We start from the raw sequence: 144,179 nt of genomic DNA on the forward strand, positions 1-144,179 counted from the left end.
GGGCAGCAGATATATGGGAACATCACCGCCTCCAAGATACTCACCATCCTGACTTGGAAATATAACGCCGTTCCTTCACTGTCGCTGGGTCAAAATCATAGAACTCCCTTCTTAACAGCACTGTAGGTGTACCTACACCACATGGGCTGCAGTGGTTCAAGAAGGCAGCTCACCACCACCTTCTCAAGGGCAATTAGGGGTGGGGAATAATACTGGCCTAATAAATACAGGCCTCGCCAATGATGCTCACCTCCACTGAACGAATAAAAAAAAGACACTCATTCCTCTCTCTCTGATGACATCTCCTCACATCTTTATCTGAACAGCCAATACTCACAACCATTCTCATATAAGCACTATCTCAAACCTGTCCCTCACTGTCACCCTGAACAAATGCTGTCATTCTATCCTCTCCGTACATTCCATTCCTAAATCTCTGTTTTCTCTCATTGCAGATGAGGTGATGGTGACTGCCCTTGACATCAAGGCAGCATTTGACTGAATGTGGCATCAAGGAGCCCTAGCAAAGCTGGGGTCAATGGAAATCAAGTGGGAAACTCTCCACTTGTTGGAATCATACCTAGCACAAAGGTAGATGGTTATGGTTGTTCAAGGTCAGTTGTCTCAGCTCCAGGACATCACTGCAGGAGTTCCTCAGGGTAGTGTCCTCGGCACAGCCACATTCAGCTGCTTCATGAATGAGCTTCCTTCCATCATAAGGTCAGAAGGGGGGATGTTCGCTGATGATTGCACAAGGTTCAGCATCATTCATGACTTCTCAGATACTGAAGCAGTCCATGTCCAAATGCCTCAAGACCTTGGCAGTATGCAGGCTTGGGCTGAAAAGTGACAAGTAACATTTGTACCACACAAGTGCCTGGCAATGACCATCTCCAACAAGAGAGAATCCAACCATCGCCCCTTGACATTCAATGGCATTACCATTGCTGAATCCCCCACTATCAAAATCCTGGGTGGGGTTACCATTGACCAGAAACTGAACTGGGCTAGCCATATAAATACTGTTACTACAAGAGCAGCTCAGAGGCTGAGAATTCTGAGGCAAGCAACTCATCTCCTGATTCCCAAAGCCTGTCCACTGTCTACAAGTCATAGGTCAGGAGTGTGAGGGAACAATCTCCACTTGCCTGCATGAGGACAGTTCCATCAACACTCAAAAAGCTCAATGACATCCAATACAAAGCAGCCTGCTTGATCGGCACCCCCTCAACCAGCTTAAACATTCACTCCCTCTCCCACCAGTGCACAGCAGCAGCAGTGTGTATTACAAGATACAGTGTAGCTACTCTCTAAAGCTCCTTGGACAGAATCTTCCAAACCCCATGATTTCTACCACCTAGGAGGATAAGTGCAGCTGATGCATGCTAGCACCTGGAAGTTCCCCTCCAAACCACACATCATCCTGACTTGGAAATATATCACCGTTCCTTCACTGTGCCTGGGTCAAAATTCTGGAACTCCCTTCCTAACAGCCCTGTCGGTGTAGCTACACCACATGGACTGTGGCAGTTCAAGAGGGCAACTCACCATCACCTTCACAAGGGCAATTAGGGATGGGCAATAAAAGCTGGCCCAGCCAGCAATGCCCACATCCCGTGAACAAATAAAAAACAAGAGAGCAGGGAACACCAGGTAGAAGCAAAATACTGAGGGTGGCCCTGAAATTATTGTCAGCGTGACTGCTGCGAATGAGAAGGCCTTCATGCTCAGCAAGGTGGTAGAGCCCATGGGTGTAGGCAATGGAGAGAAGGGGTTTCTTCACATACATGGGGCAAAATTTTGCCCTTGGCGTGCGGGCTCAGCGGAGGCGGGCGGGGACGATCGGGAAGCCGACAGCCGCCCGCGATCGGGCCCGGAAGGCGATTTCATGCTGGCGGGCCAATGAAGGCTCGCCCAGCATGAAGCACGAGGGGCAGCACTCAGTGCTGCCTGTGCGGGCAGAAGGAGGAGGGCAAGCCAGCTAAGCACGAACTTGGCGCATGCGCACGAGTGAATGCTACATAATCTCCGTGAGGCAGCTCTCTGCCTCAGGGAGATGAAGATATATGAAAAAATGTAATTAAAAAAGTAAAAATAAAATGAAACATGCCCCCCTCATGTGACTCTGTCACATGAGTAGGGACATGTTATTAATGTAAAAATAAAGTTTTTATTTGATTTTTATTTGCTTTTGGAAACCTCATCCCACCTGTGGATGAGGTTTCCAAAAAAGTGCAACGGCTGCTTGTCCTTCTCGCCTGCCTGCCGACCGTTAGGTTGGATGGGCAGATAAAAATTTCTGTTAATTAACTATTTAATGGCCTTAATAGGCCTTTTAATTGTCGGCAAGCACTCTGCCCACTCTAGCGCGTGCCTGTACTAAAATATAATGCATGTGCACGATGATGTCAGGACCCACGCCCGACGTCATCGCACACCATTTTACGCTTGGTCAGGTTGGACATGCGCCTGCTAGCTAAGCTATAAATTTTACCCATGGTGACAGAATCATGTATCACACCTAGGCACTAACAATCATTTATGTTAAATTGTGTCACCACTAACTGAGATGTCAAATCTGCACAATGTAGACTTTGAACTCTTTCCCCAGGTCACTTCTAATGTTCTACGTGCCCTTCAAGGGTGAAAGAGGAGCTAGAGTGGGATAGGCTGAGGAGTCCTCAGAGGAGGGTGTGCACCCTGAGGGAGAATGTCACCCGATTCATGCACATCCTCCTCTAGTGCAGAAGCACACGACTTGATGGGAACTCCAATAGAAATAACTAGATTGTCACATGATGGGGTGTACATCACACGTGAACTGGAGGAGGTTTTGGAAACAGGGCCAGCAAATGACAGTCCCCATCAGAGGGTGCAGGGCATCCCAAGCTCTGCTCAGTTGGACACAGATGCTGAACCTCAGGGATTCAGGTCATGTCTGGAGCAGCAATGAAAAATGTATGTGGTTCTGACAGCATCTCCAGAGACAATGCAAACCCTTAGAGGTATTGAAGAAATCTGTCTATACCATGAGTGCAATGATGTCTCAGGTATTTGTGCTTATGTCCACCTCCTTGAAAAAGAGTGGTTGCCTGCATAGAGAATCAGATACAACAGGTAACTGAGTGCATGTTTTCCTTGACCAATGGCCTGCACATTGAGTCTGTCACTTTAATCAGAATGGAGGGAAACCTCACTTTGGCCATTAACCACCTGACTGAAGTTCCGCAAAGTGCTGTCCAGCTCATGGTTAGAAGGGAAGTGCAGATGGGCCGTGAGAGGAGGATGGGGAAAGGGCACATGGTAGTGGCAAGTCTTCTCAAGGCATCCGCGCTTCTCATTCCGTGCCCTCCTCCCCTCAACAGAGTCACACATGCTGCTTCCTGCCTGATGACCGAGTCTGCATATGAGCAGGTAGGGGAGTCTCTCAAGGGCTCCAAAACCCTGAGGACATCCTCCGTCCTACACAGGTGTCTCATCTGTCAGAGCAGGGGGACATGCAGCCTGCCTCTAGCTCTGCTGAAGCCACAGGGACAGCATCAGGTAGGAATAATAGAAAGTGGAAGAGGGAGACTTCTTTGTTGCACAAGGAGATTTACTCCTAACAATGTCAGTGTTGTTATGTCTGTGGAGATTTCAATGAATCAAGCACTTTATCTGAAATCTCCATTGCGCTGCCATCTCCATTGTTGCCTTTTGAATTTCAAATGACATTAGCCTTCAGGAGAATGGTATGACTAGAGTGGAGGATGAGCAAAGAGCGTGAATGTGATGGAAGGATTTATGACATTGGGAATGATTTGTATTGTAGGTCAGAGGGCTTAGCATTATTGTGCCATATGGCTTCACCCATTCATGTTACTTGAAGTGTGCTGGCATGAACCCATCGCTTCGCTGGCAGTCAGAAGAGCAAACGCAGGCAGCCTAGCCACATCTGGCTCTTCCTCCTCTCCTCCTCCTGGAGGATGCCGAGCGGTCAGCACATTCCTGCTACTGCAGCTCCACTGCTCTCTGCTGCACCATGTTGTGTAAGGCACAGCAGATCACTGTCATTCTTGACAAACTTGCTGCTGCATATTGAAGGGCACCCCTAGACCTGTCCAGGCACCTAAATTGCATTTTCAGCAACCCAATGGCTTGCTCAGTGATCGCCATTGTGACCATGTAATTCTTGTTGTTCCTCTCCTCTGCATCAGCAGGGGAGGGCCCCTCACAGGTGTCATCAGCCACGTCCTCAAATGGTAACCCCTGTCTCCACCTGCTCATTCTGTGTGGAGGTGCGAATATCTGTGAGAGATGTGACTATTACAGAATGGAAGAACCAATGCAGCTTCCAAGATGCATTGCACAGACATGCATGAAGATCTTTTGGGGCCATATACTAGCTAAACATTGAGGGAGTGAATCCCTTTCAATTGATGAATACTCCAGAATGACCTGAGACTTCCTTGATTGCTATATGTTTTCAGTCTATGACTCCATATATCGGTGGGAATCCTGCCACTGCAGCAAATGTGAGGGCCCTCAGTGCAGAACTGGTCACATCAGTGTCAAAGTGGCAGCCTTGGCATACATGTAGTTATGTATCTGGGAATACAGTTGTGGGCAGCTAAATGTGAAATCTTATTGATGTCACCAGTAGATCCCTGGAAAGAGCCAGAGACAAAGAAATGAAGGACCGTGGTGACCTTGACAGTCACTGGCAATGTGTGTCCACCTGACCCTCTTGGAAGGAGGTCTTGATTCAGGATGCTGCAGCTGTCAGCAACAACCAGGCATGAAAGTCCCTGTTGGATCCTAGTCACCAGTTTGTTGGATCCTGTTTGCACACTTGTTGTAAGTGGTGGCCGATTTGGTACTAATGATAGAGCTGAGTGGTAGATGCTTCATAGATGAAAACTCTTAGTTTATTTACAAAGGTACTCAGCAACAGCTAAACATGTGCTTACAGAACAAACTCTACCTCTACACTGCTCCAACTATTAACTACTGACTACAGATTACCAACTACAGAGGTAGCCCACGCTACTCTGCTAGTGGATACTAAGATCATGCGATCTTCCTTAATAACATTCTTCTTAAAGGTATATTGCACATCAGATTACCACGTCCCTCCCCTTTTACTTGGATATACATTTTATATTTACAATTACAATTTTCTCAAAATAGCAAAATATTTACACTGGTAACTAATTTACAAATTCAGTCTTTCTGGGAGTTTCCTTATGCGTGTAGAGCGTCTCAGCTCTACAACTTCAGATGCCTTGTCAGGAACCTCCTTTTCCAGAGTTGCCTGAACATCAGGTGCTTTGGTGGGCTCCTGCAGATCGATATCTTCTACTCCTGAAGGAAGAACAGCTGTGTCTGTACTGGGCTGAGTTCTTTCAACAGGAAAAGCTGACCCGGTCACAAACACTGGTGGATTCATTTCTGATGCACAGTTTCTCTCTTCCATGGATGATCCACATGTCTCCGTATGACTCAGCCTTCCACCTCCATGTGGTAAGATAGAGGTCCAGTCACTGCACTTATTTCACCCAGTAACCACTTTGGTCCTTCTCCAAAGTTCTTCATATATACCGTTTCTCCCATGCTAAATTTCCTTTCATGACTATGCCAGTTGTGTCTAGTTTTCTGACTTCCCTGACTCCTTTCCACCTTCCCCTCTAAATTCAGCATTATTAAGCTCAATTTCATCCTGAGATGGCGTTTCAACAATAACTCCGCAGGTGTGACACCTGTTGTTGTGTGAGGCGTGACCCTATAATGGAAAACAAAGCATGCTAACTTGGTTGTTAAGGAATCTCCAGTTAATTTCTTCATGCTAGCTTTGAATATTTGAACCGCCCTTTCAGCCAGTCCATTTGAGGAAGGGTGATACGCCGAAGTTTTTAGATGAGTGATACCGTTGAGGCTGATAAACCGTTGAAACTCAGCACTCGTAAATGCTGTGCCATTATCAGAAACTACCACTTCTAGTAGTCCGTTAATGGCAAAACTTTGACATAACTTCTCAAGTGTACCAGAAGATGTTGGTGATTTCACCTCATATACGTCCATCCATTTTGAGTGGGCATCAACAATGAGCAGAAACATTGTTCCCATGAAAGGTCCCACATAGTCAATGTGTAATCGTACCCATGGTCTTCCTGACCAATCCCAAGGGTGTAACGGAACTGTTGATGGTAACTTTTGCAGTTGCTGACATTGCACACAATTCTTCACTAAACAACTTGGTTCACCATCCATCCCAGGGAGCTTCGAGCTATGGTCTTCATTCAGGATATTCCTGCGTTTACACTGTGTAGTTCAATTAGCAATGGCTCTCTTCCCTTTGTAGGTACTATCACTCATGCTCCTCACAATAAGATGCCATCCTGGCTGGTTATTTCACGCCTTCTGTTGAAGTACAGTTTCAATTTGTCAGATACAGGTTCTTGGGACCAACCATGAAATACTTGTTCTCACACTTGTGACAGGATTGTCCAGTCTCTGATCTGTCGAGCGCATGCTGGTGAGGAATCTAAGAAATTTAGCAATAAAACAAGTTTTTCCACAGGAACTTTTCTTTTGAAGGTAAATGACTGAGTGCATCAGCGTTTGCAATTTGACTGCCAGGCCTATGTGCGAAAGTATACTCGTTGGCTGCCAAGATTAAAGTCTTATTTGTGTTCCTGTGTCTTCTTTCTATGTGCCTTCTTCTTTCTAGTGCTGACTTTAATCTTGCCCTTCTTTTCAAGTTCAACATTGGCCAGGCTAATCTCAGATGCAAGCTTGACTTGAGTGAACTCAGTGGTTGAGTGTCCCAGAATTTCAGCATCTGTCTGCTTCTTAGAAAATTCTGCATCTTTTGCCTCTAAAGCCTCTTTGGCTTCACGTAGCTGACTCTTCTGCTCTTCCATCTCTTTTTTATAATTGTTTGCTGCCTCCTGGAAAATTAAGCATTGCTGTGTCTTCTCTGCCAACTCATCCTTCATTTTATTTAGAGAGGTGCTGAATTCTTTCTGTTTCTCTTCGTACTTTTCCAGTGGTACAAACTTTGACCTGAGGGAATCTTGTAGTGCGTGAATGTCTTTCAGCAGGTTTTCTTTTTCCTTTCAGAGGTTGCTCACCTCGGCTCGAACTCTGTCATCAAGCAAGGTCTCTTCGAGTTCTTTCTGCTGTACTTCCATGTTTTCACTTAAGACAGCCTGCATTTCTTCAGGTTGTTGAGTCTTTGCACACTCCTTTTCCAAGGCAGAAACGCTTCCTGCTTCCTTTTAGAAACTCAGTGGCCACTCAAGGTTGATTTTGTTTAGCCAGCTTCGCCCTAGAAGGCTTAGTTCTCTACCTTTCAATACCAACACTACTAGCTTTACCGATTGGCTTCCATAATGAACAGTTACGCTACTTATGCCTTTGACTTGGATGTCTTCACCTGTGTATGTTTTTAATTGGGCAGCTGTTGCTTCTAAATTTAATTGATGTTCCCCATTATTCAGCTATTTTAAGGTATGTTCCCCAATTACTGTAGTAGAAGCTCTTATGTCCATTTCCATTGGAATAGGTCTACCATTCACTTTCACTGTTACATATATTGGTTCTGTTTTTCCAGAAAAAAATTATACAATGAATAAATATCTGAATCTGTTGCTTCAGGCTTTTCTACAATGTAGATCTCAAAGGGTTTTTTCTTTTGTTTAAAAGTCTGCTTGACTCTTTCCTTACACTATCTCATTATGTGTCCGTTTTTATAACAATAAAAACATTCTTTTTTTTAAATGGCAATCGGTAAAAGATTGTTTGTTTCCACCTCTATTGATATTACTCCTTGTTTTCACTGCTATGTCATTTTTTTCTCATTTTCCTGTTAGCGGGGGCTGTTTCCCGCCTCTCAGTAGTCTTTCATTTTTGCGCCCGTTTTGGCTGGGGTTTTCTGCCCGATGTGGAGGACGGCACCATTTTGCGTGCCCGGTATGGCTTTTGAATCTCTTACTGCACTTTTCATTGCCAGTGCAATCTCAAGCACCTTCTTGAAATCAAACTTGTTTCGGATAATAATTGCAACTGAAATGTGTCCTCATTTACACTGCACACTAAATGATCTCTAAGAATATAGTTTAGGGATGTACCAAACTCGCAAAATTTCATTAATTGCTTTAAGCTTGCCACATAGCTTGCAACTGTCTCCCCTGGGGCTCTAATTCTTGAATTAAACTTGAACTTTTGCATCATTACTGAGGGCTTGGGTTGGTAATGGCCCTTCACCAGGTCCACTAACTCCTTAAAATTTCTCAAGTCTGGGAGCTGGGTGCCGTCAAACTTTGAATCAAGCCAAAAGTCTTATTCCCACATGTACTTAAGAGGATTGCCTGCCTCTTCTCTTCCCCTGTAATCTCATTTGCTTGGAGAAAGAACGATGGTCCCTCAATATAGTGGAACCAATCATCCATTGCTGAATCAAAAGGATCAGTTCTTCTGAATTGCAGCATGCTGTGAGGGAGTTACTTGGATGATTTGAACGGAACTTCTACTTACAATTGCTGTACGAGGTACAGTGCCGATTTTGTTTCTCTTGATTTTTTCTGTTTAACTTGTTTAACCCTCGTTGCCAGTTTGTTGGATCTTGTTTGCATGCTTGTTGTAAGTGGTGGCTGAGTTGGCACTAATGATGGAATTGAGTAGCAGACACTTCATAGGTGAAAACTCTTAGATTATTTACAACGGTACACAGCAACAACTAAACAGGTGCTTAACTACAAATTCTATCTCTACGCCACTCCAATTACTAATTACTGACTACAGAATACTAACTACAGAGGTAGCCCATGCTACTCTGCTAGTGGATACTAAGATCATGTGATCTTCCTTAATAAGATTGTCCTTAAAGGTATATTACACATTAGATTACCACAGCCTTTTAAGGCACCTTTGCTCTGTCATATTGAGGAAGCTGATCCTCTGTCTATATAGCCAGTGCTGAGGGCATTGTCTCATCCAAGCTGGAGATCTGTATTCATCCCCTTTGTCCTGTGGAACACCATGTGGCTGCGGAGAAGGCAACACCTGTTGTTGTTGCTGCTGCTGGAGGTGCTGTTGGTGTTTGTGTCGCTGCTCTTCTTGATCCTCATCAGAGGTCAATGATATAGCTGCATAAGCTGCTCCATATTGCAGTGAAGGTTGACAGCAGAGACGTGCAGATCAAAGTGGAAAAAGTCCAAGATAGGTGAAATGACTTCAAAAAGTAAAACAGTGAAAACACCCTCTGAAAACAACACAGGCAGGGCAGCAGCTATATGATTTCTCTCTTTCAAACTATCAATTTAATTGATAATGACTCCCTGTTGTGCTCTCACCTTGTTAACCCTGGGAAGCCGTGTGCTGGTTGTTAAAGCCACAATTCTGGTATAAAGGCACAATTAAATGGATATTTAAATAACTGATCCAATAACTCCATGGGAATTTTCTGCTTGCCTCAGAATGCATTCTGGTAAACTCTGGAAGTGAGCAGAATTAAACCAGATTTCCAACACTCCAGCAACTTGTTGAGATTTCATCCCCCGCCTGTATCCGAACCAGCCCTTGGTTGTTAAAATTCCGCTATGATTCTATGAAAAGGCCATGTAAGTATAACCCACACATAAGAAACTTTTCAGGAAGTTCATTTGCTGTCTTGAAGGACTGATCTATTCATAATTCAAAGTAAATAAATATTTTTAATTACTGTTTTTATTTTATATGATATAATGCCCTCTCCAAAACAGCGGACAGTGGAATTTCAGTTACTTGAACTCATTTCAGATAACCAATTTCATAATTATAATATGGAGTTATGGAGGTTAAAATTGATCTAAGATTTTCAGAAGTTCATGAGGCCAAATAATTAGCTATCCTTCAGTGTGAAAACCACATTTTAAAAGCTGAGAATTTCACCTATAACACTGGCTTGAGCACATTTAAAGTGACTGTTTAGACCTCTTCTTGAACATCACATTAACTGCTCTTGACTTTGAGACTATAGGCCTGGCAACATTTTCCATTTATAGAATGACCACAGTCATGCTAAGTATTCATGTGAAAATTCCTAACATTCATTCAAGTGAACTTTTTGTGAGTGGGTAAGTGCTATCTTTATAGCGACAGAACTTAGGCTGAAATTATGCTGAGTGCTATTAGTGATGAACGCTCGATGTATTAATAATAAATTCTTATATTTGCTTTTTTTGAAAAGACACTAATCTATCTAAAATAAAACAGCTGTTAACACATGTTTCAAAATTCATGGATTTACACTACATATTTTCTCATGTTAAGCATCATTGATCATTCCTGTTAAATAGACCACATCTCCCCTATGATCTGGAGTGCACCATTTCTGCTCAATTCTAGTTGTTATGCAGTAGTTGATACAATGATCTCACACATGCCATTACATCTTAGGGAAGGTACAATTCAAGAAACGATACACCAATTAATTGTTTGATTTTATCTGAAAAATTTAAGCACAAAGAATACAGTTTTCATGCAAAGGATCAATCAATTCAATACCACTTTCTGTACAATGAAGTACAAAATATCTGACCCTACCACTATTAAAGACTAATATCGCTTGAAAATTAGATAGTCATGAGCTAACTAGCAACTGACTTCCTTTGCAACAGGCTGTACATGTTAATACCTAAGCCCCAGGTGTTTCATTATCTTTGCCTGGCTGGAGACAGACTGTGCCTGTAGGAGAGAAAGAGACAGACCTATCTGTGTGTCTCCCACTGTTCAAAACTGCTTCTCCAGAGAGAGCAAGAAACAAGTCTGTTCTCTAACATCTTCCTCAACCTTTGAATTTGCACAGACATGCAAGAGTCAAAATGGTGCCAGAGCCCTGATTCTGAAAGTCTCACCCCCAAACCCAGGATACACCATTTTTGCCAGGTGGGGAACAGGGTTTGTGCTTTGCACATCTGTAGTTCAGGGAGCCATCTTCACATATAAAATTCAAACAGATCCAATTTTCTTTACTGGGATTTTGAAACACAATTTGTGGGCTTTAGACATTTGAAGAAAAAGTCTAAAGCTGCTGGAGTTATCTGGAGAGAGCAGGTATCCTTTTAGAGAGGTAAGGTACTGACATGCCCAGTGAAGACATGTCCTATTCATAACTTCAAACATGTAAGACCTGGACAATGTCCAGCCTTGGGCTGACAAGTTGCAAGTACCATTCGTACCACACAAGTGCCAGGCAATGACCATCTCCACCAAGAGAGAATCTAACCATTGCCCCTTGACATTCAGTGGGTTTACCATCACAGAATCCCCCACTATCAACATCCTGGGGGTTACCATTGACCAGAAACTGAACTGAACTAATCATATAAATACTGTGGCTACAACAGCAGGTCAGAGGCTTGGAATCCTGTGACAAGTAACTCACCTGCTGACTCCCCAAAGTGTGTCCACCATCTATAAGGCACAAGTCAGAAGTGTGATGGAATACTCTCCATTTGCCTAGATGAGTGCTGGTCCAACAACATTCAAGAAGCTTGACATCATCCAAGACAAAGCAGTCCCCATGATTGGCACCACATCCACAAATATTTGCTCCCTCCATCATGCAAGCACAGTGGCAGCAGTGTGCACCATCTACAAGATGCACTGCAGGAACTTACCAAGGCTCCTTAGGCAACACCTTCCAAACCCATGACCACTACCATCTAGAAGGACAAGGGGAGCAGACACATGGGAACACCACCATCTGGAAGTTCCCATCCAAGTCACTCACTGCCCTGACTCGGAAATATATTGCCGTTCCTTCACTGTCGCTGGGTCAAAATCCTGGAACTCTCTCCCTAACAGCATTGTGGGTTCACATACACTACATGGACTGCAGCAATTCATGAAGGTAGCTCACCACCACCTTCCCAAGGGCAAATAGGGATGAGCAATAAATGTTGGCCTAGTCAGAGATGCCCACATCCCATGAATGCATAAAAAAGGACTATGTTCCTATGGGAACTTCTGGAGCTCTCTTTTATGTTTTAAAATGGACACTCACTGGGTGGCTAAGGTGGCTGCCGAGAGTCAGGTGACCTTTGCTTGTTCAGCACAGACTATCTCAAACTTCCAGAAAATTCTAATTGAATCACCCTGGATAGAGAACTCCCCCTGGAATAGACATGGCAAGATGAATGTTATCTGTGGGATTTACATATGCTATTGTCTGTGATTTACACAAAATGAAAAGCCAAAGAACTCTAAACTTCTCACCACCAAGATCAATGCTTCACAAAAGAGATCTCAAGAGACCAGTTATCACCAAAATAAGTGTGAAATATCCACCACCTATCTCGTATTTGATATCAATGGCCTTTTACCCTTAAGCCATCCTCAGTGGATAATAGTCATTGATCATGTAACTGAAACTGTCCTCTGATATTGAAATCCTTTATTATTCCAAGAACCAGGAAAAAGCCTGGGCAGTCTGCAGAAGAACACTGCAAGCCACAGAATCTGCCCAAAAGATGGTATTGTCTTTGCCTTTTAAGAACCAGGAGGCTGTATAAGCTTCCCAGCCTGATTCCAAATCCCAAGCCCATCTGTAAACAACCTCCTGATATGAAAGCCTCAAGCACCTAACTTTGCAACCTGCTTAATTTTCATTTCTTCGAGGGAATCCTGCAACCTTCTGAATATTTGACTTCAGTTATTTGAACCAATCTGAACTACAATCCAAGAGTGCAAAAGAACTACTTTCTCTACTAGGCCCGCAATGACTGATCTCCTATAACAAGCCAAATACATGAACTGTTAACTATTCTTTTGGTTTAATAAGTGAACTATCTTCTTTTATTGTATCTTCCTTGAATATGTGGTGTATAACTATTGTAATATTTAGATTTTCAGGGTGAGTGTAAATAATTAATCCTCTTTATTTTTAAACCCACTAAAGTCTGCTGCTGGTTCTTCAAATTAACCATACACTAAAGAGGGGACTTAGGAACACACATATCTGCCTTCCTAAAACAACAACGCTGATTATAGACAGAAAGAGAAGGGAATTGAGGTTTTCAATTTATTTCTCCTCCCCTGTCTGTAATAGGTACCCTTTGGAGTGGTAAGGTGCCCTTTGTGAGAGGTCATGTGCCACTTGAGAGAGGTCAGGTGCCCTTTGGGACAGATCAGGTGCCCCTTTGGGATTGTTAAGAGTAGACATGAATGACTGTAAAAGGGACAGTCATGACATGGTTATGAAATTGCCTGATTGACAGGAAACAGCTAGTAGTGGTTAATAGATGTTGTTCAAATTGGAGGACGGTTTGTGATGGAGTTCCCCAGGAGTTGGTGTTGGGACCCTTGCTCTTCCTTATCTATTTCAATGACCTGGACCTTGGTGTAGGGCACATTTTCAAAATCTGTGGATTATACGAACTGTAGAAGCATTGTGAACTGTGAAGAGGATGTAGAGTGTAGAACTTCGGAAGGACATAGACAGTTTGATGGAATGGGCAGAAAAGTGGTTGATGAAATTCAATACAGAGAAGTATGAAGTGATTTATTTTGGTAGGAATAATGCAGAGAGATGATTTAAAATAAATTCCAAAGGGGGTGGAGGAGCAGAGGGACCTCCTGTATATGTACATAAATCATTGAAGGTGGCAGGACAGGTTGAGAGCATGGTTAATAAATAGTACAGTATTCTTAGCTTTATTAAAAAGGGGCATAGAGTACAAAAGCAAGGAAGTGATGCTAAACTTGTATAAAACACATGTTCCGCCTTAACTGGAGTAATTCATCCAGTTCTGGGGACCACACTTTAGGAAAGATGTGAAGACATTACTAAGAGTGCAGAACAGATTCACGAGGATGGTTCCAGGGATGAGGAACTTCAGTTAGGTAGATAGTCTGGAGAAGTTGGGACTGTTTTTCTTGGAGGAGAGAAGGTTGAGAGGAGATTTGATGGAGGTATTCAAATTTTCGAGGTGTCTGGACAGAGTAGAAAAGTGTTATGATCCTGTCAGGGATTGTTAACGTTTAAAGAAGAAACCACATCACCCAGCAACCCAAAAACTACACAAGATTTAATGGCTTTTAACAAAATAAAATTTTATTTTATATATAAAAAGAAATTAAACAAAGCAAGCACCGCTAACTTAATACAATAGCTTATAAACTCTTATGCTATAAACTTAGTTCCACTTTTTCTCCCCCGAGAGTTCCCATTATTTTACACGAATCTTGATGGTTCATTCACTTCTTCTCTGGGACCAAACCAAAGGTATATCACAGCTCCCTGGAATTCAGTCTGATTTCCCTTCAGTGTTCCAGCTTTCCAAGAGGGTACAAGGTTTCATGGGGTCCTTCCATTAGCTTTTGGATAAGCGACCTTCCATCTTTTCTTTCAAACCTCACGACTCTGGATTCCACAGCGCCAGCATGGGCCTCCCAGCAACTCCTCTGCAGCAGCTTAAAACATCAGAAAACACCCTTGGTTTCCAATAGCCTACTGCTACGGTTTTAACTACAACCAAGCTGATAACTACCAGAACTCTAAACGCTACAAGGTTAACTGCCATGCATTGAAGATTACTGTATATTTCTTCATTTAGCTTCTAGCTAAACAAATCTTCCAGTTGTTTCTCCCCGTTCCAGCTTTGTCCTATACAGAATACCAGTTCCCACTCATAGGCTGCATCAGCGACAACAGATCTAGCATTTACTTTACTTCAGGTGTAGGTCTGGTTTTATCTCTTGACTTTCAAATACAAGCTACATAAGACCCAAAACTGACACAATCTTTTAGTTGATTTTCCAAACTTCAACCAGTCTTGCCTGCTGGCTATCCTCTAACTGAATTCACAGAGATAAATTTAAAATAAAGAATCGCACTCTGCCTCTGGCTCGCTCTGCCTGGCTGGCCTCGTCCGTACGGTAATGAATGAAAGTTAATTCTCGCCTGAACAGAGCTTCTGTCACTAGTTTGACGCAACGTTGGGCAGCTGATTGGGAGATTCCATAGAGATCCCCCACTGACCCCTGGAAAGAGCCAGAGGCATAGAAGTTTAGGGCCACCGTAACCTTCAGAGCCACTGGAATCTGGTGTCCACCCACAAAGTCGGAGCTGATCTCACTCCCGATCCTCTGACAGATGGAGGTCACTGTCTCCCTTGAGAGATGGAGCCTCCTTCAGCATTGCACCTCAGACATAGGTCTTTGCTGCATCGCCACCTCTAAACCCTGGCAGCAGGATAGTGGCGTCTTCTGTGGCCCCTTCTGCCTTGGACTTCCTGTTGGCTCTGCACCCCTTGTGCCTGCACCTCTCCTCCCACAGGTTGCTCCCCTGGATGCTGCATAGGGACACCTGGTCTCCTCCCCCTTCTGGCCCTCTCTTCCTCCTCAGAGGAGGTGCCCCCAGTGGAGACCACAACCCCCATTACCAAGGGAAGGCAGTCTGATACCTGGAAGGCCCCACTTGGTGTGAATCCTCCAGGGAAAGACAACACTGAGTCCTGAACTGAAACCTCTAAATTCTCTGAATGCAGCTCTGAAGCGAAATGAAGCTGTCCTGTTCACAGAAGCAAGCAGCAGCAATTTTGATATCCAAAACTATTCACTATTCGCCTTGTGAAGCCGTCTTATCCCACCTGTGGATGAGGTTTTGCAAATTGTGGCCTGTCCGCCTGCCCATTTTACCCATGTGACGGCCTGAAAAATGCACAGGCTACGTAAATTTGGAGACAATTGGTCTCTCAAGGGCCTTAACTGGCCACTTAATTAATGGTGGGCACGCTTCCGTCTCCATCGCGCACCCGCCTAGCAAAATATCGCGAAAGCGCACATTAACATTAGCACGCTCGGTCAACGCACTTTATTTCACGCTCATGCGTGTCGGGCACAAGCCTGCACAGCAAGGGTAAAATTTGGCCCCAAATCTTTCCTTTATTCGATGTTGGTATCACTGACAAGGCCAAGGCTTATTGCCTATCCCTAATTGCTCTTGAACTGAGTGGTTTACCTGGCCATTTCACAGGACAATTGAGAGTCAACCACATTGATCTGAAGTCATATGCAGGCCAGACCAGGTAAGGACAGTAGGGCATTAGTGATCCAGATGGGCTTTTACAACAATAGCTTCATTGTCACCAGAACTGAGACTAGCTCTCAATTCCAGACTCATTAGTTGAATTTAAATTCCACCAGCTACCACAGTGGGAATTGAACCCATGCCCCCAGATCACTACATTACTAGTCTAGTGATATTACCACTACACCATCACTTCCCCTCATGTGCTTTGTGGTGAAGGTCTCGAGGAACTAGGCTGGCTAGCGGTAATGTCAGAGATTATGGCACACAGGACAGCTATCATTTCCAAAGGCCAATTGCACAGAATGAGAAGGTGGGCGACATAATTTCGAGAAAGGTTAAGTGAATGGAGGGATTTGGCAATTGTGGGAATTGCAGAAAAAGTTCTTAGTAAGTTTAAATGTTGGTTTGATGTTCCAAATGATGGCCAAGAATCTAACTCCATGGACTAGCAGAAGGGAGTAAAAGTAAATGGAGAGTAAGAAAGCACAGTGCAAGTACTAACAGTGGGCATGGAAGTAACTCTTGTGTCAGAAAACAATCACGTACCAGAGGAAGATCCTCCGGTAGTGCAAGAGGGTGTTCTGACAGTCCTGGTCCCGATAGGCAGAAAAGCGCATTAGAGGCTATAGCTTGAATTTATTACACAATGAAATAAAAGCCACAGAACTAGAAGCAGAATCCTCATGGTTATGACATTTTAGTTGCTGCTAATAAACAAGAGGATAAACTAATGAGAAGCAAAACAAAGGGAATTGGATAGAGAGAGTTTGGAGTTAATTCTGAGGCACCAGATAAGGGATAACCAGCTTTGTCACACCGGTGGATTTGTACTGAGAAAGTTCTTGCTGATGGGACTTATCAGGTGATGCTAGTTGCTAGGGGCTTTGAAGAGTGGACTTTCCCACAGCTGGAAAAATAATCTTGTAAATCTTTTTAGCTCTTTTGGCTACATTTTCATGGGAGTTTGGATCAATCAACATAAAAGTTGCATTTCTATAGGGCCATACCTTCCAAAGGGAGGCTTTTCTGAAACTGCTCAGAGGGGCAGCAGACACAGAAAGAAAGCTATGGAAACTAAAGAAACTTGTCTATGGCCTGAATGATGCTTCTCGGGTGTGGTGTTTTTCAATGAGTTCTGCTTTTTTGAAAATAATTTGTGTTTAACTAAAAGCAGACCCCGCAAAGTTTTATTAGTAGCAGAAAGGAAAACTTCCAGGTACCTCCAAGATGCATACTGATGAATTATTATAGGGTGGCACTGCAAAATTTGAGAAATGTGTTATGAATAAGATTAAAGCTGAATTTAAAATTAGGAGTCAGGCTTGTGTGCCTTTTAAATCCATTGGTTCAGGTATTAAAGCAGAGTAGGACTGGAATAACTTTATATCAGCAATCCTACTTAAAGGGTGTTAGTCCCATCCCAGTTGATTGTACTACGTCATCACAGGCAGATTGCGTTATACCTGACGAAGAGACAGAGCAATTGTGAAGCTTGACTAATGAATGGGGGTGGCGGTGGTGCAGTGGTATTGTCACTGGACTAGAGACCCAGGGTGATGCTCTGGTGGACCTGGGTTTGAATCCTGCCATGGCAGATAGTGGAATTTGAATTCAATAAAAATCTGGCATTAAAAGTATAATGATAGCCATTGTTGTAAAAACCCATCTGGTTCACTAATGCTCCTTAGGGAAAGAAATCTACTGGTCTGGCCTACATGTGACTCCAGACCCACAGCAATGCAGTTGACTCTTAAATGCCCTCTCAACTAGGGATGTATAATAAATTCTGGTCTGGCCAGCAATGCCCATGAACAAATAAAAAACATTGGAGTTTTTGGGTGCCCAGGCTAGACCAGTGCTAATTTTGATGTATTGGAGTTAAATACTACGTTGAAACAGCCTAAAGTCGAGAATATTTTAAGGGAAAATTAAAAAATAATCTGGAGAAGTGGGTACTTAAGTCCCCAACCTTATGTGACCAAAAGAACATGAAACTAGTCACTTTTAGTGATTCTTCATACGCCAATCTTCCTGATCGGTATTCTAGCACGGCTGATTTCATGTTTCTCATGGGTGAACATGGAAAATGTTTAGCTTTAGCTTGGGAAACCAGGGTTGGTAAACTAGATAAAAAGGGTTGTTAAAAGCACTTTAACTTCTAAAACTCTGGCTGTTGTGGAGTCAGTGGATATGGGATTCTATTTGTGAAATATTTTAAGTAAGATTCGGTGTGAGGGACAGACTGAAGATAGTACACCATTGAATACTGAAGATAGTATACCCACTTGCCCAGATTTTTAAAAAATTTCCCTTAAAATATTCCTACTTTCAGCTGTTTTATCGTAGCAATGAATTCTAATACATCAAAAAAATGTAGATAAATGTCCATTGTGGGAATGTATATTCTACAAGAAGTATGAGAAAAGGTTACAGATTGTTGATGCTGCCTTAAAACAGATGCTGGAGAGAAAGAAAATTTCTAAAATTAAATGGGTGAACACAAGTCATCAACCGTCTGATTGTTTTATAAACATAAATGCATGTACAAATAAATTTTTAGCGGTCCTAGAGGAGTTGTGTCATCCAATGTCATACTTTTTGTTCGGAATATAGAGATTTTTAATTCCATTTATTTTGAAATTTTGGTTGTGGATAATAACTCATTTTTATTTAAAGAGAGAAGAGACTATTAATTATATATTAACTGAGTTTTATTGTATGACAGTGGTGAGCATTAACTGGGGATTTACTTAAGCAGCTACAAATATACACAGGCTAAAACTGTGGTGGTTGGGCTAGGAGGAGTGTGCATGTAATGTGTAACTCTGTAAATAAACATAAAAGTGTCTTAACATTGTCTTCAGTTCTATCCTTCACCAACTTATTTCTGAAATAGAAGAATAGCTGCTGGGTTTTCTGAAGCATAGGGAATCCATCCATCCATCCATAGTTCAATTTGAAAAGCAAGGCTCCCAGCTTATTATGATGTTTAAATCGTCTACCTGCATCCTTGATGCGGATTGATCTTCTGTTCACCTTCCTATGTCGGTTAAAGCCACAAGTGGGCAGGTTGTGATACTAAAGGTTGGGATACTGAAGACACCTACCCTCACCCAAATCCGCTCCTTTTTGTGCGTAAAACTCTTCCCAGTGTTTGCTTGAAGCCAATCCCTGATCAACAGTTGAAACTCTACAGTTTTGTATTGCAAATCATAGTGGTATAAGCAAAAATTGCCTCTAGGGCTTGTTTACTGCAGTACTAGTTTGGAAATAGTGCGGTGTACCTTGTCAACAGATTTGTTGACCACAGCATCCATTCTATTAAAACTACTACATCTATTTTGTGCCACCAAACACATTCCATTCTACTTTCTATTCATTGTGGCTGGCACTAAGCATGTAACAAATCCATGCACTTAGCATTCTGATATTCACACCTAACATTTATTCCTCTTACTGCACAGTTGCTTCATTTGAATTATCTTAAAGGAACAGTGTCTCAAATCCGGCTATCCAAAAATCAGAGATATTCGAAAACTGAATATTTTTAAAAGCTGCCATGCATGAATTTTAATTTTCAATTCTTATTAAATGAGTGAAATAACTTAGCAGCTTGTTTGGCTAGGTGCTGAATTGGCATGGGCTAGTTATCGGCTTCATGCGCCAGGCTTTTCCCATGCTCCAAATAGATTGAGTGACCCTTGACCCACCCGACCCAGCTCGGTCTGAACCGCCCTAAAATACCCAACCTGAAAACCGGCAAGATCCAAAAGCTGGCACGGATTTGTCCAAAGGTTGCCAGTTTTGAGATATTACATCTGTAATTCGAATCGAAACTCTGCAAAAAAAAAATGTATCTGGTGCTATGTTATTTAAGTTGTTTATTCGAAATTACCAGAAAATTCAATTTTTATTTAGCAAAAATGATTTTGAATGAACAGCAGACTGTATGCTTACTCATAACAAAAAACGGTTCTGGGTATATAGCAATCAGCATATGAGATATATACAGAAAACATTTGACGTGCCTCAAGCACATTTACTCAGATACTCAGAGAATGGTTAGCTGTTTGGGACACATATACTGCTAAAAACATTGTTCTCTTTGAGAAAGTTTATTGGTGGGCAGCTCGTTTTGTTACAAACAATTACTCGCAAGGTTCTCTTGTCTCCCAGTTGGTCACATCGCTAGGGTGGCACAGTCTCCAGAACCAAAGAAAAGCCCATAGGTTGGCATGCCTCTATAAAATCTTAAATGAACAATTAAATATTTTTAAGCAGTACATTAAGTCCAAAAGTGACCTAGCTGGCAGAATTCATAATCAACAGCTCCAACTGTATCCACCCTAATGTGCTTCCTTTGCTAACTCCTTTTTCCCAAGAACAATTAAGGATTGGAACAAGCTTCCATAAACCTTAATCTCCATGTCCTCTAAGGATTAATTTAAGGAAAGCCTGTTGAACTTTTTAAATTAATGTGACCATCGATGACACTCATTATCCGCCTCTTCTGAAAATTCCCTGTTAGAAGACTATCAAGTACCAAGTACAGCTCCACAACAAGAAAGCAGCATGGATGAGATCACTCCATTCAGTCCACCCAGATGAAATATAGATCAAGCATTATGATTTCATCTGAACAAGATTTTAGTAAAAAGTAAAGTATAAGATCTTAGGTATGTAAGGGGTTCTGTTCCCAACCTCCTTACACTGATTCTTGGACCGTGGAAATACAAGAACAAATTACACGCGAGAAACAGATTTTGGCTCAACCTTAAACTTGTTAGTTTATTAAACCAACAAAATCCCAGTATGAATTTTATAATTTGGCTGAAAGTTATAATCTCCCACATGGCTGGTCGATACCGGTGTTGATTATAGGCCTGGATCTGGAGATGACCGATCCCCATCCTTCTTCACCTGACTGCAGTGCCCACACTTCGATGTTGTCCTTTTTATATAGTGTCCCAGTCGCGCTATCACACACCTGGGTCTCAGGCACAGGTTCCGTTAACAGCCTGCTGGGTTGCCTGGTCTTTCATACCTCTTTATCTTGGTCTTTAAAACTGCAAGGTCAAAGACAATACCTTATCTCCTCCCCTGCTGTTTACACAACAGAAGATAATGTGATTTCCCTCATGGCAATGGATGCTTAGCTCATTGCATTGTTCAGGGTTTAATGCTTCTTCCATTGCTGCCAGGAATTGATGGTGATTCGGGATTGTAGTTAACATCTGGCATTGTCCAGTTGCTAACGTTCTCCAAACCGATCATGAGTCAGGGTTTTAGTTAACTCATTCTTTCTGTGCGCCAAGGTTAACTGTTTCATGTCCTTCAGTTACCTAACATTTTCCATTGCTTCTGTGCACGTCAACATAATCTGTTAGAATCATAAACAGAGTTAGTTATGTTACAAGATGTTTTTCAATTATTTAGCATTACACTATATTTTGAATGGTCATTATTCCACAGGGTCCAGTAATTGTAATGTTAACTCAATCTAACTGAGCCTCAAACCACATTCAGGAACACCAGAAGCTTGATCAACATCCCATCCACCACCTTAACATTCACTCCCTCACTGCCAATGCACAGTGGCAGCAGTGTATACCATCTACAAGGTGCACTGCAGCAACTCATCAAGGCTCCTTTGACAGAACCTTCCAAACCCACGACCTCTACCACCTAGAAGGACAAGGGCAGCAGACGCATGGGAATACCACCGCCTGCAAGTTCCCTTCCGAGCCACACACCATCCTGACTTGGAATTATATTGCTGTTGCTAAATCAAAATCCTGCAACTCCCTTCTTAACATCACTATGGGTGTACCTACTCCAGATGGACAGCATTTGTTCAAGAAGGGGGCTCACCACCACCTTCTTAAGGGCAATTAGGGATGGGCAACACATGCTGGCCTTGCCAGCGACACCCACATCCCATGAAAGAATAAAAAACAGCAGAGCCATATAATTATTTTATCACATTTTTACCAGTTTTTATGGTAGAAATTGGGATATCTGTCTAGGATAGCAAAGCAAACTTGCCACAAACAATATTATAAATGAGTAAGCATTGAAAAGGACGGTGTTTTAGTCCAGGCTGCTCAAATCGAGTTTGACTCAGTTCTTGCATCTGGATCTACTGATCTGCCCTGAGCCACAGAACATTGACATTAACCAGTTATAATCTGGAGTTTATATTCAGGTCCTCTCAAATCTCAATTGTTAAATATAATACCACATTTTATTCAGTTTTACAAGCTTGCTTGTTTGTTGTTTACAAATTTGGAATGACTAACATCCATATTAGTTGTAAAATGCAATATTTTACCTCATCAGCAATGGCATATAATTAGGGATGAATATTGCAGTAAATGTTTACACGCCAACTTTTAATAACTTCCAACACATGTCCCACCCAATCTCAAAATGCCATTTTAACTACATTGGCACTGCACCTAGATAAACATGAATAAAAGCAAAGTATAGTAATGTTGTGGTTGAAATTAATAGGTCACCTTGTGCCAGTACAGCTGTATTAAAATGATTACCCTTCAGTTCTCTACTGCAGTATCTCCATAATAAATTAAAACAAATTTTAGTTCATCATCCAATTTTCAAAGAATGTTTTTATTAATTTGTAAATTTTCTAATTTATCATATTAATGTTTATAGCATATACTATTTTGACGTAAAGAACAATATTTTGTCAAGACATGTGAGAGATAGCAAATTTATCTGCTGAAAACCATAAAGAAAACTGAATTTAAGGCTTTCCCTGACCAAGCCAAAGGAAGCTCAAGATAGTTATCTGGCTTGGGCCCAACTTGAGATAGAAGCAAATCAGCAGGAGCTTAAGGGAGCCAGCAGATCACTGTATGTGGCAGTTGTTGCTATGTCCTTTCTTACAATTAGTGTACTTTTGCCATCTGTCCCAATATGTTTTTGAATATTCACTGCCTGATTTGACAAGTGTGTTTTTGATTTCCAGGTAACTAAGTTCTTCATGAACGTGCACAGCTATTAACTATGATCACATGTTCTTCCAGTTACAATCAACATCATTGTCAGAGTTTACTTAATTTATTGTGTGTTTAATTTGGCTCCTCTGGCATTTTGGCTGTAAGAGCCTAGACCTCTCAGCTCAGGATCAAATCAATCATGAAAATCTCTGGCTTACCCACCATTGTTTCCCTTTCTATGACTCCTTATTACCTGAAGCACTGAAGGATCCACGTGAAGTATGAAAATTATTCCATTCTGTAAAACTCTACTTCAAATCTACCAATCTTCCCAGATTTTGGTTAGTTCCTCAAAAATACACAGTGTCTAATTTTGCTTGTGCTATAGAGCAGATTAGCAGCATGCAAGATGTCTATTCCTCCTGCCCAAAGATGCCAGGGGGCCTAATTCATTTGCATGACCTAAATACAGGCATTAATTGCGTTATTTACAGGCAACTCACCATTTGGAAGAGCCAAATTTCTTGCAGGCTTGTTGCTTCTTAAAGCCAGTCTGTGGTTCTTAAAAGGAAGGTGGAGCTTTTAGTGCTGGTGAGTTGATAGCTTGCAGATTGATGATGGCCAGGGCATCCTGATTCCTGATGTTTCACTGATGACTCAGAAGGTTAATCATGTGACACACAGAACAGAAAAGTGTTAAGTTCATTCTCTGGTCTGCATTGAGTGAACTAACTTCAGCTGAGACAAAGATGGGACAAAACAATTAGTTTCAGCATCACTGGTCTGATGAAGGGAAAAACAGCTAAGGCTCCTGATTGCCGACCAGTGCCTTTTGTTGGAAGGTAGACATGTATGGACAGAAAACCTGTCTATAACTCACTGCCTGGGCACATACATGGTGAGAGGCCACTTGATTGAGATACCAGAGTATGGCTAGGGTTTGTGAGTCTGTACACCATAATGAAGTAATGTCTTCATGAGAGATTTGCCACTGAGAGAACATTGGAAAAAAAACCCATCAAATTAGACATTACTACTAAAACCTGCGCACCACTAATTTGCACATTGATACCATTTCTTCAGTTTGTTTTGGGCCTTCCACTAAAGCAATAGTGCATCTTCGGGAGAACCTCCATGGAAATTCAATCCCACAGAACTTTCATGTAAATTTGTCGGTGGTGAAAAGTCAGTAATAAATTGACGTCAATCATCTCAGAGAGGTCCCTTTTTAAGTCTGTCAGGTTTGACGCCTTTGCGGTGAGTTTTAACTTATATTTCTGCATTTACTTATTGATTGTCTATTTTAAAAGATGCATTGAGCTTACCTGTGACAAAAATGCTTGATTTTATAACTACTAAATATCATCTAATCGCACATTTACACTGTTATTTCAATGTTAATATTATCTCAAAAGTCAGTGCCAAGCTAGCAATATGGTGCTGCTCAAACCTGTAGGCCGGGATTTTCCGACCCCGTTGTGGGCGGGACCCGCCGTGGGCGAGGCGGCACCCCAGCCAGAAGTCCATTGACTTTCGGAGGGACCGCAAGATCCCAGCAGCGGGTGGATGCAGAAAATCCCGCCCCTGGAGTTTGCACAGCATCAAAAAGGTGTCTTTGACCCATATAGCAGCACAGACGCAAAGTAAGATATACTCAGAGGTGAAAGCAGTCACATCATTTTAGCCACTTGATAACTGGGCTGATTGCCTAAAGAGTTCACTGTCCTGTGATGTCCTGCAAATGCCAAAGAAGCAATTTTGCTGATGTTGCTTGTTTCCTAAACCAGTGAGGAAGGTATACATTTCTTGAAAATTGTTAGCGTTTATGATTTTAAAAAAAGTGTGCAGCAGCGGCTCTCACTATCACGTAACAAGTTGTTTGTAGTTCTGGAATGTACTGAAAGTTCACACTGATAAGCCCAAGGTATATACATTTCAAAAGACTTCAAATGTAAGACTGTAAGTTTACTTATGTGAGATTTCAAGAGGAATGCGTTTGAATAAAATTTAACTTTGTCATTTTTCAAGAAATGTTTCTGTTCTTACTTTAATTTTTTTTAAAATGGGTGAGTTTTGGGATGACGTGAAGTAATTAGGAACAGAATACTTTCTCATTATATTCAGTGGTTGAATGTGTATAGCACCAGCTTCATGTTGCAGGACTTCTTTTAAATTGTCCCTAAATTAGAAAGCATCCCCTCCTTCATGAACATGATATTGCCATTTGCCGCAGCCTTTGTAACATAGACTGCCCAATTAGTGGTGAGTTTTGAATGCTTGGGGTTGGGAAATCGTCTCCCCTTGGATTGTGATTGAGATAAACCAAATAGTCTTTAGTTAGATGCAACAGAGAGAAAAGAACATAGGCCAGAATCTTCTGCTCGGTGTGCAGGGGCGGGCCGAACTGTCAAAGGCTTGTTAAGGCCGTTAATAGCCTAATTAAAGTAGTTGTCAGGCCCCCCCCATCCAACCTTAAGGTTGGCAGGCAGGTGAAGAGCCCAGGCGGCCTTTGCATTTTTCATAGAACCTCATCCACAGGCGGGATGAAGTTTCATGAAGGGTTTACAATGAAATAAAATTTTTAATTAAAATTCATCAACATGTCCCAGCTCATGTGACACTGTCACATGAGGGGACATGTCTGAATAATTTTTTTATTCTTTTATTCAATATTTCATGATGAAGTTAATTTCCTTGAGGCAGCTCCATGCCTCAGGGAGATTTTTGCGCTGTTTCACGTGCCAACTCTCCCACCAACCCCCCACCCCCCCAGCCTGCACAGGTGGTGGCTAAGCGCTTCTTGGTACGTGTCACCCTGGGCGGGCCTTAATTGACCCACCCACATAAAATGGCAGTGCGCAGCTGATTGCGGGCAGTGATCGGCTCCACGCCCGCCCGCGCCTGCTCCCGACCGACCCACCCGAAAGGGAGAAAATTCTCCCCATAACGCAGCAATCAGAAAGAGTCTGATGGAAAGGGCACAGACCTGAAGCCAGAAACATTACCTCTGTTTCTCCCCCCACAGGTGCTGACATGTCTGCTGAGATTTTCCCAACATTTTCTACTTTTATAAAGAAAGAGGTGTTTGCAGATTGTGATGCAACAATCAGAGTGAGCAATTAGCTGAAGCCGATTCAAACCTGCGCCCTAGAGAAGAAAGGACAGCTTTCTAACTCACAGAACTGAGCATAATTCCCCAAGTATTCTTTTGTGTGCTGTATTTGTTTTTCTGAGTTAACCATTAACTATTCAGCTACTTAGAATATACTGAGACAGAATGTAACTTCTTACATACATACTTGTTATTTAATTTACTCATCCAGTCTGAATTTTTGACATGCAACTATTATACAATACACAGTCGCTTGATAGTACAGAACTTCAATATTGCTGAAAAGGGAGACATGTTGGTGAAGCTTTTCATCCTGCACTCACCAGGACAAATGCAAGAATGCCAAATTTCAAACAGTCACAACAACTTATATCACAGGGAAAAGGGGTGTTGATTGGTTGACAAGTCAAATCTGATTGACTGCGGCATTCCCATGAAGAAAGCAGTGGGGACCTATAGGCCCCCCATGCTTCTAGATAATTCAAAAAAGGTGCAAGGCTTGAACATATTACTTTTGTTTGCAGAGAACAGGTCCTTGCATATGAATGAATGCTGCTTCTCACAAGCATAAATAAGCCACGTTACAAACTCGACTATTTGTCTTAATTGGGTTGTTAGTGTAGCTATGAGCATGCTCAAGACTGTTCAGTAAGTGCTCCCCAACTATGGATCACATCTGACAACAGGTCTTTTTTTGGGGCTTTGCAAGCAGTCCAAAAAGATACCCTTCCTACCACAAAATTGGGCAATGTTGTGTATGAATTTCAGTTCCAGTGCAATGCTAGGTATGTAGGCCATATGTCCCAATGATTGGCTGATCGAATCCAGCTATTCGTAATAGGCAAAGTACATACCGCACTCAACTAACCCAAGCTTGCAAAAGCCAAATAAAATATCTACTATTAGATGTGATTCCTTGCATGGGCAGCACTTGCTGAACAGTTCTGAGTGTGCTAAAGCTATACTAACAACCAATGTAAGTTAATCAGTTGAGCTCATAATATGGCTCACTTACATTTGCTAGAAGCAACATACATGTATGCACAGGAACACATTCTTTCCAAGCAAATGGAATATGTTCAAGCCTTGCTCCTTTTTTGAATTATCTGGAAGCATGGGGAGGCTATAGTTCCTTGCTGCTTTCTCCATGACAACACCTCAGCCAATCAGAGTTGACTTGCCAATAAATCAGCACCCCTTTTCTCCTGTGATATAAATTGTTGTGATTGAGTATAAGACAAAAAGCTTCAGCAACATTATGTAATACCTGGACTCAAATATATCATAAACAGCAACAAAGATTTTCTGTTCTTCTAAACTCTGAATAATTGAAGTTCCACTCTTAATGACCATAGTTTAAAAGATGCTACTACAATTATGGAAAATAATTTAGAACAATTCTTCTACATTATTTAACAATGCTAATTTTGTTGACTTTAAAATATTTAAAACTATTAGAATTGTCAAATAGGGCTAGCTTGTATACTCTAGGCCCTTTAGCCCTGAAAGTTTATTTCCAATAGTTAAAACATTTTCTTTGAAGGATTTTGAAGTATAAATGCAACAAAATCTTCTTTAGAGCAGGGGGTGGGCTGCTCTCACTGGGCAGGAAGTCCCACCCTCGCTAGCTGCGGGCCAATCTAATTGGCCAGCAGCTCCAGCAGTCCGGCAATGCCAAGAGCGCATTAGTGGGCGCTGCCAGGACTGCAATGTGGCAACAGAAGAAGGGTTATTTTGTCCTTCACAGGGGGTTTTAAGTGTCTGTTGGGTGTAACTGGCTGGTTTGCAGTTCCAATTGTGTTGATAGAATTACCCTGGATTAAAGTCCAACACTTTACATTTTTAGTGCCTTCCTTTCAAGGGTCCCTTTTTCAAGTGGACCTTGATACCGCCCCTCGATGTGAAACTCCATGCAACATGTCAGGGCAGGTCGGCAGTGCAATCCATATAAGAACTTCCAAAAAAGTTGTCAACTTACAATACCAGACATCAGGTGACTAGTGGTAGCATCTTTAGCCGGTGTCTTTTCTTTTTTTTTGAACACAGGTCCTCTTTAAACAGTTCAATATGTTTTTGATTAGCTGGTGAACTTATAGGTGGATCTTACTTAGTCACAATTTCCCGTTGTCGTGACTATAGGTACTTCATTATTTAATCAAAGAATGCACAAGTAATTGGACATTTATATTAAAAGGAACAGAATAAAAGTAATGATAGGGGGTAGTGCTGACACTAAATATAAAATTGATATTATTAGTCTTTATTTTCCAATATAAATTTCCCCCTCTCTTCACAAATATAGATTAAAACAATCTCCTACTATATAATGGGGGAGGATGTGTGTCAAGGTAGGGAGAAAGCAGCAGGGAAAAGGTGTAGACAAGAACCCACAAAATATTCGGAAGGCTGAGTACTGTACTAACACAAATACACAGAAGAAGGATGCATGGCAAACATCAATGGTGGAGGGGAGAGAAAGACTTTTGTTGGCAGTTTTGGAGGTGGGGATTTGAATGTAGTTCTTCTTCCTCTCCCCCCCACCCCATTTTCCTTCGGGTACACTTCTAAATGAGCAGATTTCTGGGAGAGAACCTAGTTTAATAATTCTATAGGAACAGGATAAACATAGTGATGGTTACTTGGAAAAGAATTGTATTTCCACCCCCTCAAGCCTACCTACAGTCAAGCATTTGCAATTTGAGTGATACATCAGCTTAAATTTAAGAGTTCTATTTCTAAGTTTGAAAGCTTCAAGTTCTGGCATCATATAAAGAACCATATGTAACATGCAACCAAATGGGCAGATGAAAATATATCATCTTTGATCTGTTCACAAAAAGTGTATAATATGCTGTGCAAAGTGAAAAGGCTAATGTGTTCCAAATGTAAAACCTTATGAGATCCATATTTGACAAATTTGTAATAGATCTTTTGAATCCATCTGTAAAATATTTGTGAAAACCATGAAAACGTTCAATTTAGCCATTAGTCAAAAGGAAGTTTCTTTGCTTTGGGAAGAAATGTAATCACTTCAACACCATGAACAATTCCAGGATGCATTAGTGAATATGTTCCACTGACTTCTTTTCTCTTAATTAGTCTAACAATTTGTTCATATTCAGTAACTTACAGTTTTTTTAAAAATTATCTAACAGCTATTTTAGGTTATTTTGGTAAATCTGTAAACAGTCCATGATTCTATTCTGTTGTAATTCCCTTTTGAAGCTATGAACAGACCTCCTGTCTTGTATTCACAGTTAATCAGATGTTGCACTGTTGTGAGGGGAAGATTTTCAGTGGTGTAGAATGTCTTTACTGTTCATTTATTTAGGTTGTTGTGAAGACTGTTTAAGTCATTTTGCCCTTAAAGCGAAGGCTATTTACACCATTTCTCTTGGGCTTCCACCAATCTGCTCCGCAGCTACAATCAGCGAATACAGGTGTATGGTGGGAATTGTAGGCTGTTAGTTTGAATGTCTTCAACTAATATATCTGGGAACCAGCATCAACTCAATACTCAGCCTTCCTACACAGATATAGGAAAGTTACATTAACTGGTAAGATCTTTAAATGGAGTAGAGGAGCAGAAGAAACATGGGGCAGAATTGAATGGAGCCTGCCAGAGGGGGCATGATGGTGGGGGCTCAGGAGAACCAGGCTTGAGTTTCCATGTCTGATTCCTGGTATCAGGAAAGCTATCCTTAATTTAGTTAGGGGACAGGCCCTGAAGGCTGCCCAGGAAACCCTGCTGGTTTAGCCAGTGGCCTACCAGGTGGGCTCCTCATTGACAGGAGTATAGTGTCCGATTGAGGGACCCGGCATTGGGAAGTGAGGGCTGCTGAAAACCATCCCCTCACCCTTGCATCTGACTTCCTTGCACCCCCTCACTGGTGATGCCCCCCCACCCCCACAACCCCCATCCTTCCCCACTCACCTGTCCCCAGGGATCCAGCAATAATCCTTTTTGAAGGCCTCAGTTCACTGCCAGTAGTAGACACTGTTCCTAGTGGCGTGGCCAGCTATGGAGAGCTGCAGCGTTTGGTTGGCCAGCAGCTCTCGGGGGTGGGTTTCCATCCTCCTGCAGCCTTGGTCATGTGGGAAGCACAGCACTGGCCAGTTAAGTGCCTGATTGTGCTTAAATAGTGTTGGACCTCCTGGACAGAAGCAACGCGGGGCTCCCACTGGTTCTTGAACTGGTAGGGGGTCCCCGTCACTGGAACTAAATTCCACCCCTTGTGTGCAGATACACTTACATTAAAGATGGCAGTACAAGTAGATAAAGCAATAAGAAGGCAAACAAAACACTTACTCTTCTAATCTGTTGGATTAAACTAAGAGGGTAATGTTAAAGTTTTACAAGACTTTAAAAATGCCACAGTTGGAATATTGTGAACAGCCTTGAAAACCCATTATAAAAAGGTAGAATGTAGATTCACTGAAGTATTGCCAAAAATTAAGGGATTAAAATTATGACAAAAGAAATAAGAAGTGAGGGTTTTTTCACTAGAGTTGGGAATATTAAAATCAATTAACTTAAGCTGTGGGGAAGCTTCTGGAGACAATTGCTCAAAATAGAATTAGTAATCACATGGAAAAATGTGATTTTATTAGGAAGAGCCAGCATGGATTTCTAAAGGGGAAATCATGTTTAACTAACTTGCTAGAGTTTTTTGAAGAGGCAACAGCGAGGGCAGATGAGGGTAATCCTGTTGATGTGGTGTACATGGACTTTCAAAGGCACTCAATACATTGCCACTCAACAGACTTGTGAGAAAAGTTATAGCTCAAGGAATAAGAGGGACAGTAGCAAAGTGGATACAAAATTGGCTGAGTGATAGAAAACAGAGGGTAATGGTCAATGGATATTTTTCAGACTGGAGGAAGGTTTGTAGTGGAGTTCCCCAGGGGTTGGTATTGGAACCCTTGCTTTTCCTGATATATATTAATGATCTAGATCTTGGTGTGTAGGGGACAATTTCAAAGTCTGCGGATGATACAAAACTTGGAAGCATTGCAAACAGTGAGGAGGACAGCATAGAACTTGAAAAGGACATAGCCAAGTTGGTGGAGTGGGCAGATAAGTGGCAGATGAAGTTCAATGTGAAGAAGTATGAGGTGATGCATTTTAGTAGGAAGAACATGGAGAGGCAATATAAAGTAAGGGATATAATTCTTAAGGGTGTGCAGGAGAAGAGGGACCTGGGTATATATGTGTATAGATCATTGAAGATGGCAGGACAGGTGGAGAGAACAGTTAATAAAGCATACAGCACCCTGGGCTTTATTATTAAGGGCACAGAGTACAAGAGCAGGGAGGCTATGATGAGCTTATATAAGATACTAGTTAGACCTCAGCTGGAGTATTGTGTACAGTTCTGGGTGCCACACTATAGGAAGGATGTGAATGTAATGGAGAGAGTGCAGAACAGGTTTACAAGAATGGCTCCAGGGATGAGAAACTTCAGTTCTGAAGATAGATTGGAGAGGTTGGGACTGTTTTTCTTGGAGAGGAGAAGGCTAAGAGGAGATTTGATATAGGTGCTTAAAATAATGAGGGGGTTGCAAAGAGTAGACAGGGCTAAACTGTTCCTGCTTGTAAAAGGATCAAGAACGAGAGGGCACAGATTTAAAGTGATTTGCAAAAGAAGTAAATGTGACGTGAGAAAAAACTTTTTCACACAGTGAGTGGTTTGGGTCTGGAATGCACTGCCTGGAAGTGTGGTGGAGGCAGGTTCAATCGAGGCATTCAAGAGGGCCTCAGATGATTATTTAAATAGAAACAATGTGCTGAGTTACAGGGAAAAGGCAGAAGAATGGTGCTAAGTCATAGTGAGGTTGCTGCTCGTGGCCAGACAGGAGTCAGACATTCTCAGAGGCTATGTGAGGATCTATGGAGTGTCCTCACTGCATGTCATCATCATCCTCCTGCAGTCGAGTGATCATTAGGGCCTCCACTGCATCTTCATGACAGGAACCTTATCACAGAGGGCATGTGCGCTGCCATAAGCCGGATTGGAGTCAAACTTTCACAGATGGAATGTGAGGATCCATGGTGTCTCCTCACTGCATGTCGTCATCATTCTCCACAAATCTAGCAGCTATGAGGGCCTCCCGAGCACATGTGCCTCATCTAGCCAGTGTGAGGACCTCATCTCCGTTATCGTCGCCATCGAGGACCTCCTCACCCTCATCCCCGTCGGCATCCTCCTCATTGGAGGAGACCTCCAGCTCCTCTATTGCCTCCTTCTCTAGCTCCTCTCCCCGTTGCAGCACCAGGTTGTAAAGGGCACAGCAGATGACAGTGATGCATGACACCCTCTGTGGATTATGTTGCAGGGCTCCACCACACCGGTCCAGGCACTGGAACCTCATTTTTAGCATCCCGATGGCTTGATCCACCATACTGCGAGTTGCAGCATGAGCCTCTTTATACCTTTACTCTGTTGCCGTCTGAGGCTGCCGCACAGGTGTCATCAGCCATGTCCTCTGTGGGTAGCCCTTGTCCCTGAGGAGACACCCCTGCAGCTTCCATGTGACCCTGGAAGACGTCAGGGAACTGTGACCGACTGAGAATGTAGGAATCATGGACGCTCAAGAAGCTTGACACCGCCCAGGAAAATGCAGTCCACTTGATTGGCACCACATCCACAAACATTCCCTCCCTCCACCACCGACGCACAGTAGCAGCAGTGTGTACCATCTACAAGATACAGTGCAGGAATTCACCAAGGCTCCATCAACAGCACCTTCTAAACCCACGGCTGCCAGCACCTAGAAGGACAAGGCAGCAGATAGATGGGAACACCACCACCTGGAAGTTCCTCTCCAAGTCACTCACCATCCTGACTTGGAAATATATCGCCGTTCCTTCACTGTCTTTGGATCAAAACCCTGGAATTCCCTTCCTAACAGCACTGTGGATGTACCCACACCACACGGACTGCAGTGGTTCAAGAAGGCAGCTCACCACCACCTTCTCAAGGGCAACTAGAGATGGGCAATAAATGTTGGCCCAGCCAGCAAAGCCCACATCCTGTGAATAAATTTTTAAAAACTCGCTGGAAACCTTGCGCAGACCTGCAGGATGGTCATACACCAGCTGCACATTCAGCGAATGGAATCCCTTGCGGTTGACATAGTTGGCCATGTGTTGTGGCGGAGATCTGAGTGCCATGTGTGTGCAGTCGATGGCACCCTGTACCTGTGGGATACCCGAGATCTGGGCAAATCCAATCGGTCTTGCATCCTGGCTGTCCTAGTCCCGGGCAAAATGCATAAAGTTGTGTGCCCTCACAAAGATGGCATCCATGACCTCATGGATGCTTTTGTAAGTGGAGGCTTGTGATAGCCCACAGAGGTCACCTATGGAGCCATGAAATGAGCCACTGGTGTAGAAATTGAGAACCATGATCACTTTCATGACTACTCCAAGTCCCTGTGGTGTCAAATCCTGCAGTAGCTGGAAGATGTGACCGACCAGTTCCCTTAACATGCGCAGTCTTCGGCGACACTTGTTCTCGATCATCTGCAGGAACAAAAGGCGGCATCTATAGATTCTGGGTGTCGTTAGGCGCCGACCAGCGATGGCTCGCTGTGACTCTTCGGTGGTGTGTGCGGGAGCCTCAACCGCCCCTCCATCCAAAGGGTGCTGCCCCTCCCTCTAAGTAGCCAGGTGCCTCAGCCACTCTCTTCTCAGTTGACTTCACTCTCTATAAGCCACGCACCATACAGCTAGTTCACCAGGCTCCATGATCCTGATGTACTGCTCCTGCAGGATGAAAGAGATATGTAGGTTAGCATGCGTGTACTAAGAACCTGCCCTGGTTAAGTCTGAAGATCGCTTAATGCTTCCCAGAGAGTGCTGGCCACCACTTGGATGGCCAGAGTTTAGTGCGTTGTGTGGCTGCCCAAAACCCCATCCACCTCCGCCCCAGTCCATCTGACCGGCAGCTTTGCCCATTGGACTGCATGCTGTGCTCTCAGCTCAGGCGGAGGCATTCTCCTAACCCGCACTGTTTAGCTTAAACCATGGGGGAGACTGGTCCATACTGGGATGATGACATTGCAAGGGGCTGTGAGCCCCTCCACCAGTGACTGCTCCATGACCAGCTTTAGCAAGGAGATTGTACAATGTGCCCTGTCATCCAATTGTTCTGCAGTCCATTAAAATGGTCATTAGTTAGCAGTCTTTTTTTGAGGCGTGGACAGCTCTGAAGCACTTGGTGGCACTTTGATGCCTCTGCATTGCTTGAATGGCAGATAAGCTAGAGGCCTGACTCCTTTCATATCAATGTGGCTGCGCCTGCAGCTCCTCAGCTGCAGAGGAATGGTCACTTTATACAAGGTTTTCCTAATGCGTGGCCGCTTCCCTTGTCCATCCACCCCCCGCCACACCGCACATGCTCGTGCGCCACCTTCAACCACAGGGCAGCCTTTGCCACCCCTCCAACGGACCTCAGCCTTGAAGTCCAACAGGTGACTTGGGCGAGCACTCCGTAACTTTACTGTGTGCTCACCTTTGGGTTCCTCTCAAAGTGCAGCCCACCAAGTGCACGCCTTTTATATGCTGTTGTGAAACAGGCCGACGTGGGTGGATGATCCAGTGGTGGGGGATGATTCTGGCGAGATGGGTTTATAATGATATGCAGATGTATTACAATCAGGTTTCCGACGTCGGATGGCGGGAAACGCAGCTTGCCATGGGCGGGCAGAGCGGATGATCGTAAACTGGTTTCATGACATCGTGAAGCCAATTTTTGGCCTTCCCACCATATTGTCCGCTCACGCCACCAAACATGCCCGACGCCAGCAGGCTTGGACGATTCTGCCCTTTGCCCCATGGCGGGGGTGGGAAGGGGTATGTTTCCCGGCACAGGGGTTGGTGAGAATTTGCGCTGAATCACATGACATTGGCCTCATTAATTATGCAGTCAGGAGTTTCCCGACGTTTTGCATGGTGGGGCAGGCTGGATAGTTTGTCCCTCCATCATATCTGGGCGCCATATTTAAAACATGCCTGCTCATCAACTGACCCGTCGCTGAAGATAGAAGATGGACCTCTTGGAAGACTATGTACATAGAGGATGGACCTCCTGGGAGACTCTGCAGCTCAAAGGTCCACCTGGTAGATGCTCCACCCTCCCACTACTCCATGTTCCATGGTCCACAGTCGCTGGAGGCCCCCATCCCAATCTCCGAGGCTGCCACAGGCCTTCTTCAAGTAAGTCCTGATGTCCCCATGCCTGTTCTGGGCCAGCGTGATATCCCGTTGGCTGCACTGACAAACCGGCAGGGGGGGGGGGATCAATTCTAGTTGGGGCTTCATCTGCATCCCATTGGCAAGATGCAAAACGGTTTCATGCCGGTCTCTGGTGGGAATGATGACCCACCGTGTTGGGCGGGAGTGCAATTTCCCACCATCATTTTACGCCAGTGTGAAACTGACTTTTCAGCTCCTGCTCCATTACACCTCTGCCTGCCATTAAACCCGCCACAGGGGGGACTGGAAAATCCCACCCTGAGAGTAGATGACCTTCACAGCCACTGGCCGTGCTATCCCCTTAGTGCAGTTTAGCTGCAGGCATCCTTAAAGCAGATGGTACAGATCTACAACTAGTTCATGTTGAACCAGAGCCACGAGAGCCAACTTCCATAGCCACTGCTAGGTCAGTGTGCCACAATCTGCAGGTATGCCTGATGACAGAATGGTGGGTGCAGGAGGTTGGTTCTAGTGCTTGTTGATCTCTATGATATGTTTTGGGTGCTCCTTAACCTCCATTAGTCACTCCTTAACATTTTCAACTCTAGTGAAGGAAACACTAACTTTTTATTTCTTTCTAACGTGAATTCCTTCGAACCTCAACCATGAAATAATACCATCACCATTAATCTTAACTTAGCAACCACCATGAGACTCTTCTCTGAAGTTCAATTTACATTGACTCTCCCAAACCCCGATCTTAAATTCCAGTTTGAAATCCGACTGAAAATTGTGCAACCTGTCAGATAGGGGTGTGAGGCTTGCAGTAGTGCTAAGTGTATAAGGTGAAGTGATGTTCAGTTTGAGTCATGATTGATAGAGATTGCTGGTTGGTGAGTGATGAGGGTGTGGTGCATTGAGCAGTGTCTGAGGCTAGCGATGCATTTGGTGGAATGCAACCACTCAGCAGTGCACTTAGTACTCACTGCATGCTACAGCTATTTAAATAATCAGGGAACATGATGTTTGTGTGCTCCCCACATCGGAAGCAACAGAATAGTGATTCCCGCACCCATTATTGGGTCTTGTTAAATTTCGCAGTCAAGGTCTTCAGTCTTCCCAATATGTAGTTGCAGGAAATTTCTGATCATCCAATATTGGTTGTCGGATAGGCAGTCTGACAAATCACAGACAGTGGTGGTGAGAAACAGCTGACTATCCTCAGTGTACTTTTGGAACCTGATGTTGTGTTTTTGGATGATACTGCTGAGGGATAGCATGTAAATGAGATCAAGGATAGCTCATTGGGGGACTCCATTGTTAATGGTACAAGAGCTTGAATAGAAGTAATTGCAGGAGATTCTTTGACTATGATTCAATAAAAAAGAATGGAACCCAGCAGCAGCAGTCCCACCAAGCTGGGCAACAGAGGAGAGGCATTGGAGGAAGATGATTTGGTCAACTGCATCAAAGGCTGCAGACAGGTTGAGAAGGATGAGGAAGAATAGTTCATCATGGTTACAGTCACAAAGAATATCATTTATGACTTCGATAAGGGCCATTTACCTCTTTAAAAAAACCTGAGTTTTTACATTTGATCATAAACTGGGGCTGGAAACCTGATAGGAGGGATTGAAATATGGAATTGTAGGAAAGAATGGCATGGATTTTGGAGCTGATATGTTCAAAGACTTTGGAGAGGAAAGGGAGGTTGGAGATGTGACAGTAGTTATCAAGGACAAAGGGCTCAAGGGTTGGTTTTTTTTGAGGAGAGGGTTGATGACAGCAGGTTTGAAGACCGAGAAGGGGCAGAACCGAAGTAGAAGGAACCATTGACAACATTAGCTAACAGAGAGGCCAACAATTTGGTAGGAATAGAATTAAGGGAGAATGAGATGAGAGATGAGGTCAGAGAGAGCAAGACAGGCTAGGGAAACAGGGAATATTAAGAGAAACCTGGCCTGGTGTGTGGGAGGGAGGGAAGCAGCAGAGGCAGCTGAATGGATGGTTCCGAGCTTTGTGACAAGCCCATCTCACATCACCTGATCGTACTTGTCATTGGAGGTGAGGGTGAAGTAGGCAGCAGAATCAGAATCACAGAATCACAGAATCACAGTGCAGAAGAGGCCCTTCGGCCCATTGAGTCTGTACCGACACTTAAGAAACACCTGACCTACCTACCTAATCCCATTTACCAGCACTTGGCCCATAGCCTTGAATGTTATGACGTGCCAAGTGCTCATCCAGGTACTTTTTAAAGGATGTGAGGCAACCCGCCTCCATCAGCCTCCCAGGCAGTGCATTCCAGACAGACACCATCCTTTTCCTATAATGTGGCAACCAGAACTGCACACAGTGCCCCAGCTGTGGCCTCGCCAAGGTTCTATAGAACTCCAACATGACCTCCATACTTTTGTAACCTGTGCCTCAATTGATAAAGGCACGTGTCCCATATGCCTTTTTCACCACCCCACTAACATGCCCCTCCGCCTTCAGAGATCTATGGACACACATGCCAAGGTCCCTTTGTTCCTCAGAACTTCCTAGTGCCATGCCATTCATTGAATACTTCCTTGTCAAATTACTCCTTCCAAAGTGTATCACCTCACATTTTTCAGGTTTAAATTCCATCTGCCACTTATCTGCCCATTTGACCATCCCGTCTATATCTTCCTGTAGCCCAAGACACTCAACCTCACTGTTAACCACCCGGCCAATCTTTGTGTCATCCACAAACTTACTAATCCTACTCCCCACATAGTCATATTTGTCGTTTATATAAATGACGAATAATAGGGGACCAAGCACAGGTCCCTGTGGTACACCAGGGTACTAAAGCATCCTTCTGTCATCACCCTCTGTCTCCTACAACTAAGTCAATTTTGAATCCACCTTATCAAATTACCCTGTATCCCATGTGCCTTTTCCTTCTTTATAAGTCTCCCATGTGGGACCTTGTCAAATGCTTTGCTGTAATCCATATAAACTACATCAACTGCAGAAAGGTTTTTAGGAAGATCATTTGCAGTGGCTAAGAGAAGCCTTGGATTATCTTTGCATTGGTGGATGATCTTTGAATAGTGAGGAGTTTTATGGATAGAGAGCAAGCCCCTTTAATTCTTCATGTGATCCAGCCAGATCTGCCCATAGATAGTTAAACCTGTTGCCTGTTGAATACATTCAAATCTGTATCCCTTGGACTTAAAATGAGAGCTATAGCACGGGGAATGATCAGTGTGAGAGAAAATAATGCTATTAATGGGGACAAGGGTATTAAAGATGATGGAGAGGCTGTAATTTAGAAAATCAGCAGCTGAAGAAGTGTCACACTGATTTGACTAAAATGAATTTGAAGCTGAATTAAATTGACAAATAAGCATAAAATAGTACAATTTATTTTGTCCCACCAACAATCCTTCCCTTCCTGTACCATTAGTTTTAGTGACTAAACAATCTCCCCTGGACACTTCAACTTTGAATTTTTAGCAACTCAGTATAGCAGATTTATGTTCAATTATGTCCAATAAGTTGACAAAGGGCAATATTTTATAGCCCCATCATGGCAGGTGCGGGGCCATAAAATGCGGCGAGCTGCTCAAAGGCCCATCGATTTCGACGGGACTATAAGATCCCGTCAGTGCAAAATTCCAAATTTATTGCCCCTTAATTTCCTGGTCAGTTTTCAAGTAGCACTGGAAGAACCTATCAATTTCCCACTTGCGGCATTTAAATAAGCCTGTGATGCTGGAATTTGGATGACCTTGCAATTTTCAGGAGATTGCACCGAACTTTAAAGTTGCCATTTAATTTAGAAAACCAATGTCTTCAGTAGCTATGTTCGATAAAAAACAAAGAGCTTAGATTTACATAGCACTTCATGATCAAAGAAGTACTTTTGAAGAAAAGTCACTGTTGTAATGCAGGGAAATGTGTAAGCAATTTGTGATCAACATGCTTCCACAAACAGTAATGCATGAATGACCAGATCATCTGTTTTGGGTTTTGGTTGAATGACAAATATTATCCAGGACACTGGGAGAACTGTCCATGCAGCTCTTCTTGAAATAATGCCATGGGGATTATGTCCACCTGGGATTTCAGATGGCCTTTAGTTTAATATCTCATCCAAAAGACGCGTCTCCCACAGTGCACAGTTGGCCCAAATTGGTACAGAGCAAGGCAGCAAGCTGCTAATAAGACCCGACAGGCACCCACAGCTCACTAAGGTCATTCAGATAAGGCCCAAGGCCTGATTTTCAGCAAACTTGAACCTCTAGCTTCTGCTGCATGCTCAGAATATGTCGACTGTTACAGGCCTGTAAAGGGTCAGAACAAATTCTCCCCCATTCTCACTTTAATCAATAGTATGTGCAGACACAATATACATTAAACCTAATGCATAATTTAACAAAGAAAAAGTGGTTTGATGGGTTATGGCTAAGAATTTAAAGTATCAAGAAGGGGCAGGGATTTTATTTTTAACTAATTATTTTGACTTTGTGAATTATATAAGTACAGGAAATTTGTGATTGGCATTGATTTGACTGGTGGAACAAGTAAAATCAATTTTTCATAATTTCAAAAAAGATATTGGTGGAAACGTCCCAGGAACTGAAGGTGCATAGAAATAATGGCGTAATTCACTTGCCTTTTAATTCCCTGGGGCCGTTAGGATATAAAACGAACCTAATACTGTATACGTATCATTCCAATGACACAACCTTTGAGGTATTCCTGTGTCTATAATGCCCTCTCCTAGCTAACAGGACCATCAGAACTCAATTTATTGGCCAAAATTTCCTGTAAAGGCAACATTGGTGACATTGGTAATGAACAGCTTACGTTAGGTTGCTGTGTTCCCCGATCCTCCAGTGGCAAATTCATGTCACAAATTGCAAGAAAAATAATTAGCATGCATCACAGAGAGCAAAACAGTGAATCGGGTACAGTATGGGCAATGGCCAATGCAATAAATCATAGTGAAATGATGCTACTTTGCCTGGATGTGTTTAAAGTTGATCTTTGAATGTTAAACTGATGGGTAGAAACAAGCAGAGATTCAAATTAGAGAGAACTGATTTGCCTTAAGGATTGCTTTTGTATCTGTCTGATTAGTTCATAAGGTGGGACAGGGACTCCACCCATCCCATTGGGGTTGGAAAGCAACATTGAAAACAGAGGCTTTTATTTTTCAGTTACTCAAGCAGCACATAATCCCAGTGACCTTTCTGATTTATTTAGATTTTAATAAGATGTAAATAAATGAACAGGTTTTAATCATTAATAACCGCTTCCACAATACATAGGATTAACAATCCAAATTATATCTTAAAAAGTCATATTCAGCTAGGAACCAGCACCCCATCCCACTAAATATATCATATATAATAAAAGCAGAAAACGCTGGAAAAAGCTCAGCAGGTCTGACAGCATCTGTGGAGAGAAAAACAGAGTTAAGGTTTTGAGTCCATATGACCCTTCATCAGAGCTAAAAAGTAGTAGAAATGTGATGAAATTTATACTGTTTAAGGGAGTTGGGGCAGGTGAACCTGGATAGAAGGTCAGTGATAGGTGGGGACTAAGGACAGATTGACAAAGATGTCATGGACACAAGACAAAGGGAGTGTTAATGGTAGTAGTAAGGGTTAAAGAAGGTGCTGATAGTGGCATAAAGGGCAGCATTTTCCAGTCGGTAAGCAGGGCCGGGGCCCGCTCGCTGACTCGTGAAATGACGCGGGGTGAAATCGGGCATGCGTCCCGACATCACCCCGCGTCGTTTAGATTTTCAGTTCAGTGGGTGGGCAGCCAAGTCGGCTGCGCACACGCTAAACTGTCAATGGCCTATTATGGCCATTAAAAAACTAACTAATGAGATTAGTGGGCCTGCTCGTCCAGCCTTACGGTTGGTGGGCAGGCGAAGAGCCCAGGCGGCCTTCCGAAAAAGCATGAACCCTCATCCACGGGCAGGATGAGGTTTCATGAGAGATTTAAAATGTTCGGAAAATTTTTAAATAAAAGTAATGGACATGTCCCAGCTCATGTGACAGTGTCACATGAGGGAACATGTCAGGAAAACTGTTTCATACTTTAATAAATTTTTAAAGTTCAACCAATCTCCCTGAGGCAGCACTTTTCCTCAGGGAGATCTGTGCCCTTTTCCGGGCGCATGCACAAAAGAGCGCGCAGACCAGCTCAGGGAAGCCCCCCCCCCACCCCCCCCGCCAACCCACACAGGGAGCGCACAGCGCTTCAGGGCAGACGTCACACTGGGTGCACCCACCCACTTAATTGGCCCACCCACGTAAAATGGTGGCACCCCCCCAACTGGGGACGCCGATCGGGAACCCGCCCGCTCCCGCACAACCCCCTGACAGGCAGAAAATTCTGCCCAAAGGTAAGAAAGCAGAATGCGTGATTAGCAGAACCAGGGTCAGCATCCTGTGAAAGAACAACATAGAACAAGTGACAGATGGCCCTTTTGGTGGTGGGATGGGGCAGTGGTTGGGGGAAAAGGATAGAAAAAGGGACAAAAAAGGGGATAAAACAATGAATAAAAATAAAAATAAGTAAATAAAAAATAAAAATAAATTTTTAAAAAGGGGATTAAAATAGGGGTGAGATAGAGGAGACAGTTCATGGTCTGAAGTTGTTGAACTCAGTGTTAAGTGCCTATTCGGAAGATGAGGTGCTGTTCCTCCAGTTTGAGTTGAGCTTCACTGGAACATTGCAGTAGGCCAAGGATGGACATGTGGGCATGAGAGCAGGGTGGTGTGTTGTGTGCAAGCAACAGGAAGGCCTGGGTCATGCTTTTGGACAGACCGAAGATGCTCTGCAAAATGGTCACCAAGCCTGCGTTTGGTCTCTCCAACATAGTGAAGACTGCATTGGGAGCAGCGAATGTAGCAGACCAGATTGAAGGAGGTGCAAGTGAAGTGCTGCTTCATCTGAAAGGAGTTTTTGGACCCACTAAATATCTAGCCTTTCTATTGCTTTTCATTTAGAAATTGTCAGAACTGCACTAATGAATAATTTAGAAAATCACCTGATGAGGGCATTACAATAATTTCTTTAACTTTTTAATTGTTCCCAGTGGCTGAACAATAAATTTAAGTGCAAAGCCTCTGACAATCATTTGCATACAATTTACAACGCTGTGCCCTCTTCAGGTGCAATCTGGTTCAATCACCTGAAAAGTTGTACATGAAATTCTGCTCCTTAAGTAAACTCAGGAAAATCATTGCTCTGTCACTCCTATTGCAATCCATCCAATTTATCCCTGATTTCATTATTGCTCAATACACTACTAAACCTTATTTGTATATAAGGCTTTAGGTATAACAGCGTTGTAGAAGCTGCCTAATGGAAACAAAAAATGACCTTTTTTATAATGGGCTGCCAATCTGCAACACCAGTGTTACATCCACCCAGCAAGCTGAAAATCTGCCTCAAAGTCTCATCTTGACATGATGGCCTGTAACAAATTCTCGTCATTAGTTTCTTTCCTTTGACATAATTTATCTCAATGCACATATTTTCATGCCCAGTAGCATGTAAGTCAAAGATGGTGGCCAAAGTAATTTTTAAAAATGTTTTAATCAAATTGACTAATTTGCCTTCCTTTTTTATTAGTAGCTGTTGCTGACTGCTCATTTTTGATGTGTAACTTTTTGAACTTCATCATTGGTAGTTTTCATTTCTGCTTGCTACTTAGTACATCTTTGCCTCTTCATTGTGAGTTCTGGCTGTTTTATGAATACCAAATCTGAGGCAATGTGGTGCACATGTGACACTGAATTTCGTAACATAGGCAAGGATGATGTATGTAATGTGACAGACAAAATGTATGTTGGCTAGTTGTTTAACTTTCTCAGAACCAAACATCACATAATTTGAGAACTCTTGTGAACAAAGAAGCCCATTAATCTATTTATACAGAAAATTTATTATAAGGGGAAAAAATCCTATAAACAAATCAGTAAAGCTTATTCAAGATTCTTAAGACCATATCCTTAATGATTACAGATGTGGTCTGTTTATGTTTACCTGTATCCACAGTGTCACAGGGATCAAAAACTAATTATGTTGGAATTAATTTTCTATTCCTTCAAAGGCAAATGTAAGAAGGGGTTCATATATAATGAAATAAGCTATTCAGAATTTAGAGTCTGGTCAGAGTAATATGGCAATTGCTAATAACTGAAATTAATTAAGAGCAAAATGGTTACTGCAGCTGCATTTTAGAATCTTACCCTTGGAACTTGAAATAGAAAAGGATGTCAGTAACTTCCAGTTTACAAAGGTCTGTGGATATTATTGTAAAACAATGACAACCTTTTACAATGAAGGAAGAGAGGAGGAAGTGGATCACCAGCAACTGTTGGAAGGAAACAGATTCTCACATCCAATTTGACATTTGGATGATAGCAATACATCACTAAAAAGGAACACAGAGAAGATAAACTGGAGATGAAAAGAGAGCTGCATGTGTCCAAAAGTCCAAATCCATGGCTAATTAACAATCATCCACCCCACCCCACCCCCCCAACCCTCACCCCACCCCACACCAAGCATCCCTCCACAAATATTTTAGGAGTTTGGTTGAATCTTTGGCTTTGTTGAATTTTGTTGAGCCCTAATGAACTAACCTTGACAAAATGGTTGAAAATTCAAAATTGAATTGATTGGAATTTCACATTTACATTTTGGCTGTCTCTTTTTGCTCATTTGCAAATATTAAGTGCAGATGTAATATGATATTATCTAATATGCATGGAGCTGGCTGGACTATAATAGGCGATGTGATATTTATGCTGAAAATAGTTGGCTGGTAAGGCAAAGTTAACACACAGCATACTGAGCTGACTGCACGTAATTCTGTGGGGCAGATGATTTGAATAATTAGTGTAAGCTTTCTAAACAACTTTGCTCTTGTACAAGTATCTGACCTCGTAAAACAAATAGAAAATCTGTCTTGTAGCTCTGTCTCAGTTTTAAGATTCCTACGTAAAGGAAAGTGGCTGCATATGGGAGAAAATATTGTGCAGAATTTTAACTTTCAGATCTGTGGGGGAGGCCATCAGCAGGACAGGAACCTGAAAGTTCATGGAGTGAAATTAAGTTTCCCAAACAATTGGAACAGGCGGGTGTGATGATAACCCTTGCCTCATATATAAGTGGCTCTCTATTTAAAGGGACCCTGACAGGAGGGGATCCTGTCTGGATTCATTATAGAGATGTCTATAGGACAGCAAGGTCAAGTACACTGATGGAGTCTCAAATTGGGAAGGCTGCCCATCCCCAGTTCTCTGAGCATTCCTGAAGTTTATGCCATGAGCTGTAAGGGCTTGCAGTGAAACACTCTTCCCAGGAGACAGGAGGAAAGGGCCAAACTTTGAAGCCAAGCAGATGTAGTTGGAAATGTTTCTGCAGGTTAGCAGCGGGACCGTGATACCACTCACATGGATATAGTGTTAAAAGTGTTAAATAGCTTCATCATGGCAGGAAAGGCAAGTGGCATCCCCTCTTCAGGTGCCAACCCCCACAATCTGACTGCTCTAGCCCTTCTCAGATCCACACACCTTTCAGCTCCATCCAGCCTTCTCTCTTGGCAGGCCTCCTCAGGTCCCCATCTGAACAGCCACCATTGATATCCATCTTCATCTTACTGACAACTCACACCCATCCCTCAGAGTCACCCTTCACATCTGTTGTCTTCCATCCTCCTAAAACACTTCATTTCCCACACTCATAACTCTGTCCTTTCTCTTCTTTCAGGAAAAGAGAGCACAGAGGAAAGGCAGAGAAGCAGGGTTGGTCCACTCTGGTGGTTGCACAGGAGGTGAAGATAGAGATCAACAGAATGTTGAACGACATGGCTATCAGTGATGGAGAGATGGGGGCCTCCCAGCTACCTGATGGCAGAATTAGATATCACACTACACATGGCCCACTACACTCACTCATATTGGGTTGATGTCACCAACAGCTGAAAGGCGATCTTCTGCACAATGATGACTTTGAACACTTTCACCTTGTCAGTATCTAATTCATGTATTTCACCTCCCATAGTTCCTTCAAGCGTGACACAGGAGCCATAGTGGGAGGAGGCCAAGGAGTCCTGAGAAGAGGTCACAGATTCTGAGGAAGCACTGTCGCATACCCTCCATAGCTCAGATACACACACCTCGGTATTTGATACACAGGTGGTTAGATTGTCACATGGTGAGCACACATCACAAATGAGCAGGTACAGGTGTTGGAGACAGGGAAAGCAATGAAGAATTCCTTTTGGTGAGTGTGGGATATTCCGAATTAATATTCGCCCTAAGCTAAAGGGCCGCATGGCTGCACAGCAACTCAAAAGTTCCTGGATAGGTTATGCTCAAGTTGGCCTCTTTAAGTTACTGTGTGTGCACGAGTATGCAAAAAAAATCAACAAGTCAGCCATGAACTCCAAACAAAAACATCAGAGATTACATTGCTCCAAGCTGTATTCAGCTGGACATAGATGCTAAACCTCATGGATCATCCACAAGGAGGGCTAATCTAGAGCAGCAACAGAAAATAGCATTGCCAGAAGCACTGCACACCATTAGAGACAGATTGGAGGAGTCTGTCTGGAGCATGAGTGATGAAAACCATGATGTTTCAGGCCTTTGTGCTGGTGTGCATTTCCATGGAAACAGTAGTCACCTGTAAGGAGCATCAATTGTGGCTGGCAACCAAATGCATGCTGGCCCTCATCAATGGCCCGCATATTCAGTCTGCCAACTTAAATAGAATGGAGAAATGAAAGCTTCACCTTGGCTATTCAGCACCTCAATAACAAGCAGCAAAATGCTCTCCAACTTTTCACTAGCAGGAAAGGGAGATGAGTCCTGAAAGGGAAGATGGAAAGGGCACATGGAAGTGGGGACTTTGCTCAAGGTGGCCTCATTCCTCCCTGCTTGCCTCAACACAACTCCTGCTTTTCAGTTAGGCAAGGAAGAAGCTGTCATTGTTCAGTATTTAAATGCTTGCCAGCCTGTTAATTTCACAGCCCCATCAATTTCTGCTGCACTGTCGCCTTGTTGATCCTGGTGAGTTTCAGGCAGTTGGGAAACCTGTCCGCTGGCAGCTAAAGCCTGAATGCAGCGATAAATTCTTGATCAATTGCCACTTTACATATTATAATCGGCCCCCACCTGTCCCATGAGGGTTTCCTGTCTACCTTGAAACATACACTGGTTAAATACAGATGTCAACAGGGTCATATTGGATTTTCTACACACAGCATTTCTAAATGTTATAACCCTCCTCACGTACTGAAACCTATTCCTCCTTGCAGTTAAAATTCCCCATTGCGTCAGCCTTCATGAAGATTCAAGATGGGTTTTAACTATTGCAAAGCTTTAGGGAAGATTGTCTGAAAGGAAAGATGTGCCAAAAAAAGTAATGTGGAAGGAAAACCAACATGGAAACACAAAATAGAGATGGTGGTCAATTGAGAAAGTGGCTGAGCACCCAACTCTCAGTTTGATTGCTAGTAAAGCAGACTTGTTGTAATTTGCCGTTGAGTGTGAGAACAGATGCTCAAGTTGGCACTCCAATATATCCTTCCCAGAAAACAGCAGTGCATCTTGCTTATCAAGAGATTACAAGCTGATTTGCTAGTCATTTCAGTACATCTACATTGCTCTGCACTCCAGGCAATCCCAGTCACCAGGAAGTGGTCTGTGTCCTGTCAAGCTCAATGTGTCTTCTTTCTACAAGGAAAGTGATCCGCATGCTGCGAATTGCAAACAAGGCCTCTGCCACTTGCTTGATGCATCAATGATCAGCCAACTGACTGATCCAGTATCTGTCATTGTCAGCGGCTTGAAATAAATGCAAGGACAGATTGTTTTATGAAGAGCGGTGACCTTTATGTTTGCTGAAGGTAAGGCTCCAGGACATGGTAGCTACATGACAGCTTCTTCTGTGGGTAGAGGTCTCAAAGACAAGTTTCCTCTGAGATGTTTAGGAAGGACTGTCTGTGTTAGTAAATGTGAACCTGGGGTAAGGACAAGTACATACATAGAGTCATAGGGTTACCTGCGACAGAGAAGGAGGCCACTCAGCCCATTGAATCCATGCCAGCTCCCTGCAGAGCAATCTAGTCAGTTCCCCTCTTCCACTTGGTCCCCATATCCCTGCAAGTTTATTTCCTCAAGTGCCCATCTAATTTCCTTTGGAATCATTGATTGTTTCTGCATTCTCGTGGGCAACGAGTCCCAGGTCATTATCACTCATGACATGAGAATGATCCTCCTCACATTTTCCCTGTATCCCTTGTCCAAAATCTTAAATCTGTGTTGCCTAATCCTTGTACGATCAGCTAACAGAAAGAGTTTTTCCTTAAAAATACCTGGAAAAACTCAGTAGGTCCGACAGCATCTGTGGAGAGGAACACAGTCAACGTTTCGAGCCTGTATGACTCTTCAACAGAACTAAGGAAAAGTAGAAGAGAGGTGAAATATAAGCTGGTTTAAGGGGGGGTGGTGGGACAGGTAAAGCTGGATAGAGGGCCACTGATAGGTGGAGATTGCCAAAAGATGTCATAGACAAAAGAACAAAGATGTGTTGATGGTGGTGATATTAGCTAAGAAATGTGCTAATAGGTGACATTAAGGGTAGAAAACAGGATGAGCAAGGTACAGATAGCCCTAGTGGGGGTGGGGGGAAGGGATCGAAATAGGCTAAAAGGTAGAGGTAAAACAATGGATGGAAATACATTTAAAAATAATGGAAATAGGTAGGGAAAGAAAAATATATATAAATTATTGGAAAAAAGGGGGATTGGAAAGGGGGAGGGGTGGGGGGCGGGGGTGGATGGAGGAGAGAGTTCATGATCTAAAGTTGTTGAACTCAATATTCAGTCCGGAAGGCTATAAAGTGGCTAATCGGAAGATGAGGTGCTGTTCCTCCAGTTTGCGTTGAACTGGAACATTGGAGCAGCCCAAGGATGGACATGTGGGCATGAGAGCAGGGTGGAGTGCTGAAATAGCAAGCGACAGGGAGGTCTGGGTCATGCTTGCGGACAGACCGAAGGTGTTCCGCAAAGCGGTCACCCAGTCTGCGTTTGGTCTCTCCAATGTAGAGGAAACCGCATTGGGAGCAACGAATGCAGTAGACTAAGTTGAGGGAAGTGCAAGTGAAATGCTGCTTCACTTGAAAGGAGTGTTTGGGCCCTTGGACGGTGAGGAGTGGGGATGTAAAGGGACAAGTGTTGCACCTTCTGCGGTTGCATGGGAAGGTGCCGTGGGAGGGGGTTGAGGTGTAGGTGGTGATGGAGGAGTGGACCAGGGTGTCACAGAGGGAACTATCTCTGTGGAAAGCCGCCGGGGGGATGAAGGGAAGATGTGTTTGGTGGTGACATCATGCTGGAGTTGGCGGAAAGGGCAGTGGATGATCCTTTGAATGCGGAGGCTGGTGGGGTGATAAGTGAGGTCAAGGGGGACCCTATCATGGTTCTGGGAGGGAGAGGAAGGTGTGAGGGCAGATGCGTGGGAGATGGGCCAGACACGGTTGAGGGCCCTGTCAACCACCGTGGGTGGAAAACCTCGGTTAAAGAAGAAGGAAAACATGTCAGAGGAACTGTTTTTGAAAGTGGCATCATCAGAGGTGAAGGAACTGAGAGAATGGGATGGAGTCCTTACAGGAAGCGGGGTGTGAGGAGCTGTAGTCAAGGTAGTGGGAGTCAGTAGGCTTGTAATGAATATTGGTAGACAGTCTATCACCAGAAACACTGAGTTCCTTCACCTCCGTCGCATCTGCTCTGATGATGCCACTTTCAAAAACAATTCAAAAACACATCTTCCCTTCAACCCCCTGGCGGAATTCCACAGGGATTGTTCCCTCCGGGACGCCCTGGTCCACTCTTCCATCACCCCTACGCCTCAACCCCCTCCCACAGCACCTTCCCATGCAACCGCAGAAGGTGCAACACCTGCCCCTTTACTTTCCCCCTCCTCACTGTCCAAGGGCCCAAACACTCCTTTCAAGTGAAGCAGCATTTCACTTGCACTTCCCTCAATTTAGTCTACTGCATTCGCTGCTCCCAATGCGGTTTCCTCTACATTGGAGAGACCAAACGCAGACTGGGTGACCGCTTTGCGGAACACCTTCAGTCTGTCTGCAAGCATGACCCAGACGTCCCTGTCGCTTGCCATTTCAACACACCATCCTGCTCTCATGCCCACATGTCCGTCCTTGGGCTGCTGCAATGTTCCGGTGAAGCTTAACGCAAACTGGATGAACAGCACTTCATCTTCCGACTAGTCCCTTTACAGCCTTCCGGACTGAATATTGAGTTCAACAATTTTAGATCATGAACTCTCTCCTCCATCCCCACCCCCTTTCCGATCCCCCTTTTTTCAATAATTTATATATTTTTTTCTTTTGCCACCTATTTCCATTATTTTTAAATGTATTTCCATCCATTGTTTTATCTCTACCTTTTAGCCTATTTCGATCCCTTCCCCCCACCCCACCCCACCCCCACTAGGGCTATCTGTACCTTGCTCGTCCTGCTTCCTACCCTTAATGTCACCTATTAGCACATTCCTTAGATAATATCACCACCATCGACACCTCTTTGTCCTTTTGTCTATGACATATTTTGGTTATCTCCACCTATCACTGGCCCTCTATCCAGCTCTACCTGTCCCCCCCACCCCCCTTAAACCAGCTTATATTTCACCTCTCTTCTATTTTTCCTTCATTCTGCTGAACAGCCATACGGACTCAAAACGTTGACTGTGTTCCTCTCCACAGAAGCTATCGGACCTGCTGAGTTTTTCCAGGTATTTTTATTTTTATTTTTGTTTTTGTTTTGGATTTCTGGCATCCGCAGTATTTTGCTTTTATAAGAGTTTTTCCTTGTCTACCTTATCAAAGTCTGCCATATTCTTGTACATTTCTATCAAATATCCCTTCAATCTCCTATGCTCCAAAGAATACAACCCAGCCTTTCCAACTTAGCCTTGTAACTAAACCACACCCTCCCCACCCCAATCCCTGGAACCATTCTGGTAAATCTTCTCCTCTGCTGCCTCTCAAGGATGTTCGCATTTTCTTGAACTGTGGTAACCAGAGCTGGCGCAATACTCTAGTTGGGGCATAGCCAGACTTGTTCACCAGAATTTTATGTGGTACCTTGTCAAATGCTTTCTTAAAATCCATTGGACAACATCCACCTCATTCCCTTCATCAACCTTCTCTGTTACTTCATCAAAAAATACAATTAGACTTGTCAAACGTGATCTGCCTTTTACAAATCCATGCTAGCTTTCCTTAATTAATTCAAACCTCTCCGGGTGCTTGCTGATTTATTTTCCCTGATTAAGGATTCAAAAACCTTATCCACTGCTGATGTTAGACTAACTGGCCTGCAGTTGTTAGGACTGTCCTTGCACCCTTTCTCAAATAAGGGTGCCACTTTGGCTACTCTCCAATCCTCTGACACCTCCCTCATCTATAGGAAAGCTTCAAAAACTAAGGCAAGCCCTTCCATTATCTCCACCCCACTTCCTTTAGCAACCTGGGGTGCAAGCCATTTGGGCCGTGAGACATATGAACATATGTACATGTGAAATAGGAGCAGAAGTAGGCCATTCGGCCCCTCCAGCCTGCTCTGCCATTCAATAAGATCATGCATGATCAGTTTGTGTTTCGAGTTCTACATTCCCATCTACCCCCAGTAACCGTTGAATCCCTTGCCTAACAAGAATCTCTGCCTTAAAAATATTCAATGACCCCGCTTCCACTGCCTTCTGAGGCAGAGAGTTCCAAAGTCGCACAACCCTCTGAGAGAACAAAATTCTCCTCATCTCTGTCCTAAATGGACAACACCTAATTTTATAACAGTGCCTCCTAGTTCTGGACTTACCCAAAAGAGAAAACATCCTTTCCACGTCAACCTTGTCAAAACCATTCAGGATCTTATATACTTCAATCAAGTCACCCCTCACTCTTCTAAACTCCAGTGGAAACAAGCCCAGCCTGTCCAACCTACCCTCATAAGACAATCTGCTCATTCCAGGTATCAATCCAGCAAACCTCCTCTGAACCAACTCTAGTGCATTTACATCCTTCCTTAAATAAGGAGACTAAAACTGCACATAGTATTCGAGATGTGGCTTCACCAATGCCCTGTATAACTGAAGCATAACATCCTCACTTTTATAGAAAATGCTGGAAAAACACAGCAGGTCTAGCAGCATCTATGGAGAGAGAAACAGAGTTAACGTTTTGAGTCTGTATGAGGGTCAAACGGATTTGAAACGTTGACTCTGTTTCTCTCTTCATAGATGCTGCCAGACCTGCTGAATTTTTCCAGCATTTTCTGTTTCTGTTTCAGATTCCCAGCATCTGCAGTATTTTGCTTTTATGCTTACTTTTATGTTCAATTCCTCTCATAATATAGGATAGCATTCCATTAGCCTTCTTGATTACATGCTGTACCTGCGTATTAACTTTTTGTGACTCATGCACAAGTAAACCTAGATCCATCTGCACCTTGCAATTCTGCAGTCATCTCTGTTTAAGTAATACTCTGCTTTTTTATTCTTCCTGCCAAAGTGAACAACTTCACATTCCCCACATTATACTCCATCTGCCAGATTTTTGCCCATTCACTCAACTTACCTATATCCGTCTGCAAACTCCTTATGTCTTCTTCAGAACATACTTTCCTACCTATCTTTGTGTCATCTGCAAATATAGCTACCATGCCTTCACTCTCCTCATCTGAGTCATTGATATAAATTGTTAGAAGTTGAGGCCCCAGTACAGACCCCTGCGGGACCCCAATAGCCACATGCTGCCAATCAGACAAAGACCCATTTATGCACACTCTGTTTTCCGCCAGCCAGCCAATCTTCTATCCAGACTAATATGTTACTTCCTACACCATGAGCTTTTATTTTCTGCTATAACCTTTGATGTGGCACCTTATCAAATGCTTTCTGGAAATCCACGTGCAGCAGATCTACAGGCTCCCCTTTATCCACAGCACATATTACTCCTTGGTTAAACATAATTTCCCTTTCACAAAACCATGCTCACTCTTCCTGATTACCTTGTGTTTTTCTAAGTCCCCAGCTATAACCTCTTTAATGATCGACAGACATGAAGCTAACTGACCTATAGTTTCCATTTTTCTGCCTTATGTACTCCAAGCATAGCCAGCATTTCCAGTACCTCCTCCATTTCAATTTTCAAACTATCCATTGCCTCCACTATCTCTTCTTCCACCAGTATTTTGTCAGATTCCTCTTCCTTAGTAAACACCATTACAAAGAACTCATTAATATTCTAGCCTCGCCCTGCACCTCTAAACATATACCACCCTCTTTGTCCCTAATAGGAGCCACTCCACTTCTTATTACCCATCTACTATTTACATGCTGGTGGAAGATTTTTGGGTTCCCTTTTATGTTGACCACCATTCTATTCTCATATTCTCTCCTTGTCAGTCCTATTTTTTTCTTCACCTCCTCTCTCAACCTATTGTATTTGATCTGGTTTTCACTTGACGAACTCACCTGACATGCATCACCCACCCTCCTTTTTTGTTTCATCATAAACTCTATCTCCCTAATCTTTCAAGAAGTCTTGTTTTTGGCTCCCTTACCTTTCACCCTTGTTGTAATGTGCCTAGCTTGCACCTGAAGCACCTTTTCCTAAAAGATCATCCATCTTTCCATTACTGTTTTTCCTGTAAGTCTCTGGTTCCATTTTACCCTCACTAGATTCCTCTCTTTGCATTGAAATTATCCCTCTTCCAATTTAAAGACTCTATATTTGATTATTTCTTGCTCTTCTCCATTACTAATTTAAGCCTTATGATACAATGATCACTCTTACCCAAATGTTCCCCACATACTCTTGTTCCATTTGGCCCATTACATTTCCCAGCATTGGTTTCATAGCAGCTCAAGTGTCATTTAAACCATGGAATGCTATAAGAAGTATAAAGGATTCCCATCCTCAGCACTTCAGTGCCTTGCCACTTGCAGCAAGAAGCAACAGTAATGCAGAAAAGAAGTATCGGTTTGTAGCAGCTTCTCCAGCTCAAAAGCAGTTTAAAGAATTCAAAAGACCAGGACAGTACATTAATTATGCACCTATTCTGTATGATCAAAGTGAATGCAGGGGGAGCTTAAACAGAAGAACATGAAATTCAACACGGGACAATATGTGCCATCACTTCAGCTCAGAAGATTTAAAATATTTTAAGGTTGAATCAGTGTCATGCAGGATCAGATTTTGGTGGTGGTTGCACAGGGATTTCTCTGGAATTTGCAAGTTTATGTACAGACATTCAAAGGGCAATGGCCAATGTAAGCAATCAGAATCTGATGTGATAATTCTGGGAACTCATATGAATAAGGATGATGTAGCTGACAGGAGTGGAACCAACGATGTAGGACTTCCAAACCCAAGAAGCCCAGGAGCGGAGAATGGGATTCTGTATCATTATCAATCTGAGAAGTATAAATTAGACCATTTTGAAAAAAAATACATTTTTACTTTTGTAACAGCTTCAAAACCACCTCAATTTTCTCATTTTTTAAATGTGTAACATGGGTGATCTTCATCTATCACATCAGTTTAGATTATTAGGGATGTAACATGGAAGGAGAGCAATCCTAAAGGGAAGGTGGGAGAAATGCAATATGCACCTCATCTATACTACAATTTGATTTTCTGATGCAACCTGCCCAGGTGAAGCAACAGCAATGACTTGTATTCATATTGTTATGGCCATTCCCAGGTAAGGTCCCGTGATTTGTTAATCTCCTGAACGGGACCCCAATTTTGTTGTGCTCCCAGGTGAGGAGAGATGAACTGGCTTCTCTTCTTTATTCAACCCCCTTGGTTGGTCGCAACAAGATTAATTTAAAAGGGATCACGTCCCTCATGGATACCTTTTCCCAGTCCAAATATATTTATGTTTTAGAAGAAGCTAATTTAACCAGGCTTTCTTGAGTCAAAGAAAGAGTAAGTTTATTAGTTACTAAACACCCAAGAAAAAAGTAATAAAAACACAACAAACACACACACACATCAGAAATGAGACATTGAGTTCAAATAAAAGTTAAAAAAAGATACACAAATCAATCTTTGGTTTGTTCATGAGGCATAGATGACGAAATGTTGAAGCTGTTAAGTTGGGTGATTTCAGTAGAGCTGACTTTGGCAGTTTAGCAGTTGGTTTGGAGACACATAGTACTGCAGGTTGGCTGAAGAAGTTGTCCTATTTCCTTTGTTATTGTGTCTTTACTGATTTGCCTCCAGCAACAGAGAATGAGAAAGAGAGCCTTTTGCTGTGCCTAGCTAAACTTCTTCTACTGTGATTCTCATAGCACACTAGCACACTAGAACACCAGCACACAGATTAGGTCTGCAGCTAGCTCCTTGTGTATTCCTGGAAGGGAAAAAAAAACAAACATGTCTTTTGCCCAGAGTCCATTTTCTTTGAACTCAGACCATTTCCGTATTCTGAGATATAACTTAACAGGATGTGGTTTTTGATGTCTACTGAGGTGTGACAACCAGTCTCCATTGTATTTGTAACCACAGGAGATTAAATTTCAGTCTTTTGCATTCCATCTCTTCCTTTCAAGTGTCTCTGTCTGAAGTAGGACTTAGCACCCTTTTTAGGTACGACATTCTATGTTCTCTCAGGACTAGTTGGTCAAGTATAATCCCCATAGGAATTTTCCAGAAAGTGGTTACTTTACATTCTTAGCCATCTTTTGCTCAGTGTCTTTGCTTGCATGTCTTTTTAAAAAAACACATGTCTTCCTTAAAAAGTTCAATATGCCCATGAATATTTTGGGGCTGCAATCCACTGTCATGACAACACAGCACCTTCAAAATAATAAAACTCCTAGGTGCACCAGAGAAGCAAGATCAGGCATACTTTGGTGTTAAGCCATATAAGGTGATATTAGGGCAGATGGCCAAAAGCTCGGTCAAAGAGGTAGGTTTTAAGAAGTATCTTAAAGGAAGAAAGAGAGGAAGAGAGTTGGAGAGGTTTAGGAAAGGAATTCCAGAGCTCAGAGGCTAGGCAGTTGAAAGCACGGCTACCAATGGTTGAGCAATTAAAATCAGGAATGCTCAATAGATAGGAATTGGAAGAGTGCAGATATCTCAGAGGCTAGTTGATTACAGAGGTAGAGAAGATTGAGGCCATGGAGCAATTTAAAAGCAAGGATGAGAATTCAAAAGCTGATGCAATGCTGGATTGGGAGCTAATGTAGGTCAGCGAGCACCCCATGGGTGGTTGCTGTAAAGAGTCTGAGGAGTGGTTGATGGTCTCTCAAATACCACCCCTGTTATACATTTCTGGATGATTTCCAGCTTTTGTTAGTTAGTTTAAACAATCTTTTCAGAGGTTGAACTAAAAGCACCTGCCAGGTATATCTGAACACCTGTCAGCTGGCGAGCAAATGCCAGCAGCTACTTTAAGCACTTAACAGATAACTTCTCAGTTTAGAAAGATGGAATGGATTCTCCTGCAGCATTTGCTGCAGAATTTGTGCCACTTGCAAAGAATCAGCAATAATGGAAACTTCTGTCTGCAATTTTGCCTGCAATGTGAAAATCTGCTGATAAGAAAAGCATAGTCAATGGCATTGAGATACTAATTTGTAGACCCATACGTCAATTTTAAATGTGCTATGTCAGTATTTAGCAAACTCTAGGTAGTCATAAAATCTTAATGAATGGAAAGCTTGTTTTTAATTTCTTTTAATGTAATTCGGCAAATTTGTTCTGGTTATGGTGTGTGCAATGCCCACTCTGTTATCAATATCACCTGACTCTCATGAGATGGTGTTTTCCATAATCCACTATTCAGCCACTGAATGTTCTATTGATGCATGCATGTACTGTGTTTCTTTGTTAAGATATGATTCCAGCTCCTGCATTTGCCATCATCAATAACTCAAGATTTGAACTTGTGTCATTTTCAATGACCTGATATATAATTGGTAGATTTGGAGGGCTTTAAGTTGCTTACTGTCACAAATGACATAGTTAAATCTTTCTTTTGAAAGATTATATGTGAAAAGAGAGACATCCACATTTTATCAAAACTGTTATAATCTCCACAGTAAATCAGTTGATGAGTATGAGAATCCCTTTGATATCTACTGGACTAACCTGACAACTGAGGCTTTCAGTTTGTTTCAGGCGATCCTGAACCCAACCCAGTTCCAGTTGTTTGACCCACTTGTGACCCATACCAAAGATGGTTGCAATCACATGACATTAATGTGATTGGATTCAGTGACATCAAAGTAATAAGTTGCACTGTTTTCTACTTCAGCTCCACAAAAAAAGAGCTCATGCGCTGGCTTGATCTCATCCTCATTCAATCAAAAATAAGAGTTCTATTCTAATATATGAGTATGTTGAGACAAGAATGATTTAATTCTTGGAGAACATCTGGCTAATATTTATGTTTTTGTTTAATTTGGATGTTTGAGTTTACTTTAAAAGATGGCAGTGTGTCAATGGAAATCAAACACATTACTCTCCTTTAGAAAAATTAAACGATGTTGATAGTTTCTCACATAAATGTCTCATCCGCTTGGGCAGTTTGCTTGAAACTCAGGCTTCAAATATAACCTGAACCATTGCTGAGTTTATCTGACTGGATGCATAAAAAATCACAAATTACACATGCAGTATAACATTTGTATTTCTGCATAATGATAATCAGCTTACTAGTTTACAAATATTTCTTCTTGACAGATAGGACCAACAAGGCACATTATTGTTTCAGCAGTAAGGGATTCAATTCCAAACATGGAATGTGGCAGCAGGAAGCATCAATTGGACAAAAATGAATTAAATTGAATAATTTCAAGATGAGACAGTTGCTCAACGTGTTTTTCACTGATGCATGTGCCATAGGTCTCTCCTTATCTCATGAGTCTCGAGTTCTCGATGAACATGGGTAAAATGCCTTCCTTAGGAAGGATGATAAGCAAACTGCATGCATCTCAGTAGCTGGTTTCAAATCTGTTTTAAGGCCTGGCATATGGATTACAGACCTATATTCACTATCATGGGATATGCATTAAGAAGGAAGGGGGAGAAAATTATTGACAAAACATTAGTGGGAGCATAACTGTTTGAGGATAGAACTTTATAAGAGGGATCACAAAGACATCTTGTGGCCAATTTTAATGCCCATTATACCTCCTCTGCAGACATTCCAATTCTCATACATTTCCTGTGAAATGATGTCCATCTCAGTCTCACTATGGATAATGTCATCCTCCTCCTTCCTCTTGCTCCAGCTTTCTGTTATCCTTGCTATTGCCTGCTGCCATCCAGCTCTGAAGGCAGCCCAGTGAGACCACCATGACTGTAGTCAATCTATTTATCAGGCAGCCAACAATAGTGCAACACCAGCAGAATCCTCTCTTCTGCATACAAACTGGACATTTCAAAGTCAGAAACCTCATCAAGAAACAGCATCAAGAAACAGTAGGGAGAACTTTGACCTGACTGCTGGGTGGGTTTGTGAGTGGACAACAGATTTAAAATGTTGAAGTTGCCAGTGTGCCAGGAAATTGGCAGGAACCCACCGACTTATGCCTTTAAGGAAGCACAATCAGCAGTGGGCAGGGAGCGCACACGGGAGAGGCAGGTTGACAACTTAAATATACAAAGCACTACTTATCTGCTTCTTTAACCTGGAATCCTGACTTTAGCTGTGTGCATATGGGTTTCCTGGGCTCCCTTGGAACTCAGCAGGAAAAGCAAGGTGAGAGGCCAGTCGGATTTGAGATGGTTAAGCAATTGACAGACAAGAATTGCTTTAAATACTGAGATATCACACCTGCTTCCTCGTCTAGGTGAAAAGCTTTTGCTGACATGCGGTACTACTGAAAACTTGTGCTTCAGAACCGGCTGTGCCCCTAGCCAAGCTTTTCAAGTACAGCTACAACACTGGCATCTTTCTGACAATGTGGAAAACTACTCAGGTATGTCATATGCATCAAAAGCAGGACAAATCCAGCCCAGCCAATTACTGCCCCATCAGCCTACTCTCAATCATCAGCAAAGTGATGGAAGGTGTCGTTGATTAGCTGGCTGCTCTCTGATGCGAGTCTTCCTGTTCCTGAGGGGCAGAAATCCTGTCTCCAGCTTATTAATGGCCAATTGACCATTATATGGCAGTAGGGCAGCTGTTCCTCCCCTTGGGCGGACTCCCCACTGGATATTTAGCTGGGGGCATGGGTACCATGACAGCCCATAACATCCAGCCCTCTGGCATTCAGGCTGGTGACAAGCTTCTCCAATCTCTCTCGAATCATGCACAGTGTAGCTGTGCTAGCATGTCACACATTTTTGCTTTAGGGTTATGCTATTCACTGACAGTCCCCGAGGCTCAGCATCTGCATCCATCTGAACAGAGCTTGGAGCATCCTGCACCCTCCATTCAGGATTCTCTACTCCACCATCTGCTTCTGCTCACTTGTGATATGTGTGATACCATGTGACAATCCAACCACCCTGTCTTGGTGTCCCTACTATGTGTATCTGAGCTGGTAGATGGTGTGTATGAGCCCTGTGACTGTGGATCCTCAGAATAAGTGACCTCCTCTGAGGAGCATTCATTCTCCTCTTGCACCATCTCCTGAGGAACACTTGTAGGGCCTGTGCAAATTAATTATTCCTAACAAGGTAAGAGGGTGCCACATTATCATTTCAGTGGTGTAGGTTGAGGGAGGTTTCCATACTATTCTTTGAATAGTGTCATGTGTTGGCATCCTTCCATCTACAGGAGATCATCAACACGCAGCAAACAATCTACTTGGGAGGGTGTCCTCATTTGGAGCACCTTGCCGATGGCTCTGAAGGCCAATCCTTGAGAGGCAGTTTCTGCCACAAGACCCGCACATGAATCTGCCAAGTGACATGGGTTGTTGTTTTCGGTGTTGGTGCCTGTTGCCAGGCTGCTGTAGCCACTAGTCATCGTGCTGCATGCCAGCTCACGGGAGGTTTCACCATTTCCCTCTTTCACCAGTTAGTAATTCCGATGTGCGATAGTCGATGTTTAGGGTTTTCGTGTCATGCTTGCAGACAACCTTGAAATGGATCCCTAGGCTCCCCACTGGTTTTCTGGCTCATTTTACCTGACACTGGATATGTGACCATCTGCCATCCTGCAGACATGCCTGACCCCCCAAAGCTGCCTCTGTTTGATCAGTGCCAACACAATTTGGAGCTCTGCCTTTGAGAATATTCATGATTTTGTTCTGCAAAAATATACCCATATGCGCCACAGACAGTGGAGATTATGGAGCTTCTTTTCCTGGTAGCTATAATATATCCATGTTTCACAGCTAAACACCATCATGCTGAGAACACAGGCCTTATAACCATCAGCTTGGTACTAAGGGTCACTTTGGTGTTATCCCAAGCAGGTTTCGCGAGTCAGTCAAAGGTGGGAGCTGCTTTCCCTTGCATGCATCAAGCTCTGCATCAAGGTACAGGTTGTCTGTCACCATGGACCCAAGGTAGCAGCATTTGCTAATTACTTCCAGAGATGTGTTATTTAGTGTGATCGGGGGCGAGATGCAACATCTTGCCCTATGACCACGGTTTTCTTGGTCATGTAGTCAGGGAGAACAAGTTACAGCATGGGAGAGGCAGTCCATGAGTCTTTGTAGCTGAGTTGCTGTGTGAGCAGCTAGAGTAGCATCGTCAGTGTAGAAGAGTTCCCAGATGTGTTTCTGTCTTCATTTTCACTCTTGATAAGTTGCAGAGCTTGCTGTCTGACCTAGTATGCAAGTAGACTCATTCCAGATCTGCATGTAAGGCAAAGTTCAGAAGTATAGAGAAGAAGATACCAAACAGCTGGGGGCTAGGATACAGCCCTGTATCACTCATTCTTCACTCTGAAACTGTCAGAAGTGGAGCCATCAAACTGTACCATATAGCATATGTTGCCATATGGAAGGACTGGATGAGACTGAGGAGATTTGGTGGCCAGCCAATTTTTTATGAAATCTTGTAGAGCCCTGCCCTGCTGGCGGTGTTGAACGCCTTAGTGTGATACAAGGGTTAAGGTCAAGATATTCTGTTCCCTACACTTCTCTTGTAACTGGCTTGTGGAGATGGTCGTGTCCACAGCAGATTTGCCAGTACAAGAACTACATTGTGTTTCCGGGTTCAGTTTGCAAGTCGCGGGGAGACTAGTCTTGCAAAGGCCCAGGCTCATTCTCTGGGAGCATGGGTTCAAATCCCACCACAACTGATGGAATTTAAATTTAATTAATAAATCGGGAATTAAAAGCTAGTCTCAGTAATGGAGAGCCATTGAACTATCATCGACTATTGTAAAAACCCAACTGATTCGCTAATGCTCTTTAGGGAAAGAAATCTACAGTACTTACCTGAGCTGGTTTATATTTGACTCCAGACCCACAGCAATGTGCTTGACTCTTAACTGCCCTCTGAAACAAACCTAACAAGCCACCCAAATGCTGCCACCCAGTTCAAGGGCAATTAGGGATGGGCAATAAATGCTGGCCTTGCCAGCAACGCCCACATTCCATGAAAGAAGAAAAAGATAGAGGGCAGAATTTTGCCCTTGATGGGCGGCAGGCCCCACCGGCTCGGCAGCCGGCGGGCAGCGATCGCCGCCGCCGAAACGGGCCCCACCGCCATTTTGAGTGGGCAGGCCAATAACGGCCGCCCAGCGGCCTGCCCGACGGGAAGCGCTATGCACTTCCTGTGCGGGGTGAGGGAGGGATTCCCCAACTGTCAAAACGCGCTCTTTCGCACATGTGCGCGGAATAGTGCACATCTCCCTGAGACTAAGTGCTGTCTCAGGGAGAGCACTGAAAGTGTTATAAACTTAAAAAATAGAAAAATAAAATAATTATTAACATGTCCCCCTCATGTGACAATGTTACACGAGATGGGACATGTTAATAAATATCACAAAGTTTATTAAAGTTTTTTAAAACAGACATGAAACCTCATCCCGCCAGTGGATGAGGTTTCATGAATAATCAGGAGCCCGCTGGAGCTCCTGGCCTCCCCGCCAGCCTTAAGGTTGGACGGGCAGGTCCTTTAATGGGCTTAATTATCCTGTCAATGGCCTCAATTGGCCATTGACAAGTCGGCGGGTGCACAGCTGATTTGGCTGTCCACCTGCCTTCCTGAATATTTAAATGGGGCGGGATGACGTCTGGGGTTCCTCCCAATGTCATCCCGCGTCATTTTTGCATCAGCGAGCGGGCCCCGCCTCCAACTCGCCGACAGAAAAATTCTGGCCGGAGGGTGGAATTTTCCAATTCCCACCAGCAGTGAGTTTTGTGACGGGTGGGAGCAGAAAATTCAGAGGGAGGCGAAAAGTCGGATTTCCACCGCCAGGAAAATAAGGTGGAATTTTCCCCTCACCATTTTCATGGTGGCTGATGGCGGTGTGCAGCATGGCAACTCATGGTGGGTGCCTCAGGTGTGCAGTAGGGGTGTTCATGGTGGGTGCCTCGGGTGTACAGTAGGGGTGTTCATGGTGGCTGCCTCGGGTGTGTAGTAGGGGTGTTCATGGTGGGTGCCTCGGGTGTGTAGTAGGGGTGTTCATGGTGGGTGCCTCAGGTGTGTAGTAGGGGTGTTCATGGTGGGTGCCTCGGGTGTGTAGTAGGGGTGTTCATGGTGGGTGCCTCAGGTGTGTAATAGGGGTATTCATGGTGGGTGCCTCAGGTGTGTAGTAGGGGTATTCATGATGGGTGCCTCGGGTGTGTAGTAGGGGTGTTCATGGTGGGTGCCTCAGGTGTGTAGTAGGGGTGTTCATGGTGGGTGCCTCGGGTGTGTAGTAGGGGTGTTCATGGTGGGTGCCTCGGGTGTGTAGTAGGGGTGTTCATGGTGGGTGCCTCGGGTGTGTAGTAGAGGTGTTCATGGTGGGTGCCTCGGGTGTGTAGTAGGGGTGTTCATGGTGGGTGCCTCGGGTGTGTAGTAGGGGTGTTCATGGTGGGTGCCTCGGGTGTGTAGTAGGGGTGTTCATGGTGGGTGCCTCGGGTGTGTAGTAGGGGTGTTCATGGTGGGTGCCTCGGGTGTGTAGTAGGGGTGTTCATGGTGGGTGCCTCGGGTGTGTAGTAGGGGTGTTCATGGTGGGTGCCTCGGGTCTGTAGTAGGGCAGATCACAGTGAGTACCTCGGGATTGCAGTAGAGATGCTCATGCTTGTTGTTGTGCTTCTCCTGGAGAACAGCACTCATGGTGTGCCTCGGTCTTAGGCAGGACTGCGCTCTGAAACAGAGACCAGTATGGTGATGGCAGTGGGAGGGTGGGGAGAGTTGGGGAACGATGGCAGGCAGAGGGAGCATTGGGGGTGGGAAAGCTGGAGCCTGACATGGAAGACTAGAACGCAGACACAGAAGCGGTGGGGGGAGGGTGGGTCAGATTCATTTGGCAAGAATGGGAAGGGATGAACGTGAACTCTAGAGTAGGAACTAGTGTGGCACAAGAGGGAATAGTTGCACAGAGACTCAGGAGTGAGGTGGGGGGCAGGGGAAGGCTTGCACATGAGGGATGGGTTGCACAGAGACTCATGGAGGTGGGGAGGGAGATGGTGTTGTGGTCAGTCCTGAAGGAACCATGGAGCATAGCCACAGACAGCCATAGTCCAGGGACTGATGTCAGAAGGTTGGGATGGGAAATGAAAGGCAGTCCTGGGGCCTTGCAGGCCATGCTAGATGGCTATGCATGGCACGCACATCGTGGTCCCGCTCCAGGGAGGGGAAAGGGCCTGCATGCTCAGTGGGGATCAGGCACAGCTTGGTGTACATGGCACGGTCGTCGTCTTGCAGTCAGTGGCAATGAGGTTGTCTGGCTCGGTACAGGGCTGTGGATGGCATGATTATGGTTAGGGGAAGCATCTGTGGCCTGTAAATTCAGAAAAGGTAATAAAGGGGATACTCAAAGGGGGGTTGGGGTGGGCCGCTTCTGTATATCACTGTGCACACAGCCTCAAGATGGGGAGGGGTGAGGTCCACATGGGATATCAACAGTGATGGGTTTGGGGGAGGGCAGGAATGTCTACAATAATAACTATGGGATCCAGGGTTACTGGTGGAGGCTGCAGAATAACCAGGGCGGGGTCTACCTGCACATCATGGAGTTCCAGGATGATCGGGGGTACACAAACGGTAACGGTAGAGGGTCAAAACAGGTCTCAAGGTAGAAATGCAGCACCACCATCTTGAGACCCCAAAGTAATGAAGCCATTTAAAATCTAAACTGCAAAAAATTCTCCGTGGGAGAGGCCCGAGGCATTGTGGGAGGAGCCCATGGCTGGACTCAGGGGCCCTGGCAGGGCACACCCTCTTACTTCTTAGATTCCCAATATGGAGGTGAAGTGTCACCTGATAGAACCCATGAACATTTTATTGCAAATGTATATTTGGGACCACTGACATATGGTGCGCTTTAATGCACGATTGCAAGAGTCATAGGGGTCACATTTAAGGTGATCAGTGTGAACGCTTAAAGAGAGGAATGCAAGAAGGGAAACTCTTTCGAGTTACCAACAGTCACAGATTGCAACTCTTTCGAGTACAATCACAGTTCTTGGTTTCCGGGAGTGGGACATGAACCCACAACCCTCTGATTCAAAGGCGAGAGTGCTATGAACTGAGCCACAGCTGACAGCTCCATGCAAGAAGGGAAACTCTTTCGAGTTACCAACAGTCACAGATTGCAACTCTTTCGAGTACAATCACAGTTCTTGGTTTCTGGGAGTGGGACATGAACCCACAACCCTCTGATTCAAAGGCGAGGGTGCTATGTACTGAGCCACAGCTGACACCTCATGCAAGAAGGGAAGATGCAGCCAACCATTAATGGAGCACAGCTGCTGGATATCTGCAAAAATGATTGCTGAAACCCTGAAAAATGCATTGTCCAATTGGCATGTTTCACAGGCCAAAGGGTATCCATTCATTCCAAAAGTGCAAGTTAGGTATCATCAGTATACTAAACCAAGCACCGTGTGAGTGCCTTCAGTGAGGGTGAACATAGCATGGCTGCATGTGATCAAGCCTTTCCAACCTCAATGGGATTGAGATGTGTAATTGCTGGGGAGGCTTCTTAGGCACCTAGATTTGTGAGGTAGTGCTTCAGCTACAAGGCTGGAACAGGGAAAGGCTAGTAGCAGAGAGGGCATGACAGTAGCTTTCTGGTTGAGAGTGGGAGGTCTACTATAGTTGGACATTTCTCATTACTCAGCTGGATCTCTCTATACACAGGAAGAAGGAGGATTGCAGGTTGGAGGCTAGCGTCACTGCTGCGTTCCCTTTGGCATTGCCCTGATTGAGGAGGCGAAGAAGGGCCCGGTGCTGCCTGGCTCAGCTTCAAGAGGAGCCCTGGACTGAGGTCCTTGGTCCAGGGGGACCCCAAGAAGAACCAGAGGCTGAGGAGGTCAGGCACATCCCACAGAGGAGACTGGCACATTCAAGGGTCTACTGAAGATGCCTTTCCTATTTGGAGATGAGCGAGAGACAGTGCCGTGCATGTCTATGCTTATCAAGAGCTGTGGTGGTTCATATCTGCCACATTCTGGGGGAGGAGCTAACGCTGCATGGACGGGAGGAGGCCATCCTCTGCCAGTGGCCCTGAAGGTCACCGCCACAGTCAATATTTTTGCAAGCGGATCATTCTAGGGATTCATATGGAATCAATGTGACATCTCTCAGTCCTTAACACAGAAATGTATCAAGGAGGTGATGGATGCCCTCTACAGTAAGGCTCATCATTATGTGAAGTTCACAATGGATGACTCTAGCCAAGCTGTTGGTTTTCTTGAATTCACAGCTATCTCAGGCAGGGTGCAATCGATTGCACACATGTGGCTTTGAGAGCTCACTGGCAGCAGCCCCTGATCTTCATTAACAGGAAAGGGTTCCAATCCCTGTGCGTGACCATCAGAAGCACATCCTGTGCGTTTGGGCCAGGTACCCTGGGAGCTCCCATGACTCCTAAATCCTGAGTCACTCGCAGGTTCCTCAGATATTCGCAGGGCCAGACTGCTTACAGGGTTGGCTGCTGTGTGATAAGGGTGATAAGCATTGCCCTCAAAATGGCTCAGAGAAGAGATACAATGCGGAGCACTGCGTGCCAAGATCTATCATCAAGCAGACCATTAGCATCCTGAAGATGCGCTTCTGATGTTTGGACTGCAGAGGTGTGGCTCTGCAGTATTCTCCACAGAGGGTGTCCCACAGAACAGTGGTCTGTTGCGCTCTGCATATCCTGGCACTTCAAGTGGAGATCACTTACCAGGAGCAGACATAGAGGAGGCTGATAGCTCCTCAGACGATGAGGGCATGTAAGGGCAGGAACATGAAGAGGCTGATGAGTGTCACCTTCCGCATGATGATGCCCTCGAAGCAGCACCAAGTGGAAGCCGTGCCCAATGTACACTGATAGCCACAAGGTTCCAGCAGGAGTAAGGTGCAGGCAAGGGGTACCGAGCGCATATTTCTTGTCCCTTAGTGCCATGCCAGTGCTCAGACAGGCCTTTACATTCAGTGACAGGAAGAGCAAGGTCTGCATATGGCCTTGGACCTGCAACCCTCATGTATCACCAGGCCCTACTCTTTGGAAAGGTCAGCAGCCAAAACTGCCTGTAGCCGCTCCAGGGAGTGGAAGGCAGCTCTCCAGCGCAATCCTCGTGTCTACTGGACTTGATGCAGCTGTGGCCACCTGAATGAGATGCTACTTGTAACAATAGAGATGTGCACATGGTCGGAGATATCAGCATGGCTGCAGGTCCTGTGTTTTAGCATTACTACAGCTCATTGTTGATGAGACACCACTACTGGTAGCCCTCCAGGGCACATGAGCACACATAATTCCTTGGTGTCTTGTGTGGAATAAAAGTTCCACACTCAAAGTGCAGACACATTTAGGAAAGAGCTGGGCACATCTCCCTGACATTACACAAGGGGTGAGTAACTAAGATGAGCCCACTAAACATGAATCTGAGAGACACAAAGGCAGCCATTCACGAAGCAGGGGCTCGGGTCACCCTCGCAATAAGAGGGCACATAGAGACACATGTACAACGCATTCAAATGATGAGGCCATTATCATGAACAGCAAATGTATTTACAAAGATACATTACATATACAGTGAGTGAACACCTGTGCCCCCACAGAGAGATCAATATTTCTTAATCTTTCTAACCCTACCGCTACATCTAGGTACATCCCTAATATCCACAGCAGAGGTGGAGGCAGCCTAATACTCCTGTGCCCTGTTGTCTGTGATGACCTTGGCAGGTGTCCTCTGGAAGTCTGAGGCCTGGAGGCCCCAGTCTGCTTTGGACTTCCTACTGTGAGTCACCCTCCTCAGCCTGTGGTCCCAGGCAGAGGGGGTTGGGATTGGCTGGGCACTCTTGGAGTCACTTGGGTGGATGGCGCTGAGGTGTCCAGCTGATTGTCCTCTTCCCTGTGAGTGTTTGAGGGCCCCTGCCTGACTCCTTGAGGAAATAGATCACCATGAGTCAGGGCAAGGTGCCCAGCCCCTGTCTTGCCTAACCAGTGATGGATGCCACCCATGCCTAGAGCAATGGTGTGCAGTTCCGAGCGCAAATCCAGCAGAACATGCTGCACCAAGATCTCCAAGGCGCCCACCACCATTCCCCTGGTGACCTCGAGGTGCCCGCATGTTGGAGCCATGATATCAGACAGAAGGCGGACGGGCTCTTCTATCCTTCGCCCTATCCTATTGACTGCCTCTCGCAACTCTGCCTGATATTCTGCTACCTGTCATTGCATCTCCAGCATTTTTTGGCAGCTGTTTCCAGAGGCTCATCATCAGACTCTGACTCAACGAGTGCCTGATCTCCAGCAGTCCTCCGAGTGCTAGCAACCTGGGCTGTCACTGCTTCAGACTGTTGCAGATACATGTCAGTGAGGTGTTCCCCAGAATGTGGCTCCGAAGCTAATCTAGACGTGTGACCCACCGGGGTGTGTAACTCTGTGCTGGTGGAGGGTGCAGGTGAAAGCAGGGACCAGTGTTCTTCAAATGGATCCTCATCATCCTCCTCTGGGGTGGCCTGGGGGCTGGGGTTTACGTTGGATGTGCTGGTCTGTCTGGACCTGCTGCTGGCTGTGAGGGATAAAAGATAGATTTAGTTCATGAACAGGCTGAATACAACATTGCATGTCACTCACTGTGAATGTCAGGATGTAATCAACTCATGGAGGGCCCACCCACATTGACTTGCTGGGAGAGGCCAATCTCGCCTTCCCCACAAGAGTGAACTCTGTCCTCCCCTGCCAACTCAGCAGCATCCACCTTGAATTTGGAGAGCTCTAGGATGTTGGCCGTCCCTCCACCAGTCTGGGATCTCCCCTTCTTGTTGTGGGCAAGCTTGGCCTGCATGAAGACAAATGGATAGAATATGAGAAGGGATGGAGCAGAGGTTGGGAAGCATGCATGCCTGATGTGTGTGCTGAACCTTCCCCAGTAAGGGCTGAAGATGCTGTTTGTGCAATATCTTGACTATGTTAGCCGGTTGCTCACTGAGAAGCCGACATCATGCTCATAGTGGTCTTCAGCGCTCTTTCCATGCCAGTAGAAGGTGTAATTAGCCTCACAAATTGAGCCTGTGTCAGCTAATCTGGCCTCTTGTATAGCGGCAATGTCGACTCCAAGCTTATATAGCTCACGGTCAATCAAGACTGTCTTGGTACACTTGCCCTGGAGTGTGGGTTGTTGCTCATGCCAAGGCACGTAGTCCTCACATTCCAGCTTCTAAGTGGAAAGGTCTTTGTTTGCTGCATAGCCTAGGCATGGTTTTAGGAGATGCAGACTTGCCTACCATCTGTACCCACCTCTCGGCCTTGCAGGTTGGTATCCAGAGGAAAGACGAAAGCCTATATATCTGGGGCCTAGTCGATAGTAGGAGTTGCTCAGAAGCACTAACTTGAGGAAAACACCAGATGCCAAATTTGACTCCACTCCAGATTTTGCTGGGTTTACTCCCTTATCCATTAGCTCTTGATGCTGTTGTTAATGTTGAAAATATGAAGAAATAGAGATACTTTAAGTAAGTTATATTGGTATTTGTGGGTGTTAGGAATGAGTTTTAGCTTTGAAGTTTAAGTTTGATTGGTATTTTTGTATCTGCATGTTAAGAAAGGTCAAATTGAGTTTTAGTTTCACTTTAAAAGGTGATTGCATTTCTAATGAGAGTTTTATGACTGTTGCAGCTAAGTTAAATAAACAAGAGTAGAGAAACTGGACTGTTGCCCAACAACAGGGGTCCAGAGAGGCAGGTCCCTTCCACAGACACACTGAAGAAACTAGAAACAGCAGCTTTTGATTCAGAAGCAGTTTGAGTTCAGTTGATTTTGAAGACAGCTGCCAGGAGAGACTGGAGCAAAAGGGGCAGATAGCCAGTCCCAAGCTAAAGAAAAGACTTCAGAATCCAGGGGAGTGGAACAGGAGAAAGTCCCAAGAAGACTTCCTAGCCAAAGGAAGGACAGGAACCTGGGAAAGGTCCTGTCCTGTGGAAGTGAAAGTAAGGAACAGAGAGAAAGGCTCCAAGCTTCAAGCTCCAAGCTTCAGGAAGCAGAGTCAAAGTGATATAAAGGCTTGTGAGAAGTCAGAAGGTCCAAAGAGGCAACTGAAGGTCTGTAATTCTTTGCTATAGGCATGTGAAGCAGTGGTTGATGGTGAGAGAGTGCGTGTAAGAAAGCATAAATGCATATGGCGACCCAGGGGAGAGGAACATCAGAAAGAGAGTTCGAAACCCAGGAAGTGAACCTTTGCGGAAGGCATCTGAGAGGAAGCGTTGGCTTGGGAGAAGATTCCAAAGTGAGTTCTTAGAAAGTGGAGATTGGAAACCCTTGTGTGAAAAATGGAGTTCAGTGAGACTGGTTGGCTCATGGTGTGACAAGCATCTGGGGGGAGTTGATGAGAGATCCTTAGCATCTGTCTGGGGTGGCATCTGTCACTTGGTTTCAGAGCATGGTGTGCCTGACCACAGGTTGCCTATTGGTTTACATGGACGGTGTACTTACTGAGAACATTAGAGTATAATGTAAGGATAATACAAATCTGTATACATCTATAAAGGTATAGTTGTGGGTGGAGGAGTATTGTAATATAGTTAATCTTTTCTTGTTTAATAAATGTTTTAAGCTTTTGTTAAAAGTTCATTAGTTGACTCCGGTGACTCTGTTCAGTAGCCCTTCTCCACGTATCTAAACAAACAAATAAAAGTTAGGATCTATCAAGCTGGGGTCCACCCTGGGATCAGGCTTGCCCAGGGGTAACCTCAGCTGGGATCATAACAAAAGGCACCAACCAGCAGGGCCCAGATTGCCACAGATGTAGGTGTGATTTTGTCCTCCAGGTGTGCAGTAGAACAGCTCCAGGTTGCAGCTCCCTACCTTCAGGTTGTTGCCTCCATCCCTTGAACCCTTGCTACACCACCCCCCCAATCTGTCTGAACCTTTTTTTAACCCATCCCAGCTTCTTTCTATTTCCACATGCTCTCTGTTGGTTGTGATCTTACAATGATGATTAGTGTCATAGGGTGTTTCACATTAACCTAACAAGCATAAGTGCCTTAAAATCTCAATCTTCAGCTCCACAGCAACAACTTACAATTATATGGCTCCTTTAACATATTAAAACATTCCAAGGGACTTCACAGTGCTTGGTCCCTCACCTAGTATCTGCACCTAGCAAGGAGAGAACAGAAAAAATCCTAAAATTGCATCTTCAGTGGCAGAAACATCAGTATACATGACAAAACACGTACCTGGTCAACAATCCAATCAACAAAATGCAATAAAATATTTTGCAGAGGTGGGGACAAGTCCTCAGTTTTTTCAAGAACATCAATGAAATACATCAGTCGATATCAGATAGATTTCCCGAGAATTTAAATAATTTTACTGACAAAACAATATTGATGAAAAAGTTATAATTGAGAGTTTTTATTGACTGGAGACTTCTCAGCATCCTTGAACAAACGAGTGAAAATATGGTATTTGTTTTATGTGACTAAAGAAAGTCTTTGTCTGGACATGATTCTTCATACCTGTTTCTCATATAATTTAGGTCACCTATTGCTACTGAGATTCTTTGGATGCAGTGCTCTGATTGGATAAGCTGCAGAAAACAAAGCATTCTCAGAAAGACAGAGGCCCTCAGGCGATCAGCCTTACAGTGTTAGAAGTTAACTCAGCTGACATGCCTAAACATAGCCAAGACCTTCAACTGAACTATGGTACAAATCTGGGATATCACATGGTTTTAAAGCAGCTGCTGAATTTGAGTGCAAATGAAGCAAGGGAAGAGAAAAATCACTGAGCTACATTGTATTACCGCAATTTGGTTCAAACAGATTTCAAAGGCACAATTTGAAGGAAGGGAGAAGAATATGTCAATCTGCTTGCATAAAAATTTAATGGGAAAAAATTGGATCATCTTCTTTTGTTCAAAACTGTTCAAAATTGTTTTGATTTCAAAGTTCATTGCAAGCAGTACTTATCAAGTATATTAGCTCCGACATGAATTGAACTGTTGTTTCGAAACTCTTCAAGTACTGCACTTTGATTCCAAAGGCTTTTTTAAAATGTGGCCATTTAACTCTAAGAGCAGGATGCCAGATACTTGTAAGTAGCAAGTTTGATCCTGAACCTTCTCCTCAACCCTGCTACAGCTTAAAGCCAATCTTAACCTCAGCTGAACTCAGCTATACTTCCAGGTTCAATTCTTCTCTGGCTTGTGCAAGCATCAGGCAGGACTACTGGATGGGACCTAATGTTAACTGGAGAAGGGAAGTTGTGGGCTGCTGCAGGCCTCAAAGAACTTTAGCAATACAAAATCCTGGTGGTATTTTGGCCTATTGACAGCTATGAGAAAGAGAAGCCAGATGATCATCAAGTTACACAGTGCAGCCTACTGTGCCCTGGATGAGGAAAAACAACTTTCCAAAACTCCCAGGAGGTTGGGGGGCAGCCCCAATCTCCAACCTGTAGGGGCAGCCCTCCTCCAACACTCAGTTTTCTTGATTGGTCTTTGGAGCTGGTGCCTGTCCAGTAGAATTCAGGAAAAAAATTACATGTTGGGTGTTATGAAATCACTTCTATCCCATTATGCTGGAGTCACCAGGGAATGTCTTCATGTGAAAGTGATTTCACTACTTTTCCTCTTCCCGACAATTTTATTTTCTCTCCTTCCCATACACCCCTCTCCGCAAGGCATTAGCTCTTTGTTGGGTACAGCTTTGTGGGACTAATAATGAAGAGGCCCAGTCTAATGCTTTGGGGCATGGGTTCAAATCCCACTACAGCAGCTGATGCAATTAAATTAATTTAATGAATTTTGTATTAAAAGCTAGCCTCAGTAATGCAAAAACGAAATGGTTGCAGCAGCAATAAACACACAGCTCCAGCCTATGATGAATTGGGAGGCTGATGATGCCATTGAGGCATTTGAGAAGTTTAAACAAAAGTGCGGACTGACATTCAGTAGCTTTCTGAAAGGCATTAGTAAAATGAAAGGCTGCAAGATCAGCTGAGTTGGTGCTCTGCACACCCTGAAGCACAAAAAGAATTAGTTTAGAAAAATAATCAAGATGTGTAAGATTCTTAAAGTGTCTACTTTATTTATAAAAATTAATTGTTAATCACAGAGTCACAGAATTGTTACAATGCAGAAGGTGGCCATTCAGCCCATTGTGTCTGCACTGGCTCTCCGAAAGAGCAAATCACCTAGTGTAATTCTCTTGCCATCTCCCCATAACCTTGCAGATTGTTTCATTTCAAATAATCATCTAATTCCATTTTGAATACCATTACTGAACCTGCCTCCACCGCACTCTCAGGGAGTGCATCCCAGACCCTAACCACTCGCTGTGTGAAAAGTTTTTTCTCATATCGCTTTTGCTTCTTTTGCCAATGACTTTAAATCTGTGCCCTCCTCGTTCTCAATCCTTTCAAGAGTGGGAACAGTTTCCCCCTAACTGATCTGACCAGACCCCTCATGATTTTGAATATCTCTATCAAATCTCCTTTCAACCTTCTCTTCTCCAAGGAAAAGAGTCCCAACTTTTCCAATCTAGCATCATAACTGAAGTTTCTCATTAATGGAAATGTTCTCGTAAACCTCTTCTGCACTTTCTCCAATGACTTCACATCCTTCCTAAAGTACGGCACGCAGAAATGTACGCAACACTCCAGCTGAGGTCTAACTAATCTTCTTTAGTTTAGCTAATATAAAAAAGTTAATGATTGAAATAAGTGATACAGTGAAATTATTTTTTTAAAAGAAAGAAGGATGTTATATTGTTATATTATTTGTAGACAGCTAAGAACTAATTGTTATGGAAGTGTGCATCTGGAGTGCTACAACTCACTTCTGCAATGCGATCAAGTAACAACGTATCACTCCACCAGCCACATAGATAGCTGTCAGATGTTATGGCACAGCCGATGGTAAATGCTGAGTTGTTCAAATCCCAAAGGGAAACTTGAAACAACTGCTACAACTTGTTTTGCAGTTTGTATAAATTTTGAGATGCGTGCCTTGAATTCAGTAGTAATAAGACCACCAAGTCTTATAGGTTTTTACAAAACTAGATTAAACATTTATTAACAAGAGAAATGATTTTAAACACATACATAAATCTACTAATTACTACTATGATAACTCCTTAGCCCCCTACTTAATTTGACTCCCAGTTACACTTTCATTAGGGCAACAGTAAGACACATAGATTTTAAAAGACCCAGGCAAAGTGAGACACAATACCCTGAACCCATTGAATTCAAAGGGAGTTTTCTTAAATTCAGTTCTTTGAAAACAGCAGCTTGAGGCATAGATGCTGAGGGCTTTTCACTCTTGTTAGATTTTAAAAATGCCTACCCTTGCACACAACCTTCACTCCTTTATACATATTTTCCCCTTTGAATGCAAATACCTATTGTTTCACCATGGCTTTGGACTTTACCTCTCTGATCATATAAAATTTATCATAGTACTAATTTTACCAGTAAACTTTGGGAAAAATAAATACACTGTTTCTTAACTTCACCTGGCTAGATATATTTCACTCCCTCTTTTGAAAACAATTTTATTTAAAAATGCAAATGCCCTTTTACACCTTACATTCTAAACTTCCCCCATGTTTACCATGTTTATATCAAAACCTTTAGACCATCTGCCTTTAATCCAATTAAGTCACACACACGCACAGACACATATAGACACAGATGCCACTATTTTACAATAAATTACAATAGCATTATTATATCTACCTGACACAGAAATACACTGGATGAAGCTTTAACATTTTGAGTCTAAAAGTGTGATTATTTTGAACTTATGGGAACCAGAAGACATAACACATCAGCACCCAGCATTCTTATTACTTCTTAAATAGATGTGTCAACTCCAAACTCTCAAACTAACAAATGCAGCATTTACTGTGAGTTTTGGAATTATTAAACTCCATACAAAACAAAATTGTCTGCTATGGGTGTCGACTGGGTCAAGCAAAGCTTGAGCCAAAACTTAGTTTTGTTTTAATACCTGGTTGAGAATCTGCTTGTTTGCCATTACTGTTTAACACTTTAACACTGAGTATCAAATGCTCTTTAACATCATTCAGTGCATGTTTATTTTTGGCATATCTTATATTTTCTATCCATTTGAACATGGAAAAGGTAACTGGAGTGATTATTTTTGAAATAGGTTCATTAATAAACATAAATAGTTCATTATTTCATGAACCAATAGACTGTAATATTTAGCTAAGCATTTCCTTGACCTGTTAGTGACTCCATTGTATTCTTAGTTCCAGTTTATTTAAAATATACACAAGCCTCCTGCTCCTGTTTTGTTTGTGTCAGAGTCACAGACTGACATCCGTATTCCACTAACAGTTTTATTATGAATATGATCAACAATGTGATAATGACCAAATAGTCTATTTTTATGATCTTGGTTGAGGGATAGATATTGGCCAGGACACTGAGGATAACTCCACTGCTCTTCTTCAAAATAGTGCATGGGATCAGTTACATGCACCTGAAGATGGGGCTATGGTTTACCATCTCATCTGAAAGATAGCACCTCTGACAGTGCGGTGTTCCCTCAGAACTACACTGGTGTATACAATGAGCATAATCCTGACCAGAAAAATGTATTTCTTTTGCTAAACTGAAAGAAATATTTCTTACTCCATTATTCCTGTTTTTAATACTATTTTTGTGCTTAATTTTACTCTGGTAGCATGCAATACTTTTGGAATTGGTCAGGAGTTATGAAGGCATATTTTCCTGGACACTCTGCAATAACTGATCTATTTCTACAATTTGCAAGGTACAAATCAGGAGTGTGATGGAATTTTCACCACACAGCTGGATTAGGTAGCTGCAACAATCAACAAGGTCCAGGAAAGACAGACCACTTCAATTGATTAGCAACACATCTCTGGCCTCAATATCTACCCTATTCCTCACTGACACATTGGAGCTGCCATTTGTACTTGCAGCAGGATACACTGCAGCAACTCAGGAATTTGTATTTGTCTTTACAATAGAAGAATCAAAAAGCATCCCAAGAATAGTAGAAAATCAAGAGGCAAATGGGAGGGAGGAACTTAATACAATCATGGTCACTAGAGAAAAAGTAATGGGAAAACTAATGGGACTAAAGGCTGACCAGTCCCTTGGACCTGATGACCTGCAGCCTAGGGTCTTACAAGTGGTGGCTACAGAGATTATGGATACATTGGCTGTAATCTTCCAAAATCCTCTAGGTTCTGGAAAGGTCCCTGCAGATTGGAAAACCTCAAATGTAACAACTCTACTCAAGGAAGAATGGAGACAGGAAGCAGGAAACTACAGGCCAGTTAGTCTAAAACCTGTCATTGGGAAAATGCTAGAATCCATTATTAAGGCGGCTGTTGCAGGGCATTTAGGAAATCATAATACTATCAGGCAGAGTCAACATGGTTTTGTGATAGGGAAACAGTTTGACAAATTTATTCGAGTTCTTTGAGGATGTAACAAATATTGTGAATAAAGAGGAACCAGTAGATGCAGTATATTTAGATTTCCAAAAGACACTCAATAAGGTGACACACAAAAGGTTTCTGCAAAAGATAAGAGCTCATGGTTCTGGGGGTAATATATTAGTGTCGATAGAGGATTGGTAAACTAACACGAAACTGGGAGTCAAGATAAATGGTTCATTGTCAGTTTGCCAAACTGTAACTAATGGAGTGTCACAGGGATCAGTGCTGGAGCATTAACTATTTACAATCTATATTAATGATTTGGATGACGGGGCCGATAGTCCTGTGGCCAACTTTGCTGACAATATAAGGATAGGTAGGAAAGCAAGTTGTGAGGAGGATACAAAGAGTCTACAAAGGGATACTATTAAGTTAAATGAGTGGGCAGAAATTTGGCAAATGTGGGAAAATATGAGGTTGTCCACATTGGCAGCATCAATAGAAAATCAGAATATTATTTAAATGGAGTGAGATTGCAAAATGCTGTGACACAGAAGGATCTGAGTGTGCTTGTACATGAATCAGAAAAAGTTAGCTTGCAGGTGCAGCAAGCAGTTAAGAAGGTAAATGAAATAATGGTCTTTATGGCAAAGTGGATACAATATAAAAGTAAGGATGTCTTACTACAACTGTACAGGGCTTAGGTAAGACTGCACCTAGAGTACTGCATGTGTACAGTTTTAGTTCCCTTACTTAAGAAGGGATATACTTGCATTGGAAGCAGTCCAGAGAAGGTTCACGGGGCTGATTCCTGGGATGAAGTGGTTGCCTTATGAAGAAAATTTGAGAAGAGTGGGCCTATACTCAATGGAGTTTAGATGAATGAGAGGAGATCTTATTGAACCATATAAGATTTTGGTAGGGTTTGTCAGGGTAGATGGTGGGAGGATGTTTCCTCTCCAAGAAATCTAGAATCAGGAGGCACCATTTAAAAATAAGGGGTCTCCAATTTAAGACGGGATGAGGAGGAATTCCTTTTTACAGAGAGTCATTAGTCTTTGGAATTCTCCTTCACAGAGAACAGTGGAGCCTGGGTGGTTGAATATATGCAAGGTGGAGTTAGAAAGATTTTTGATCTACAAGGGAGTCAAGTGTTATGTGGAAGTTTGGCAGGAAAGTAGAGTTAAAACCACAATCAGATCAACCATTATCTTATTATATGGCAGAGCAGGCTCTCTGGGCTGAATAGCCTACTCTTGCTCCTATTTCTTATGATCTTCTTGTGATGTTTGTATTTAACATTTATGCTTTTTTGTAAAAGGACATTTTAGCTAAAAAGAAGTGTTATATAAATAAACTGACAGTAGGGTATTCTAAGTCCCGAATGTATTGCCTTCTGGTGTAGAATAAGCAATAAAGGAACGTTCTGTTTTATACAAAGGAAGCTGGGGTTTGAAGCAGATAGCTGTGTGTGTGTATTCTTAATTGTTACGAAGTGACAAAACACTTCAAATGGCGACGAGGATAGGATCATCATTATGAGGGTCTTTAGAGGCTTTTGATCCAGCTACTATGGACTTTGTAGTTTATGTTGAGCAAATGGAACAGTTTATCATTGTGAATGGGGTTGAAGAGGAAAAGCAGGCCTCAGTGTTTCTTAGAGTCAGTGGAATGAAAAATTTCACTTTACTGAGAAATCTCATTGCTCCTGACAAACCAGTAGGTAAAAGCTTTAAAGAGCGTGTGGATGTTTGAGAAAGCACTTCAATCCCAGACCAGCAATTATTGACTAGAGATTAAAGTTTCACTGAAGAGAACAGCATGAGGATGAGTCAATTTCCCAGTTCCTGGCTGAGTTGAGAAAATTAGCGGAAAATTGTGACTTTAAAGGTTACCTGGAAGGAGCATTGCATGATCACATGGTTTGTGGAGTAAGAAATGAAAGAATTCAGTGTAGATTGTTAGTGGGGCAAAAGTTGACACTGAAGGAAGCGTTTGAGATTGCGCAAAGCATAGAAATGGCAGAGAAACAAGCTGGAGATTTGAAAGTGCATTCTAACAATGTCAAAGTTAAAATAGTAAAGTTAGGGTATACTCGATTTCAAACATGTTACCGCTGTAATGGAACAAGGCATAACGCAAAGGCATGTAAGTGGAAAACCACTGATTGTCGCTACTGTGGAAGAAAAAGGACACATACAGCGTGCATGTAGATCAAAGGCTGATCACAGTATAGCAGTACCGCCAAGAAAAGGGCATCACGAGGAGCACGCAGACAAGCAGCGCCTGAAAATAAACGTACAATTTTAAAAGACGCATTATTTGGAAACAAAATACAGAAGTAATGCGAATCCATACAAGACAGAAAGTGAAACTAACAGTGACAATGCAGAAGAGCAATTGTACTGCACTCAGTCTGATCTGAAACTAGGAGAACAACTAAAAGTTGGCATTGCCTTAATTGGTACAATGTTTGAAATGGAGGTTGACACCGGAGCATCTGTTTCTATTGCTTCAGAGAAGACATGGGAAAAAATTTTCAAAAAAATGCCCATTCGAGAAAACCCCCCTCCAGCTTAGCACCTACACTGGTGAGCCTGTGAATATACTTAGAATAATGTCCATTCAAGCTAAATATGGAGATCAAGTAGCAAGGTTGCCAATTATCATTGTGGAAGGGGATCGATCGTCCATCGCTTATGGGCAGAAACTGGCTCAAAGGAATTCGGCTGGACTGGAATAAAATAAATAAAGTGCATTGCAATCCCATGTTGCAGTCCTTAGTAGGGGCGGTGATGGCGTAGTGGTATTCTCACTAGCCTTGTAATCCAGAGACCCAGGTAATGCTCTGGGGATCTGGGTTCCAATCCCACCCACGGCAGATGGTGGAATTTGAATTTAATAAAAATCTGGAATTCACTAATGTCCTTTAGGAAGGAAATCTGTCATCCTTAAGACCCACAGCAATGAGCAATGTGGTTGACTCTGAAATGACCTAGCGAGTCACTCAGTTGTAAAAAAAAAGTTGCTACAAAGTCACAAAAAAAAAGGAATGAAGCTGGACGGACCACCCAGCGTCGACCTAGGCACTGGAAACGACAACGGCAATCTCAGCCCTGCAAAGTCCTCCTTACTAACCTATCTGGGGGCTGTCAGCAACAGCCTGGCATAGTCATCTTCATGGAATCATACCTTACAGATAATGTCCCAGACATTACCATCCCTGGGTATCTCCTGTCTCACCGACAGAACAGACCCAGCAGAGGGGGAGGCACAGTGGTATACCATCCTCCCTCAATTGATGAGTCATTGCTCCTCCATATTGAACATCACTTGGAGGAAGCACTGAGAGTGGCAAGGGTGCAAAATGTACTCTGGGTGGGGGACTTCAATGTCCAGCACCAAGAGTGGCTCGGTAGCACCACTACTGGCCGAGCCCTAAATTACATAGCTGCTAGAGTGAGTCTGCGGTAGGTGGTGAGGGAACCAACAAGAGGTAAAAACATACTTGACCTCATACTCACCATACCTGCCTGCCACAGATGCATCTGTCCATGACAGTATCGGTAGGAGTGACCACTGCACAGTCGTCGTGGAGACGAAGTCCTGCCTTTACATTGAGGATATCCTCCATCGTGTTGTGTTGCACTACCACCGTGCTAAATGGGATAGATTTCGAGCAGATCTAGCAACTCAAGACTGGGCATCCATGAGGCACTGTGGGCCATCAACAGCAGCAGAGTTGTACTCGAGCATAATCTGTAACCTCATAGCCCGGCATATCCCCCACTCTACCATTACAATCAAGCCAGGGGATCAATACTGGTTCGATTAAGAGTGCAGGAGGGCATGCCAGCAGCAGCACCAGGCATACCTAAAAATGAGGTGTCAACCTGGTGAAGCTATAACATAGGACTACTTGCATGCCAAACAGCATAATCAGCAAGTTAACAGCTGAAGGCACTGGATGCTGCAAAGGCTATGGGCCCTGACAACATTCCGACAATAGTACTGAAGGTTTGTGCTCCAGAACTTGCTGCACCCATAGCCAAGCTGTTTCAGTACAGCTACAACACTGGCATCTACACGACCATGTGGAAAATTGCCCAGGTATGTCCTGCACATAAAAAGCAAGTCAAATCCAACCCGGCCAATTACCACCCCATCAGTCTACTCTCCATCATCAGTAAAGTGATGGAAGGGGTCATCAACAGTGCTATCAAGTGGCATTTGCTGAGCAATAATCTGCTCACTGTTGTCCAGTTTGGGTTCCGCCAGGGCCACTCAGCTCCTGACCTCATTACAGCCTTGGTTCAAGCATGGGCAAAAGAGCTGAACTTCCGATGTGAGGTGAGAGCGACTGCCCTTGACATCAAGGCTGCATTTGACCATGTGTGGCATCAAGGAGCCCTAGCAAAACTGGAGTCAATGGGAATTGGGGAAAACTCTCCACTGGTTAGAGTCATACCTAGCACAAAGGAAGATGGTTGTGGTTGTTGGAGGTCAGTCATATCTCAGCTCCAGGACATCACTGCAGGAGTTCCTCAGGGTAGTGACCTCGGCCCAACCATCTTCAGCTGCTTCATCAATGACCTTCCTTCCATCATAAAGTCAGAAAAGGGGTTGTTCGCTGATGATTGCACATTGTTCAGCACCATTCACGACATCTCAGACACTGAAGCAGTCTATGTCCAAATGCAGCAAGACCTTGACAATATCCAGGCTTGGGCTGACAAGTGACAAGTAACAGTCGCACCACACAAGTGCCAGGCAATGACCATCTCCAACAAGAGAGAATCCAACCATCACCCCTCGATGTTCAATTGCATGACCATCACTGAATCCCCCACTATTAACATCCTGGGGGTTACCATTGACCAGAAACTGAACTGGACTAGCCATTTAATACTGTGGCTACAAGAGCAGGTCAGAGGCTCAGAATCATGCAACGAGTAGCTCACCTCCTGACTCCCGAAAGCCTGTCCACCATCTACAAGGCACAAGTCAGGACAGTGATGGAATACTCCCCACTTGACTGAATGAGTGCAGCTCCCACAACTGTTTCATATGTGAGCTGCATAAATATTATTGTTTCATATGACTTGGATGGGATTGCATGAATTGATGCTGAGAAATGGAGGGTTGGTGTTTGCTGGACTGCTCTGTGTTAGTGGCATGAGGTGGGCAGGGGTTTGCAGCTATAGTTGCAGATGTGGGTACAGGGAAAAAGTGGCTTTTGCATCTGGTTTATAGATTGATAGACTGGTGGAATCAAAGTGAACCTCAAAATAATGAGGGCACCTAGGCATCCTGGGCAGCAGTGTTTGTCACTGGTGGTGCACTGCCCGCACTGCTTTCCACCTGCGTCACCTCCTCCCACTCTCCCTTGTCTTAATCCACTTCAAAACCCTCCAAAGATGCTCTCTTCTGTACACATTATTCCTCCTGCAGCTCCAAATCCTGTTACTGCATAATGTTGTGCAGAGTGCAGTACACCACAACCATTCTGGAGTCTCTGGCATACTAATGTGCCTCTCCAAATCTGTTCAGGCACCTGAAAACACATGGCCAGCAAGTGTGCTTGCTCACAGATATGGCATTCATTGTACCGCTCCAGGGCCTCATTCCTTGGGTTTCTGAGATGTGTCATCAGCCACATTTTAAATGCATATCTCTCGTCTCCAAGCAGCCAGCCAATGAGACTGCTTTGATGTATGAAGAGATCAGGGTGGGTGTACTGCCAAAGGTCAAAAATAGCATGGCAGTTTCCTGGGAATCTTGCGCTCACCTGCATTAATATCTTTTTGTGGTTGCACAGTGATGGAGTGGAAACCATTGCAGTTGATGACATGCCTCGGTGATCTTGGGGTGCCTTCATTGCCGCATATATGCATTCAATAACACCCGGTGGAAAACTAAATAGGGTTGCAAGCTTAAGTGCCCGTTCATTCCAAGCGGCATTGCCACAGGCAAAACTCTCATAAATGCTGGCCCTGGGAAACAAGCCATCACTCACCGGTCTTTTGCACTTGTGGGTAAGATCCTGCCAATGACTGTGCAGTACCCTGGAAGGATCCAGAGGCAAGGATGTTGAGGGAGCAGATGACTTTGACAGCCATTAATAAAGTATGGTCCAGGTTCAGTTGGCAGTACATCTTGTTCTGCAAACTTCTGCCACCACTTAACATGATGCCCTGAGCTTCCTTAGATACTTGTGTTCTGACATGTTGAAGAAGCTTATCCCCTGCCTATAGATCCTGGATATGGCCTCCTGTGAGCTGCATCTCTCTGCTGAGCCCCTCAGTCCTGTGGAGCGGTAGGTCTGTGAGCAGTAGGCTTTTGCTGCTGCAGGTCATGCTGGTCCTTGTTTTCCTGGTTCTAGTGGTGGTCACCTTTTTCCTCACCGGAGATCCAAAGTAAAACATTGTAAGCATTCAGCTTCCATGCTGATCTGAGGTCAATGGGAACAGTTTCTCCCTATCTACTTTGTCCAGATCTCTCAAATCTCTCAATCTTCACTTCCCCAAGGAGAACAGTCCCAGCTTCTCCAAACTATGTGTCTGAAGTTTCTCATCTCTGAAACCATTCTCGTGAATTTTCTCTGCCCCTTTCTAATGCCTTCACATCCCTCCTAAAGTGCAGTGTCCAGAGCTGGACACAGTACTCCAGTTAAGACTGAACCAGTATATTATAAAGGTTCACCATAATGTCTATGTTTTTGTACTCTCTGCCCCTACTCATAAAACACAGGATCTCATTGGTCTGCATGGCTCAGCTAATCAGCTGGATTTATTTCACCAACCAACAGAGAAGTCCTCTTTACCTTTGTTTTAACCTTCTTTTCTTTCTTTGCTTTCTTCCTTCTCTCCGTTTGCTGATCCTCACTTCTTGGATAAATCATGACATTTAACTAAATGGGATTTCCCAGTGTTATTAAGCAGTCTACTAACTGCCTCATATCTTTTCTTTGTCTCTGAAGGTACATCAAATTTAATTTGTACAGACAGTGGGTGCACCACACAAAACTGCATTGATAGTCAGTGTACCACAAAATATTTCACTGACAATGTGCACACCACATTGAACTGCCATGCGTTCCAGTGTTGAATCACTTTCACCCAATACTTAGCTCACCAAACCAGTTAATATATTATACCACATGCCACTTATTGGATTGTCCAGACTACTGGGAAAAGTGGACAAACTACATGCCTGTGCAAAGTGAATGTGGTGACATGTTGTTTTTTTGGTTTGTCCAGACAGGGTTACTGGTTTGTCTAGACAAGCTTTACCTCATGCCTGACCCTGAACAGAGCAGCAAGGGGGGTTTCTGTTTTTTTTAACTGCGCTCCCAAAAAAAGTCACATTTTTTAGCCTTAGTTGAATACTCTATGTACTCAAAAGACAAATTAAGTAGATTAATCTAATACTTAATTATTAATGTAATGTCAATATACTATCTCGGTTTTCAGTGATTTAATTTTGGCCATTTTTAGAGAGCTCTGAGTTTGGAGATTTGGGAAAGTTCAGTGTGTTTGACTCATATCAATGTACGTGGTTAATGCTAATTTACAAAAAATGTTACTTAGAGTCTAGTTAAAAAATAAAATGAAATCAGCTATAGTAATCTCCCAAGAGCAATGATTCAGAGCAATGAACTGAAAAGACTAAGGCCGGAATTTTCCAGCCGCTTTGATGTGAAGTGTCGTGGCAGGGGGTTGGGGGGCAGGGAGCAATATGGCAAAAAGGCCAAAAATCGATTTCACGCCAAACTGAAAGCACAGTGGGACCATCTGATGGTTTCTGCCATGGCAGAATGCCAATCCTGCTGAACGCCTGCGTGAACCAGCTTTGCATCCCACTAATAGGATGCAAAGTAAGGCCCAACCGGAATCACCCCCCATGCCAGATTTACCTTTACGCCGGTGGGAAAATACGCTGGCCCAGAACACGTCTTGACAAGTGTGACGTGTAGAAGTCGGGAGTTAGAGCCTTGGTCAGATCGTGGACATTCCGTGGAGCAGAAGATTCTGGAGCCCTACAGCTACCGGACCCTGGAGGAACACGTGCATTGCATGCTGGGTGGATTCTCATGGACATGGCTCTGCCACGAAGCAGCTCATGGAAGGTGGGAGGTGTCTGCTTCGGAACATCACGGTCTTGGCCTTAGGCTGCTATGGACGATCGACAAGTGGTGGGGGAGTGGAAGGACCAGGTGTGAGTGGGACAGGAAGGCGTATGGGATTAGTCGGGGGTGGTGAGGGTGGGGGGAATGGAATGAAGGTGTCAGTGGGAGGTGAGGTTGGGAGCGGGGGGATGAAGGTGTCAGAGGGGGGTGACATTGGGAGGGCTGGAAAGAAGATGTCAGCAAGGGGGGGGCGAAGTTGGGGGAGGAATGAAGGTGTCAGGGGGGTAAAGTTGGGAGGGAGAGGAGGGAGTGCAGTGAGGAGGGTGTAATGGGGAGAATACAGCAAGTGGGAAGGTAGGTGTAAGGGGGGAGGAAGGTGTAAGGGAAGGAGTTTGGAGGGGGGAAGGAGTCCAGGGGGAGGAAGGAGTCCAGAGGAGGAAGGAGTGCGGAGGAAGTTGGAATCCAGGGGGAGGAAGGAGTTTGGAGGGGGGAAAGGAGCAAGGGTGGAGGAGGTAGTAAAGGAGTCGTGTCTAAGTGAATGTGCAAGGGAGGGGTCTGTGGAGTCAATGACTGCCTCCTGGGGAGCGAAATGAGGGTGGGCGTGGTAGGAGGGAATGGTGAATATGAGAGGGGGCAGAGTGAGCCAGAAGGGTGAGGTTGCGGCATTAGTGGTAGAAGGGACGGCGAATGCCAAGGGGTTTGGTGGGGACTCGGAGGCAGACACAGAGTCTGGGAGTGGAAAGGACGAGGTTGGGGATGTGAACGTGGATGGGGGTGGGATTCTCAGGAAGGTAGGGAACGTGCATGTTCACCTGGATACCTTGGAAAGATAAGGGTTCGATTTAGCTGGTGACGGTGGAGAGGTGGAAGGTGATGCTAGAGGGCTCAACAGTGATAGGGGAATAGACATGGGTGACTGGGGGAGGGGAAAGGACAGGGAAGCTGAGCAGAAATGTGACGACTAACATTTTTTTCAAATCGAAAGTGAGCGGAGTCATGGACAGGATGAGGACGTGAGCTCGAGAGGATATGAGCCTGATGGAGATGTGAGGGTGTGTGTGAGAGTTAGTGGTGTTGTCCCTTGAGGTGTGAGATTCCTGTGGATGTGTGATGGGTTTGTGAGTGTGTGAGTTGAGAGTGATGAGGTGGTTGACTTACCATGTTGGAACGGATGAGAGCATTCATCCTCTTCCTGCACTGGATGGCTGACCTCCTCTGTGTTCCGGTGGTGGCTGCCACCGCCTCCCAGGCCGGATTGGTGACTCTAATGGGCCTCCTGCAGCTAGGGCAGAGGTAGAGGACATCGCGGCGACTTTCCACTGCGTCCAACAGGTGCCCCAGAGAGGCGTCACTGAATTTCGGGGCTGCCTTCTTCTTTGCTTTCAGGGCCATCTATCACCTGGAGCTGTCCTGGTAGTAAACATGAAGTAGGCTGCGCTCTGGTGCGCTTTAAATATGGCACCCGGAGAGAGGAAGCACTGAGGTCACAATCTGGCGGGCAAATCCAAGCCTGCCAGCCAATGATCCAGTGTGTTCCCCATGAATGCATAATTTATGAGGCACTGGGAATTGGACAATACAGCCAGAAAATTCACCATTGCAGCTGGCAGGTAAAATGTCATTTTTCCCACACACTACCACAGTTTGTGCAAATCTGAGACGATTCCATCCTAAGAGACTAATTTGTCCAGTTACAATAGATATCGGTTAAATCAGGCAAGTCAGGCCTTCATCTAAGACCCCCCTCAAACAAATTTTGCTATGATGTCAATAATACAATTTTCAGCACCTGTAACCTTGTTATGCATTGGGCATTGCCTCTCATTCTGTGGGACTGAAGCCTGAGCCTGCTCAGCATCCATTGCACATGGTGCACTATTAACATTGGATGCCACATTCTGATTTCTGATGGTAATGGTAAGAGATGCTAAGCTGCATGGTATCTTCAATAAGAGGCAGAGCACCGCACAGGTACATCCCATTGAGACCAGGCAGGTCAGTTCTTTCCAGGATAAACTTCGTATTTGTGTCCCAAATTCTGTCAGATCCACCAATGCCAAGCTGGCGCACTTCTCTGACCACTGCCTGCTATTGGCTGACTGTCACTTTTAGGAAGACCAGAGAGTTAGCAGGAGAACATGGGGCAGAATTTTGCTCTCGTCAGGCTGGCGTGGTGGGCGGGCCCGGAAGCGGTCACAAAACCAACCACCGCCCGCGATCAGGCCCCGACATGGATTTCACACTGGCTGGCCATTAATTAAACGCATGCTGCAGTGCTCAGCTCTGCCAGGGTGGGGGGCGGGTGATGCGCAAGAGTGGAAGTGTGCGCATGCGCATGGGTGCGCTCAGTGAAAGCTCCCTGAGGCACAGATCTACATCAGGGAGCTGAAGAATTTTGAAAATAAAAAATAAAGAATTTTAAAATGTTGATAACATGTCCCCTCATGTGACTCTGTCACATGAGCAGGGGCATGTTGCCCGTGAATGAGGTTTCACAAAATATCCAAAGGCCGCTTGGCCTTTTTATGCCCACCTGACAAGCGCAATTTTCTGCCCATGGATTCTGAACGTGAAACTGTTGACCCGAGAAAACATTGAGAAACTCAAAAGGGAATACAAAGGCTGGAGAACCGGCACAATTTTGGCACATTGGCGGTCAAAGCAAATATCAAGAGGTTGGCCATCAGGTCCTTCAAGACTAGTTAAGCTCCCGGAAGCAACAATTTGCCGGCTGAATTTTTTTCGACTCCATGTGACTGGAGACCTGTGGGGCGTGTATGAGAGTATGTTTCCAGCCAGCAGCATGTCAGAATCAATGAGGAAAGGCATCATCACACTCATCCAGAATGGAAGGGGAGCAGGAAGAAATCAAAAATTGGCTGCCCGTTTCACTGTTTAACATGGACTACAAAATTCCGTAGAAGGGCAATCGGACCAAGTCTGCTTTGGAGTTGGTGATCCATCCTGATCAGACCTGCACTGTATCCAACAGGAAGGTCTCTGACAGCCTCATGCTACTCAGGGATACAATTGTCTACCTGTGGGAAGGGGTAAACACCTGCCTCATCAGCTTGGGCCAGGAGAATCCTTTACCACAGGGCTGTCACGTAAAGGCCCACGTTTCATTTTTTGCTCCCTCATGGGCCAGTGAGCAAATTCTAGAAAGGTAAGATTAGAAATTTAGCAATAGGAGCACCAGTTGGCCATTCAGCCCTTCAAGTCTGTTCTATCATTCTATTAGATCTTCATTGATTTGTACCACAACTTCCTTTACCTGCCTTTAATTCATATCCTATGATGCCCTTCCCTAATGAAAAAGTGTCAACCTCAATCTTGAGGCTCCAACTGTCCCCAGCAACCACAGACTTATGGGGGTTGGGGTGGGGGCTGTTAGGAAGGGTGTTCCAGGATTTTGACCCAGCGACAGTGAAGGAACAGTGATATATTTCCAAGTCAGGATGGTGAGTGACTTGGAGGGCAACTTCCAGGTGGTGGTGTTTCCATCTATCTGCTGCCCTTGTCCTTCCAGATGGTGGTGGTCTTGGGTTTGGAAGGTGCTGCCTAAGGAGCCTTGGTGAATTCTTGCAGTGCATCTTGTAGATGGTACACAATACTGCCACTGTGCGTCAGCGGTGGAGGGAGTGAATGTTTGTGGATGTGGTGCCAATCAAGTGGCTGCTTTGTCCTGGATGATGTCAAGCTTCTTAAGTGTTGTTGGAGCTGCACTCATCCAGGCAAATGGAGAGTATTCCATCACAGTCCTGACTTGTGCCTTGTAGATGGTGGACAGGCTCTGGGGAGTCAGGAGGTGAGTTACTCGCTGCAGGATTCCTAGCCTCTGACCTGCTTTTGTAGCCACAGCACTTATATGGCTGGTCCAGTTCAGTTACTGGTCAATGGTTGTCCCCAGGATGTTGATATTAAGTTCCAGATTTCCACTACACTTTGTGTGAAAAAGTGATTCCTATTTTCACTCCTGAACAGCCTAGCTCTAATACTAAAATCATCTGCCTCTGTTCTGGTTTCCCCCACCAGAGAAAATAGCTTCTCTACCCCATAAAACCCCTTTATTTTAAAATCTCTGGAGTTATATATTTGCGTCCTACAGTATCCAACCAATTTCTGCCATCCTCATTGAACATTCCTCTATAAATCAGAATAAACTGTTTGCACTGAAGCTTTTCTAAACAGCAATTCATTAGAGGAGGTACATAACTCACAATGTTAAACTTGGGAGATAATACAGTATAAACCACATCAATTAAATGTTTCATTTGCAATTGAAGGAGATTGTTTAACTGGCAAAGTCACGAGTAAGATATACAGCTCTCTTGTTTTTTACATAGCTTGATATGTTTGCTTTTATCCCCTTCTGCGATCTCCTCCAACTGTATAGCTGGCATTTACCTTCCACTTAGCTGACACCAGTTAATTCTTTGTGATCCATAACACTCTTTCAGATTTTTTCTCTCCCCACCAGGGCTCTCATTCCATCCAAACTTCTGATTCATTGACAGTGTTGCTCTGAAGGCATTTCCTGGGAGTGCTCGAGACAAGTCTGGGATAACTATCCAATTTCCCCAGCATCCTCTCTCTAGAACACTCGTGATGGCAAGGATGCTATGCATTGTGATTTCAACATCACATTGTTGGGCTACTTGTCATCATTGGTGTTCTGTGGGCATAGTATTACTGTAAAATTCTCAGGAAGTCAGCTTGAAGAGCTTTGCTCCTCAGACTGAAGCTCGCTGTATATTGACAGTAGACAGCAACCCTGTCGCCACCTGTCACCCCCTGTACCCAGTCCTTCACCACCCCTACCCCCGTAGCTGCTCCTTCACCACTTCTCCCCCCGTAGTTGCTCCCTCACCACCTCTCACTCCCGTAGCTGCTCCCTTACCACTTCTTTCCACCTGCAGCCACTCTCTCATCACCTCTCCCTGCTCCGAAGTCACTCCCTCACCTTTGAGTCAGGTGCATCAAGCTGTATATAGACCCTTGCTACACAAATACTAAGGACCAGATTTTCACAGCCTGATCCAAGCCTGAATGGAGGCCGGCAGCCTGAAAAAATGGCAGTGACGACACACAACCAGACGCCCTGCCTCTGTTTCCAGTGTCGTTGGTTTTCCCGAGACTGGGGAAGCACAAGCCTCCAAACTTACCAGTGATCTTAAACAGGCCAATTAAAGCTGTGAAAGGCTTGTTAAAAGCCTGACCTCTGTAATCTTTTGGAATCTTCCTAGGAGCGGCAGCATTCAGCAGCTGTCTGTCTCAGGCCAGCCACAGGCAGGCTAGGAGCATGTTGGGGACAAATCATGGAGGCCAGAAAAGTTTAAAAAGGTAAGTGTTCATACTTTTTATAGGTTAAAGGCCTTACCACTTTGAAGTTAAAGTTGCAGCAGCCAGTCACATGTGCTCTTCGGGCTGTTCCCAGGGTTGCACACTGAGATAAACATCAACTACTGCTGGAAAACCATCAACTGGGTGAAAGATGCTCTTTGGTTTGGGCTGAGTGAAACTTTCTGCCCATCCAGTGCAGAGAGCTATAGCTAATAATTGCAACATCTTCTACATCTGACTGCATCCATGAAACCAGCTAATCCAAATCGGCCGCAACGTTTAAAAATCTATGTTTAAAGACAATCAAAGGACATTTAACTGTACATTCTTTTAACTTTTTTTTATTGGACTCAAACTTCCCTTATTTCTGACACCTGTATGTGTGATGTCACGTTCTTATTATTGTTTTTCTTGGGTTTAATGGTTAATAAATTTGCTCTTTCTTTAAATCAAGAAAAGCCTGTTTGATTGGCTCCTTATTGCTCACAGCTTAAATCGTTGAATACATTCTGATTTGGAAAAGGCATATCCTCATGAAAAAGAAACTTAAACCTTTGTTGTAATCGGCTTAGGAGGTTTAATAAAAGGGAGCCAGTTCACCGCTTCTCACCTTGTCATAACTCAATACATAAAGTGCAATACAGCTCAGTTTCTTACAATACGGTAAATGAGGCGCTTCAACGCATTTGCCATTGCAGGTTATATTTACAATGTACTTTACACTTCATGTCAAACATTCTCTGGTACTTACAGCCCGAATGGTTTTATATGGGTTTCAACACCTGGTGTACTATAGCAGGAGGGCCTTAGACAGGGGCCTTTCCCTAGTGAGCCTTTGTGGAAGCCGCTCCAAGCTTTAATGCATCTCTCAGCAAGTAGTCCTGGACCCTGGAATGTGCCAGTCTGCAACACTGGATGATAGGAAAAGTCCCTCTCTTCGCACTCCGCTGAAGGTGTCTTGCTTGCTTTCCATCTTCAACTTGGAAGGTGGCCTTGTATTTTTAAATAGTTTGTTCTGTCTCATTTCAAAGTGCAAAATTTCCAGCCAGTTGAAAGTTGAAAATCATATTTTCAAAATTAAAGGGGCATAGCCTCATGACAATTGTCAAATTTCAAATGTCATGTAATCTACTTTTACAAATGTTATGAATAAAGTATATTTTGGGGGAAAAAATTGAGTGGAAAACATTTGTGATGCTGAAAGCCTGCACACTAAATGTATGCTAGATTAATTAAGGCCATGAAAAATATGTTAGTTAGGATGAGGCTCTGTAATATGGCTGGAGCATCTGAACACTGTTGCAGATGCGTGGCTCCCATATGAACCAGAAACTTGAAGGGAGGGGTACTGCAAAGGATGGCCTTTCCCTCGGGTTAGGTATTTGGTCTTAAAAATTTTCGGATTTGTTTGGATTAGCAGCAATTACCTACTGTATATTTATCTACCTTTTTCAAGCCGCCTTTCCTGCTTAGCTGCTTTACTACAAATAAACATACGTACAGCTTCTTAAAGCTGTACTCTATCTATGAACTCAGCCTGTTTCTCCAGGCATATTTCATTGTATGATGCCGAAATGGGTACCACTCTCGGCATCACTCTATACTATAGGTTATGAAGAAGGAGAATCAGAGGAGACATTCCAGGCAGTTGTCTTGGTGTTCTACATGTTCATTCAGGATTATCCTTGTGCTACCGCCCATGAGTACAGTGCCAAACAGAAATCATACCTGGACATATGTGAATGCAGAGATTACAAGAGTGATTTTCATCATCACTGACTGGGTGGTAGTCTGGCAGAGGAGATCGTTTATCTGTTCCAGAACCCACCCAATAGACACCCCATTGTGATAAATCAGTCCTTCCAAGCAATAGCAGAAACATCTGAATCTTTCAATTTACAGTGCAAAATGAATCTTGCAGGTCAAAGATGCCTCAATTGCCAGTTACTTAATGTATTTCCCCTTGAAAACACACAGGAATGCCAGAAGGCCTTACAGTTTTATCAACTTGCTGGATTCCCCAAAGTTTAGGACATTTTGATCGCACACATGCAACCGCATGTGTCCCTATTCCTAATGTCATCCTCTTCATGAACAGAAAGGGATTCCACTTTGAAGATATATAACTGATTTGTGTTACTATTTTGCCTGCTGCCTTTTGCACTCCTATATGGGAGGAAGTGAATGAGAAATCAAAGAACACAAAGCAGTGGCTGATATCAGCCAAAAGTTGTGGGAGACTTATGCTAAACTCAGTTCTTAATTCCTCAATTTAACAGTTGAGCTATTCTCTCTATAGTTTGTTGGACATCTAGTACTGGAAGAGCAAAATTTTTTTCAACTAAATATCGGGGAGGGAGATGCCATTGTTATCACCTCTCACAAAACTTGTGCCCCTAGTCCTACACCATCCCACTTCCTAGCATAGGTCTGAGGCTGAACCATACTGATCGCAACCATGGCATCATAATTGACATCGACATGAGCCTCCAATCATATATCCACCCCATCACAACAACTGCCTACGTCCACTTCTGCAACAATGCCCAGCTCCACTACTACCTCAGCTCATCTTCTGTAGAAACTCTCATCCTTGCCTTTGTTAGCCCTAGACTTGATTATTCCAGCAGTTGCCTGGCTAGTCTCGAATCTTCCACCCTCCTAAACCTAAAAGCATCCAAAACTCTGCTACTCATATCCTAACTCACACCAATTCCTGTTCAGCTAACTTCCCTATGCTCGCTGACCTACATTGACTCCCAGTCGAGCAACACCTCAATTTTAAAATTCTCATTCTTATTTTTAAACCCCTTCCTGAGTTTGGCCCTCCCCCTATCTTTGTAACCTCCATCTGTCCTACAACCCTATTAGCTATCTATGCTCCTCCAATCCTGGTCCCTTGAGCATTCCCAAGTTTAATTGCTCATCAGTTGGCTGCCATCCTTCAGCTATCTAAGCCCTAAGCTCTGGAATTCCTTCCATAAACCTTTTTGCTTCTCTATCACTTCTTCCCCCTTTCAGATGCTTCACTTCTCTATCTCTCCTTCTCCCTTCAAACCCACCTCTTTGACCAAGTCTCTAACATCTCCTATATCTCCTTATGTGACTTGGTGCCAAATTTTGATTGATAACACTCCTGGGATGTGCCTTGGGGCAGTTTACAGTTAAAGGTGCAATATAAATGCAAGTTGTTGTTGTGTTGTTGCTGTAATATTGCCTCCATGCCAAGATTCTTCTGAAAAGGAATCAAGATCCATAGCATTGGTGACCCCCCACCTCATGACCGCATTTGTATCTGTATTTGACAATTTATACCCAGGGCTGATCTGACACCAGAGGGAGCATTTGATCTCTTCCATGTATCCACAAAAGAAAGGATGCCAGTGTGGTGACATAGGGCCCATATTAGATTTTTATATTAAAATCATGGGGAGAAAAGTTAAAATGTTATATCAGCTTTTTATCCTGTATTTTTGCTAGCCTATTTTACCTCTTTGGATCGTAGGAATATATAGACTGTGTAGGCACATTTGAATCACCCAATGGTGTTTTCTCTCAACTTTCTAAAACTCTTTACTCTTATAGTAGTGAGTGCAAGAATGGTGGGCAAATGACACCAATCTGCTATGTGTCTGTATGATGGGGTTTACAAGTAATATAGACATATTATAGACTGTAAATACTCAGCAGCTCTGGCAGCATCTATGGAGAGAGAAACCGAGGTAATGCTTCAAGTCAAATATGACTTTACTTCAAAACTCCAGAACTCTTCAGAAGAGCTGTATTTGACTCAAAACGTTAACTTTGTTTCTATTTCCACAGGTGCTGCCAGACCTGCTGAGTATTTCCAGCACTTTCTGTTTCCAGCATTCACAGTATTTTACTTTTATTTTAGACCAGTGTCTGGAATATTCATAGTGAAACCAGTCTGGGTACAAAGTCAAGCAGAGTGGCTCCATTTCACTTTTTATTTCTACTCATCTTTTATCAGTCAGTAATCTAGGGAGGCTACAATATGACAGACTATCCCACTCTGGATTTGTGAGAGATGAGTAATGGCATTTGTTCCCTTCCCTAATTCATTACACTCTACTTCTGTTTTTAACAATATTGCGGAGAACCACTGAAGTCCATCCCACCAGTAAGTTGAGTGACTTATAGGTGAGTTGAGCCCCAAAAGCACTGAATGTGAAGTAACTTTCCACTCAACCCTAGTGACTTCACTTCCAAGAATGGTTTTCTTCACTTTACCCTATTGTCCCTGTAGTATTTCTTGGAGAAGGAAGTTAGCTGAATGTTCAAATTTTAATTCATCCATCCAATTCAAACTTTATCCTTTAACTTTTGGCTGCTATTCCAATCCCCACATCGGAACACAGTCTGAACTCAAACATAAGTCAGAAAGCCAGCTAACAGTTTGCATGTATACATCCACTCCTAAGCTTGAGTCTTCTTTCAAAGATTCTCAAGAAAGTGCAACCTGACTATTCCCCAAAATCGATATTCTAACTCCAAGGGCAGGATCTTCCGGTCAGCGAGCGGGGGCGGGGCCCACTCGCCAACCCATAAAATGATGCGGGATGACATCGAGTGGAACTCCCGACATCACCCCGCGTCATTTCGATTTTCAGGTCGGCGGGGGCGCAGGCAAGTTGGATGCGTGAAAGAGCGCACTCCTGGCTGAGGGAATCCCCCCTTGCCTGGACAAGGAGTGCCTAGCGCCTTAATTGGCCCGCCCACGTAAAATAGCGGTGCGCCCCCAATTGGGACGCTGATCAGAGGCGCGCCCACTCCCACACATCTGCCCCAACGAAGGGAAAATTTTTCCCCAAGGCAGGGAATTTTGCTGAGCCAGGGTGACTAGGCAGACCTTTAAAATTGGTAGGTGGGGTGCGAATGTAGAAGTCTCATCCCCATTTTTGGGAAGGGGATGAGGCATGAATCGCACAAGCGGGAAACACTAATCTAACACTAAATAAAATTAGTGCTGAGTTCAATCAGACACTATTTGCACTGTTCCAAGGGCCTTAACCTCAGTGTGGGAACCACAATTTTATTGAGGAGGCATAAGTGCTTGTGAAGGCAAATTTAAGGTCTGTGTAAGTGCTATGATCTAAAGTGATTTAAATCCCTGGGCCTCAGGTGGGTGCGCAGCTGCTAGCTGCCAACGCTGCCGCTGACGGCATGGACAGCTGCTGGCCTCTGATTGGCCGGCAGCACTTGACGGGTGGGACCTCGCCTGCCAGAGGCTTCAATTGCAGGGAAGGCCCAATGGCGGCCAGTTAAGTATCTGAAGGCCACTTGACTCCATCTGGCCTTCCCCATCGGTCTGATAACATCGTGGCCACGGATCTCTTTCTAGCATGCCTAACTTTTATTGTTTGTAGAGTTTTGGACCAGAATTTTACCTTTGGCCTGCGGGCGCATGCCCAACATGCCCAAATGTAAGACAAAAACAGAATTACCTGGAAAAACTCAGCAGGTCTGGCAGCATTGGCGGAGAAGAAAAGAGTTGACGTTTCGAGTCCTCATGACCCTTCAACAGATCGAAACGTCAACTCTTTTCTTCTCCGCCGATGCTGCCAGACCTGCTGAGTTTTTCCAGGTAATTCTGTTTTTGTTTTGGATTTCCAGCATCCACAGTTTTTTGTTTTTATGCCCAAATGTAATATGATGTGCGATGACGTCGAGCGTGTGTCCCGACGTCATCACGCTGTCTCGCTATATTTTGTTTGGCGGGTGCACACCGGAGTCGGCTGCCCGCCCGCCGATAATTGAAAGGCTTATTAAGGCCATTAACAAGGTAATTAAGTTGAAGTTCACGCTGCCCGCCCAACCTAATGGTTGGCGGACAGGCGAAAAGGCCAAGCAGCCTTTACATTTTTTAGGAAACCTCATCCATGAGCGGGATAAGGTTTCCTAAAGCTATTGTAAGTTAAATAAAAACTTCCTTTTGAAATTAAAAACATATCCCATCTCATGTGACACAGTCACATGAGGAGACATGTTTCATCGAGTTTTTATTATATTTATTCATTTTTTCAAAAAGCGTTTCAATCTCCCTGAGGCAGCTCTATGCCTCAGGGAGACTGAGGTGCTCTATTGAGCGCATGTGCAAACTGAGCGCCAGGCCCGGTTCTCCCTCCTCCCCCCGCCCACACAGATAGCACTCAGCACTACCGCTCGCGATCCACACAGGGCAGGCTTTAATTGGCCTGCCTGTGTGAAACCGCGGTGTGGAGCCGATCGCAGGCCCGCTCCCGCTGAGCCCACCCGTCATTAACACTGTGAAGTTACAAGTGATTCCAGAATATTGCCAGAAAATCTAAAAGGACTGCCACTTGCATTTTAAATTTATAATGCGACCATTGGCGTAAGAACAATCCAGAGTTGAATTTACAAACCTTGCTTTGTGAGCCACACCTGCCTGTATGTAATCAACTGCTGACAGATTAATACGCATAGATTTAGATTTATTCAATCACTTAAATTTATCAGATAATAGCAATGTATGCATAGCTTTTAAGTCTGTTTGAAACCTGATGTACTAAATTGACAAAAATAAGGGCACAGAAATCCTTATCCTTTTGTTCTTGGGTAATCCCTGCTGTTTTTGACACTGCATATGAGGCTCTGCTGCTCATCATATCATTGCTACTTGTTTAACAGAACAAATGGCCTGCCCAGATGACTAACATGATCAGAATCCAGCAGGTGGTTCTCACTTCAAGAGTTGTTTGCACCTTCCTCTTAATCTAACTTGTGAACAGTTACCAGCTCTTGGCTTTGATGTGTGTTTTGCAAAATCTGGCTTTGTTTATTTGTGAAGTTTTCAAATTAGTGTGTAATGGCACTCCCAGTATGAAGTAATTCAGAGAGGATCAACAGATTAGGCTAAGGTAAAGTGAAGGGAATGGGAGGGAGCACACTGTCTGATTCTGCACTTAATCATTAGGATGTGGTACAGACTAAAGGAATGTCGAGTGTACAGCCATTGACAATCATTCCTAACAGGAAGTGGGAAAACTAAGCAAATTAAACTGTCTTGCAATTTAAACAATGTCTACACTCTACAGCATCTTCAGTTATCTTTACAAACTGTGTTAATTTTGGTAACTTGTTTGAATAATAATGGAATTTATAATCAATTTGCAGCACATCTTAAAGTTGCCAAACTCAACCGTATGTATGTGCATTTCTAGATAATTTCAATTTAAATCCTTTCTACAATCGGGAGAAAAGAAGCAGACAGGTGATGTTCCTTTCTCCGCACCTAAAATAGTCAAGCATAAGGCAGAACTTTTTCAACTACCAGCAATTTGACGTTTTCTCATGGACCTGAGATTAAAACAAATGTCTTATAATAGAAGATGGTGCAGGTTGCAAAATGGCGTGACAGATATTCACAAAGCCAAAGTTGAGGCTTATTCTGAGTAACCAAAATCATTTACATCAATGTCTCTAACTTGTCAGTGAGTGGGGACAAATTCTATTCAAGGATCACCAAGTGTAATATTGGTCACAGCTAAATCATCAGGTATTTTATATGCTCTGAAGAGGCTTTTTAATGTTACAAAATGTTATTAATATTGATCAGGAGTAAGCCATTCAGCCCTTCGAGCCTGCTCCTCCATTCACTAAGATGATGTGATTGTGGCCTTAACTCCACTTTCCTGCCTGTCCAGGATAACCCTTAATTTTCTTGTCAATCAAAAATCTAACTCAGCCTTGAATATATTAAATGGCCCAGCCTCCACTGTTCTCTGCAGAAGAGAATTCAAAAGACTTTTGAGAGAAGAAATTCTTCCTCATTCCCATCTTAAATGGGAGATCCCTCATTTTTAAACTGTGCTCCCAAATTCTAGATTCCCCACAAGAGGAATCATCCTTCCAGCATCTACCCTGTCAAACCCCATCACATAGAAACCATAGAAAAGTTACGCTGCAGAAAGAGGCCATTCAGCCCATTGTGTCTGCACCGGCCAAAAAGAGACAAAAGAATCTAGCCACTTATTTTAATCCCATTTTCCAGCACCTAGTCTGTAGACTTGCAGGTTACAGCAATTCAGATGCAGATCCAGGTACATTTTAATCTTATATATTTCAAGAAGATCAACTTTCATTCTTCTAAACTCTAATGAGTGTTGGCCCAATCTTCTCAAACTTTCCTCATACAACAACCTCTTCATCCTAGAAATCAACTGAATGAACCTTTGCAGAATTGCTTCCAAAGCAAGTATATCTGTCCTGAATTAAGGAGACCAAAACTGTACACAGTACTCCAGATATAATCTCACCAATGTGCTGTACTGCTGTAGCAAGACTTCCCAAACTTTTATACTCCATCCCCCCTTGCAATAAAGGTCAACATTCCATTTGCCTTCCTAATAACTTGCTGCACCTGCATCTGAACTTCTTGTGATTCATGTACAAGAACGCCCACTTCCCTCTGTACTGCAGGATTCTGCAGTCTCTCTCCATTTAAATAATATTATCTGCCTTTCAATCGATCCTACCAAAGTGGACATCCTCACATTTTCCCATGACATAAGAACATAAGAAATTGGAGCAGGAGTAGGCCATTTGGCCCCTCAAGCCTGCCCTGCCATTCAATAAGATCATGGCTGATCTGCCCCAGGCCTCAACCCCTCTTTCGTGCCAGCTCCTCATAGCCCCCAACTCCCCAAAATTTCAAAAATCTATCTGCCTCCTCTTTAAATACCCACAGTGATCTAGCCTCCACAACTCTCTGGGGTAGAGAATTCCAGACATTCACTACCCTCTGAGAGAAGAAATTCCTTTGCATCTCAGTTTTAAATGAGTGTCCCTTATTCTGTAACTATGTCCTCTAGTTTGAGATTCCTCCACTAGTGGAAACATCTGCTCAACATCTACCTGTCACGCCCCCTCAGAATCTTGTACGTTTCAATAAGATCACCCCCACATTCTTCTAAACTCTAATGAATAAAGGCCTAACCTGTTTAGCCATTCTTGATAAGTCAACACCTTCTTCCCAGGAATCAGCCTAGTAAATCTTTTTTGAACTGCCTCCAATGCCAGTATATTCTTTCTTAAATAGGGGAACTAAAACTGTACACAGTACACCAGGTGCAGCCTCACCAACATCCTGTACAATTGTAACAAGACTTCCCTATTTTTAAACTCCAACTCCCTAGCAATACAGGCCAAAATTCCATTTGCTTTCTTAATTACTTGCTGCACCTGCATGCTAACTTTTTGTGTTTCATGCACAAGAACACCCAGATCCTTCTGTGCTGCACTTTTTTGGAGTCTTTCTCCATTTAAATAATAGTCTGCCTTTTGATTCTTCCTACCAAAGTGCATGGCCTCACACTTTCTTACATTAAACACCATCTGCCAAGTTTTTGCCTATTCATTCAACCTATCTATATCCCATTGCAAGTTCCTTATGTCCTCATCACAACATGCCCTCCCACCTATTTTCATATCATCAGCAAATTTGAATGCATTACACTCTGCCCCCTCCTCCAAGTCAATAATATAGATAGTAAATAACTGAGGCCCTAGGTCTGATCCTTGTGGAGCTCCACTAGTTACATCTTTCCAACCTGAAAAAGACCTATTAATCCCGACTCTCTGTCTTCTGTGTGTTAACCAATCCTCAATCCGTGCTAATACATTACCCCCAATACTATGAGCTCCTATCTTGTGCAATAACCTTTTATGTGGCACGTTATTGAATGCCTTTTGGAAATCCAAATACACTACATCTACCAGTTCCCCTTTATTAATTCTGCTTGCTATATCCTCAGAGAACTCTAGCAAATTTGCCAAACATGGGGAAGAATTTTTCGCTCAGTGGGCGTGTGCCCCGCTCGAGCGTGAAATAATGTGCAATGACGTTGGCCGAGCGTGCCTACGTCAACGTGCACTCACACGATATTTTGCTAGGCAGGTGCGCGATAGAGAGGGAGGTGCACCCACCATTAATTAAGAAGCCAGTTTATGCCCTTTAGACACCAATTCTCTCCGACTTTACGTAGAATGTGCGATTTTTCAAACATCACGCGAGCAAAATGGGTAGGCGGGCAGACCACAATTTGCAAAAGCTCATCCACATGCGAGATAAGAGGGTCAGTGGCATTGTCAATGCAATTAGTGAGGAGTTTTGGGTCAAACGTGCTGCTGGTTGCTTCTGTGAACTGGACAACTTCATCTTGCTTCAGAGCTGCATTCTGAGCATTTCTAGGCTTCATTTCAGGACTCATTGTTGTCTTCCAGGTCCCCGGAGGATTCAGGCCACGTGGGCCCTCCCAGGTATCAGGCAGTCATCCATTACCATGGTAATGGTGATTGTGGTCTCCGCTGGAGGCACCTCCTCCTCTGAGAAAATGAGGGGCAGAAGGGAGAGGAGGCTAGGTGCCTCAATGCAGCTTCCAGGGCAGCAACCTGTGAGAAGAGAGGTGCAGGCACAAGGGGGGCAGGGCCAGCAGGAAGTCCAAGGCGGAATGGGCTATAGAAGACATCACTATCCTGCTGCCAGGGTTTAGAGGTGGCGATGCAGCTACCTCAATATGTCTGAGGTGCAATACTGAAGGAGGCTCCGTCTCTCAAGGGAGACAGAGACCTCCATCTGTCAGAGGATCGGGCCTGAGATCAGCTCCGACTGTGTGGGTGGACACCAGATTCCAGTGGCGCTGACGTTCACAGTGGCCCTCAACTTCTATGCCTCAGGCTCTTTCCAGGGCTCAGCAGGGGATCTGTGTGGAGTCTCCCAATCAGCTGTCCACAGTTGTGTCAAACTGGTGACAGAAGCTCTGTTCAGGCGAGCATTGACTTTCATTCATTACTGTATGGACGAGGCCAGCCAGACACAGTGAGCCAGAGGCTGTGCAGCGATTGCTGGGCCCCACATGTCCAGGGTGCAATAGACTGCACACATGTGGCCATCAAGGTGCCAGCAGGTGAGCCCGGTGCCTTCGTCAACAGGAAGGGCTTCCACTCCATGAACGTGCAGATAGTGTGTGATCACAGGATGCTGATTCTACAAGTCTGTGCAAGGTACCCAGGCAGCTCCCACGAATCCAACATCCTCAGACACTCCCGGGTGCCGAGGCTCTTCAGTGCTCCAGCCCGGCTGGATGGGTGGCTGCTGGGTGACAAGGGCTATCCCCTCAGAAGGTGGCTCATGACGCCTCTCCACCATCCAAGAACAGAGGCTGAGCAGCGGTACAATAGGAGCCACGCCTCCACAAGGGCTGTGGTGGAGAGAGCCATTGGTCTTCTCAAGATGCGTTTCCGATGCCTGGACCATTCAGGGGCCGCACTCCAGTACCCCCCAGATCGTGTGTCATTGAGAGTGGTTGCATGCTGCGCTCTCCACAATCTGGTACTGGTACTGGAAAGGGGGGACGCAGTGAAGGAAGAAGATCTTGACGCAGCTGTACAGGCAACAGACGATGAGTCCAGTAGTGAGTCTGAGGACGAGCACAGTGAGGAGAACACTGAGGGCATAGATGCTGACATGGGTAACCTACAGGGAGCCAGGGACACCCAGGACACTTTTATTCAATGCTCCTTCATCTAGCCTACCAAATAAGAACTACCACCACATGCCAGGACTGCAGGCTCCATACTCGATCCCTGACAGGACTATTTGCTTGGTCAACAACATACACTCTGTGCCTGTGCAATGAAGTTTCAGGAGACACACATCCATTATTACATAATGGCCTTCCTTACACCTACAGAACAAATGAAGCATACAGAGGCCAATAGCACAAAATAACATCTCATTTAATTGTGAATGTGAAACAGAGCTGAAAAGAACATTAATCGGTGTTTTTAATCACACCGTGAAAAAATTCAAACCAAAATGGGGAAACAAAATATCACCAGTGATAAATCTGTCTTGTGCTTAAGGTGCTTCACATTTACGTTTGCGGCTGCTATGTCTAGCTGCTCCCTCCTTGCTAGCACCAGCATTGGAGACAGCCTGCTCACTCTGCTGACTTGCTGGCCTTGATGACCTTGGCAGGAGTCCTCTGGCCCATGGAGCCTTTGCTGGCCCTGCCTAGGAGGGAGCGGCTAGTGCCATGGCTGGCATTTCCCCAGTAGCTGCAGCCTCATCAGATGCCATGGTCGCTGGCAGAGGGGCAGAGGAGCTGCTGCTGTCATCCAGAGTGCCCTGAGAAGAACCTGCAGACAACAGGAAGCTCATGCGCCAACGTGAGGTTTCATTGGACCTCCCTGCTCGCCATTGATGGTTGACACCTTGCTGGGTTACTGGGTGCCCATTCCATCTCCCACACTGACAATGACCAGCTGAGGTCATTGCCAATGTGAGGGTTGCAGGTCTGAGCGCATCCCCAGGGATCCCTGATTGAGTCCCTGGAGCAGCCTCTCCATGAGAGTCGCCACTCTCTCCATGGAGGAGGCATTGCGCTCGGCCATGAGGGTCAACGCATTGCTCATGCTCCGCAGAGACTCCTCCACAGCGGACACCATGGCATGCATTCCCTCATGTATCTCTGCCAGATCCTCCTGCACACCCTGCTGGACTTCCAGCATCTGCTGCCTAATGGATGACTCATCAGCAGGCCCATCAGCATTGTCCTGGTCCCCAGCAGTCCTCCTACTGCCAGAGCCCTGGGCACTCTCTGCCTCCACCTGCACCTCAAACGAACATGAAGTGCTCTCTCTGCTGTGCACTGAGATACTAGCCGCTGATCTTATGCCCACCGAGATGCTATTTTCTGCGCTGGTGCCTGCTTGGCAGAGAGTGTGATGTATGTGTGTGCTTAGCATCGTGGTCCTCCGGGGTCAGGGGTGGGCCTTCAGGCGCCTCATAATAACCGCCTGCTGGTGAGCCTAAAAGGGACAAGAAGGACATGTCATTAGTTAAAGTCGTGACACTGTCACTGTGCATGCCAGGCACCCTGGTGAGACAGAGATCTGCATCATGGTGCCCTCGCCTTTCCATTATCAATGGGGACTCCATGTTCAAGACTCACAAAAATATAGAGACTGCAATAGAATGGTTGCAATAGCCAACATTTTCATCTTAGTGCACTGCACTCTTACCTCCATCTGGCACCCCAACCACACCGCGGCCGCTTGACCGAAGTGCATGGCGCCTCTCGAGCTCCAGGGCCTCCTGCTCGTAACGTGTGAGGGTTAGGAGGTATGGGGGTCCCCCGCCAGTGCGTGACCTCTCTGCGTTGTTATAGGATGTTTTCCCCTTAAAGGATAGAGGAGCATTGATTAGTCCACTCTCTACCCGCAGCACCATTGCAGCCTTGCCAATCCCACCTGAGGAACACCTCACAGGGCACATCCGATTCATGACCCTGGAGCCACAAGGCACTCAGCCCAAGCCGCCAGGGCTCACCCCCTTGGCCAGCTCCTGCCTCATTGACATTTGCCACTCACACTCTAATACCTCTGAGGTCCACGGGGGGGGATAGGCAGCTCTTAACTGTTCTGCACAGTGATCCATGCCAACACAGTACTCACCCTTTCTGATTGCAAGAGATCATTGAAGCACTTCTGGCACTGCACCCATGTGCGCCTCACCACGTTGTGGCTGCTGACCCTGGATGCCACCTCCTCCCAGGCTTTTTTGATGAGGTGCGGGGGCCTCCTCCTCCCGTCTCTGGGGACAACCTCCTGCAACCTCCTCCAGGCGGGCTGCGAGGCACTCATCCGAGAAATGCAGGGCCGACTACCCTGCTGACCTGCCCTCCTGCCTGTCCCATCCAAACATAAAGGGATCCATCTTCACTTCCGTGTCCTTCCATGGCTTCTAGGGGCTGCCTGAGCTGGTTTTGATTCAGCCACCGAGTTGCCATTGGACCAGGCGGACATCATGCCCCTGCCCCAATCCGCCCCTTCTCACTGATTCCTCAGCCGTCTTTCACGCTGGGTGGGCCTACTATTCTCAGGCTGCTTTCTGTATCTTCTCCTGTGAAGACAAATACAAAATATTTGTTCAAATTCTCTGCCATTTCCTTGTTTCTCATAGGAATTACCTAGTCTCACTCTCTAAGGGACCAACATTTGCTTTAGCTACTCTCTTCCAATTTATATACTTGTAGAAACTTCAACTGTCTTTTGTTTTTATATTTCTTGCTCGTTTCCCTCATACTCCAATTTCTCCCTCTTTATAGTTTTTTTAAACTCATCCTTTGCTGGTTTCCAACATTTTCTCAATCTTCTGGGCTAGCACTAATCGTTGAAGCATTGTACATCTCTTCCTTCCGTTTGATACCATCCTTAACCTCCTAAGTTAGCCATGGATGGCGTATCCTTCTTGTAGCATCTTTTTTTCTTCAATGGAATTTATCATCGTTGAGAGTGATCTCCTTAAATGCCTGTGACTGCTTCTCTACCATCTTACCTTCTAACCTACTTCCCCATTTCATCTTGTCCAACTTTGTCTTCATACCCTTGTAATTAACTTTATTCAAGTTTAAGACAATAGTCTCAGACCCAAATACATCACCCTCAAACTAAATGTGAAATTCTATCATGTTATGATCACTCTTATCTAGAGGATCTTTTACTATGAAATCTTTAATTAATCCTGTTTCATTACACATTACCAGATCTAAATTAGAAGTTCTGGTTGGCTCCAGAACGTAATTGCCCTAAGAAACTGCCCTGAATTCACACTATGAACTCTTCCTCCAAGTTACTTTTGTCGATTTGATTCGTCCAATCTATATGAAGCTTAAAGTCTCCCATGATTATTGCAGAACCTTTCATACAAGCTCCCATTATTTCTTGATTCGTACTCTATCCTATAATGTAACTATTGTCAGGCGACCTATAATCACTCCCCGGTGACTTCTTTCCATTGCTGTTTCTTATCTCCACTGATTTTGCATTTTGATTCTTTGGACGAAGAACATTTCTCACTACTATACTAATCTCAGTCTTTATTAACAGAGCTACCCCATCTTCTTTTCCTTTCCTCTTGTCCTTCCAAAATGTTAAATACCCTTGAATATTCAGGTCCAAGTTGCGACCATATCTCTATAATGGCTATCATATCAAACTCATTTATTTCTATTTATGCTATCAAATCACCTATCTTGTTATGAATGCTGCGAGCATTCAGATAAAGAGCCATAATTCTGTCTTTTTACCATTTTTCTTGATTCTGACCTAATTTGCTGGTGCACTGTTATGTTTGTCCCCTTTGTCCCTTCCTATCTCACTCTTGTAATCATTGCCCATATCATTGCCCTGCACTACTGCCTTGTCCTTTCTCTTTAACTTTCAAAATCTTCCCTCATGTGAATCCTCTCTGCCATACGCCCCCCCCCCCCTCCCCCATCACCCCCACCCCCCAACCCCCACAATCCTCTCTACAGCCCTAGCTATATGCTTTGCCAGTACACTGGTCACAGCATGGTTCAGGTAAAGGCCTTCCTAATGGTACAGCTCCCTCTTTCCCCGGTACTGGTGTCAGTCCATATAGAATCGAAACCCACATCAATCTTTGAGCCATGCATTCAATTCTCTAATCTTATTTAGCTTATGCCAATTTGCTCGTGGCTGAGGTAATAACCCAGAGATTATTTATACCTTTGTAGTTCTGCTTTTCAATTTGGTCCCTAGCTGATCATTTTCCCTCAGCAAAATTTCTTTCTTAGTCTTACTTATGTTGTTGCTAACCTTGTGGACAACAACAACAACTAGATCCTTCCTCTCCAACTCCAAGTTCTTCCGCAGCCTTGAGGAGATGTCCTTAACCCAAGCACCAGGAAGGCAACACAGTCTTCAAGAGTCACACTCTCAGCTTCAGAGAACAGTGTCTATCCACTGAACTATAATGTCCCCTATTACAACTACATTACTTATTACTCTAAGATAAAAGCAAAAAACTGCGGATGCTGGAAATCAAAAACAAAAACAAAAATACCTGGAAAAACTCAGCAGGTCTGGCAGCATCTGCGGATAGTTCTGTTGAAGGGTCATTCGGACTCGAAACGTTAACTGTGCTCCTATCTGCAGATGCTGCCAGACCTGCTGAGTGTTTCCAGGTATTTTTGTTTTTGCTTACTTTTTACTCCCCTCATTGAAAGACCCCCTGCACCATGGTGCTGTGGTCAGTTTGCTTATCTTCCCTGCAATCCCTGTTCTTGTCCAGACAGGTTGCAAGAACCTCGAACCTGTTGGACAACTGCAAGGGCAATTGCTACCTTATGGATCCACATACCTGCCTGTCTTGCAGTCATACCCTCCTGTCCCTGACCACGGGCTAAATCTGAAGTACCTAGCCTAAGATGTGTGTCTGCCTCCTGGAACAAAGTGTCCAGGTAACTTTACCCCTCCCTGATGCATCGCAGTGTCTAAAGTTCGGACTCCAGTTCATCAACTCTGAGCCGAAGTTCTTTAAGCTGCAGAGACTTACTGCAGATGTGGTTGCCATGGATCGTACAGGTGTCCAAATAGCTCACAAAAGCTGCAGCTGCAACACATCACCTACCTTGCCATCTTTATTGTGTTTAATTTAACTAATTAGGTTTCAAGTTTAGATATATCACTCAACTGTCGCCTGTAGTTATACCAAATAGTTTAATTAGTTAAGCTGTAAGTTTAATGCAAAACTCATATCTCCCCAGTATCAGCTTAAACTACTGCCTGCATTTTAGAAGGATAAAATTTTAAAATCTCACCCAACTTTAGTGTAAACATGATATATTCAGGCATTATATAAATGTAAGTTTATCTTTTTTTCCCAACAACACAGCATGCAGTACTTCTAGTGATGCTGCAGCAGCAAAACAAAGTCAATAGCATCTCAACTGAAAGTTGCATGCTGATGCTGTTAAAGAGTGCTGCTGGGGAATTCATTGTACAACTGAATCCACGAATGCAAGAAGGAGCGTTACCAGGAGCAGTGAGATTCAAAATAGTAGGTCAGGCGCTAAATCAGTGTTAGATGCTGACAGATATCATGATCTGCCATTCCTTATGCTTCTAGTACATGTACAGTATGCCCACACTGTCACCCTTCCTAATCTGGAGGTCAGCATGGGACACGTTGGAAATCACTGAGAGTGATTTTCCTCACCTCCAGGCTCCCATAGCACCAACACAAGCTGCGCTATGTGGAGCTAAATTTTGTGGCCAAGATACTTGGAAACAAAGCCCAAAATAAATCTCCTAAATGAACGCTGTAAAACAATTTTAAAAAAACAATAAATATGAACTAACAAAGTGCAGAAATTATTGAATTTTGGCCAACCTATTGGATTTGGTTAGTTATTTTCATTGGCCAGGTCCTTCTGCACTTTGAATTTAAATTAAATACTATACTTACTTTCAATATTGGCTTTATACATGGACAAATGTTTCTCAAGGCACAAGTGATACAATATATATTTTTGCTATCACTAGCTGATTTTACAAAGGGCTGCTTGTGACAATCACTACACCCCAGCTATATCACGTGTACACCAGGGTTGGAAATTAAGAATCAAAATCATACAAGACAAAAAGCCAAGAGTGCAGTCAGATTTTTGAGGTTCCAAGGGTATAAATTATACTTCTTGGAACATTTTAATCCTTGACATCCATATCATACGCCTGTAAGCCAAGATTCGATGTACATTCCCAGGGCCACATCAAAGGAATGAGACCTTGGTGGTCATATATTCCTGGTAGGCTCTGGTTCCATCTTCATATTCTCTCATCACCAGATCATTATAGGAGTTAAAATCAACATTCTCAGGGGTGTAGACCCCATTCCGAGCTAGAAAATTAATTTTGTTTCTTCAACATTTTGGTTTTTTCTTCATTCTTAGTTAACTTACGGTGTTTTATGTCTTTGCTTTATGCTTTATGTCACAAGCTTATAATCAGGGCCATTCTTGACTTGTCAACTATTTCTGGGGAGGTGGGTGTCAGGGAGATGGCTGTTGCTATGCTTTTGCTAGTGGAGCGGGGAGGTCACACTTCCTACCTGACTCTCACGCTGTCTCCCTGACTTGCACAGGGCCCCGCAGTTGCTGTGGCAGTTGCCAGCCGAGTCCCTGCCGGCAGCTGGCAATGATGGGGGAGAGACCGCTGAGTTGAAGAATTGTTCAGCCCCATGGGTCCCTTCGGGGGAGAGAGCAGTGTCTTTGGCGGGCTTTTGGGGGCACAGCCAGATGCCACAAGTGGGCATTGAAGTGTGAGCTGGTGGAAGGAGCCTCTGGGAGCAGTGAGAGGACATTAAAGGGTGCAACAAGCTGAAGCGTGAGCTGGAGGTGAAGACACCCCACGGAAAGGCCGGGAGGCCACGAGTGGGATAAAACATGGGCAGGTTTGCAGGAGCCAGAGAGATTGGTCTGAGGCCTATTTCAGGGCTTGGAGACCAGGTGAGGGCAACTCAAGAGGGGAATCAGCTGCGAGGGACGGTCTGGACAGCACTGAATACCTCTGAGTCTGAGGAGCCCTGAGAAGCTGGAGATACTGCTTGTGGTCTGGATGGGAAGATAATTTTCCTCATGAGTTTAAGGGGGCCTAGCAAAAGGGCTACCAGCGCATCAGCTCTCAACTTTGTTTCTCTGCTGCACTTCAAGTCTAGTTTTAAGCCCAAAAGTATTTTGGGAAGAGTGGGGACAGGGGATAAAAGCGAAAAGTTGGGATCATGACCCAGCACTCCTGTTGAACTCAAGGCACCTTGGCTCCCACTGTTTAACAAACATGTCTGCAACAATGCTGATTTGAGACAAGGAATTGAGCTCTCAAGGGTTTTTCTGTGTCTTGTAGTGTCAAGCAATGGTCACCCACCGTAAGGAATAAGATTTTTCATGGACGTATGGATATATTTGGTGTCAGTGGAATAGAGGATCACTGAATGAGAACCTTCTTGCATTCCATGTGCTTCTTCCTACGTTACACTAGTATTCTTGCTTAGCATGTAATCTGAATTACTGAGGCCACATACGTTTCAGCAACAGCATGCAATAGTGAACATGTTTTCCTTAAGATATGGTATTCCCATAGTACATGGTGCCCTTCATGAGGCTGTGCAACGTTCCATTTGTTCATCAACAGAATAGGAGACACCACTCTTTGATGATCTGCATCAATCTCATTATGCCTGTGAATGTATAATTTAGAACAGATGTCCATCTGAGGAACACATGATGGATTCCCCACTTATTCCAAACAAATTGGATGTTTGGTCCTCAGGTGTAAGGATTACCCACCTGAAATGCAAGCCAAGACATCACCATACAATCCAAAAACAACACAGAATACAACAACCACCTTACACTTGTGTAACACCTTTAATGTAAAAAAGCAGCCTTTCACAGAGCTGGGGAGGTGGTCGCGTGGTGGTATTGTCGCTGGACTAATAATCCAGAGACCCAGGGTAATGCTCTGTGGACCAGGGTTTGAATCCCACATGACAGATGGTGAAATTTGAATTCAATAAAAAAAAATCTGGAATTAAAAGCCTAATGATGATGATGAAACCATTGTCAATTGTCATAAAAACCCATCTGGTTCACTAATGTCCTTTAGAGAAGGAAACCTGGGGGAGAATTTTCTCCCCATCGTGCAGGCTGGGCGCGAGCGGGCCCACAGCCGATCACTGCCCGCGATCAGCTGCGTGCCGCCATTTTACTTGGACGGGCCAATTAAGGCCCGCCCAGCATGACGCACACCCAGAAGCGCTGAGTGCTCCCTGTGCAGGTGGGGGGAATAGGCTGATTTGGGGGCTGCACTCTTTCGTGCATGCGCGCAAAAGAGTGCAGAAATCTCCCTGAGGCACAGAGCTGCCTCTGGGAGTTTAATCTCATTTTTTCAAAAGTTAAATAAAGAAAAAAACATTTCAGGCATGTCCCCTCATGTGACAGTGTCACATGAGCTGGGGACATGTCAATGAATTTTAATAAAAGAATTAATTGCATTTATAAATGCTCATGAAACTTCATCCTGCCCGTGGATGAAGTTTCACGATAAATGCGAAGGCTACCTGGGCTCTTCACCTGCCCGCCAACCTTAAGGTTGAACGGGCAACTCCATTGATTGTTTTAATTAGTTTTTAAATGACCTTAATAAGCCTTTGACAGTTCGGCGGGTGCACAGCCAACTCTGGTGTGCGCCCGTCAACCTGAAAATCGGAATGACGTGCGCTGACGTCAGGACGCATGCCCAACATCACCACGTGTCACTTTACGCGTCAGCGTGTGGGGCCCGCCCCCGCATGCCGACCCGAAGATTCTGGCCCTGCTGTCCTTACCTGGCCTGGCCTGGCCTACATGTGACACCAGACTCACAGCCAATGTGGTTAACTCTTAAATGCCCTCTGAAATGGCCTAGCAAGCGACTCGGTTCTCAAGGGCAATTAGGGATGGGCAACAAATGCTGGCCTAACCAATGACGCCCCCATCCCATGGATGAATAAAAGGAACAAAACATGCTGGGCCAAAAAAGGAGAGATTCAGACAAGTGGCCAAAAACTTGGTCAAATAAATGGGGTTCATGGAGTATCTTAACAGAGAGTGAGGTGGAGAACTGGAAGAATTTGGGTCAAGGTGACTGAAGACACAACCACTAATAGTGAGGCTAAAGGAGGGAGGAATGTACAAGAGGCCAGAGTTAAAGGAATGGGAAGCAGGGATTGGAGGAAGAGAGAAGCAGATTACAGAAAAATACATAATTTTATATTTGAGGCATAGAGGGACTGGGAACGATTATAAATCAGCAAGGAGACTTGGCTTGAGATAGGATACAGGCAGCATAACAAACTGAACTTCACAGAGGCTGAAAACAATAGTTTCCACATGCAAAATGGCAACACTGAGCTCACTTGCCACACCCTTCTCTTGCTGCACTGTCTTTAAATCATCATGCTGCTTAACTGCCACCCAGTATTGGACCAGCAACAATTTCCTCCAACTAAATATTGTCTCCAATCCCGCCACAAAGTCCTTTCAAAGTCATCAACTCCAACACTTTCCCTGACAACTGCCTAAGGCTGAATTAAATTGCTTGCAACCTTGGTGTAATATTTGACCCCTGTAAGAAGTTCTAACCGGATATCCATGCTGTGGTAATCTGATGTGTAATTTTCCTTTAAGAAGAATGTTACAATGGAAGATCACATGATCTTAGTATCCAATAGAAGAGTAGTGCGGGCTACCTCAGAAGTCAGTAGCCTATAGTTAGAGTCTGTAGTTTGGAGACAGGGGGCGGAATTTTCCCAAATTTGCACTAAGTGCAGTAACAGGTGGGCAAATTGGCATCCTACCCACTGATGGCAGTGGCGGGTTTTCACACCTCATCGTCCCAAACCCGCCTCACTATTTATGCATTGCCGGGAAACACACTCTCATTCGCCCTCCCACCATCACCCCGATGTTGCACCATGCCGGCTGCCATGTTTAAAAGGCAGCCGCCAGCACACCGCTCATCGCTACCAGCTCACCACCACTGCCCAGGAGAAATAGTCAGCAAAGGAAAAAAGACCACAGCCCCCCGCTTCAATGATGGGTCCCTCGAGCGACTGCTGGATGCCGTGGAGGCCTGCCGGGCTGTCCTGTACCCCCGCCCTGGCTGCAGGATGGGCAGCAATGTGACCAGTCTGGCTTGGGGGGATGTAGCAGTGGTGGTCAGACAAGCGCCTTTCAGAAGAGGACAGCCACCCAGTGCCATAAGAGGATGAATGATCTCCTCTGTTCTGCCAGGGTGAGTCACTCTTCTCATCATTCTCAACCCACACACTCACAAACCCATCACTCATCCACAGGGCCCTTACTCACTGCCAGTTCCAGGGACATCTCCATTCACTCTTTCATACACACTGCATTGTCCTCAGCCGGTCCATGGGACCACTTGCCACCCGCACAAGCCAGGCACTATGGCCCGGCACGCGTCCTGCTTACACTTTCTCCATCCCTGTCCATGCAGGACAAGCTGGCACACAACAAGACAGAGAGGTCGCAGACTGGTGTAGGAATGCCCGAAATCAAGGACCTCGCGGACTTTGAAAATAGAGTCATCCAGCTGGCTGGCGATGACCGGGACTGGTCCTGTGCTGACGGTGAGGTTGTTGCTGCTCTACCAATTGAGGATCTAGCAGTGCAACATCCATCAGACAACCATGCTGTGAGTGATGTGTCCTGTTTCATAGGTCACTGTCATGCACTAATTATCCTTCCTTGCTTTTGCAGGCACATCTGCCAAACAGCTAACAGAGTCCATGGCCCAGGGCCTCCAATCAAGCCCTGAATAAACCTCCGAAGGGGAATCTGAAGGTACCCTCCTCGATGTTCCTTCACAGCGCTCACCCACATCCTCCACCAGCGCAGAGACACACACCTCGGTGGGACCTAGCTTTAGAATAGACATGAGATCACAATCTGGTGAGCACATCACACTGTCTGATCCACAGCAGGTGGCGGCAGGGATTTCCCAGATCCCCGGCACTCGGATGACTGCTTGAGGCCAGAACGTTGCTGAGCCTGAGTCAGATGATGAGCCCCTGGGCTCGGTTATATCACATTTGTTGAAGCAGCAAACAGCAAGCTCAGGAACATTAGGAAGGGACGTCTGCTGTACTGCTCCAGGTTGCAAGGCATGATGGAGGAGTCAGTCCGTCTTCAGGCTGAGGTGATAACGCTGGCATGTCAACACACCAAGGTCAGCGCTGGTGGGATGGCAGCCACCATGGAGGCCTTGGTCCAGGACATCACTCCTGCATTGCTGCGGGGGCTCAAGTCTATCGCTGACGCCATAGTTGGCCCCCAACAGTGTGTATGTGAGACGGGTGCGGAGCTGCTTGGTCTCACCCCAACTACCCATTCCCCTCAAGGAGTAAGCCAGGGGCCTGCGGACACTATAGGGACGAGGGTCAGAAGCTGCACGCTCTGGGGCCATCCACTCAGGTGACTCTGGGAGTGCCTGGCCCATCCAAATCCCCTCTTCCTGTGACCTCCGCAGCTTCAGCCTCATAGGCTGAGGAGGGTGCCACTGCCACACAGCAGGACCTCGAAAGCAGGCCGGAGCCCACCAAGCCTCGGCCCTCCAGAGGACGCCCACCAAAGTCATCACAGACAGGGTGTCACAGTCAGCAGGCTGCCTCCACCTCCATGGAGGATGTACGGGGAGCACGAAGACGTAGAGGCAGGGTTAGGAAAGTTAAGGAGAATTAGTTGCACAGTCTGGGCATGGGTGTTAATCACTTATACATACTGTTCACTATTGTCAATAAACTCCCAAGAATCTCTCTCTGCCTATGGCTCCTTGTTCTGACGAGAGGTGTTTGTGTCTCTCAGATGTGAAACCTTTCTGCACAAGATAAAGGCAGGTGTCTCAGTCCAGGGCCTCTTCCCTGTGCTTTGTGCAGCCTTCAGACCAAAGTGATGGTCCAGCCTCACACTCCCTGGAAACATTACTGATGCCTGCACCTCAACGGTGCTTGTCATTGCTGCTAGAATGTCATGGGCAGGTGTCACAGAGTTCCGTCATTCTCTCTGTGTGCTCTCAGCACCTTTAAGATGGGGATGGCCCCTATCTCTTCAGCAGTGACCAGTGACGCTGTGCTCCAGCTCCTGAAGGGCTCAGGCGCTGAAGGCAGACAAAGAATCAGAGGATTTTAAAGTTTCTTAGCTGCGTTTCTATGATGTGACCCTGATCACGAAGAGGAAGCGATCTGTCCTCAGCCAGACAGGAGTCAGACATTCTCAGAGGCTATGTGAAGATTTAACGAGTGTCCTCACTGCACATTGTCATTATCCTCCTGCAATCGAGCAACTATTAGGGCCTCCACTGTGTCTCCATGACAGTAGCATTCTCACAGAGAGTATGTGCACTGCCATAAGCCAGACTGGAGTCAAACATTCACAAATGTGCTGTGAGGGCCTATAGAGTCATCTTACTGCATGTCATCATCATCCTCCACAAATCTGGCAGCTATGAGGGCCTTCCGAGCGAGCCAGTGCAAGGGCCTCATCCCCATCATCGTCGCCTCCGAGGACCTCCTCACCCTCATCCCCATCGCCGTCCTCCTGATTGGAGGAGACGTGCAGCTCTTCCATCTCCTCCTCAGCCAGCTCATCTCCCTGTTGCAGCGCCAGGTTGTAAAGGGCGCAGCAGGCAACGACGATGCATGACACCCTCTATGGACTGTATTGCAGGACTCCACCAGACCAGCCCAGGCACCGGAACCTCATTTTCAGCATCCCGATGGTCTACTCCACCAAGTTGCGAGCTGCAGCATGAGCCATGTTATACCTTCGCTCTGCTGCAGTCTGAGGCCGCCGCATGGGTGTCATCAGCCACGGCCTCTGTGGGTAGCCCTTGTCCCTGAGGAGCCATCCCTGCAGCTTCTGTGGACCCTGGAAAACTGCAGAGATCTGCAACCGACTGAGGATGTAGGCGTCGTGCGCACTCCCTGGAAACTGTGTGCATACCTGCAGGATGCGTTTCTGGTAGTCACATACCAGCTGCACGTTCAGTGAGTGGAATCCCTTGCAATCGATGTGCAGCGACGTAGATCTGAGCACCACATGCAGTCAATCACACCCTGCACCTGTGGGAATCCTGAGACCCGGGTGAATCCAATGGCCCTTGCACCCTGGCTGTCCTGGTCCCAGGCAAAATGCACAAAGTTCTGTGCCATGGAGAAGATGGCATCCATGACCTCCTGGATGTATTTGTGGGTGGCGGATTGTGAAATCCCACAGAGGTCACCTGTGGAGCCCTGAAAGGAGCCACTGGTATAGAAATTGAGCGCCACAGCCACTTTCACAGCCACTGGCAGTGGATGCCCTCCATGCCCCCTCCATGCCCCCTTGGTGCCAAGTCCTGCAGTAAGTGGCAGATGAGAGCGACCAGGTCTCTAGACATGTGCAGTAGTCGGCGATACTGGTTCTCGGTCATCTGTAGGAATGGCAGGCGACGCTTATAGACCAGCCATGGCTCGCTGTCGCTCCAGGGCAGCGTGTGCGGGAGCCCCTGCTTCCCTTTCCTCATGAGGTTGCTGCTCCTGCCTTTGCATGGCCAGCAGCCTCGGTCACTCTCTCCTCCATCTTCTTCACTCTCTGTCGGCCATCAGGCATACAGCCAGGTCACAGGGTCCATGATCCTGACGTGGTCCTCCTGCAGCATGAAAGAGAGAGAGAGAGACGTGGTTATCATGGCTGTACTCAGCACCTTTCCTGGCCCTGTGTGACCACCCCTTAATGCTTCCCGGAGAGTGCTGGTCACCCCTCGGATGGCCAGAGATGAGTGCGCTGCATGGCTGCCCTGTCAGTCTGTGACATGGAGGACACTGGTAAACCGGGTTGCTGAGATTGAAGGGGCTGTGAGCGCCTCCAGCAGTGACTGTTACATGGCCAGTGTTGGCGAGGAGATTGTACAACGTATGGAGTCCAACTGCTGTGAGGTCCAGTAAAGAGGTCACGGACTCACAGTCTGTGCTGGGGGCTTGATAGGGGGGCAGGGGGGTTAAGGTGTGGAGTGCTTGGTGGCACATTGGTGCCTCCGTGTTGCTTGCATGGGCAGGCAGGCTAGGAGCCCGACCCCAATCATATCACTGTGGCTGCGCTTGATCTGTCTCAGTTGCAGAGGCATGGTCAGTTTATACAGGTGTCCCTAATGCGTGGCCACTTCCCTCGCTTACCCTGCCCCCCACCTCGATTTATTGTGCACAGGATCCAACGCCAGGGCAGTAGTTGCCCCTCCACCACCCTGACAACAGCAACAGATGCATCCGAGGCTGGGCAGCAGTTGCCCGCAGACACCCCGCTCCCCGGAAATAGTCACCTCCGAGGAGGGCGGCAGTTCACCCAGACTCCCCAGTGCCCCTGAAGCCTGCAAAGCAACAGGCGACCCTGGTGAGCTGCGGAAAATGATGCTGTTCACTCACCTCATTTCCCCCAAAGTGAAGGCCACCAAGTGCACGTTGCCTGTGTCCTGTTGTGAAACATGTCAGCGTGCTTTCCCACCGATGTGGATGGACGATCCGGCAAGGTCCAAGATCCCGTAATGATATGCTGATGTATTACAATGAGCTCCCGGGCGATTATTGGCGGGTTATGTGGCCTGCTGTTGGTGGGCTGAGCGGAAGATCGCAACCTGCCTTCCCGCCGTCGTGAAACCGAGCGCACCATGTTGTCCATGCACGCCACCTATCACACTCGCTGTCAGTGGGCACAGGAAACTCCGTCCAGGGTTTAAATTGAAAGCACACAAGTGTAGCTGCTGAATACCTTTGTAAATAAACAGAATGTGTTCCACCTAAGAACTGTCTACTGACGTAATCTGTCAATTGTACCAACAGGACCACCCCACAACAAGCGTACAACCCGATAATATAATACAAAAGCAAAATACTGCGGATGCTGGAAATCTGAACCAACAACAAAAATAGCTGGAAAAACTCAGCAGGTCTGACAGCATCTGCGGAGAGGAATACAGTTAAAATTTCGAGTCCATATGACTCTGCATACAACCAGGATCCATAAGTCCCAACAAACTGGTGACCAGGATCCAACAAACTGGCAATGAGGAAAAAGCAAGAAAAAAGTGAGGAAAAAGTGAAGATACAATAAAATGGCTTCTAGAATAAAACAAGTTAACGAAAGAAATCAAGAGTAACAAAATAGGGCTGTGCCTCACACTGTAATTGTAAGTAGAATTTCCATCCTAATCATCTAAGCAATCCCCTCACAGAATGCCGCAATTCAGAAGAATTCATCCTTTCGATCCAGCCACTAACGGTTGGCCTGACTATATTGAACACCTCGCATTCTTTCTCCAAGTGAACAACATTGCAGGGGAAGAGAAGAGACAAGCAATCCTCTTATCCATGTGTGGGAGTAAAACCTATGGATTGATTCAAAGTCTGACGGCACCCACTGCCCCTTATTCAAAAGGTTTTGAGGAACTAGGGACCTCGTAAAGGGTCATTATCAGCCAAAGCCCTCGGTAATGATGCCACAGTTCAAATTTAACTCAAGAAATAGAGCCCCAAGGGAGACAGTTGCTTGTTATGTGGCAAGTTTGAAACAGTTAACAGAACATTGAGAATTTGGTACATCGTTAAACGATGTGCTCAGAGGTCGTTTAGTGTGCGGTGTGAATGAGGACACGATTCAGAAGAGATTACTGCCCGAAACAAATTTGGATTTTGAGAAGGCGCTAGAGATAGCACTGACCATGGAAAGCACAGTAAGGGATTCGAAAGCCATGCAGGGACCGCAAAATGTCACTATCCTCCATATTGGGAGGGAAGCCCCAGCCAAAAAGGACACAAAAATGCAAGGCTCTGCTGAGAAGTGGGAAACAGGCACCGCGAGCAGAAAAATAAAAAGAAGTGACTTAGCGAAAACATGGAATAATGGCAACAGAGGTGCAAACAAACAACCTTATAATGATTGGCAGTTTAAAAAAATCAAATGTTTTTATTGTCATTGAAACAGACACTTAATGAGGAAAGAATCAGGCAGGCTTTCAAACAAAAGAAAAAACCCTGTGAGATCTACAATGTAGAAGAGCCAGAAGCAACAAATTCAGATATTTATTTGTTGTATAACTTGAAGGTTGGGAGAACAGAACCAACACATGTAACAGTGAAGATAAATGACAGACATATTGGAATGGAAGTGGACACAGGAGCTTCCACTACAGTAATAGGTGAACACACCTGCAAATATCTGAATTATGGTGAACATAAATTAAACTTGTAGGAAACAGATGCCAAATTAAAAACTTACACAGATGAAGACATCAAAGTCAAAGGCATAAGCAGAGTTACTGTTCATTACGGACATAAGGAAGCCGATCGGTAAAACTACCCTTGATGGTGGTAGCCAGCACGGGGACAAGTCTCCTGGGATGAAACTGACTAAAGGAGATTAAATTAGAATGGGCTGAAATTTTCCAGCTGAGTGCAAGTGGGATACTAGAGCTACTAAAAAAGTATGCCTCAGTCTTCAAAGATGACCTTGGGAAGATCTTGGGCTGCAAGCAAAAATTCATGTGGACCCAGAAGCGACCCCCTGATTCATAAAGGCAACACCAGTACCTTATGCACTGCAGGAAAAGATTGACACCAAACTGGACAGATTAGAGAAAATGGGAGTTATACAACCTGTGCAGTTCTCAGAATGGGCAATACCAATAGTCTCTGTACTTAAACCCGACCAAATCATCCGAATTTGTGGAGGCTACAAACTGACAATTAATAAAGTGGATAACTTGGACAGACACCCCATACCAAAAATCGAAGACCTGTATACAAAGCTGGCAAGTGGAACCGCCTACATGAAGCTTGTTATGAGTCATGCTTATCAGCAATTAGAGTTGGAGAAGGCCTCCCAGGAATTTGTCACAATACACACAAAGCGTTGTACCAGTATACTCGATTGCCTTTTGGCGTTTCCTCTGCTTGTGCCACATTCCAGAAAACAATGGAAAATTTATTGCCGGGACTGCCCCACGTCGTAGTTTATTTAGATGATGTTCTGGTGACAGGACTTACTGAGAAGGAGCATTTGGCAAACTTAGAAGAATTCTTAAAATGTTTCTTGCAGGTTGGAGTGTGCTTAAAAAAAGAAAGTGCACGTTCCAAGCAAGGGAGGTAATCTATTTGGGTCACCGAGTAGATTCACAGGCCCTCCACCCAGTTAAGGAAAAAGTGAGGGCCATAAGAGAGGCACCTATGCCAAAGAACACCACCGAGCTCAAATCATTCTTAAGGATGATCAATTACTATCAGTGTTTCTTACCTAATATGTCTGCAGACATGGCACCTCTGTATTACCTACTCAAGAAAAACCAACGTTGGTCGTGGCAAACACCACAGAAAGAAGCTTTCATAAAGATTAAAAAATTGTTACACTCGTCCAATCTATTAGTGCATTACAACCAGAGGAAAGAATTGGTGTTGGTATGTGATGCATCTCCCTATGGAGTGGGAGTAGTGTTCTCCCATAGACGATGGCATGGAATGGCCTATAGGATATGTCTCAAAAACACTTACCACAGCGGAAAAGGGATATTCACAGATAGAAAAACAAGGCCTGTCAATCATCTTTGCTTTTCACCAGTATGTACACGGCTGTCATTTTACTATCGTTTCAGGCCACAAGCAATTGCCGGATTGTTCAGCGAGGACAAGGCTATACCACCCATAGCCTCAGTTGACCTTGGCAGCGTATGAATATACTTTCATCCACAGGCCTGGAAGTCAAATTGCAAACGCTGATGCACTGAGTCATTTACCCTTACAAGAAAAAGATGAGGATGTTCCAATTCCTCAAGAACTCATTTTAGTGTTGAACTTCTTAGATTCATCACCAGTATTTGCTAGACAGATCAGAGAATGGAAAAGTCGAGACCCAATCTTATCCAAAATATGAGAACAAGTTCTTCATGGCTGGTCACAGAGCAGATGTCTGGCAAAATAAAACCCTATTTTAACAGAAGACATGAAATAACCAGCCAGGATGATATCTTATTGTGGGGAGCACAAGTGATTGTTCCTCCAAAAGGAAGAAAGCAATTGTGAATTGAACTATACAGTGCACATCCAGGAATTTCCCAAATGAAGACTACAGCACACAGCTATCTCAGCTATCTGTGGGGGCCTGGGATGGATGGAGAAATAGAGAGCTTAGTGAAGAATTGTATGCAGTGTCAGCAAGTGCAAAAGTTACCTTCAACAGTTCCGTTACACCCTTGGGAGTGGCCAGGAAGACCACGGGTATGATTACGCATTAACTATGTGGGGCCTTTCATGGGAACAAAGTTTCTGCTCATTGTTGGTGCCCACTCAAAATGGATGGACATATATGAGGTAAAGTTGCCAACAATTGAGAAGCTACATCAAAGTTTTGCCATTCATGGACTACTAGAAGTGGTCTTATCTGATAACGGCACAGGATTTATGAGTTCAATGGTTTATCAGCCTCAATGGTATCACTCATGTAAAACCTTCACTGTACCACCCTTCCTCAAATGGACTGACCAAAGGGCGGTTCAAACATTCAAGTCTGGCATGAAGAAATTAACTGGAGATTCCATAGCAACCAAGCTAGCACGCTTTCTTTTCCATTATAGGACCACCCCTCACACAACAACAGGTGCCACACCTGCTGAATTATTGATGAAATGTGGTCTCAGGATGAGATTGAACTTAATAATACCAAATTCAGGGGGGAAGGTGGAAAGAAGTCAGGGAATTCAGAAAACTATATATGACTGGCATAGTCATGACAGGAAGTTTACCGTAGGAGAGACAGTGCATGTGAAGAATTTTGGAGAAGGACCAAAGTGGTTATCAGGTGAAATTAGTGCAATGACTGGACCTCTTTCTTATCATATGAAGGTGGATGACCGAGTCAAAGGGAGACATACGGATCATTTAAGGAGGAGAGAAACCATTCACCAAGAAATGATTCCATCAGTGTTCACAACTGAGTCAACGTTTCCTGTTGAGAGAACCCAGCCGAGTACAGATGTGACTGAAGAGTTGGCTGTACCTGCAAGAGTTGAGGAAACAGATTTGCAGGTGCCCCCCAGAGAACCTATTCTTCAGATAACTCCAGAAAATGAGGTTCCTAACAAAGCATCTGAAGTTGTAGAGCTGAGACGTTCTACACGCACTCGGAAACCCCCAAAAAGACTGAATTTGTAAATTACTAACCTGTGCAAATAATTTGATATTTGAGAAAATTATAATTATAACTCTAAAATATATTTCTGAGTAAAAGGGGAGGAATGTGGTAATCTGATGTGTAATATACCTTTAAGAAGAATGTTATAATGGAAGATCACATGATCTTAATATCCAATAGAAGAGTAGCGTGGGATACCTCAGTAGTCAGTAGTCTATAGTTAGAGTCTGTAGTGTAGAAACAGGGTGTGAGTTGAAAGCACAAAAGTGTAGCTGCTGAATACCTTTGTAAATAAACAGAATGTATTCCACCTAAGAACTGTCTGCTGACCTACTCTATCAATTGTACCAAATCGGCCACCCCGCAACAAGTGTGCAACCCGGCTTCATAAGTCCCAACAAACTGGTGACCAGGATCCAACACATGCCATCACTAAGACCATCTATTTTCACCTCTGTAACATTGCCCGACTCCACCTCTGCTTCAGCTCATTACCTACTGAAGCTATCATCAATGTCCTTGTTACCCCTAGATATGACTATTCCAAAGCACTTCCATCTCCACTCTTTATCCTCCGTAAACTTGACCTTGTCCAAAAATCTGCTGCAATGTTCTAATTCGTACTAGGCCCCATTCATCCATCATTCCTATGCCCGATAATATACATTGGCTCCTCATCAAGCAATGCTTCAATTTTAAAATTTTCATCTTTGTTTTCAACTCCTACCATGGCCTCACCCCCCCCGATATTTATAATCTCCTCTGCCCTACACCCCTCCTAGATATCTGTGCTCCTCTTATTCTGGTCTCTTGAGCATCCCTGACTTTTTTCTTCGCCATTGATGACTGTTCCTTCAGCTGTCAAGACCCTAAATTTTGGAATTCCCTCCTAAACCTCTCCGCCTCTCTACCTCGGTTTTCTCTTTTAAGACGTTGCTTAAAGCCTACATCTTTGACTGAGCTTTTGATCATTTGCCTTAGATCTCCTTATATATCTTATTGTCAAATTTAGTTTCATCATGTTCCCATGAAGTTCATTGAGATATATTACAACAGGCACTATACAAATGAGTTGTTATTGTTTTTCTGTTCTGATGAAGAGTCATTCAGACTCGAAATGTCAACTATATTCCTCTCCGCAGATGCTGTCAGACCTGATGAGTTTTTCCAGGTACTTTTGTTTTTGTTTCAGATTTCCAGCATCTGCAGTATTTTGCTTTTATGTTATTGCTTTTCTGGTTGTTGTGAGACTGCCAGGGGAGCATTGGAATAGTGAAGTCTGGAGGTCAGAAAGACATGGGTAGCAGAAGATGGCTGATGTTATGGTCTTGGTTGAAATAGACCATCTTTGTGATGAAGAGGAGATTGGGTTGTAACCTCCACTCAGAGTCTGGTTCAGCTTCAGGAAATAGGAATAGAGTCAGTGGCATGGCTATGGATTTTGTGACGGGACCAAAGAAGATAGCTCTGGTTTCCTGAACATTTAACTGAAGGAAATTATGCCTTCATCAGGATTAGATTTTGGCAAATCAGAGAAAGAGCTGACTATCATCTGTGTCTAGGTGGTAGCTGATCCCATGGACAGGATTTTCCCCTTTGAGTCAGGAAGCGTGACTCAGGCCATTTCCCGACTTTGCATTCCCAGCTTCTGAAAGTTTGCCCGTTCACCCGGAATTTTTGCTTCCAGAAATGGAGTAGGCTAGACTCAAGGCCACTAATTCCCAATGCAGGCCTGAGGTGGAAACAGATATGGGCAGATGTTGAGGCTCGTAGGTTAGAAGGCTGGCCTCCAAACTGTGTCATCTACCTAGTTCTCTATATGTTTGTTAGGCACACTGGCCTTCTCACTCCCACACCCTCTGCATGCACTCCCAATGCCCCCTTCATGACCCCCTTACTCCCTCCATGTCCCATGCATCCTCCATAACCACTCACTGAGAATCCATTCTATTCAGAAATCAGGAGACATATAATAACTGGGAAGCCTTTGAAATGCACAGAAAAAAAAATCAACCATTCCATCTCCAATTGAATAAACACCCTCATCTCAAGCACTTATTCATCAGTCTAATTCAAAAACATCTTCAAAACATTTAATCCTATTATCTGCTCATAAATCTGTCAATCAAACAAAGCACACAATTCCCTCCACAGCTGTGTCAGTAACCCCGAGATAAGTTGATTAATAGTGTTTGGAATTCAGTCATGCATTCATAATGGGATAAAGTACTCTGATGCATGTGAACACTAACACAATGCTGGTCAATTTAATAGTAACTTACCTTTTAAGAACAAAGCCCTATGATTGCATTAAAATATCCTAAATCATCATACACCATTACATTATGACATTTGATGTTGGCAAGACATTTTAAATAATCCTAAGGGGACTTGACAGGATGGATGCCAAAAGGATATTTCCCCTTGTGGGAGAGATTAGAACTAGGGGACACAGTTTAAAAATAAGGTGTCTCCCATTTAAGATGGAGATGAAAGGAACATTTTATCTCTCAGAAGGTTGTGAATTTTTGGAACTCCCTTCTCCACAGAGCGATGGAGGCAGGGTCAATGAATATTTTTAAGGCATAGTTAGATATATTCTTGACTAACAAGGAAGTGAAAAGTTATTAGGGGTAGGTGGAATGTGGAGTTAAGGCCAAATCGGATCTGCCATTATCTTAATAAATGATGGAGGAGGCTCTCGGGGCCGAATGGCCTACTCCTGCTCCTAATTCATATGTTCATATGTCAAAATGTTCCTGGTTCCACAGCAGGCTTCCCCCAAGGTTCACAAAATGATTTACCTAAGAATGCTTCCCACAGCTTCAGGAGTCTACCCACCTTGAAAATACCAATGTCAGAGTAAATTACATTTGTAGCAGTGTCACTAGCGTCACTTCATGTGAGCACTGGGTCACAACCCACCACATTTCCTGCCCCAGGGAAAATACCATCCATCATGAATGGCCTGCTACATTTAAAATTGTAACCTGCACGCCTCCAGTTTGGGCCTCCCAACAAGCGCTCACTCAGCATTGGAAGGGGAAAAGGGGGAAAAAGGATCCAACCCCATATCTTTGGGTGATGTTGCCAAGGTGCAAAATGTAAATGAGAAAGAGGATGGGGCTAAGGATAGATCCTTGGGTTCTCTGCAGGTGATGATGAAAATATTAGAGGAGAAGTTATTGCTAGAAAATTTCTGACAATGATTGAATAAATACAAGCTCAGCCAAGCGATTGGAGTCCCAATGAACTGAACAATACAGGAGACATGTTAGAGGAAGATAGTGTTGTCAACTGCTACAGAGAGGTTGGGGAAGACTAAGGCATCACAATCACAATCATATTGAATATTGCTTGTGCCTTTGTTTAGGGTTTTTTTCAGTACAGTGAGAGGGCAGAAAGTTGATTGGATGGTTTCAAATAAGGACCCATGGGAGAGGTGAACATAGATCTGAGAGGCAATGACACAGTCAAGAATTTTGGAAAGGAAAACTGGAGCAATTCTTTACAAGGAGACAAGGGTCTTTGATGAATTATTTGAGGAGGGTGAGTAAATGGCGATTTTGAAAGTTAGGGCTTGAGAAGAGAAAGACATTTACAACATTGGCTATGAATGGGATTCAGGAATCCTTCAAGGTCCAGTAACCTTAGTTTGAAAACCCAGGCAGTATAGAGACACAAGAGTTATCTAACTCCAGAAAGGTTAGGCACAGGCTATGATCAACCATGTAAGTATGCACAGGAGAAATTAGATTTTAACCAGTTAAAACCATGCAGCTTACTAACATTGAATATGATAAGCTTCCCAGTGCTTGTCCTTATAGGAGCAATGGCATTAGACCATTGGTTCACACAGTTGACTGGAGCTGAGTGATAGCTCCATCCCTTCAAGTTCCATTAGTGCAGTTGGAGTATTTCAAACCTATCTGGCTGAGGCATTGTGCTATTAAGTTCAGTAAGCTCAATTTCAACCTTTAATCATAGGCTGTCTCATTTTGGAGCAATACGACTCTGCTTAACTCTCCTGAAGAGAATAGTCACTAGTTAGTCATTAGATCATGTCATGAGGCTTGACAAACATGTGATGTTTTTGTATAAGTGGCATGACAGAAGGGATTGATATATCCAAAATAATTTTTTCCCTACTATATGCATGCCTAAACTAGATTTCATAAATTGTTCACTAAGAATAAAACCAATGACTTCAACTGTGACATTTTATATACAGGAGAATTGACTTAAATTTCAAATGCAGAGTTAATGCTTACTCCAGGCCTCAGCCTCATTTACCCAAGGACATTCATCTCAGCAGCCTTTGTAAAACAGCATTGCTGTTTTTTTGATGGTTGAAAAGTGCAACGTAGAACATATGGACTAGATTTTGCTCAGTGGCAAATTACCTGATAAAATTAGACTTAAACCACACTTTTGCCCATCGGTGCAACTCTACTGAGGACCAGCCTGATTTTTCTCAGCACACCCTCATTTTGTATTTGTGGCAGAGTGCCTCCAAGATTTGTAATCTGCCTCTGGTGAAAGAGGGAAGTCCGTTGTATTACAACTGCTAATGGGCCAGAAGAGCCATTTTATGTCTGTAACAATTATACTAAAGCCCATATGTACTAACCATCAGTGTCTTAAGCTGACAGATTTTCAGTTTATACATCAGCTTGTCACTGTTTCACAAGATCAGCTTTTTCCACTGGGATTGAATTTTGTCAATTTGGACCATTCAGGTAAATTGGATGGTAAAATTTGGGTCTGTCAGAAACAATCAAATCATTTAGAAGGACAACTGAAGGCTGATTGGACCAATATTTTAGTCCTGTTTTGGTTCTGCATGAAACGGAAGCAGAAAAGTTGTAAGATGAACTGGTGATATCTGAGAATCACAGATGCAGGGGGAGAATTTTCGGCTCGGGGCTTGCTCGCTGAGGCATAAAATGACGCGGGGTGAAGTCGGGCGTGCGTCTCAACGTCACCGCGTGTCATTTAGATTTTCAGTTTGGCGGGTGCACAGTGGAGTTGGCTGTGCACCCGCCGAACTGTCAAAGGCCTGTTAAGGCCATTAATTAACTAATTAAACCTATTGAGAAAGCTGCCCGTCCAACCTTAAGGTTGGCGGGCAGGCGAAGAGCCCAGGCAGCCTTTGCATTTTTCATGGAACCTCATCCATAGGTAGGATGAGGTTTCATGAAGGGTTCATAAATTAAATAAAGTTTTTCATTAAAGTTAATTGACATGTCCCAGCTCATGTGACAGTGTCACATGAGGGGACATGTCTTAAAAAATTTTTATTTCTTTATTGCAGGTTTTCAAACTTAAAGCTTATCTGGAGTGCCTCAGGGAGATTTCTGCACTGTTTCGAAGCTCTGTGTGAAAGAACGCACTCCCCACTCAGGGAACCCTCCCCCCCGCCCGCACAGGGAGCTCCCGGGTTGGTAATTGGCCTGTCCACGTAAAATGGCGATGTGGACCTGATCGGGGGCACCGATCGGGTCCACACCCATCCCCGCACAACTCCGCTGATGGCGGGAGAATTTTCATTTACTGTTTGACCCCTTAAAAAGACATAGCACAAATAAGCTGCTAAAATCCTTTTAATGTATATTCAACAGGACTTTCAGAGGCATGCTTAGCTGTTGCCTTATGTGAAAGTTTATTTTCTTCAGGTCTGGTTGCCTTTATGTTTAAGAGAATGTTCCCTAACCTTGTTGAACATCCCCAGCATTGCACTGGTGGGGAAGGGAGAATGATGATCATCTTAAAATTTGCTTTTAAAAACTTATACTAAGAACCCTTATATATAGGAATGTACACCAGGTACTGTTGCAAAGGTTGATGCAGACATTGGCTTGTGTGTGTGCCAGGCGCAGTGCAAGGTAACTTAACTGTTTCTGGTTTGCTTATGCACATATCGTTGTCATGCCTTGTCATCGTGGAGCAACTAGGAAAATAACCCCTACCACCAGTCAACATCTATAGAGAAATATGAGGAGCGTTGTTAATAATCAATATGAGTATCTGAGAGTTGAAAGATCAACTTGTATATCAAACCTACATTTTTCTGCATTTCACTTCAAAAATTTGCAGTATGTAATGATTTTTATTACCATTAGAAGGTTTATTACCATTTTGACAGGTTCAAAAGCACAAAATTGGCCAAATTACTTTTGGTAATAAATGTTCAATGCATTTGCTTGACATTGCTTTATTTATTACTTTAACAGATGGTGCTAATCCATTTATGTTGACTTACGAAGTCCCCACAACTACTTTAATTTTCTCCTTCAAATATTTGCAATCTTTTCAAGAGAAATTATTTTTGGCTTTAAAAAAATCAGATCTAGACTTGGCTTCAAAATACCAGAAAATGCACAAAATAAATTGTCAAAAACCAGGCCATTCTATGGGAATGATTCCAATTCTTTTAGAAACTTAAATCTCACACCTTCAGTACTCATGTTCTTCCTCTTAGTGATTTTTAAACTCACCATTGCTGCGAACTGGACTTTCATATGTACATCAGGATTTTTTCCTAAGATGAAAGTGAATTGAATGTCAGGTAAACCTGCCGCTTAAATTATCTGCCCATGTCCCAGTGCACTTTCAATGCACACTTCATGTTCACACATCATAAGGCCCTCTGTTAAAGGGGTATTTTTGAGATGTCAGCTATTTTAGGACTGTCAACTTTTCCTAGTTTTCCAGATTAACAATTTATTAATATCTTCAAGAATTGAGCCAATAAATTTTAAGTTTCTTCAGCTGAGATGTTAATGTCTGTAATGTACCAGAGGAGGATTCAACTTTATAACCTAAGGGAAAGAGGCTAAAAAAGGGCCTGAGATTGGCTGTTGGAAGAAGTTGGGGTTGGTAGTTAGGGACATTCATTCTGCTTCTTCTACCGTACCTGTCACTTCTGGAAGCTACTCCCTGTGGCCGCTTACTGGAGCTCATCCAGCTGTATGTCGCTCTGAATGGCCAGAATACAGCAATATGATGATCCTGGAAAATTTGCCGATAATGTTCTTGGTGGAGTTGAAGCCCTTGCAGTTCATATGGTATTCCTAGGTAAATTAGTGCCATCTATTACCATCTAAACCTTTGAGATTTCAGATAACAGATATACAGGCCCAGACCTTTGCTCCTGGGTCAGGTGCAGGGACAGGAGAATTCCCAGCCCTGTGAACTCGATCTTTAAAAATGGCTGCCTGCAGTTCCGATTTTCATTCTGGGGTCGAGCTGAATGAGAACTTGGGCCTGCCTCCCCCAGAATGAATGCAGAGGCTGCAGGATACAGAGGCAGGCTGGGCAAAAGGCCTGCCTCTGTGCTCCGGCACTTTGTTGAATTTAATTTAAAAAAAGATTAAAACAAAAAACAGTCCTCCAGCTCTCACTCCTCAGCCCCCTTGCTCCACACCCAGCCATGACCCACCCATGCCCCATCCATCCCTACCTGTGCCACCTCATGCCCCCACCTGACCCCAATGGCCCCTCATACTTCTTATGCCAACACATGTCCCCCACCCACCACCCTTTGCCCCTACTCCATCCATGCCAACTCACCTATTAGCCAACTCCCATTGACAAAAAAAATCCAATGCATAGAAATTTCTTCAACTAATCTCTTATGAAAACAAGCGTTTCAATTCTATAACCACTTGGAGCTGTCAATCAACCAGCTCACTTATCAGGCACCCCACTGTGATAATTCTAGTTTATAAAATCAGTCATTGCAGCATAAATCCTGTAATGATAACCCTCGGGCTTATGTCAACAAACATAATGAAACATCAAGCACTGATTTTTTGGAACTCCAGGCTTTTTTAAAGTTTAAAATCCATCAAAGTTAAATCCATTGACAGCTTTGACAGTTGCAATAACTTTTGACAATTCCAATGAATTTTGAGAGTTCTTTGACAGCTTTGACAGTTCTTTGAAAGCTTTGATAGTTCCAATGAGTTAATGCACTTTTTACACACAATTCTGTTTACTTATAATCATCCCAAAAGGTGACTTACCTTTTCCAAAGGGTGCCTTAACTACCCCAAAGATGAAAGATCAGCTTGTACATCGAAACTACATTTTTCTGCATTTCACTTCAAAACTTTGCAGTATATAATGATTTTTATTACAATTAAAAGGAAATATGCCTGTTTGACAGATTCAAAAGTACAAAATTTGTCAAATTACTTTTGGTAATAAATGCTTAATGCATTGGCTTGACATTGCTTAATTTATTCCTTTCATGGATGGTGCTAATACATTTATTTTGACTTATGAAGTCCCCACAACTACTTTAATTTTCTCCTTAAAATATTCGCAATCCTTTCAGGCCCTTTTGAGCCATTTTCCCTTAGGCTATAAAGTTGAATCTTCCTCTGGTACATTACAGACATGAATACCTAAACTAAAGAAATTTAAAATTTGTTCGTTTGGTTCTGGAAGACATTAATACATTGTTAAGCTGGAAAACTAGGCAAAGCTGACAGGTGCCCTGGGACCCTATCAAAGGGGTACCCTGGCTATCCAAACGAATCCACCAAGTTCATACCTCCTCTTACCTGGTTTAATCTGCACATGCCAGGTTTCACACTCCTGGCCTACCAAAATCCCACTTCAATGGAGGCAGCTGATGACTTAAATGTCCAGCTGCCTTTGTAAACTGCGTCTGCATGAGCCCCAGGCCGATTGCAGTTCCACATCCATGAAAATAAGAAATTTCCATTTTCAGGGCCAGGACTTAGAACTTTTGGCCATTTCTGTTATTTTCACCACAACAGAGAGCCTCTCCATCATGGCAAAAATCTGGGTCACAGTTTTTTTTCAAATGCACGTATGGCAGATGCATCGCTGCATGTGAAAACTTACCCTTTTGAGATTAATGGGGATAATTTTGGCCCTGGATGATAATATAAAACAGATAACATTGAATCAACTTCCCATTACCAATCTCTCCTGAGATAAATGGAAATCAGGAGAGGTGTATAATCTGATATTGCCTATGTTAAGCCTTTCATTCCTGGGATCATTCTCGTGAACCTCCTTTGGACCCTCTCCAGGGCCAGCACATCCTTCCTGAGATACGGGGCCCAAAATTGCTCACAATATTCTAATTGTGGTCTGACCAGAGCCTTATAAAGCCTCAGCAGCACATCCCTGCTTTTATATTCTAGTCCTCTCGAAATAAATGCCAACATTGCATTTGCCTTCCTAACTACCGACTCAACCTGCAAGTTAACCTTAAGAGGATCCTGGACTAGGACTCCCAAGTCCCTTTGCACTCCAGATTTCTGAATTCTCTCCCCATTTAGAAAATAGTCTATGCCTCTATTCTTCCTACCAAAGTGCATGACCTCACACTTGCCCACGTTGTATTCCATCTGCCACTTCTTTGCCCATTCTCCTAACCTGTCCAAATCCTTCTGCAGCCTCCCCGCTTCCTCAATACTACCTGTCCCTCCATCTATCTTCGTATCATCTGCAAACCTAGCCAGGATGCCCTCAGTTCCTTCATCTAGATCATTAATGTATAAAGTGAAAAGTTGTGGTCCCAACACTGACCCCTGCGGAACTCCAATAGTCACCGGCCGCCATCCTAAGAAGGACCCCCTTATCCCCACTCTCCGCCTCCTGCCAGACAGCCAATCTTCTATCCATGCTAGTGCCTTGCCTATAACACCATGGGCTCTTATCTTACTGAGCAGCCTCCTGTGTGGCACCTTGTCAAAGGCCTTCTGGAAGTCCAAGTAGATAACATGCATTGGCTCTCCTTTGTCTAACCTACTCGTTACCTCCTCAAAGAATTCTAACAGATTTGTCAGGCATGACCTCCCCTTGCTGAAACCATGCTGACTTTACCTGATTTTACCATGCACTTCCAAGTATTCTGAAATCTCATCCTTAATAATGGACTCTAAAATCTTACCAACGACCGAGGTCAGGCTAATCGGCCTGTAATTTCCCGTCTTTTGCCTCACTCCCTTCTTAAACAGGGGGGTTACATTAGCGATTTTCCAGTCATCTGGGACCCTCCCTGACTCCAATGATTCCTGAAAGATCACCACTAACGCCTCCACTATCTCTTCAGCTATCTCCTTCAGAACTCTGGGGTGTATTCCATCTGGTCCAGCTGATTTATCCACCTTCAGACCTTTCAGTTTTCCTAACACCTTCTCCTTGGTAATGGCCACCATACTCACCTCTACCCCCCGACTCTCTTGAACTTTGGGGATGTCACTCGTGTCTTCCACTGTGAAGACTGACGCAAAGTACCTATTCAGTTCCTCCGCCATTTCTTTGTTCCCCACTACCACTTCTCCAGCGTCATTTTCCAGCGGCCCAATGTCCACTTTTGCCTCTCTCTTACCCTTTGTATATCTAAAAAAACTCTTGCAATCTTCTTTTATATTACTGGCTAGTTTACCCTCATATTTAATCTTCTCCCTCCTTATTTCTTTTTTAGTTGTCCTCTGTTGGTCTTTGTAGGCTTCCCAATCCCCTGGTTTCCCACTGCTCTTCGCCACATTGTATGCTTTCTCTTTAGCTTTTATGCTGTCCCTGACTTCCCTTGTCAGCCATGGTTGCCTCGTCCTCCCTTCTTCTTCCTAGAGATGAATTTTTGCTGTGTCTCCCAAATTACTCCCAGAAACTCCTGCCATTGCTGTTCCACTGTTTTTCCTGCTAGGCTCATCTCTCAGTCAATTCTGGCCAGCAACTCCCTCATGCCTCTGTAGTTGCCTTTATTCAACTGTAATACTGTTACATCTGATTCCAGCTTTTTCCTCTCAAATTGCAGGGTAAATTCTATCATATTATGGTCACTTCCTCCTATGGGTTCCTTCACCTTAAGCTCCCTTATCAAATCTGCCTCATTACACATCACTAAATTTAGAATTGCCTGTTCCCTAGTGGGCTCCACCACAAGCTGCTCCAAAAAGCCATCTCGTAGACATTCCACAAATTCCTTTTCTTGGGATCCACTACCAACCTGATTTTCCCAGTCTACCTGCATATTGAAATCCCCCATGATCAGCGTAACCTTGCCTTTCTTACACGCCTTTTCTATCTCCTGGTGTATCTTGTGCCCCACATCCTGACTACTGCTCGGAGGCCTGTACATAACTCCCATTATGGTTTTTTCACCTTTGCGGTTCCTCAACTCTACCCACAAAGATTCTACATCATCTGACCCTACATCATTTCTTGCTATCGATTTAATTTCATACTAACAATGCAACCCCACCTCCTCTGCCAACCTGCCTATCTTTTCGATAGGATGTATATCCTTGGATATTTAGCTCCCAGTCCTGGTCCCCTTGCAGCCATGTCTCTGTGATGCCCACCACATCATTCCTGCCAATTTCAATCTGTGCCACAAGCTCATTTACCTTATTTCATATACTGCGTGCATTCAGATACAACACCTTCAGTCCTGTATTTCCCGTCCCCTTTCTCATTGTTGTCCCTTTATCTGATGTGCTTGAAGTTAGATTCCTAGCCCTTTCCAAACACTCTGTCCTATTTTGTGTTTTGGAGACTTTAATAGCCTCTCCTGGGCTCTCCTTTCTTTTCAGTTTTTTCATAATTTTCCATGAAGTTGAATTCACCCCACCACACGCTAACCTGCTGCTTTGTTTCCCATTAGTCATACTTCTTGGAGTTTTACCCTTCCCTCTCCCCACACTTTCTAGTTTAAAGTCAAGTTGACCACCCTATTTACACTTTTCGCTAGAACATTGGTCCCAGATCGGTCCAGGTGGAGACCGTCCCAACGGTACAGATCCCGCCTGTTCTAATACTGATGCTTCATGGAAAAGAGAAAAAGGGCAGATGTGAAGTATAATACAGCATTGTAAGGAATAAATCACTGCATAGGGAGATGATGGTGTAGTGGTAATGTCACTGGGCTAGTAACCTGGAAGTTCAGGCTAATCCCTGGGACATGGGTTCAAAGCCATAGCAGTTAATCAAATTCAATTAGTAAATCTAGAATATGAAGCTGGTTTCAGTAATGATAACCATGCTATAAAAACCTGTTTCCCTAATGCCCTTTAGGGAAGGAAATCTGCCATCCTTACCCAGTTTGGCCTACATGCAACTCCACACCCATTGCAATGTGATTGACTTTGAAATAGCCTAGCATAGCTACTCAGTTCAAGGGCAATTAAGGATGGGCAATAAATGCTGGCCTTGCCCATGAAAAGAATAAAGAAAAATACTGCAATTATTTATGTCCAGACATTACAGAGACAATATAAAATTGAAAGAGGCACATGAAACCACAATTTCTCATTGATATGAATTGAACTTTTAACATCGCTGGGTTCTGATTATGCTACATTATGAAAGAAAGAAGAAAGAACTTGCACTTATTTAGTGCCTTGTGACATTATTCGGATGCCCGAAAGCACGCAATATTCAATGAATTACTTTTGAAGTGTAGTCAGTCTGGTCAGCGGGAAGACGTTGCAGCCAATTTGTAAACAACATAGTCCCACAAACTCCACAGGAGGTGAATCACCAATTAAACGAATTAATGGCTATGGAATGAATTTGGCCAGGACACCAGGAGAACTCCCTGCTCTTATTTGAATAGTCCCATGGGCTTTATTACCTCCACTTGATCCAAAACAACAAAAAGCTACAGACTCAGTTTAACATTTATCAAAAGGCAGTACCTATAAAAATGAAGAACTCAGTACTGCAATCAGGTATCAGCCTAATAAATCATTTTCCTGGTTTTCCTGGTCTGTTTTAGGTGGTAACCTGAGCAGAGATGTGTGCAAACTGGGCTGAGGTCCTGCCATATCATTGTGAACCTTCACCAGAACTGACGGTAGACATCAGAAACCATTCATTTACATGCAGGTATGTGCAAATGACGCAGTAACCACTGAATGAGGTCATGTATCTCTAATATTATCATTTTGGGTCTTAGATAAGGTTGTTCATGATCTGAATTTATAGATAATGCTGCAGGCACAGCTGTTGGTAAACTTTACATTTTATTGAACATTATACTAACTCTGTACAGTACAAGGCTTAGCACGAGACTCAACAAAGAGTTTTCTCTCAGCATACTCTGTTGTCATGTGATCTTACATCACTGATAACAGAAACTATATTTTTACAAATTTAACATTAACCCTTTATACTGCCTCTCCCGCCCCCAAGTCTCTGAATTCATTAAATATTTTATTTACACGGGGACATGGAGGGCATCCACTGCCTGTGGCCATGAATTTGACAGTGGCGTTCAATTTCTTTCAGGGCTCCACAGGTGACCTCTGTGGGATATCACAAGCCTCTACCCACAATTGCTTCCATGAGGTCATGGATGCCATCTTTGCGAGGGCACACAACTTTGTGCATTTCGTCCTGGGCCAGGACAGCCAGGATGCAAGAGCGAATGGATTCGCCCAGATCCCAGGTTTCCCACAGATTCAGGGTGCCATTTACTGCACTCGCGTGGCCCTAAGATCTCCGTCGCAACAAGCAGTCAGCTATGTCAACCGCAAGGGCTTCCATTCGCTGAATGTGCAGCTGATGTATGACCACCAGAAACGCTTCCTGCAGGTGTGCGCACGGTTTCCAGGGAGTGTGCATGACTCCTACACTCTCAGTCGTGACAGATCCCTGACGTATTCCAGGGTCCAAAGAAGTTGCAGGGTTGGCTCCTCGGGGACAAGGGCTATCCGCAGAGGATGTGGCTGATAACACCCATGTGGCGGCCTCAGACTGCAGCAGAATGAAGGTATAACACGGCTCATGCTGCAGCTCGCAACTTGGTGGAGCAGACCATCGGGATGCTGAAAATGAGGTTCCGGTGGCTGGGCAGGTCTGGTGGAGCCCTGCAGTACAGTCCGCAGAGGGTGTCACGCATCATTGCCATCTGCTGTGCCTCTTAAAACCTGGCGCTACAATGGGAAGAGGAAATGGCTGAGGAGGAGATGCAGGAGCTGGAGATATCCTCGGATGAGGAGGACGTCGATGGGGATGAGGGCCAGGAGGTCCTCAAAGGCCAGCGATGACCGGATGAGGCCCTTGCACTGGCCAGATGTGGCAGGCGCATTCGGGAGGGTCTCATAGCTGCTAGTTTTGCAAAGAATGATGACGACATGCAGTGAGGAGACACCATGGATCCTCACATTGCATCTGTGAACGTTTGACTCCAGTCTGGTTTATGGCAGTGCACGTACCCTCTGTGAGAATGCTCCTGTCATGGAGATGCAGTGGAGGCCCTAATAGTCGCTCGATTGTACGAGGATGATGACAACATGCAGTGAGGACACTCCATAGAGCTTCACACAGCCTCTGAGAGTGTCTGATACCTTTCCAGCCGAGTGCAGCTTGCTGGTGCTGTGATCAGGATCATATCATAGAGACACAGCTGTGAAATTTTAAAAGCACCTGATCCTTTGTCCGCATTCAGCCCCTGACCCTTTCAGGAGCACATCATCAGTGGTCACAGATGCTGAATAGATGGGGGCAAGCCCCACCTTAAAGGTGCTGAGAGCACACAGAGAGAATGATGGAACTCTGACACCTGCCCACAACATTCTGGCAGCAATGACAAGCACCATCGAGGTGCAGGCATCAGTAATGTGTCCAGGAAGTTGAGGCTGGGCCATTGCTGTGGTCTGAAGACTGCACAAAGCAAAGGGAAGAGGCCTGGACTGTGACACCTGCCTTTATCTTGCACAGAAAGGTTTCACATCTGAGTGACAAGAACACTGCTCATCAGAACAAGGAGCCATAGGCAGAGAGAGATTCTTGGGATAAAAACAAAAAACTGCGGATGCTGGAAATCCAAAACAAAAACAGAATTACCTGGAAAAACTCAGCAGGTCTGGCAGCATCGGCAGAGAAGAAAAGAGTTGATGTTTCAAGTCCTCATGACCCTTCAACAGAACAGATTCTTGGGAGTTTATTTACAATAGCGAACACTATGTACAAGTGATTAACACCCATGCCCAGGCTGTGCAATTACATCTTCTTAACTTTCCTAACCCTGCAGCTACATCTTGGTGCTCCCCCAACATCCACATCGAAGGTGGAGGCAGCCTGCTGACTGCTTCGGCCTGTCTGTGATGACCTTGGTGGGTGTCCTCTGGAGGGCTGAGACCTGGAGGGCCTCAGCCTGCTTTCAGGGTCCTGGGTGTTACAGTGACACTCTCCTCGGCCTGTGGAGCTGGAGCTGCTGAGGTCACAGGAAGTGGGGATTTGGATGGACAGGGCACTCCCAGAGTCACCTGGATGGATGGCCCTGAGGGGTACACCTGCAGATGCTCCTCCCTCTGGGTGCCCAAGAGCCACAAGCTGACTCCGTTAGCAGAAGGGGTAGCTGGAGTGAGATCGAGCTGCCTGGCACCCCTCTCACGTACACACTGTTGGAGGCAAATTATGCCAACAGCAATGGAGTTGAGCCCGCACAACAGTGCAGGAGCGACGTCCTGGACCAACATCTCCATGGCAGCCGCCATCCTAACAGTGTTGACCTCGGTGTGTTGGCATGCCAGTGCTATCACCTCAGCATGAAGGTGGACGGACTCCTTCATTGTGCCTTGCAATCTGAGGTGTGCAGTGGTCATCGTTCCCTGTTGTTCCCCAGCTTGACTTTGCAGCTCCAGCTACTATGACATGACCAAGTCCAGAGGCTCATCATCTGACTCGGACTCAGCAAATTTATGGCCTCCAACAGTTCCTCCGAGTGCTGGGGGCCTGGGAAGTCCCTGCCGCCACCTGCTGTGGATCAGACAGTGTGATGTGTTCACCAGATTGTGATCCCAAGGCTACTCTAAAGCTAGGCCCCTCTGAAGTGTGTGTCTCTGCGCTGGTGGAGGGTGTGGGCGAGCGCTGTGATAGATCTTCAATGAAGGTGCCTTCAGATTCCTCTTCAGTGGTTTCTTTAGGGCTTGAGTGGAGGCCCTGGGTCATGGACTTCTTCAGCGGTTTCCCAGATGTGCCTGCGAAAGCAGTGGCCTGTGAAACAGGACATCTCACTCATAGCATGTTTGTCTAATGGATGTTGCACTGCTGGATCCTCACTTGCTAGAGCACTGTAACGTCAGCACAGGAATGGTCCAGATCATCACTGGTCAGCTGAATGGCTGTTTTCAAAGTCTGTGAGGAACTTGATTTCAGGCATTCCTCCAGGTCTGTGACCGCTCCATATTGTTGTGTGCCAGCTTGTCCTGCATGAATTGAAATGGAGAGAATGTAAGCGGGACACCTGCCAGGCCAAATGATAAATATGCCTGGCATGTGTGGGTAGTGAGTGGTCCCATGGACAAGATGAGGACAATGAAAGTGTATATGAAAGAGTAAATGGTGATTTCTCTTGAACTGGCAGTGAGTGAGATCCCTGTTAATCTGTGATGGGTTTGTGAGTGTGTGAGTTGAGAGTGTGAGAAGAGTGACTTACCCTGGCGGAAAAAAGGAGATCATTCATCCTCTTGTGGCACTGGGTGGCTGTCCTCTTTTGAAGGGCATTGGTGCTGACCACTGCTGCCACCCCTTCCTAAATCTGGTTGGTCACGCCAATGCCCATCCTGTGGCCAGAGTGGGGGTAGAGGACATCACGGCAGGCCTCCACGGCATTCAAAAGGCATTCAGTGATGCATCAATAAACCTGGGGACTACGGTCATTATGCCTTTTGTGGACATCGTCCCTGCAGCCGTTGTGGGTTGGAAGCACTGAGATATGTGCCCGGGGCTGGACTTTAAACATGGCGCCTGGCATGATGAAGCGGTGAGGTGATGCTTCACGGGTGAATGGGAGCCCGCCCACCATGGAAATGGCATGCTTCCCAGGAAAGCATAAGTGTTGTGCCATCGCAGCCAGAGGGTAAAACATCATTTTACCTGCCCCCTACAGCACTTAGTGGAAATCTTAGACGATTCCGCCCTATATCTGCTACTTTGAAAGATGGTATAAGTGTACATAGAAGGACAGGAAATTGAATCCATTGTCTTCTTCCCAGCAGAACTTCTGACAGAGCCAAGCCATTCTGAAATGTTGTGGAATGGTAACTCAACAGTGCTAGGGTGGTATCATAATTTTTCTTCAATTAAGCTTTTACAGCTTTTTTCATTCATTCATGGGATGTGGGCTTCGCTGGCTGGGCCAGCATTTATTGCCCATCCCTAGTTGCCCTTGAGAAGGTGGTGATGAGCTGCCTTCTTGAACCGCTGCAGTCCATGTGGTGTAGGTACACCCACAGTGCTGTTAGGAAGGGAATTGCAGGATTTGGACCCAGGGACAGTGAAGGAACAGCGATATATTTCCAAGTCAGGATGGTGAGTGACTTGGAGGGGAACTTCCACGTGGTGGTATTCCCATCTATCTGCTGCTATTGTCCTTCTAGGTGGTAGTGCTCATGGGTTTGGAAGGTGCTGTCTAAGGAGCTTTGGTGAATTCCTGCAGTGCATCTTGTAGATGGTACACACTGCTGCTACTGTGCATCAGTGATGGAGGGAGTGAATGTTTATGGGTGTGGTGCCAATCAAGCAGGCTTCTTTATCCTGGATGGTATCAAGCTTCTTGAGTGTTATGGGAGCTGCACTCATCCAGGCAAGTGGACCATCAAACTCCTGACTTTTGCCTTGTGGATGGTGGACAGGCTTTGGGGAGTCAGGAGGTGAGTTACTCATCACAGGATTCCTAGCCTCTGACCTGCTCTTGTAGCCTCAGTATTTATATGGCTAGTCCAGTTCAGTTTCTGGTCAATGGTAACCCTCAGGATGCTGATAGTGGGGGATTCAGTGATGGTAATGTCATTGAACATCAAGGGTTGATGGTTGGATTCTCTCCTGTTGGAGATAGTCATTGCCTGGCATTTGTGTGGCACAAGTGTTGCGTCCACTTGTCAGTCCAAGCCTGGATATTGTCCAGGTCTTGCTGCATTTGAAAATGGACTGCTTTAGTATCTGAGGAGTCGTGAATGGTGCTGAACATTGTGCAATCATCAGCGAATATCCCCACTTCTGACCTTATGTTGGAAGGAAGGTCATTGATGAAACAGCTGAAGATGGCTGGGCTGAGGACACTACCCTGAGGAACTCCTGTGGTGATGTCCTGGAGCTGAGATGACTGCCTCCAACAACCAAACCATCTTCCTTTGTGCTAGGTATGACTCCAACCAGTGGAGAGTTTTACCCCTGATTCCCATTGACTCCAGTTTTGCTAGGGCTCCTTGATGCCACACTCAGTCAAATGCAGCCTTGATGTCAAAGGCAGTCAACCTCACCTCACCTCGGAGTTCAGCTCTTTTGTCCATGTATGAACCAAGGCTGTAATGAGGTCAGGAGCTGACTCAGTGAGCAGGTTATTGCTAAGCATTTGCCACTTGATTGCACTGTTGATGACCCCTTCCATTACTTTATTGATGATGGAGAGCAGACTGATGGAGCGATAATTGGCCGTTCTTACTCCTCTTTCAGAATCGCCATTAGCTGGGAGAATTAGTTGTGTGAACAAATCCATAATCTTCTGTGAACTTCTTTAAACATTCATTTACAGACTGTGGGCCATTGTCTGTAATAACTGGATCTCAAATGCTATATATGTTAAAAATTTATTTTAATGGTTTAGTGACTGCTTCTGAGGTCAGACTAAGAAGACATTTGACCTCAATCCATCTGGAACAATCGTCAACAACTATGAGGTATGTCTTACCCTTGAGCTCGAAAGAATCCATTCGGAGACGTTCCTGTTGCCTGGATGGAAATGGGGATACCATCAATGGTTCTCTTTGGTCTTGACGATGGATTGCACATGTGATGCAGCACAAAATAATTTCCTCTAATGATTTTGAGATCCCAGGTCAGAAAACTGATTTTCATGTTCTAGCACAACACTTTGTAATACCTAAATGGTGTATCCTCTGAAGGATCTCAAGTCTGAGGACTTTTGGTATGACCAGCCTCTCAACATAAATTAGCAAATCATCCACGATACTGAGATGTCTTCATTGTTAGAAGGATTGTTTCAGGATGAAAGTGTTTGAAACATATTCTGGCCATCCATTTATGCAGTGTACTCTAATTTTTGCAAATTCTTCATTTGTTTTTTATGTCTTTCAGATTTCATTCAGCTTCTGTGTTGTTGCTGATAGGAACTTGGTGGTCAATGAGGTATATGATTCTACACCCTCAATGAAATTTATGTCCTCCTGTTCAGGCTTTTCAACAGGCATGCTTGATAATGCATCTCCTGTTTTCCTTGGACATTTTTGTCTGTCGGTTTCTTGCTTGATGTAAGCAGCTCATCCATGTGATGGACTTGTGGTTCCTTCACCTGCTGTTCCTCTTCTGCCTGGTTTTCTCGAGTTTTTCACATGGTTCTATTATGTTTTGGTGCACCCGCTTCACAGCACTTGTTTCAGTTTTCTAAGGATCTCTGAATGATCTCGGAAATTCTGTCTAGAACTCTGTCGGTTTTTCTTAGCTTCCCAATTTGTCTACTTTAGAGGTGACTTGTAGATCTGTGCAAGCTTTTCAACTTAACACTGAACACTCTTGGCTGTGGGTCACATATAAGGTTTCTGTGGTTTCTCTTCCTTTGTACTGTAGTCTAGCAGTCAACTCTCCCTCGATCTTCAGCTGAATGTTTCCTGGACAGTGGAGTCCTATGGTCAATGGCTGGGGGAAGTCTTGCTTTAGTCACTGTTCTGTTTTGGAAAGGCTTGAAACTCCTGCTCCAGTGTATAATTTGATGTTTGTTTTATGTCTGTTGACCATAATGTCTGCGCTCCAAAAGAACCCAATTTATTCTGTTATTTCTCCCTAAGAATGGCGCTTCATTATCTTTTCCATCTTCTACTTCCAGAATGCTATATGATTTTGTTTGTTTCTCCTTTAATTTTGTGTTAGGAGTTTTTTGCTGTGGCATACCAATTTAAAATTGCAGGAATGGCAGTCCACATTATTGTTGGGACACCCTTCATTCCAATGCAGCTTTTTCTGTGACAATGAGAACACTGAATAATGGCTGCTACCACTCTTTCTGTTTTGAATTAGGTGAGCTGTGTCCTACAAACTGGACTCTGTCAACCGTTTTTCTCCATGAGATCTCTTTGTTAGCTCGAATAAATAGCTAATGTTGTTTTCTGACTTCTGCCTGCCTTGTTAACTGCACAGCCTTCGATAGGGTTAAATCTTCCCTCGACTGCAGAAAAGTTATAAAGTCTCCCCTCAGACTCCTACAACAATGAATCCCAAGTTAGTTTGTCTTGCAGGGCTCCTTATTTGCAATTCTCAACTAATCAATATAAATCGCTATGCTCTCTCCCAGTCTCTGGACATCTCTATTAAACTTTGCCCTTTCTATAATGGTATTTCTTCTGAGACTGAAATAAGCGTCAAAGGCTTTGATAACCTTTTTGTATGCCATCATCTTTTTGGCCAGAATTTTGCCCTCATCGGGCGGGCTCAGTGGGCACTAGTGGGAGCTATTGGGAAGCTGACTGCTACCCACTATCGGGGCCCGGCCACGATTTCACACTGGTGGGCCAATTAAGGCCCACTCAGCGCTCATCGCATGCTGCAGCGCTCAACGCTGCCTGGGGGGTTCGGGGCGGGGGGGGGGGGGGGGGGGGGAAGGGCAAGTGCGCAAGTTCACGCATGCACACGGGTACGTGCAAGAAAAGCTCCCTGAGGCACAGAGCTGACTCAGGGAGATGAAAGTTTATGAAAATAAAAAATAAAGAATTTTAAAATGTTAAAAAAACATGTCCCCTTGTGCGACTCTGTCACGTGAGCAGGGACATGTTATTAATGAAAAGTTAACATTTTATTTTATTTTTAAATGCTGTTAGAAACCTCATCCCGACCGTGGATGAAGTTTCCTAAAAAATGCAAATGCTGCTTGGCCTTTTTGCCTGCCCGCCAACCATAAGGTTGGACAGGCAGCAAAAAATTATGTTTAATTGATACTTTAATGGCCTTAATAGGCTAGTTAATTGTCGACGGGTGCAATGTTGACTCCCGTGTGCGCTCACCGACCGAAATATAGTGCGAGTGCATGATGACGTCGGGACACTCACCCAACATCATCGCGCATTATTTTACACTCATTTGGGCTGGGTGCACACCAACCCGACAAGAGAACAATTCTGGCTTTTGTTTATGCCCTATCTGACCATTAGGTCAGTCTGCACTACTTCCTATGGCATAGAGAAGCGTACTGACCTGTTTTCCACTACTCTTCTCTGTTAGTCCCAAAGTGATTCTGTATCTGGTAAACCTATGATGCCAGTTCTGTGGTTGCTGTTTGACCCAGGCCTTCCATGTGGTTGAAGCATTATAAAAAAGGTAGGTTTTTCTGCATAGCTTTTCTTCACTGTAGCCTTTTCTCGAGTTCTGCTGGTGATTTTCCCATGCTGTCCTGTCCCACAGTTGCTTCTCTTGCTGCCTCTTCTAGTAGTTGGGCTTTTTACTTATGTTTTCTGCTGTCACCATCTGTTATCATCAAAGTGGGCCTTAGATGAGGTTGTTCATGGCCTGGATTTACAGATAATGCTGGAGGCAAGGCTGTTGGTAAACTTTACCTTTGATTGAACATTATACTAACTAGGTACAGTACAGCCTTAGCACCGCGCTTCACATAAAACCATCTCTCAACAAACCCTGTTGTCATGTGATCTTATGTCACTGATAACGTAGGCTATATTTATATATTTAACACTACCCTTTTATATTACTGTATCCAGCCTGTCATAATTTGTGCTTTACTTACAAGATATACACCCAAAAGGGGCATACTGCCATCAACTGGCAAAGCAGGGGTGAATTTAAAAGGGCAAAGCATGGGTCACTATTGCTTTGCCTGTTAAATCTTTCAGCATCACTTTTCCCCCGAGTTTCTGTTTACTGCCTTTAGACACTTGGTTCAGCTTCCATCTTCCAATAAATTGTCTCTGACACTTCGCACTTTCTACTTTCACTCAGTTTACAAGGGCAATCGTGGGAGTTCCATTTAGAAATCATTAAGGTCAGGCTCATAAGGCACCATATGAGTTAGATGAGACCACTGGGGGGGTAAATGACTTCAAAAATTGATAAACATGAACAGTCCTACCTCCAGCTGAATCAAGGGTACAGTTTGAATAGAATACACTTCACCAGTGAAGGCCTCAATGAGTTATGCCGCCCGCTGAAACAGGATATGAAGCCCAACTCCACCAAAGGGACTCCTGCAAAGGTCAACACCACTCTCAATATTTACAGTACCAGGTCACTTCAGGGTGCTTTGGATGATATTCTCCTCACTGCTCAGTCACCTGTGAACGCTTACATCACAGTTCTTTGTCATGTAGCCTGCAAAATTCAGCCTATTCCGCAGCTTCTAAAGGAGGTTACTCCACTCCAGCATTCAAGGGTGGAAAATCAAGCAGAGGGCCAAGTCACAGCCATCATTCCCAAGATATCCCACCGGAAACGATATCGGACATTCATTACATTCAGACATGCATGGGTGGGCATATTTTAATGATATGCAAATGCAAGAGATTATGTTAAACCATGTCATTTACAAAATAAATTCTGGCATAAAACAATGTGGTTGTGGATTGGATTTTAATCGCCCTGGCTGGACTTAAGTCAATTGCAATAATCAATTCAACTTCTCAACACAGAAGATGCAATTTTTAAAAACTTCCAATGTCTGTTGGCAGTAAGGTCGGCCACAGTAATCTCCTCTTGTGACTATGCCAGTCACATCTGGTTTTCTGACTTCCCTGACTCCTTTCCACCTTCCCCTCTAAATTCGGCATTATTAGCTCAATCTTGTCCTGAGACGGCATTTCAACAATAACTCTGCAGGTGTGACACCTGTTGTTATGTGAGGGGTAGTCCTGAAATGAAAAGGGAGCATGCTAGCTTGGTTGCCAAGGAATCGCCAGTTAGCTTTATCATGTCCGCCTTGAACTTTTGAACTGCCCTTTCGGCCAGTCCGTTTGAGGAAGGAAGGTATGGTGCAGTTTTCACATGAGTGATACCGTTGAGGCTGATAAACCATTGAAACTCAGCACTCGTAAATGCCGTGCCGTTATCGGAAACGACTACTTCTGATAGTCCGTGAATGACAAAACTCTGACGTAGTTTCTCAATTGCAGTTGGTGACTTCACCTCATATATTTTGAATGGGCATCAACAATGAGCAGAATTGTTCCCAGGAAAGGTCCAACGTAGTCAATGTGTAACCGCACTCAGGGTCTACCTAACCATTCCTATGGGTGTCATGGAGCTGTCACTGGCAACTTTTGCAGTTGCTGACATTGCATACAATGCTTTACTAAACTCTCTATTTTGTCATCCACCCCAGGCCACCATAAATAGCTGCATGCTATGGTCTTCATTCGGGAAATTCCTGGATGTGCATTGTGTAGTTCAATTAAAAGTGGCTCCCTTCCGTTTGGAGGAACTATCAGGCAGGCTTCCCACAATAAGATGCCATCCTGGCTGATTATTTCATGTCTTCTGTTGATGTACAGTTTCATTCCGTCAGATACAGGCTCCTGTGACCAACCATATAGCACTTGTTCTCGTACCTGAGATAGGATTGGGTCCCAACTTGTCCAGTCTCTGATCTGTCAAGTGCATACTGGTGAGGAATCTAAGAAATTTAACAGTAAAACAAGTTCCTGTGGAACTGGGATGTGCTCATAATTTTCTTGTAGAGGCAAATGACTAACGGCATCGGCATTTGCGATTTGATTGCCAAGCCTATGTATGCAAGTATATTTGTATGCTGCCAGAATTAAAGCCCATTGTTGTATTCTTGCTGAGGCTAGGCGTGGTATAGCCTTGTCTGCATTAAATAATCCAAATAATGGTTTGTGGTCTGAAATGATTGTAAAACTACGACCGTTTACGTACTGGTGAAATTTAAATTTCTTGACACCAAAGATGATGGACAGGCCTTCTTTTTCTATCTGCGAGTATCCCTTTTCCGCTGTGGTGAGCGTTCTTGATACATAACCTATTGGTCATTCCGTACCATCATCCATCCGGTGAGAGAGCACTGCTCCCACTCTAGGATGATGCATCACATGTCAGTGCTAATTCTTTCATCTGGTCATAATGGATTAATAGGTTGGATGAGTGCAACAATTGTTTCACCTTTATGAAAGCTTCTTTCTGGGACCCCTCCCCAGACCAACGTTGGTTCTTTTTGAGTAGAGAATGCGGTGGGGGTGGGGGGTGGGGGCAGCACTGTAGACAACTTGGGTAAGAACCGCCTATAATAGTATAATGATTTGAGCTCTGAGACGTTCTTTGTGCAGGTGCGTGTCTTATGGCTCTCACTTTCTCCTCAGCCAGGGGGAAGGCCCTGTGAATCTATCTGGTGACCCAAATAGATTACCTCCCTTGCTTGGAACGTGCCTTTTTCTTTCTAGAGCAGACTTTAATCTCGGCCTTCTTTCATAGTGGAGTCTATTGGCCAGACTTCTCTCAGATACAAGCTCAACTTGTCTGAGTTCAGTGACTGAGTCTCCAAAAATTTCATTATCTGTCTGCTTCTTGGGACATTCTGTGACTTTTGCTTCCAAAGCCTCTTTGGCTTCATTTAGCTGATTCTTCAGCTCTTCCGTATCTTTTTTATATTTGTTTGCTTCTTCCAGAGAAGTGCTGAATTCTTGCTGTTTCTCTTCATACTTTTCCAGAGGCACAAACTTTGACCTGAGGGAACCTTGTACTGTGTGCAGGTCTTTC

This window comes from Cetorhinus maximus, chromosome 4, assembly GCF_964194155.1.
Source record: "Cetorhinus maximus chromosome 4, sCetMax3.hap1.1, whole genome shotgun sequence".
NCBI classification, from domain to species: Eukaryota; Metazoa; Chordata; class Chondrichthyes; order Lamniformes; family Cetorhinidae; genus Cetorhinus; species Cetorhinus maximus.